Source organism: Panthera uncia (genome assembly GCF_023721935.1).
Source record: "Panthera uncia isolate 11264 chromosome B3 unlocalized genomic scaffold, Puncia_PCG_1.0 HiC_scaffold_1, whole genome shotgun sequence".
Classification (NCBI taxonomy): Eukaryota; Metazoa; Chordata; class Mammalia; order Carnivora; family Felidae; genus Panthera; species Panthera uncia.
The window spans coordinates 114,461,612-114,605,269 of record NW_026057582.1 but is presented as its reverse complement, the minus strand read 5'-3'; the positions used below and the strand labels follow the sequence as shown (position 1 = coordinate 114,605,269).

At 45.2% G+C, this 143,658-nt stretch overlaps 3 protein-coding genes and 1 long non-coding RNA gene across 10 annotated transcripts in view; 2 read left to right on the top strand and 2 right to left on the bottom strand.

Annotated features, from left to right (window-relative positions):
• Positions 1–43,707, top strand: part of PSTPIP1 (proline-serine-threonine phosphatase interacting protein 1) — a 46,753-nt gene extending 3,046 nt beyond the window's left edge. The window contains exons 2-15 of one of the 3 annotated variants that reach the window (XM_049611898.1): positions 17,062–17,162; positions 17,511–17,585; positions 26,334–26,368; positions 26,602–26,708; positions 28,907–28,969; positions 29,601–29,699; positions 30,519–30,564; positions 37,254–37,333; positions 37,930–38,028; positions 39,092–39,188; positions 39,703–39,793; positions 42,066–42,121; positions 42,322–42,446; positions 43,409–43,707. In XM_049611898.1, the coding sequence (XP_049467855.1) occupies positions 17,062–17,162; positions 17,511–17,585; positions 26,334–26,368; positions 26,602–26,708; positions 28,907–28,969; positions 29,601–29,699; positions 30,519–30,564; positions 37,254–37,333; positions 37,930–38,028; positions 39,092–39,188; positions 39,703–39,793; positions 42,066–42,121; positions 42,322–42,446; positions 43,409–43,540 (1,206 nt within the window). In that variant the 3' untranslated portion in view covers positions 43,541–43,707. Of the gene's footprint in view, positions 1–17,061; positions 17,163–17,510; positions 17,586–26,333; positions 26,369–26,601; positions 26,709–28,906; positions 28,970–29,600; positions 29,700–30,518; positions 30,565–37,253; positions 37,334–37,929; positions 38,029–39,091; positions 39,189–39,702; positions 39,794–42,065; positions 42,122–42,321; positions 42,447–43,408 lie in introns of those variants that run through there. The other 2 variants (XM_049611899.1, XM_049611901.1) reach the window with 2 other exon arrangements.
• An 8,729-nt stretch (positions 43,708–52,436) lies between these two features.
• Positions 52,437–81,519, bottom strand: TSPAN3 (tetraspanin 3). The gene is made up of 7 exons (XM_049611913.1): positions 81,265–81,519; positions 67,619–67,810; positions 67,326–67,400; positions 62,625–62,726; positions 61,592–61,744; positions 61,244–61,327; positions 52,437–53,330 (listed from the first exon to the last, which is right to left on the bottom strand). The coding sequence occupies exons 1-7, from the start codon at positions 81,325–81,327 to the stop codon at positions 53,238–53,240; spliced, it is 762 nt and encodes a 253-aa protein (XP_049467870.1). The 5' UTR covers positions 81,328–81,519; the 3' UTR covers positions 52,437–53,237.
• A 120-nt stretch (positions 81,520–81,639) lies between these two features.
• LOC125908955 (uncharacterized) lies at positions 81,640–99,072 on the top strand. Its single transcript, XR_007453497.1, has 4 exons — positions 81,640–81,726; positions 83,900–84,038; positions 98,308–98,431; positions 98,855–99,072. It is a non-coding gene; the product is annotated as an uncharacterized LOC125908955 (long non-coding RNA).
• Positions 99,073–117,835: 18,763 nt separating this feature from the next.
• PEAK1 (pseudopodium enriched atypical kinase 1) overlaps positions 117,836–143,658 on the bottom strand; it is a 309,056-nt gene continuing 283,233 nt past the window's right edge. For all 5 annotated transcript variants that reach the window (XM_049611893.1, XM_049611892.1, XM_049611894.1 and 2 more), the window contains one exon: positions 117,836–124,681. In XM_049611893.1, the coding sequence (XP_049467850.1) occupies positions 123,518–124,681 (1,164 nt within the window). In that variant the 3' untranslated portion in view covers positions 117,836–123,517. The remainder of the gene's footprint in view (positions 124,682–143,658) is intronic.

Sequence of the window (143,658 nt, the reverse complement as noted above, 5' to 3'; positions counted from 1 at the left end):
TATCAACACAGTAGATCACTGGGTCTTTGGGCCACATCAGCAAGTTGGAGGGAAAATGTCTGTTTTTCCTACCTCCCAGAGAAGTAAGAAGATCAGACGAGGTTTATAGAAGTATTTTGAAGCTCAGTTTACAGACAAATCTATAAAACAAAAGACAGTGATCTTACTGCTGTAGAAATACTAGGGACAGAGCCCAACCTGCCCCTCCCCCATCTTTCCCCCTACCCCAGCCCAAGGCAAGCCATTCCATAGCTTAGCAGTTCAAAATGAGTAGTCTTAAATAGTGGAAGGAAGCCCATGAACTAGAAGGATCATGTCTAACACCATAGCACTGCAGTTATTCGGCAGTCTCAACCATCCAGAACACAGGTGGTATGTAGCCCCATTCCTGGCACTAGCTCAGAGTAAGAGAAACACAAGCGGTTTCTGAGGAGCTAAGAGCTTATATTAAAGCTCATATACTTTAATCATATGAGATGCCCCATAATTTTTACTTAGGGCTTAAGAACTCTAATTTTACCCATAATTTTAACAAGCTTTTAATTAAAAATTTTTTTTTAATGTTTATTTATTTTTGAGAGAGAAGGAGAGACAGAGCACGAGCAGAGAAGGGGCAGAGAGAGGGGGACACAGAACCCAAAGCAGGCTCCAGGCTCTGAGCTGTCAGCACAGAGCCCGACGCGGGGCTCAAACTCACAAACTGCGAGATCATGACCTGAGCCGAAGTCAGAGGCTTAACTAACTGAGCCACCCAGGGGCCCCAAGCTTTTAATTTATAGATGTATCAGTTAGAGGGGGTCTACATGGAACATGATGTACATTGATGAGTGATATGAACTGTTAAAGACAGCTTGACAGATAGCTGATAGCTGATAGCTGATAGCAAGGTGGGAGACCAAAAAATTATAAAAAGCCGACATAATGGCTCAGAAGTGATGGGAACATTCAGTGTGGGAGCAGGCCAGTTCTGTTTCTCAACAGGCCTGTATTTCTAATTTATCAATGTGACTACCCAGTATTTATTTATAGCCTGCTATTTTCTGTGGCAAAACATTCAGATGCAGGCCACTATGGAGTGAGGCAGGGGTGGACTAGCCACAGGGGGAAGGAAGGGATAATTTAATTTCTGTTACACATACAAATGATAAAAAGCATCGCAGCTTTGCAGGAAGTTAGTGGCTGGGCCTCAGAGTGGGGCTTGTCAGTGAGACGAAGTTGAGGGTAAGAATATCAGGTGCCTGAGCTGAGAAGGGTTTAGATCTCATATAACCTGCCCAGCAGTGAGTCAGATGGGCACAGAAACCCAAAAAAGGCAAGGTCCTGCCCCTCACCTCCCAGTGTCTCCTTGCCAGTGTCTCGGCTCCCAGCAGGCAGCCAAACTCTATTGCAGAAAACATCTGTCTAAATTCTCAACACAGGGCTGGCAAGCGAGGGACAGTGTTCAGTCTATGTTTGTAGAATGAACGCATGAACATGGTTCCACTGCCTTCCTGAACCCATTTTCTCCTTCATTTCTTTTGAGTTCTATTCTACAAATATTTGTTGAACAGTATTCTCTGCTAGGTGGTCTAAGCTGGATCCCTACCTACCCTCACCCCCACATCCAATCAGGTGAGTGAGACTGGCCTTCAAGGAAGTTACTGTCCAACACTGAACACTGAGGTTCCCTAATAACTGGGCCAGGCACGGGGTGCCCTGCTCTGAGCTGTACCTTCCCATCCCACCCTCTGGCTCCCTCCCAGGCTTTGCGAAGAAGCCACTGAGTATTGTTTTAAGAAGGAAAATCTAGTTTTGAACCAGGTTTTATTGAGATCCACATCCTATCCCTTTTGGTGTTGTTAAAACGAAACGTAAGGGCTTGAGGAGGATGGGCCACATATATTACAGTGACATCTCATCCCTAAGGGGTAAGATGGACCACCAAAGGGGACAGAGGGAGCAAGCCTGAACTTTTCCCTCTGACTTGTAGTCACATCTCTCCCCTTTGAGGCTAGGCTCTAGCATCATCTGGAAACCTCTGTGTCATCCTGGGAGGGGCTGAGCTCCCCAACAGACAGAGCACAGAGGAAGGCACCACTTTCCGGGTGGGGGAATGACTCACCAGGGATACACAGGGGCTGAGGATGGGCCCATCCCTCCCCTCTTGTGCCGGCTCAGCTGCTGTTGCCTCTTCCCCTTCCCAGTTCTGAGACTCTGAGGTTCCCCATTTAGGATAGAGGCCCCACTTTGGCCTGTCCCCCACCCCAGGGCCTGCCAACCACTGTCTTGGGGCCTCACAGAAAATCAGGAGAGGCTGATGCTCATTGGATACCTACTCTGTTCTGAGCCCTTAAAGCTATGTACATACCTTCTAAAGAAATAAAATCAATAAATATAAGATCCTAAGAAGAAAGTAGGAAAATAGAGAAAGCCAGGAGAAAAGCACCCTTAGTCTCATCACACAAAGACAACTGGTAATATTTTGCTCTGCTTCCCTAACATTATTTGACATAGGTGCAAGCACATTGTGTACACAATTTTGTATTCTCCTGTACCTTTTTTCCTTGCATTTTAACTTTTGTAATGTTTATTTATTTATTTTTGAGAGAGAGAGACAGACAGAGAGACAGAGAGAGAGAGAGACTCCCAAGCCAGTTTCACACTTTCAGCGCTGAGCTGGGTGTGGGGCTCAATCCCACGAACGGCAAGATCATGACTTGAGCTGAAATCAAGAGTCAGACGCTCAACCAACTGAGCGGTCCAGGCACCCCTTTTCACTTTAAACTTTATTTTTAATTGTGGTAAAGTATACTTAACATGAAATTTATCATTTTAACATTTAAGTGTACAGTTCAGTAGGGTTAAGTATACTCACATTGTTGTGGACGCTCCTGCCTCTTTTCATCATACTTCCATTTTGAACATGTGTGGGTGTGGGTGTGATTTCCTCGTTTCAAAACACCATTGTTAATGGCTACACAGTCCAGCTTGTGGATTTGGTAGATGTATGATTCATTTATCCAATCCCTATTGTTGGACATGTAGGTTGCTGCTGCCTATTATTCATTACTCTAGACAGTGATGCATTGGGTAGATCTTTGTGTATCAAAATTTTTCACTTGAGGATTATTTTCTTGGGTGGATTCCCAGGAGAAGAGACATTCCTGAGTGAGATAGTGGGGCCACATCTCTAGCTGGGCAGGAGCCTTTTTATGCAGGAAGGAGGGACCGGAGTGGCCTGGAAGGGGCTGGGAGGGCCAGGCCTGGAGGGGCTCTGCCACGAACTGAAGCCTGCTCAGACTTTTTTCAAGAATTTGCAGCAGGGCAGGCCCCTATGGCCTTGAAGGCCAAGGAGGCCAGTGGCTGGGGAAGGGGTCCTCCCAAGCATCAGGGGCTTGTAGACAGTGCAGGAGGTAGGAGAGGGAGGCCCTAGCTGTCCTGCCTTTGCTGCTACCAAATGCCTTCCCAGTGTGTCCTTGGCCATGGCCGTCTGAAGGAGTGAGGACAAACTCTCTCTGTCAATGTCCTCCTATCTCCTGAATGGAGGCATGGGCGGGCCTACTCCATGGCCACATGTCCAGGGCAGAGCAGGGACTCCCTCCCAGGTCTATTGGACACCATCATATTCTGCCTCTGAATTCAAGGAGATTGACTAGTTTCTTCTTGGTTCAGTTATAATTCTTATAGGATACATGACATTGTATATGTTGACTCTATATGTTGACATTGATTTCGGTCATTTTGGAAGTAGGGTTATTTTTCTCTCCATTTCCCCTCTAATTTTCTGTAAGTGAACACAGATTATGTATGTCATTAAAAGGAAAATACTTGAAAACAAAACTAAGCAACTGCTGTTTTCAAGCCTGAGATTTTAAGTGAAATTTGTGGTTTGATAGCATTACCTCTTGCACATACTCTGTGTGCACTTTGTGGTACATCGTCCCCCTGGGGCCCAAGAACTTGGTTCATCTGTGCCTATTTCCCAGGACATGGCCAGCTGTTTGATGGTGTGAGAAGGAGGCAGAGGTCTCTGGTTTTGCTTGCTGTGCATTTGTGAGGCTGGCAGAGGTCACCTGGAGGATCTACTGGCCACAGCAGCCTTGGTCACCCTCAATTTTATTCTTGGTGGAAAACAAGGTCTGCTTCTCAATGACCCCCTGCACTCCAGTTCCTGGGACTTGTGTACTACACACCACGGGGGTAGCCCCCTGGAATGGAGCGGGAGGGCCTTGCTTGGGCTATGGAGGGCAGGCAAGGATTTGGGAGAAGGCAGGCTGGCAGATGGCAGCCCAGGGGAAGGAATGGCATGGACGAAAGTGTGGAAGTGGGGAGTGGGCACAATGGGTTTGGAAGGCAGTTTTCTGGCCCACAGGCTCATGCAGGGCGACTGGTAGGAAAGTGACTGGAGATTGTGAAAGGTCCTGACCGGCCTTAAGGGGTGACAGAGACGCTTTCTTCTGCCTCCCTGCACCCTCTCCAGCAGCGGATGCTTCCTATCATGAAAAGGAGCTGCAGGCTGTGGGCGGGATGCCCTCCCTCCTCACCCAGAGTCTAGCTGATGCCGCAAACCACACAATGAAGGGAACTTGGTGTGGAAACTGAAACTGCCTGGACTTCCAGCAAGAGAGAGTAGCACCCTGTGCCCTGGGGGCTTGCCCGTGCTGGGGCTCTTCCCTGGACTCACTCCAACAGCTCCTCCCTCCAGGCCTTCTTTAATGCCTCTCCTAGCCTCCACCTTCACTTGCTGGGCCGGGGAGAATCATTTCCCTTCTCTGAACTTCAGATTCCTCATGTGGGATGTCAGAGTGATGCTCATCTAAGACAGAGGCTTTAAAGATGAAGAGGCTAAGGGCAGCACTAAGGGGACCACCTTCTGCTGCTCACTATGGGGAGTTAGCAGACCAGAAACAGGTTCTAAGGGACCCAGACTTAGGATTGCATGTACACTACAGGGTGAGCCACGTATGTGCATCCTCCTACTCCCAGAATGCCTCCCCAACTCTGTTCACCATTACACATTAAATTCTGCCATCAGAGAGTCATTCCCATGGCTTCAAATGACAAGATGCATTTCCTTCCAACAATAGCTCTGTGAACTTGGTATTCTTATGCCTGTTTTGCAGGCAGAAATCTCAGAGGGGATGTGGGACTGGGGATACCACCGAGGTGGACTTTGGGGTTGCTGGTCTAGACCTGGCTGCTACCTTCTCAGGCTTAGGTCAGAGAGCCCTTGGGGGTTACTGGGAGGTGCGGTGGTTCGCTAAGACCTGGCACTCTGAGCAGTGGGTGAGGAGAACGTGGGGGAATGACAGCCCCTTCCGCTGGTGTTGACAGCACCCACTATTGGGCAACAGGAAGTGCCTGCTGGAGCTCCAGAGACCACAGCCAAGGCAGCGATGGGGTGGCCAGATGGGACTCAGGGTTTCCCAGCAGTGGACATGGGAAAACAGAAGCTGAGCCATACTGGGAAGGAAAGAGGGGATGACGGGCTGAGGCAGGACAGTGCTTGACATATTCAAGGGACAAGGAGACCTGTGTGACTGAGGCCAAGTGACCGAGGTGGGTAGTACTTGGAGATAATATCGAAAATGTGACAGGGAGCCAAACCTTGTAGGACTGTCCTTCTCAAACATCCCAATGCCCAGGCCACACCCAAGGTCAATTACATAAGAATTTCAGGGTGGGAGGCTGGGCATCAGTATTTTCCTAAGTTCTTGAGTGTTTCCAAAGTGCAGCCAGGGTTGAGAACCGTTGGCGTGGATAATTGTGATGCTGGATGCATTGCCATTGCTGATAACCAGCATACAGCTGGCTTTTACCACTTAGGTGACCTCATTTGACTCACTTGTGAATGAATAGAGGGTAGAGGTTTGTTTCGTTTTGCTTTTTAACCTTATAATCTACGATTATGTTTTTTTATTGTGGTAAATATACATAACATAAAACTTAACACTTTAACCATTTAAAATTTTTTTTAATGTTTATTTATTTTTGAGAGAGAGAGAGAGAGAGACAGAGCATGAGTGGGGGAGGGACAGAGAGAGAGGGAGACACAGAATCGGAAGCAGGCTCCAGGCTCCGAGCTGTCAGCACAGAGCCCCACACGGGGCTCGAACTCACAGACCGTGAGATCATGACCTGAGCTGAAGTCGGATGCTTCACCAACTGAGCCACCCAGGCGCCCCAACACTTTAACCATTTTTAAACGTGCAATGCAGCAGCATTAATATATTTATAATGTTGCACGACCATTACTACTACCTATTTCCAGAACTTTTCATCATCCCAAGCAGAAACTCTGGACTCATTAAACAGTAACTCTTCATCTCCCTTCCCTCGTCTCTTACTTTCTTTCTATGAATTTGCCTACCCTAGGAACCTCATATAAGTAGAATCATACAATATTTGACCTTTTGTGTCTGGCTTATTTCACTTAGCATGTCTTTAAGGTTTATCTGTGTTTCAACAGACATCAGAATTTCATTTCTTGGGGTGCCTGGGTGGCTCAGTCGGTGAAGCGTCCGAGTCTTGATTTTGGCTCAGGTTGTGATCTCATGGTTCCTGCGATCAAGCCCTGTGTCCTCAGCTCTGTGTGGACAGCTCTCAACTCTCTCTCTCTGCCCCTCCCCTGCTCATACTCTCTCTCTTTTGTTAGTGTTTTCTGAGTTGTAAGAAGTCTTTATATATTCTGGATATTAATCCCTTATCATATATATAATTTGCAAATATTTTCTCTCAATCTGGGCATTATCTTTTTACTCTCTTGATGTTGTCTTTTGATGCATAAGTTTTTAATTTTCATGAAATCTAATTTATCTATTTTTTCTTTTGTTATCTGTGGTTTTGGTGTCAAATCCAAGAAATCATTGCTAAGTCCAGTGTTTTGAGGCTTTTCTCCTATGTTTTCTTTTCAGGGTTTTACAGTTTTAGCTCTTACATTTAGGCCATGGATAAATTTAGGGTTAATTTTTGTATACAGTGTAAAGACTGGGTCCAACTTCATTCTTTTGCATGTGGATATCACTTTCCCCAGCACCATTTGTTGAAAAGACTCCTTTCCGCATTGAATGACCTTGATGTCTTTGTGGAAAATCATATATGTGCTTATTTCTGGGCTTTCTATTCTATTCCATTGGTCTATATGCCTATCCTTATGACAGTACCATACAATTTAAATTACTGTAGAAGGTGCCATCTTTGTCTCTTACACTGCCTTTAGAAGCTAATGCCCTGCTTTGATTCTACTACATTTACAGGGTGGCCCTGGTGAGTCCCTCCACTCTCTGAGCCTGACTCTTTGTCTGTATTAAATTGATTTTTGTGGCAACATGCTTGTTAATGGCCTTGCAAAGGCAAGGAGCTTCACGTGCAGACCCCCTGCAGGTGCAGGAGCCCCGCTAGCACCCAGAACCCAGGGTCAGCTCTGAGATCCAGAACCTGACAAGGCTGGCAGAGGAGGCCACAGGGCCTTCTTCAGAGGCTGCAGCGGTCTGTCCCTGCCTTCAGGAAAAGGCGTAGGGATGGGAATGGGGCTCCTCTGCAGCTCCAGGGCTTCATCTCTGTATCTTGAGCAAGTCTCAAGCCCAAAGGAGGAGCAATTCATGGCCACAAAGAAAGACACCCTGCATCAGCCCTGTGAGGGCACAAAGTGCAAGTGTTCATCCCACTTTACAAATAAAAACAATTGAGTCTGAGAGATTAGAGGCAACCAGTCCAAATAAGTATCACAGCTAAGATTCACACCTAGCTTTCCTTTTTTATTTCCTTTCTTTGACTTCATATGTACTCATCACCATGGCCACCATTTTCCAGGAGCTCATTAAGTGTCAGGGTGCCCATTGCTGGGCTCCTCCATGTATTATTTCATTTAGTCCTAGAGCCCAGAGGTGGGCAATATGTTCACATTCATTTTACACAGGAGGGGCTCTGTGCTCAGGATGTTAAGTGACTTGCCCAAGGTTGCACTGCCTGTTTCATGGAACTGGCCAGGACGAGAACCCAATGCCTGAGCTCTGCCCACATCCCACTGCCTGGGCTTCCTCCTGGGGTGGTGTTCTGTAGGGTATCCCCTGGCAGGTGTAGGTGTGTAGGAGGGGTGAAACTAGGGGAACGGGATGTGCAGGGTAAGTAGGTGGACCATCAGTGCTGGCCTCTAGTCTCTGGCTGGTCACCCACAAACTATGTGGCGAGAGGCCCTGTGTGGCTGGCTATGGACAGGGAATGGACGGTGCCTCTCCTTGCTGAAGGGGTCAGTCTCCTCCAGGGCTCAATGTCTGGGGTGGCTCAGTTCTCTCCTCTTCTCCATTAACTATCCTCTGCATCCCACTGCTTCCCTCACCCTCGGCCACTGGCATCTGCTTTCTACTCCACCCAGTGCTAGATCTAGGGAGTCCCCACTGCCCCACCAGCTTGGTGGGGCCAGTGCAGAGGGACTGTGTGACCTGAGCAATCATCCACTTGCTGAGCCTCAGGTGCTCATCTGTAACAGGGGGCAATAAGAATAGCACAGGCCTGACATTCCAGGGGGTGCCGAGGATTAGAGGTGATAATGGATTTAGAGCACTGACCTCTACCTGTCTGCATCCCACCCAGCTCCCATCCCCTGAACTCAGAACCTGGCGAAGCTTCCCTTTACCTCCTGGGAAGGTCCCACACCTGCTCATGAGTCTCTCCTCCAGCTGGCCTTAGGCTACCTCTTCAGACACCTGCTCCAGCCTCACTCAGATCTCACCGTGACCACTTAGAGCTCTGTGCGTTAGACTTCCAGTCTTCTAAACCTCAGGGGCCCATTCCCACCCGCAGGCTTCTGCCTGGACTTGTGTTCACTCCCTGTCCCTTCCCTTTTCTAATCTTTCTACACGTTTTGGTTTCACAAAGCAGTAGGAAGAAGTGGGGGTCGAGCTACTCCTTTAAGACTTGAGAATGCATAAGGGAAGTGGGCAGGACTTCACAGACTTGGGGAGGGGAGTGTGGTAGCCAAGACCTTTCCTTCCTGATAATCTGAGGAGGCTTATTTAAAAGAAGAAAGCTTTCAAACCAGACAGACTTTGGTTGAAAGCCAGGCCCGCCCACACAATTGCTGATTGGGCCTGGACAAGTTACATAACCTCTCTCATTCTTGCTTTCCTCAAACAACAGCACCCTGTGGTCAGTATTACTAAGATAAGTGTTTCCCTATGCCCTCCCCACCCCCCACCGTCTCCCCACCCGCATACATGGTAGTCCTCTTCTGGTGCTAGTGTTGCCCCCCATACCTGGTTATGTGGGATCCCTGAGAAGCTCTGAAAGTTCGCAGGGCTCTGACAGGGCCCCTGGAAGGCTCAGGGTGACTGCTGGCCATAGGCTGAGGGGCCCAGACATCTCAGGGCCCCTGCCAACCAGGCAGCTCTACTGCTTGGCTGCTTGGGTGAAGGCCCCTGAAGGCCCCGGGGAGGCGGTCAGACTGGGCTCAGTGGAGAAGTGGAGTCCTCTGGAAACTCATTTCTTTTTTTTAAATTTATTTATTTAAGTTTATTTATTTTGAAAGGGAGAGAGAGAATCCCAAGCAGGCTCTTCACTGTTAACACAGAGCCCGATGCGGGGCTTGAACCCATAAACCGTAAGATCGTGATCTAAACCAAGGTCTAGAGATGCTTAATCAGCTGATCCACCCATATGCCTCTGGAAACTCATGTCTAATCTCAAGCTCCTGTCAGCCTAGCTGATCCCAGTGTAGCTCATCTAACCACATTCAACGTGCTTTTGTTCTTTTAAAAATAAAAGTCCACCTTTACCTTCTTGAATCTCTCCCTCTGACACCTACCCTGGGCCATCTTAGAAAAACTATAAATCACCCCACATTTATCTGCTTATGCATGGACCCCCCAATCCTTGGGCCAGGGACACTTAGACCCAGCTGAGACCTCTCTGCAGAATCCCTAACCTGCTTACAGACCCCTGTGACAGGGTGCTCTCCACCTGGTGAAGCAGCTCACCCTGTGTAGCCATATTTGGGATCACTTCGGCTTTTGGGAAGCCCTTGTGCTGATCTGGAGTCGGCCTCCCTCTCTCTATCTCCATGAGTCCTGGCTTGGGCCTCTGGGGACACCAGCCACAGACACTCCTTCTATTCCTGATAGCCCCACAAAGGTCTGCAGGTGACAGTGTTCCTCACCAATTCCCCAAGGGCCTTGGCTTGGGACCCTGTCTTTACCCACCTGCCACCTGCTTTACAACAGGTACGCAACTAGCTTGCTTACTGAAGTCTCTGGTCATCCATCCAACCATCCATCCATCCATCCATCCAAGCCATACCTGAGCTTTTGGCCCTTTGCCTTCCTCAATTTGCTAACTAAGAATGGTGGAGATTAGCCCCACTGTGAGGAAGTAGCTGTGGGGCAGTGGAAAGACCCTGGCTACTATTCATTGACTGATCCTCCCTGAGTCTCAGTTTCCTTATCTGTGCAATGGGGATGATAATACTGCTTTAAGAAGTAGAGGGGATGGGTCTGTCTGGTTTATATAAAGGTGCTGGGTAATGAATCATTGAAATGCAAGCCAGTGATCTGGTCCCCTCCATGGGGAACCTCAGGAGCCAGCAGTCTTAAAGCCACAGCCTCTCGAGGGCCTCCCTAAGACATTTATTTAGCCCTTGTCCAATGTATTTGCTGTGCAGATTCTGGGCTCTGGGACCCAGCAAGAGAACAGACCCACTTTCTGCCTTCATGGAGCTGCCTTCTGGAGAGTTCAGTGCTCACGTCAGGTTTCCTGTCTTTAGGCTTTGGTTTCTCAGTCCACAGAAGACTGGCAACAGTAAACTGTGGCCGGTAAACTGGCCATAGGAGGCACACTGGCTGCAGAGGTCCCTTCAGTGAAAGTAGTGTGCGAGAGGATAGGACAGTGCGGCTGGCACCGTGCCGCCCCTGATGCCTGCTCAGGCCACTGTCTGGGGCTTCTGGGGTGAGAAGAGTGAGTCTAGTCTCCTGTTCTGTCTCCTCTCCCGCTGATAAAAGGTGGTTTTCCACAAAAGTCAGGGGCAGGGGTGTCTGAGTGGTTCAGTCGGTTAAGCCTCTTTGGCTCAGGTCATGATCATATTGTTCGGGGGTTTGAGCCCTGTGTGGTGCTCTGTGATGACAGCTTAGAGCCTGCAGCCTGTTTTGGATTCTGTGTCTCCCTCTGTCTCTGCCCCTCCCCAGCTTACGCTCTGTCTCTCTCTGTCTCTCAAAAATAAGTAAACATTCAAAAAAAAACATTTTTTTTTAATGGTTGGAGCACCTGGGTGGCTCAGTTGATTGAGCATATGTCTTTGGCTCAGGTCATGATATCGTGGTTCCTGAATCTGAGCCCTGCATTGGGCTCTCTGCTGTCAGCCTATCAGGGCAGAACCCCCTTCAGATCTTCTGTGCCCCTCTCTCTGCCCCTCCCCCACTTGCGCTCTTCCAAAAATAAATATTTCTTTTTATTTAAAAAAATTTTTTTTAATGTTTATTTATTATTGAGAGACAGAGCACAAGCAGAGGAGGAGCAGAGAGAGAGGGAGACATAGAACCTGAAGCAGGCTCCAGGCTCCGAGCTGTCAGCAAAGAGCCTGACGTGGGGCTTGAACTCACGAATTGTGAGATCATGACCTGAGCTGAAGTCGGTCGCTTAACCGACTGAACCACCCAGGTGCCCCAAATATTTCTTTTTTAAAAAAGGATAAAAATCAAGAATGAAGAGCCCATCAACCCAAGAGCATGACAGACATTAGAAACATTTTCAACAAGAATGGTTAACATTTTGCAAAATGTTTTTTGAGCCCAGTAAGGTGCAAGCTGGCAACTTAACTTTTCTTTCTTCCACCTTCTAAAGCCACTGTTAGCTTTCCCTTCCCCATGCCTGGGCATGTGTTAGAGCTTTTCTAGTCCTTTTCTAGTCTCAGTATAACTCACTCCAGCTCTATCTCATGTCACAAGTTCACTGTCTTGCTCAGTTGAACACTCCACATTGGGAGCCTACGATGGGGAAGAACGGGGTTCGTTTCTTCATTTGCTGTGTTCTACCCATACCCACTGCTGGCTACTTCTGGTGTCTCCGCAGCTGTGGTGAGGTGTGGGCTCAGTGACTCTAAAGGGGTGAAAGGTGGTAGCTGGCAATGGCCCAGCAGGTGGCAGATTCCCGCAGGCCAGCTCTTGCTCTCCTGGGTACTTCGGCTGGTTCCTCGGTGTCCCCATTCCCCCACCGAGTCTCCCCCTGTTCTGCTGCCTGCACCTGTCCACTTCTGACTCCTCTTAGTTGCACCCAGCAGTCCCCTCCACACAGCCCTTTGCGGTGGCTCCTTCCTCCCTGTCAGCAAGGTCTCATGGGCAGAAAGTCACAAGATGGCTCTTCCCAGCTACCTTCCACACCCTCCACCTGGTCCCCAGAAAAATATCAGTGCTAATTCCTGGACAGGCCAACCCTCTCACCCTGCTGTCTGTTGGGGGTGGCACCAGGCTGGCAGGCAGGGACAGGGCAGGGCCTGGGGAGCTACAACTTGCGGAGCAGCTGCTGAGCTTGGGGAACTGCAGAGAGGCAAGAGATTGAGAGGGTAAGAGCCAAGATCTTGCCCTGGGAGAGCTGGGTTCAAATCCGGGCTGTGTCCTGCAGGCTCTGGGCAAGTTAGGTGAACTCCCTGGGTTCCATTTTCCTCACCTGTAAAATGTGGGTAATAATCCTTAGCCTCATACCCTACTTAGGGCATGCTCTGATCTCTGTTCACCATTCTCACCTTTGCATATTATTTCATTGGCTTCTCAGATCAACCATAAGTGGTGGGATCTGTTGGGCCCATTTTACTGGACCAGAGGTGTGAACTGACAGCTAGTCTGCTGATGTCTGTACAGTCTCTCAGACCAGGCCCGGGCACCTTCCCTGACTGTGTAGGTCTGCCTGATGGGGCTGTGCCCTAGAGGGGAGAGGTTGGTCTCTTCCCACTTCCTTCATGAGGAAACCAAGTCCCACAAAGGGGAAATGGCATGCTCAGGCCCTGGTCTCTGTGGCCTAGCCCCTGCAACCACCAAGAGTGCTATGGGTAGGGGCACCTGGGTGGCTTAATCGGTTAAGCGTCTGACTTAGGCTCATGTCATGATCTCACGGTTCGTGAGTTCGAGCCCCGCATTGGGCTCTCTGCTCTCAGTAGAGCCAGCTTCAGATCCTTTGCCCCACCTCTCTCTGCCCCTCACCCACTCTCTTTCTCTCTCTCTCAAAAATAAATAAAACATTCAAAAAAGAAAAAGGCGATGTGGGTAGGAAAAGGGTGAAGTCATGGTGGGTACAAAGGCTGTTTTTCTATCCACCCAAGTGGGAGCATGGCAGAGCTCAGGCCTGGACAATGACTGTCACCTAGACCCACCTAGAGAAGGAAGCAGATGGGCTGTCCCCAGGTAGAACGGAGCACCCAGGCCTTCCCCACACTGCCTTGAGGCTGAGGCACAGATATGATTCCACTTGCTCAGAGCTTTCCTGAGCATTCCTTTTAGAGCCTTGGGAGACATCTTTCAACCCTGATCTGGCTCCTCTGTGGGGAAAGGGAGGCCCAGAGTAGCCACACAAGTGTGATGGCAAGTCCCCATATCTGGCTTGTGCAGGCCTCCCAAAGGAGGGGACCCTTCTCACCACCGGCTGTCATACCCCAGAGTGGCTTGCTGTAGGTGCCACTTGGTGGGGATGGGGCATGGCTTCTGGCCGCTTGCTGGTTCTTAGTGTGCACATCTGCAGAGCCCGCGTGGCCCTTCTCCAGGGAAGAGTTTCTCTGACCTAGCCTGGGCACAGACCTGGTCTCTGTGAATCCATGGTAACTGAATGATAGCCCAAAATACAGCTTTGATTTAAGCTGGAAAGAATTTCAGTAATCATTTTCCAAAGTTATTTTTTAAAACTAGTTTTTGATGTTTCAACATGAAAAACAGTGCTGGACTATCTATTGAATGACTGGTGTAGGTATGTGGGCTTGGGGACAGGCCGACCTAGATTCGTATTCCAGATTCTGACCTTTACCATTTGGGTGATCTTGGGTATTCACCTCTCCCCTTGAGGCATCTTCCTTACCGTCCTAACCACCCTGGGTGTGTGGCGTTTTCAATGAGAAAACCCCTGTGATGTTCACAGTGCACTGTGTGGCCGGTAGACTTCACCACGATCAAGGCCATGGGTGGGTTTCAGGCAACAGAGGCTGTGAGTAGATGGAAGGAGGTGAATGGCCCTGCCTGGTGGCTTCTGCATTGTGGAAATGTCAGCCGGCACAGGAGGGGGGCTGACATGGAGCCCTTGGTACTCACAGGGTGGAACTGGGTGGGTGCTGGGAAGGAAGGCCAGGGTGGGCCCTGGCAGGGGTGACTGTGTGGCTGGGCCCGGGCCTGTGAACTTGCAGAACTGATTGATTATCTAACTGAATGATTGGTTCATTCGTTTCCTCAACAGCAGCCTGAGCAGGACTCTGCCCAGCTCTGAATAATGAGTCAGAACCCACTCCCCGGAGGAGGTGGTGGAGTAGGGGCTAAGGAGGAGGATGCAGGCTGGGGGAAGGGGAGCGGTGCTGAGAAGGAGCAGCCCTGGGGGAACCAAGCACTTCCTCGGAACAATCTAGTCACTTGCGACAGTGGCTCACTTGGCCACAGCCACTGCTAGCACCACTGTGGCTCTGAGCAAAGGCTAGACAAGATTCTTGAGCCTACAGCGCTCTGGGGACTTGAGCTCCTGGGGACCCAGCCTGAAGGGCCTTGCTACCTTCTGCATCCTACAGAATGGCCAGTGTAGGTTTGGTTTTGCTTCTTTCCACTCTGGGAGTCTCAGTAAGGACGGAGGGGCTTCCCTGGAGAGTTGGGGTCGGGCGGGGGCCTAGGAGGGAAGAACAGAGCAACCTGCTGTGGTGGGGTGTGGGGTGTGGGGTGGGGCTGGCAGAGTCTGCCAGCTCTGCCCTCTCTCCCAGAGGCTTCATGGAGAGTGACAGGGCCCCTGCAAGTCCACGTTCTTGTCCTGCCTCTGCCTGTGTTTCCTGAGGTAGGTCCTTCCCTTCTCTGGCCCTCAGTTTCCCTGGGACTGGGGGGCACTGGACAAGATGCTTCCCAGTTTGGTGGTCTGTGGAATTCAGTCCTGAATGGTGGTGTCCAGCTCAGAGTGCCTCCCTCGTGGGGAGAAGGAAGGAGGCTGAGGCTCCAGATTCCTTTTCCTCCCCAGCTGTTATAGCCTTCTGCCAGGGGCGTTTGGAGGGAGAGCAGAGGCTGAGAGGTGGGAAACCAGGGTCTGCTGACCAGTTAGTGGGCAAGTGGCCACTCGCAAAAACCACAGAAATGAAAGCCTGGCTCAACCACACCGGCCTGGGGGCTGATGCCTGATCCAGGACAGGCTGGCAGGGGTTAGTTAGGGGGACAACTTCCTTCCCCTGGGGCCCCAAATAGCCAGCCAGAGCCCAGGCACACTGCTTGAGATCCAGTCAGCAGCTGAGTCTGGGCCTCAGGGATTTCTAGGGATGCTTATGGAGGAGGGAATAAGTTTGGGGTCGTAGGTGAGCTATAGGCCTGGAGATTCCACGATTCTGAGTTTGCTGAGGGTGGCTGGGCCTGGCACAGGGCCTGTTGGGACAATTTGTGGAATTTCTGCCTTTTCTACCATGTCTATTCTACTTAGACCTGGAAGAACAGCACCTTCTCTCCCAGAACCTGGCTCAAATGCCTCTTCCTGGGGGAAGCTCTCCTTGATTTAGACTCCTCTCCTGACTTTCTCTACATGCCCATACACAGCATTTGAGGAAAGACATGGGGCAGGGAAAGGTGCACCATCAGCTCTTGACTCTAAGATGGGCTAGACTTACCTCCCCCAAGGTGTGGCCTTGGGAAAGCCCCACTGATTTGCTGAGGTCTGACATGGGGCTATGATGTGTGCACTCAGGAGAGCAGGGACCCTTTCTCCAGTCTCTGAGGCTTTTGGGGGTCCATGGGGATGGAAAAGAAGACAGACTGGGTGCTGAATCTCAGGGATTGCCTCAATTTACAGTTGCCTGGCCAAGCATCCTGGGGGGTGGTCCTTCCCCAAGACTGGATGTGGGGGCCAGGCTCAGGTAAGAAACACACACAGAAGCCCCTGCTCTCAGCGTAATGTTTCACTACTTTCTCTTAGGATCAATCTCCCTCCTCTGCCAATCAGCCATGTGTGCAGCCTGGCCCCAAGACCCACTCCCTAGACCGACTCTTATAGTTCTTGACTATGAGGACTAAGTCCAGCACCAGCAGCTCAGAATGCATTCCAGGGGTGAGAAAGGAGAATCAGATTGGTCAGGAGCCCTGGGACAGGCTGAGAAAGTGCCAGGCAGCAGAGGGGCAGTCGTATCCAGGAGAACTCTCCCAAATGCCCCTCTCCCCACTGTCCTGTTTCAGGGCTGGCCCTAAGGTGCTAAGCATGTGTCAGGTGTCCTGGGTGTGTTAGGATGTGCCTGCATCCTGATGCAAGTCACTCTCGATGCCCACCTTGCCAGGTGGGTACAAGACGGTTACGGGAGCTCACACAGAGCCTGGCATGGCATCTGGCACACAGTTGTTGATGGAGACATGATTGGTGCAGTTTTTCGCAGAGGCTGTGCGGTGCAGAGGTGGTGAGCATAGACTCCAGCCTGACAGCCTGGGTCCAACGCCAGGCCTACCACTGCCAAGCTGTGTCACTATGGGCACCGTACCCATCCGCGCCTCAGTGTTCTCACTTGGACAACCAAGATAATAGGGTTATTGGGAATGTGACGGAAACGAGCCCTGCTGGGCACCCTACGGGGCTGTCATTACCAGGCCTTGGAGCCGGCCCTCCCCGCGGCCATCTTGTGTGAAGCTGATGTGTCCCAGACTGTGAGCGCCATGGTGCGTAGGGCTCACACACCTGGCACCCCCACAGACAGGGGCCCCGTGGTGCGAAACCACATCCTGAAGCCCAAGAGCTCGTCTTTGAATGGGAGAATGGAGGCAGACAGGCAGGGCAGGCCCCAGACGCTGGACACAGACTTTTCCTGGATGTCAGTGGAGTCCTTGCCAGGACCTCGAGCTCAGTGCCCCTCCCAACCCACACAGCGGCACTCACGCGTCCCTCTGTCTCGTGTTCCAGTGCAGGGACTTCACGGCCCACACAGGCTATGAGGTGCTGCTGCAGCGGCTGCTCGACGGCAGGAAGATGTGCAAGGACGTGGAGGAGCTGCTGAGGCAGAGGTGAGCCAGCCACTGGGCGAGGGCCGGCAGGGCGTGGGCTGTCCTCCTGGCTCTGTGGGAACAGACAGCCCGGCCACCCTGCTGTTCGAAGTGTGACTCTCCTGGTTTTCCCAGCCAGGGCCTCCCCTCACGAGCAAATGATCTGCTGTCCCCTCAGATGTGCGGGTATTTGGCCCAACATGTATTTGGAAGGAGGGCTGGGAGCCAAACTTTGACAAGGAGGGGCCTGCAGGCTCAGCCTGCCCCAAGAGGCTGAGTGAGTGGACCCTCAGCTTCCACCACTTAGATATCTAAGGGAGCCGCAGCCAGCAGAAGTAAAGGGACAGTGACCACACTTTGTTCTTGCAGGGCCCAAGCAGAGGAGAGGTATGGGAAGGAGCTGGTGCAGATCGCCCGGAAGGCAGGCGGCCAGACAGAGATCAAGTAAGAGGCCCCGTGCCCTGGGCTCTCTGCTCCTTGTCCAGGCACTTCTGGGCCCTTGGATGGGGTTTAGGACTTCCTGGCTTGGGGTGGACCTGGGAGGACCTGGAAGGGTCTGGATGGCTCCAAGTCGGAGATGCCTGGAGGACAAGTCTCTTGGCTTACAGGGCATTCTGGGTGAGGTCAGGTTCTGTGTAGGGGAGAACACCCTGCTGTCTCAGTGCCGAGAAGACTCTGGGCAGGGGGCAGAGACTGTCCTCAGGGGTTTGTAGCACAGCCAGCGGCACCTGGACAGCCTCCACCCAAGTCCGGAGAGCCCTGAGGGCCAGGTGATGGGCCCTCCACTGGTTGCTCAAGCCCCACCGTGGCCTTGGCTTAGCCTGGGCTTCAAGGGGACAGGTGTGGCCAGAGACAGTGGCGGGAGGGGATACATCTGGGTTCCAGAGGCATCTCATCATCCAACAGCTGTGGGATCTCAGGCTGGCCACTGACACTCTCTGTGCCTCCATTTCCTCAACAGTGAGCAGAATAACAATACAACCTTCATCAAAGGATTAATAGAGTCCAGGGGCTTGGCTCAGGCCCGGCCCAAAGGGGAGACAATAGGAGTAGTTCTGCTGTGAAGCAGGGGTCTTCTCCAGCCCCGAGGCCTGGGTCCCAGTGTGCAGACTGGGGGATAGGGAGGCAGTAGAGAGAGCAGGATGATTTGAGAGCCCCTGAAGGACTTTCTAACAGTAAGTCTTGTGACTGCTTCTAACAGTAAGTCTTGTGGCTGCCTTGTGAAGGTGTGGAGTCTCCCCCTGGGTGAGCACCTCCTACCCAGGAGCCCCACCTATGGGGTCTGCAGCTGCCATAGCAACCTCTTGGAGGTCAAGCCTATGAGTATCTGGCTCTGCACAAGGGGAGTGACCCGAAAGGCTGTCAGCTCCAAAACTTGGAACGAACCCAGGTTCCCTCATTTTGAGCCTTGAACATACAACACTTTCTGGGTCTTCTAAAGATATGTGGGACCATGGCTGGTTTCTGCTTCCAAACTGGAGCCAGAGAAAACACAGGAAGAGCTGGAGGAAGGTTTAAAAATGGTGTGAGCCAGGGGAGATTAATCCTCAATGCCCAAAGGTTTGTGCATTGGACCAGAAAGCACGAACACAGCCCTAGAAGTAAGAATGCATGAGGTCTAGTCCCCACCTGGCCTTTGTGAGCTATGTGACAGTGGGCAAGTTGAGTTTGGTTCTCATTTGCCCACTCTAGTGGGCTGTTTACCGATAAACAGGGCAGGGCTGGGGTTAGATGCAGGCTGGGTGCAGAGGAGGGCTCAGGGCATGGTAAGGAATGAATGAAAGTCTGATGTAACCCTTCTTTGTCTTCCCTGGGGAAGGGGAGCTGAGGGAGTACGACCCAGGAGGCATCCCTTTCTGCTTCCTGGCCACCCAAGCCAGATGGGAAAGGTCACCTCTTCTGGGGGTTGGATAGAGAGGGTGTTCCGGGCAGGGCCATGACAGGAGACCAGGCTGTAGGGCACACTCATACTCAGAAGCCTGTGAGTCACTGGGGACTTAAACAGAGAAGGAGAAGCCACTGAAAAAGAGAACAAAATGGAAGGGGAGCCAGGTGGACTGCGGGAAATGCAGGAGGTACACAGTATCTTGCTCCATTGTAGGATTAAGAAGTGGCCAGGGTAATGCTCTAGGTGGTCCTGATCCCTTGCATGGCTGTAAGAGGCCAAGTGGGGCTAGGTCTGCCCTGCTCCATATACTGTGTGGCAGTGGGGTGGTCACTACACCTCGCTGACTCCTGGGCTGGGCTGTGAAAGGGGAGTCGCCCCCAGGAGCTGCTCTGGAGTCACGATGTCAAGCAGAAAGTACCAGGCCATGGCAATGCTCAATAAACAGTGGGGTTCTTTATGGTCTTACCGGCCCCTGTGTAGGTCAGATAAGTTGGGCTCACCCTATTTAGTTTAGGGCTGAGAAGCCTGACTTGGTGGTCTAGACCATTTCCTTTGAGGCCCAGCCCCTCCCTGGCCCAGAAAGCTAGAAGTCAGTATCACTGGAGGGTCAGCCTTCATCTAAGGTGGGAGCATCAGTGGTAGAGCCCCAGCCCAGAGCAAGGGGTAGAGTCAAGGTCTGCCTTGCTGCCCACCAAGGAGGAGCTGGAGCCTAGGCCAGAAACACCAGGCTCCATGGGTCAGTCTGCCCAGCAGCAGGAAAGGCAGAAATAAAACCCACATCCCTGTGCACATGCTCCCAGAGCAGGCGGGGGTGGTGGGGGAGAGCCAGCAGGGCCCCAAGCTCACCATTAGGCTCGGATGGTCAGAACAGGGTGGACTGGGGAGGGCACCTCCTGGGAGAGACGGAGACAGAGGGGAGATGTCAGAGACCTTGCTAAAGGTGGACAAGGTCAGGACACATTCAGAGCCAGTGAGTGACAGGGCAGGAGCTGAACCCATCTCAGTTCACCTGCTGCCTCCCTCAGAGTCATGCCCTATGCAGGTCCCAGCTCAGCTGACTGCACATACTAGGTGCTCAATAAGTGTTGCTATTGAGCCATGTGGCATGTACTAGGATTAGTGAGACTCTTCAGTCATTCCTTTCTTTAACTGGGGGCCAAGCATCCATCATCCATCCATTTATTCAGCAAGCATTTATGGAGCACCTACTATGTGTCATGCCCTATGCTGAGTTAGGAGGATTCAAGAATTTAAAAATAATGTAAAATAAATGGTCCTACCACCTTGAAGCCAGACTCGAACACACTGAGTGAAACCTTCCCAATCCTTTGCATTAGAGCCTCCCTTTAGGGCCTTCTCATGCCCTACCTCCTCTAGGAGGTCCTCCCAGACACTCAGCTTTGTGTGACTGTTAGAGTCTTGGATTAGACCAGGTCATCCTGTCCCCTACCAACCTGGAGGGCTCTTTGTGGGGAGAGTGAAGGGTGGCCATGACAACATGGGTCACCTCCTTGTTTTCATGGAGACTTGTGGGGGCTGTGTTTGAGGTTTGCACCTGGGAATGGCCGGCTATTCAGCATGGGGCTGGCGGCTCATCCTCTAGGGCCCATCCCCTGGTAGGGTGGAGCTCCCAGCCTCCCCACGGCCAACCCCCCTGGGTCCCGTGAGATGCTCATTCTTAGCTCTATGGAGGGCAAGTAGAGGGCTGGGGGGTGCACAGACTGGGCAGGAGCAAGTGGGGAGAACAAAAGCTGGAGGGTTAAGTGACCCCAGAGGAAGCCCAGTGAGAGCAAAGACAGCAGAGTGGGCCAGCCTCCCTGACCTCTGCTGCCAGAAGATGCAGCATTTCTGCATTATCCTCTGACCTCAGCCTGGCCAGAAACCTCTCTCAGGCCTGGAGACTCAGCCATATACATTAAAGGGAGGTTCCCCCCATCGTTAAATAATTTCTAACATTCACCTCCTTCACACACGGACTCAGCAAACACCTCCTGGGCAGGGGCAATGGAGAACACACATATGAGACCCAGTCCCCAAACTAAGGGATCCCCACAAGCCCTCTCAATGCATTTTAAAGACCTCGTTCAATGAGTGAAGGGCTTATCCATTGATATCCATTATCCAAGCTTATCCAAGCTTAAACTCCATGTCCTTCTCTGCAGAAAGTTCGCTTGGACTCTCCCTTCCAGCCTCCAGGCCTTTGCTCTGCTGGTTGCTCTCATTTCTCCCCTGTCCAGTCCTCATCTTGCCTCGGGTGGGGTGCTGGGGTGCCACGTGCTCCCAGCAGCTGCAGAGGGCAGGCATTCTGGAAATGGAAAGAAATCAAGGCTGAAAGGGCTGCGGCCAACTTCCTGTGAGCCCCTAGGCAGCTACTGCAGGCCAGGATAGCTCCTCAAAGGCCGTGAATTTGAGTCCCCGCCTCACTGTTTGGCCACTGCCTAAAATGCTGTGCTTTTCCTGTCAGAAGCGGTTTTGTTTTTTGGTTTTTTTTCATGATCTCTTTTCTGAGCTCAGAAAATGAAGACATGCTGTTGGTGTTAGAGGGAGAGAGGCAGGCCCTGTTCCCATCAGGGGTCCTCTGACACCAGCTCAGTGAGGCCCAGCCTCCAGCACAGAGGTGAGAAGAGTCTGCTCCTGTAAGCTGGGAGGCAGGAGCCTCCTGGCCAGTAGGTGGGCAGGGGTAGTTGTGTCTAGGCAGGGGCATGAGGTGGTGGGGAGGATATGGAAGGACATGTTTACACTGGCAATTTAGACCGTGTTTGAGCATGGCATTTCAGGCTCTGTGTCCTGACAGCCAAGTCAAAAAAGGACAACGGGATGAGTCACACATGAGGACATTGGTGGCAGATAACACAGGATAGAGGCCTGCATGGGGCCCCGCCCTTACCGTGCGAGAGAGACACAATAGAAGAGAAACTCTAGGAGGTCCTAGTGGCAAGAGGGAGGCAAGCTACAAGATGCCATCTTTTCTGGGTCTCATGGAGCAGAGGAAAACTTCAAATGCTCCCCAAGTCCTTCACAAGATCAGAAATGAAGGCTGTTCTCCAAGGGAGAATTGTGGCTAACCCACAGTGGGCTGCCTCTGGTCCCAAGAACAGTGAAGTATCCCCTCCCCCATAGAACAGAGGCTACCTTCTTGAAAGTCTGGGGCCAAGAAAGAGAGGTGGTGTCCTGGGCCCTGTGTGAGTGGAGCTGTAGTGGCCGGAAAATCCCCAGCACCAGGAATGCGTGGGGCTGGGCGGGAAGGACCACAGCCCAGAGGTGAGCAGGTAGGGAACATGGAGGGCTCATGGCCTGCAACCCTACCCCACTGTCCCAGGTAGAATGAGGGTGGCCTCATCCGTGCAGCCCCAAGGGGCAGCAAGCTGGCAGACAAACAGGAGCCCAAGACGAGAATGGACTCTGTCACCATCAGGACTGTGCTGGGTGGGAACGGAGAATGTCCACGTGGCAGTGCTATGGACTCAGGGGCTCCCAGAATCCATTCTGGGGGGCAGGGAGGGGTGTAGGGAGAAGGACCAGATGTCCCAGGAGGTTGTGACTCCTTACCGTCACCCCAGGGCCATGGGCCAAGGAGGGTGGGTCAGGGTAGGTTTGGGATTGAGAAAGGACTTGGTATTTATCAAATATTGAATTTGTTGCCCTGGACTACAAGCCTGGGGACAAGGTGGGGAGGAGAACCAGCCCTTGCCCCTGTTTAGTGGGCTCACAGGTCAGTGCAGGGACAGATACTCAATGCATCACCCCAAGGTGACAACAGGGACAAATGCCCAGAAGAGACAGAAGAAGAAGACCTGCAAAGATGTTGCACATAAGGAATCAGCACGTGCAAATGCCCTGAGGCAAGAATGAACATGGCGAATAGAAGGAACTGGTGGGTGGCCAGGTGACCAGGTAGCCCAGAAAACAGGTCTAATAGGTGAAACTGGAGGCATGGAGCTGATGAGGCAGGGGCCAGCGTGGTGGCAGTGAGGTGGATGGATAAGAGATTTAGGAGGTGAGAAGGAAGATAGTGCAGGGGGAGGGAGAAGGTAGAGACAAGGATGACTCCTGGTCTCTGGTGTGTACAGCCAGGTAGAGGGCGATGCCTTTGCTGAGAGGGGAACCTTGCTGAGAACAGAGTTTTGTGGGGAGCTGAGTCCAGTTTTGGACACTGCACTTGAGGTGTCTGTGAGCTGTGAGATCTAAAAAGAGGTGAAGACCAGGCTGTGGGTGTTCAGGCCCTGAGTTCTGGCAGGAGATGTGGTCGTGAAGTAGTTGGGGCCTGAAGGTGGTGTGGGTGAGGGCTGGTGGTGGGGGAGGGGCCCCACTGAGTCTGGAGAGGCTCTCACCGTGAATAGAGAGACTGAGGCAGGACATGAGTGTGTGGGTAAGCAGAGGGGTTGGAGGTGTAGCCGCCGGCAAGGCATCAATTCAGTCAGAGAAGAGTCTTGACCCTTCATCCCCAGGGCAGGTGGGGTCACCCTGGCAGTCACCCCTCCTTCCTCTGGTGAGAAGCAGAGGGCTGGCCTTGCCATCTTACCTGTTGTGTGGCCGTGGATCACTTTCTTCACCTCGCTGATGCTTGTTTTTCTCACCTGTAAAATGCGGATAAGGATGAGACCCTCCCTGGCAGAGCTGTGAGGATTAAATAATTTAGGCCAGCCATTCTCACATTTGAATGTATATCATCAGCACCCGGAGGCTTGTGAAAACAGGGTGCTGGGCTCCACCCCGGAGTTTCTGCTTCACGAGGACTAAGGTGGAGCCCAAGTATCCGTATTTCCAACCCGCTTCCAGATGATGGTCATGTGGCTGGTCTTCAGACCACCCTTTGAGACCCACTTAGTTTAGGGCAAGGGGCCTGGCATTGACCAGACAGACCCCACACAGTTCTCTTGTAGGCCTGGATCCCCGTGACTTCTACCAGGTTGCTGATCCTCATTGGCCTCAGTTTCCCTAACTGTCCAATGAGAGGAGGGAGCCCCCTGGAAAGCCTGCCTTGCAAAGACTGCGGGACCCTGGCAGTAGGGCCAGAGTTCAGGGCTGTCGCGGGCGGGCATCATGAGGCCATATGGCCACCAGGGGGCGTGCGTGCCACTTGGCAGAGAGGCAGGGAGGGGAGCACAGGGCTGGCTGGGTAGAGAGCGGCGGAGGATGTGGCCAGAGCCTGGGTGACTCGCTGCTGCCTCTGTGTGACCACAGCAAGCCTGGCCACACTCTGGCCCCAGTTTCTCGTTCTGCCTCGACTGACCGAGCCTCTAGGTGCAGAAGGAGCTACAGCTTACTTTGCATCCTTGGTTAAGGGACAGAGTTAACTCAGGCGGAGATATTTACCCCTGAGAGAGCAGACAAGTACCGCCTTAAGTCCAGTCTGCAATGCCTGCATACCGTCTCTCTGCGCACTTGGAGACTTGGCACCCATGGGCCCAGGCCCACACACCTGCTGGTGAAAACAGGCTGCCCCTCCTGCTTTGGGGTTTGGGGAGGTGAGAAGGGAGCCCAGCCTATGGCGCTACCTCAAGAGAACCCCTACCTGAAAGCAAAACTGGGGAGGTTCCTGATAAGTGGGGAAACTGGTAAGCTCTTATGTGGGGTAGTTTAGAGGCCAGCTCAGGTCAAGTTCAGGACAGGGGTGTGCAAATGTGGGCTCAGGGGAGGGTTGCACAACAGCAACTGGGTCCCGACAAGGTACTTTATACATATTAATTCATTTATTCCTCACAAACATCATGTTTGTGCTATTATCCTCATTTTACAAAAGGGGAAACTGAGACACAGAGAGAGTAAGTAACTCGCCCGAGGTCCCACAGAGTGAGTAGCCTGGACTGAACTGAGGCTGTCTGGCTCCAGGGTCTGCTTCTAATGCATGTGGGAGCACAGAGCAGGGAGCCCCTGCCGAGGCCCTGCTGCTTTCTGAGGCTGGGATTTCGAGTCTCCTTCTTTCTCTACCAGGATGGGGAACTCACCCCACTGAGAGGCCCTTATCCCTGAGATCCAATGACCTGCAGAGAGGCATTCTCCCCTGCCAGTCCTGTTTCTGACCCAAGGAAAGGTTTGCCTCATGGTGCCCCATTACCTACCAGCAGACGGGACTGTGTCCTGGGTGGGCTCCGACACCTTTGCTCAGGCACCAGCTCCATTTGTGGCCCTGGCAGGGCTGCTGGATAAAATACAGGACGCCCAGTTAAATTCAAATTTCAGATAAACAATAAATACTTTTTAAATGTAAGTATCCTCCAACTATTACATGGGGATACTTCTACTCAAGAAGTATTTGCTGTTTATCTGAAATTCAAATTTAACTGGACATCCTGTATTTTCATTTGGTTTTCTTAACATTTATTTATTTTTGATAGAGACAGAGCATAAGTGGGGAAGGGGCAGAGAGAGAAGGAGACACAGAATCCCAAGCAGGCTCCAGGCTCCAGGCTCCAAGCTGTCAGCACAGAGCCCGACACAGGCTCAAACTCACAAACCACGAGATCATGACCTGAGCCGAAGTCGGACGTTTAACCGACTGAGATACCCAGGCGCCCCTATTTTCATTTCTTCTGTCTGGCAGCCCTACCCTTGGATGTTCCCCACCGCCCCCCATGCCCGGGCTAGCCTCTCCCCTTCCTGCCCTCCCTGGCATCCCCCCTGCAGTGGACAATGCCATGTCTCTACTCTAGAACGGCCACCTTGCTGCCTCCTGACTCCTCCTGAGAGGTTCTCTCAGGAGCTCCAAGCTTAATGCACCCTATTGTACACTGCTCATGGGTCATGTACTCGCTCCTGGGTCCCCTCTCAGAAATGTCACCACTGTCTGCTCAGCCACCCCAGCCAGGGACAGGGACAGCCTCTCTCCGTCCTCACCTGTATGTGCTGCTCATACTGCCCTAAGACCCCACATTTCTCTCCTCTGGTATCCCTGTCCTGCTTGCCTTACCCATCCAGCTTCTTCCAAAACATCCTTCAGGCCACTTGCCTAAAGCCAGGTCTGAATGCTGCTCTTTCCTACTTCAGCTCATCCTGAAGGCAGGTGAGGACCTCGTGGGGGAGGGGCCCCACCGAAGGAGGGAGGGCCTTGAAAACATGCAGAAGCCAGGAACATTCTGGCACAGTGGAAAGGTTTGAAGGCTTTATCATTTCCAAAGAGAAGCTCCATCTTCCAGAAGGGGCTGAGTGGATGGTCACTGGGTCTGACCAGAGGGTCCCTTGCGCCTAGGTCAGTGTGTGTGAGCAATCTAGGGCCATCCTACCAAACATAACGTCCCTGGAGCCAGTGGGGGCTTTAGGATCTGTTGTGCCCTCCTTCTGATCCTGGCCTTTCTGTCTTACAGCTCCCTGAGGGCCTCCTTTGACTCCCTAAAGCAGCGTAAGTCCCGACTGTCCTCAACCCCAGGCTGCAGGGTGACAGGACCTTCTGGGAACACCCCTGTCCCCATAGAGGGAGGTAGTTAGATCCTGGCGGGGGTGGGGTGCTCAGGCTGCACACAGCACTCTGAGGCTGGCAGAGGATTTGGGGGTATGGGGCTGAGGCTGGGCTAGTCCAGGCAGGAGTGAGTATGTGGGAGGCCGGGGCTCCACGCCTCCATGCTCTGCCCCCAGAAATGGAGAATGTGGGCAGCTCCCACATCCAGCTGGCCCTGGCCCTGCGTGAGGAGCTGAGAAGCCTCGAGGAGTTCCGTGAGAGGCAGAAGGAGCAGAGGAAGAAGGTGAGGCGGGTGTTGGGGGTGGGCCCCGAGTGGGAGGTGGTCATCATCTCTGTGAAGTTGGGTGATGGACCTTGGAGATGAAGCCAATGAACGGTGGAGGACAGCACTCCAGGCTTGGGGATGAGGGTGACTTGAAGGCAGAGGGGATGCATGTGGGCAGAGACGGGCCACTGGAATGAGGGCCCAGCATGCAGGCCTGCGAGCCCCACTGGAGGTCTTCTCCTGAGCTTCTCATGCCAGGAAGAGGGAAAGGCATTGGTCTTTTTGATTAGCTCCGTGAGAGTTTGGGGGTATCTAAAAGAGGCAGCCTGAGTCACCAGAAACTGGTCCTGAGCTGAAGGGTCAAGGCTGTTTGTCTAGGACAAAGGCAGACTTGGTGGTTAGTCACTGTAGCCACTCTGTAGGGCTGCCCGGCTGAGAGGGGCCACAGATCCTGCATGGAGATGGGGGGTGGGGGGTGTCACGCTGACGTCGGCATCCAAAGGTACTTCTCCTCCATGGGTAGCGCATAGCTGCTCCCAGATGGAGGGACTACATGGAAAGGAAGTAAGGTCCCCATCAAGGGAGATATGTAAGCAGAGTCTGGAGGCTATTTGTCAGGGAAGCTGCAGAGGTGGGGTGGAGAGTAGGCTCGGTGACCTCTCTGTCCCAGGGTCTCCTCCCAGGCTGGAGACTCTCTGACTGGCTGAGCCCATGGCTGCTGGGAAGTCAGCTGGGCACACGTGCTCAGCCTCACAAGGCCTTAGTGATGAGGGTGGCACCTGGACAGGATGGGACAGGCCAGCAGCACACAGAAACACTTCTTGCTTGGAGATGAAGGATCTTTGCAAACTCTCTGAAGAATTGAAAAATGGAAAGGCCCACAAAATGGAGCTGTGAAGGGGAGGGCTTGCCAGCTCGTAGCTAAGGCCAGGCTAGGCCTGGGAGTCCTAGGCAAGCTCTTCTCCTCATTGTGCCTCAGTTTCCCTCTCACAGGTTGGGACACGTATGTGCATCTCCCAAGTTTTGGGGACCCAGCCCACAAGCAGGGCTCCTTCAGTCTTCTTTGACAGGCTCTGAGAAGTGGCTCTGGCCACAGAAATAGAGCATGACTGTACTCTCTGCCCAGCCAGCCACCCAGGGTCTCAGGCTTTTAGGATTCTAAACTTGGGACCCTGAGTGGACAGTTGGTCTCCCAAGCCAGCCCCAAAAGCTAGCTCTGCATCAAGGGGCTGAAGCAGGTGAACACTCTGAGCTGGGACTTGCCTCATGTGTGCAGGGCACCTGCTGAGACTGGCCCCAGGCTGGCTATTTTTAGTTTTTCTGTGGCCAGAGGGGCTGTAATGTCTGCAAAAGCTGTTCCAGACAGAGAGACACCTTCCCCAGGGTGGCCAGAGCCCCCACAAGTGGAGAATTGGGATGTAGTATGTAGGGGAGATAGCCTGGACTTGTGTGCATATGTACATGCGTGTGTGAGAGGGAGCAGGGGGGAGCCTGCATGCGTGTGTCCTCACTTGTGAGCATGTACACGTGTGTCAGTGTCTATGTGTGCCCACACCTTGGTGACTGGGCAGCAAGCCTGAGGCTCCCTGCTGAGGCTGCCCATGCTGAGTTCTATTCTCTCTACCATAACGAGGAACCTGGGAGGTGAGGTAGGGGTGCAGTGGCCCTGTGTGCCCACGAGTGGCAAAAGTTTGGCATGTGTATGTTCACCTGTGTGAACAGGCCTATGGCTGTGCACAGGGACATGGAGAGTGGCTTGTGTGTGCTTTTGGATGGTGTCTGTGGGTGCTCTGTGAGTGTGCACATGAAGGCCTGTGTGTGCGAGCGTGAGCGGTGGGAGCAATGGGAGCCCGTGAGTGTGTACTTCTGTGTGTCATGTGGAACTTTGTGTGCCTATGTGTGCTGGTGTGTACACAGTGTATGACCAGCATGAGGAGGTACAGAGACTGTGAGTGAAGGACTGTGTGTGTGTGTGTGTGTGTGCGCACAGGGCGAGTATTCCCGGGACAGAGACCAAGTCCTGGTTGGAGTCTGCAGCAAAGAGACACAATGGGCACAACCTGCCCCGGGCTCTAGTTTTCTGTGGCATCTTGTCACTGCTCCCTTCAGAGCCAGGAGGGGATGCTGTGTCTCATCCCAGGGACACCCCGTCCTCTTGGCCTAGGGGAGCATCCTGAGGCCGCAGCCCCCTGCTCAGAGCCTTGTGTCCCCTGCAGTATGAGGCCGTCATGGACCGTGTCCAGAAGAGCAAGCTGTCTCTCTACAAGAAGGCTATGGATGTGAGTGTGAGGGTCTTTGGCCTGGAGGGGTGGAGGACTCACAATGTGGACCTCAGGAGCTCTGGGCTGGGCCCCTGGGACAGGGCTTGCCTCAACCCCTGCCCAACAACACACACCATTGCCTGTTGGGTGTTTGGGGCTGAGCTGGGAGCCAAGGACTCATGTGGATGGACCCAGGCCCTGCCCTCGGGGGGCTCCTGACTGATGGGCTGGTGGTCAGTCCCAGAAGTGGCCCACGGGATGACCCATACTGTTAGCTAGGGACTTTGGGGGTGGAGGGAGAAAGGACCTCTGAGCTGTGTCCCCTAGGACACTGAGTGAAAAGGAGAAAAAAGGTTCGGCAAGAGGAGACAGCATATGCAGAGGCCAGCATCGTGCAGATGCATGGTATTTTCAGGGACCTGCTAGTGGTTTGATGTGACCATGTCTCTAAAGAGACTGGACAGGGCCTGGAAATAAAACTCCTTTCTCCATCTCTATTCTGGCCCCCCAGATCCCTGTCCCTGGTTAGGAGGCCCCCACTCCACCCACAGTCCCCGACAGGGAGAAGGGAGGCTGGGTTCAGGGAGCCTCACTCTGGGTGTCCCCCGCACCCCCCTCCGCACCCAGTCATGCTTCTCCACACCCGCAGTCCAAGAAGACATATGAGCAGAAGTGCCGGGACGCCGATGACGCCGAGCAGGCCTTTGAGCGCATTAGCACCAATGGCCACCAGAAGCAAGTGGAGAAGGTGCGTGGGGCCACTGAGGCCATGTGGTGTCACCCAGGGCTGGAGCAGGGCAGGGAGGGAAAGAGGGCATGCCACAGACACCCCAAGAAAGGTCCACATCTGGAACATCTGTTTACTCCTCTCTGAACTACCATCTTCCCATCTGTGGAATGGGTTTCCTGGAATCTCAGGACACAGACAGGGCCAGCTAACTCTCACATAACCCTTGGAGACAGGCTCAGGAGACCCATGCCACAGAGAGGAAACCGAGGCCCAGAGACAGTGGGTGGCTTGTCCAAGGTCTCAGATCCAAGAAGGAATAAAGAAAGGATACACACCCAGGTCATCCAGAGCCCAAGATCTTGACTTTTTTGGCCCCTGGGCCAGGGTGAGGCATCAGAGGCACCAGGGCCCAAGAACATATTTCGCCCATTGCACAGACAGGAAAGCTGAGGCCCACAAAGGGCAGAGAACTGTGGGTGAATTAGGGGCAACAAGGTAAGGGCAGGGCCCACGTCCCAGCTGGTGGGTTCAGAGGTGGCCAGGGCCGTGGGACCTGGCCCCAGTCCATATTTCTCCCTCTGATCTTCATATCCAGTTTTCACATGTATCTGCACGGGTTATGCATTTATTTTTATTTTTTTAATTGGACGCTTTTTGATTGTGGTCCTTTGTGGGGTGAGGCTGGAGTAAATGGTAGAACTTGCCCACAGTTGGCTCCTAAGTGTCCCCCTGGGCGGCTCAGGAAGGGTGGGAAAGAAGCACCTCAGAGCCCCCCAGGAAGGCTGGGAGCCCGAGCGCTGGGGCCAGCTCAGCACTGCTTTTCCTTTGTCTCCTCAGAGCCAGAACAAAGCCAAGCAGTGCAAGGACTCAGCCACGGAGGCAGGTACGCGGCCTGGCCCATTTCCTCTGCCCTGGGATGGCAGACCAGATAGGCCTGTCCCTTGCCCCACCCCACACTTTCCTCACCCCGGGGACACACACTCATGCAGGACTGTACAGAGTCATATGCTTACCAGTCTCACACGATCATGCAAGTAAAATAAAAACATTGGTGTTCTCCCTTTTGCCAAGACTGTTCTTGGTACTTTGCATGTTTCAACCAGTCTGCACAACACAGCAGTCCTATGAGTGGCTGCTATAATCGTCCCCCATTTATTTATTTATTTATTTATTATTTATTTATGTTATTTTTGACAGAGAGACAGAGTGTGAGCAGGGGAGGGGCAGAGAGAGAGGGAGACACAGAATCTGAAGCAGGCTCTAGGCTCTGAGCTGTCAGCGCAGAGCCCAACATGGGTCTCGAACTCACAAACCATGAGATCATGACCTGAGCCGAAGTCAGACACTTAGCTGACTGAGCCACCCAGGCACCTCTAATTATATCTCTTTTAAATTTTTAGATTTTCAATTGAAGTATAGTTGACCTACAATATCATATCAATTTCAGGTGTACAACATAGAATCAACAATTATAAACATTGTGCAGTGCTCACCATGATAAGTGTTACTGTCTGTCACCGGTGTCATTACACTATTATTGACTCTCTTCCCTCTGCTGTACTTTTCATCCCTGTGACTTATTTCTTTTATGAATGGAAGTTTACACCTCTTAATCCCCTTCGCCTATTTTGCATCCCCCAACCCCCTGCCCTCTGGCAACCACCAGTTCTCTATTTTTATGACTCTATATCTGTTTTTTGTTGTTGCTGTTTGTTTTTTTAAGTTCCACACATAAAGTGAAATCATATGGCATCTGTTTTTCTCCGTCTGACTTATTTCACTTGGCATCATAACCCTCTAAGTTCATCCGTGTTGTCATGAGTGGCAAGATTTCATTCCTTTTTATGGCTGAGTAATATTCCATTGTACATCTTTATCCATTCATCTATCAGTGGACACTTGGGTTGCTTCCACATCTTGACTCTTGTAAATAATGTTGCAGTAAACACAGGGATGCATATATCTTTTTAAATTCGTGTTTTCAGTTTCTTCAGGTAAATACCCAGAGGTAGAATTACTGAATTGGTATTTCCATTTTTAATTTTTGAGGCAGCTCCATACTATTTTCCAGAGTGGCTGCACCAGTTTGCCTTCCCACCAACAGTGCAAGTAGGTTCCCTTTATCCGCATCCTTGCCAATACTTGTTATTTCTTGTTTTTTGTTTTTTGTTTTTTGTTTTTTTTTTTTTGCTACTAGCCATTCTGAGTGGTATGGGATGATATATCATTGTGGTTTTTATTTGCATTTCCCTGATGATTAATGATTTGTGCATCTTTTCAAGTGTCTTTTGGTCATCTGTATGTCATTTTTGGAAAAATGTCTATTCAGGCCTCTGCCTATTTTTAAATCAGATTTTTTTTTTTACGTTGAGTTGTATGAGTCCTTTATGTATTTTGGGTATTACCCCCTTATCTTCTCCCATTCATTTGGTTGTCTTTTCATTCTGTTGATCGTTTCCTTTAGCTGTGCAAAAGCTTTTAGTTTGATGTAGTTCCAATTGTTTATTTTCGCTTTTGTTTCCCTTGCCTGAAGAAGCAGATCCAGAAAAGTACTCTTAAGGCTGACATCCAAGAGTTTATTGCCTATGTTTTCTTTCAGGACTTTTATAGTTTCAGGTCTTACATTTAGGCCTTTAACACATTTTGAGTTTATTTTTTTGTATGGTATAAGGAAGTAGTCCAGTTTCATTCTTTTGCATGTAGCTGTCTAGTTTTCCCAATGCCATTTATTGAAGAGACTGTCTTTTCCCCATTGTATATTCTTACCTCCTTTGTCATAGATTAATTGACCATATACACATGAGTTAATTTCTGGGCTCTCTATTCTGTTCCATTGACTTATGGATCTGTTTATGTGCCAGTCCCATACTGTTTTGATTACTATAGCTTTGTGGTATAGTTTGAAGTCTGGGATTGTGATACCTCCAGCTTTGTTCTTTTTTCTCAAGATTGCTTTGGCTGTTTGGGGTCTTTTGTGGTTCCATACAAATTTTAGGATTTGTTCTGGTTCTGTGAAAAATGTTGGTGTTTTGATAGGGTTTGTATTGAATCTGTAGATTTCTTTGGGTAGTGTGACATTTTAATAATATTAATTCTTATAATCTGTGAACATGGAATATCTTTCCATTTATTTATTTGTGTTGTCTTTAATTTCTTTCATTAATGCCTTAGTTTTCAGAGTACAGGTCTCTCATTTCCTTGATTAAATTTATTTTTAGGTACTTTATTCTTTTCGGTGCAATTATAAATGGGATTATTTTCTTAATTTCTCTTTCCACTACTTCATTATTGGTATATGGAGGCACAACAGATTTCTGTGTATTAATTTTGTATTCTGCAACTTTACTATGTTCATTTACTAGTTCTAATAGTTTTTGGTGAAAGCTTTAGGGTTTTCTATGTATAGTATCATGTCATCTGCAAACAGTGACAGTTTTACTGCTTCCATATCATTTTGGGTATTTCTTTTTCCTTTCTCATTGCTGTGGCTAGGACTTCCAATATTATGCTGAATAAAAATGGGCATCCTTGTTGTGTTCCTGATCTTAGAGGAAAAGCTTTCAACTTTTTACCATTGACTGTGGTGTTAGCTGTGGGTTATTATGGTGAAGTATGTTCCCTCTAAACCCACTTTTTGAGAGTTTTTATCATGACTGGATGTTGAGTTTTTTCAAATGGCTTTTCTGCATCTGTTTTTTTCTAGTAGTCTCTTAACAATCCTTTGTATTTCTCTGGTGTCGGTTGTAACTTCTCCTCATTCATTTCTGATTTTATTTTTTGAGTTCTCTTTCTTTTTTTGTTGATGAGTCTGGATAAAGGTTTATGAATTTTATTTATCTTTTCAAAGTAACAGCTCTTAGTTTTATTGACTTTTCTGATTTTTTTAAGTCTCTATTTCATTTATTTTCACTCTCATCTTTATTATTTCCTTCCTTCAACTAACTTTTGGCTTTGTTTGTTCTTTTTCTAGTTTCTTTAGATGTAAGATTAAATTGTTTATTTGAGGTTTTTCTTATTTCTTGAGGTAGGCCTGTATTGGTATAAATTGCCCTCTTAGAATTGCTTCTGCCATCCCTCAAAGATTCTGAAATGTTGTTTCCATTTTTATTCATCTCCAGGTATTTTTTTAATTTCCTTTTTGAATTCTTCATTGACCCATTGGTTGTTTAGCCTCTATGTGTTTGTATTTTTTCCTTGTAATTGGTTTCAAGTTTCATACTGTTGTGATCAGAAAAGATGCTTGATAGTATTTCAATATTCTTAAATTTACTAAGACTTGTTTTGTGGCCTAACATGTGATCTGTCTATCCTGGAGAATGTTCCATGTGCACTTGAAAAGAATGTGTATTCTGCTGGTTTGGGATGGAATCTTCTGCACATATCTAAGTTCATCTGGCCTAAAGTATCATTCAAAGCCATCATTTCCTTATTGATTTTCTGTCTGGATGATTTACCCATGATGTAAGTGGAGTGTTAGTGTCCTAATATTATTGTACTTCTCCCTTTGTGTTTGTTATTATTTGCTTTTTATATTTAGGTGTCTCTGTATTGGGTGTGTGGCTATTTACAATTGTTACATCCTCTTGTTGGACTGATCCCTTTATCATTGTATAATGCCCTTCTTTGTCTCTTGTTACCATCTTTTTTAAAAGTCTATTTTGCCTCATAGGAGTATTTCTACCCCAGTTGTGTTTTGTTTATTTTGTTTTTGCTTCCATTTGCATGGAATCTTTTTCTATCCTTTCACTTTCAACCTGTGTGTGTCTTTAAGTCTGAAATGAATCTCTTCTAGGCAGCATATAGCTGGGTCTTGTTTTTTTATCCATTCAGTCACCCTATGTCTTTTGACTGGAGCATTTAGTCCATTTATATTTAAAGTAATTATTGACAGGCATGCATTTATTGGCATTTTGTTAACTGTTTCCTGGATGTTTTTGTAGTTTTCCTGTCTTCCCTTGTGGTTTGATGACTGGGTTCTTTTCTCTTTTTGTTTATATTATAGGTTTGGGTTTATGATTATTATGAGGTTCATGTATAACATTCTATGAATAGAGTAATTTATTTTACATTGATGGTCACTTAAGTTCCAACACGTTCTAAAAGCACTACATTTTTACTCCCTCCCCTACATTTCATATGTATGATGTCATATTTTACATCTTTTTTATTTTGTATATTTCTTGACCAATTTTTGTAGATATAATTGATTATACTGCTTGTCAGGTAGAGTATTCTTGGTTTTAGGGTTTTGTTTTGTTTTTGTTTTTCTGTCAGCATTTTATCACTCCCTTCTAGCCTGCAAAATTTCTGCTAAAAAGTCAGCTGATAACTTTGTGGTTTTTCGTGTATATATAACTAGTTGTTTTTCTCCTGCTGCTTTTAAGATTCTCTAGCTTTAATTTTTGACATCGTAATGATTATGTGTTTTGGTGTGGGCCTCCTTGGGTTTGTCTTGTTTGAGGCTCTCTGTGCTTCCTGGACCTGGATGTCTGTTTCCTTCCCCGTGGTAGGGTTGTTTTCAGCTATTATTTCTTCAAATAAGTTTTCTGCTTCCTTCTCTCTTTTCCTTCTGGGACCCCTAAAATGCAAATTTAGGACACCTGATGTTCCAGATGTCCCCTAACCTATCCTCATTTAAAAATTTTTTTGCTCATGTGTATTTATTTATTTTGAGAGAGAGAGAGAGAGAGAGAGAGACAGAGCACAAACAAGGGAAGGACAGAGAGAGAGGGAGAGAGAGAATCCCAAGCAGGCTCCTTGCTGTCAGCACAGAGCCTGATGTGGGGCTCGATCTCATGAACTGTGAGATCATGACCTGAGCCAAAATCAGTCAGACGCTCAACTGACCGAGCCACCCAGATGCCCCATAACCTATCTTCATTTAAAAAGTTATTTTCTTGGGGTGTCTGGGTGGCTCAGTTGGTTAAGTGTCCGACTTAGGCTCAGGTCATGATCTCACGGTTCATGAGTTCAAGCCCCGTGTCGCGCTCCGTGCTGACAGCTCAGAGCCTGGAGCCTGCTTCACATTCTATGTCTCCTTCCCTCTCTGCCCCTCCCCCACTCGTGCTCTGTCTCTGTCTCTCAAAAATGAATAAACATAAAAAAATTAAAAATAAATAAAAATAAAAACTTATTTTTTTTGATGTTCCACTTGGATATTTTCTACAACCTTATCTGTACTTTTGCATCCCCTAATCTGCTGTGGATTGCCTCTAGTGTATTTTTCATTTAGTTATTACATTCTTCAGCTCTGTTTGGTTCTTTTTTTAATATCTTCTATCTCTTTAAGTTCTGAGTTTATCCACTCTTCTCTCAAGTGTGGTGAGCATTTTTATGACTATTGCTTTGAACTCTTTAACATGTAGACTGCTTATCTTTATTTCATTTAGTTCTTTTTCTGAGGTTTTGTCTTGTTCTTTCATTTGAAACATATTCCTCTATCTCTCCATTTTGTCTGACTGTGCTTGTTTCTATGTGTTAGGTAGGTCAGCTATGTATGTCTTGTGGGTCCCAATAGGACAATCCTTCCTGGTCACTAGAACCAGGACTCTAGAGGTATCCCCTGTGTGGGCTGCATATGTCCTCCTATTGTGACTTGGCTGTGACTGCTGCAGGCTTACTGATGGGCAGGACTGGCCACCAGCATGGCCAGCTGAGAGGCTTGGCTGCAGCTGCTGCAGGTGTGCTGGTGGGTGAGGTTAGCCCTCAGCACAGCTGGCTGAGTGGCTTGGCCACACTGTTGAATCCTTTTTTTAAGCAAATGAGTAAACTGAGACACAGAGAGGTTAAGTACTTACCCAAGGCCACACAGCCAAGAAGTGGTGGTGAATGCATTTCAACCCAGTCTATCTGGCTCCAGAGTCCAGGACTTTCACAACCACCATCATGGGAGACAGACCTGTTCATCATCTCTCTCTTATACACACACACACACACACACACACAGCCTTCTCTGGGTTTCTGTCTCCTCTATCCTTCATCTGATGCCAGAACCTTCCCAACACGCTTCATCTCTGTTGGTACACCTCCTAGGGCAGAGAGCCCTATTGCCCCCTGAAAATGTTCTCCCTTTTTCTCTGCTTCTCCCAGAACCCAGCTGCTGACTTGGCTGCAGATAGGTGTCCCTCAGATTTCTGGGAACGGAGGTCATGGAACCCAGCCTGCTGGGTTCCAACTCAACAGCTCCCCTGCTCTACCCCACCCCCCCTTCAATGCTGCCCTTTCCAAGCCTCAGTTTCCCATCTAGAAATTGTGAGAGGGTAGGACCTGGGGGTGGCAAAAGTTTTGGACTCTGATCTTGAGGTGTGGGCTCTACTGCAGCCCTGGGCAGCTCAGAGCACAGCAGGGAGCTAAGAGTCACCTCCAAAAAGAGCAGTACCAGAGTAAGTGGTCCTGACAGGCTTTTGGATGAGGCACCAGAAGCCAGGGCAGGTCTCTCTGAGGCAGGAGGAGGGACTCCGAGGACTTGGGGCAGGAGGGCACTTTGTGCAGGGGCACTGCGGGAGCAAAGGGGTGGAGGTTGGGGGTGGGTGTCTAGGCCTTGACCTCCCTGAGGACCACCTGTGCTTCCAGAGCGAGTGTACAGGCAGAACATCGAGCAGTTGGAGAAGGTGCGGGGTGAGTGGGAGCAGGAGCACCGGACCACTTGTGAGGTGAGTGACTGTGGGCATGAGGCCTGCTTCTCCTGCTGCAAAATGAGAGGGTTGTCCATCCCTCCAGCTGCTTCATGGGGGAAAGTGAGGCAGTAGTGGGAGGAAGACCTCATTCTTTTATTCATTCACCCATCTGCTCTCTCCCCAGGCCCTGTGCTGGGCCCCTGTCCCAGGGAACTCCCCATCTGGCTTTATGCCCTGATGGGGAGGCAGGCATCCTTCACCCCTTTTTGCTGAAGCTGGCCCTCAGGCTCAGAAAAAGCCCATAGCTTCCCTGGGTCCTGCTGGTGGACAAGACCTGGGAGATAGGCCTTAGGACTCCGGGTCCAGTGCTCCTCTCACAACAATGCCCAAGGGCTTTTTTTCTAGCATGTGATGGAGACTGGAGGAAGGGTGAGGGCAGGAACCAGAAGCCTCAGGGGCTGGCACAAAGGTGGGGGTGGGGATCCTCCAAGAAGGGCATTTCCTTTGGACTTGGCTTTCAGCAGGGGGCGCGTGTGGCTACTGAGTGCCATGGTAGCTGAGTGGGGCCCAGTCTGGCCTGACCCTGCGAGCCCCTCCTCACTTCTCACCTCCATCCCATCTCCACCTCGCAGGCTTTCCAGCTGCAAGAGTTTGATCGATTGACCATCCTTCGCAATGCCCTGTGGGTGCACTGTAACCAGCTCTCCTTGCAGTGTGTCAAGGACGATGAGGTGGGGGACTAAGGACAGGGCGGGGCAGAGAGTGAGCTGGGGGTGGAGGTGTGCAGATAGGGCAGACTCCAGGCAACAGCATGCCCAGGTCCGAGTCCATCAACAAACAGCTCAGGGCTTAGCCTCTGCCCCTGGGGCCCAAAAGGACAGGGGACTCAGTACAAGGCCCTGGTCTCCTTGCCTGGAAGACTGTTGTTGTGGTTACCCTGGCATCTGCCTCTTTGCTCACCCCTGCTCCCAGGTCCTTGGCTCTGCTCTCAAGGCCACAGAACACCTGCTCCCTGTTGGGGTCAGAAGGGAGCTTCTGCCTTCTGACACTGCCCCTCAGAGGTTTGCAGAGAGGCTGGAGGACACTGGGCTGCTCTACTCCAGGCCTGGTGCTTGTAAGAGCCAAGGTCCAGTCCCTCCTCTGCCCCCCAACTCCCTGGGGTGTCCTGGTTCCCCTTACTGAACTCTACATGCCAGGAGTGTTGGGGTGGGTTCCCCCAGCAGAGAGGGGCCCCCACTTCCACACGAGGGGCTCTGACCTCTGTTAGTGGAGCCTGAGAGCCATGAGCTCTCTTGAGGCAGCCCAGACTCCCTGATGCCCACTGCTGTTACTTGCCTGAACCCTTCTGCCTGGACCACGGACTGGTGGTCTCCTTGTGGCAGAGGAAGGAATGGGGGCTTTGGATCCTCCCATTAATGCAAAGCCTGGCTACACTGAATTCTTGCTCTGCAACCTTGGGCAAATCACTTCCCCTTTCTGAGTTTCCTCATTTATAAAATGGGGAAAGTGGTGTCTTCTTCAGAGGACAGGAGTGAGATAACTCCCTTGCATAGGACCTTGTGCACAATAGGTGTTCAGGAAGTAGAAGAAGCTGTCAGCCAGGGTTCTGACCTCTCAGTTCCACGCCAAGGCCCCCAAATACAGGCACTGAGCTGTGCGCACAGGGCCCGTGAGGAGGCTGGTGGGGTGGAGGCCCCTGGCCAGAGTTCACACCCACTGAGGAGCAGGGCTTTGAAGAGGGTAGTCCCCAAGGTGAGGCCTGATCCCTCAGCCTCTGCTCTTGCCCACTGCCAGCTCTACGAGGAGGTGCGGGTGACGCTAGAAGGCTGCAGCGTGGAAGCCGACATCGATGGCTTCATCCAGGCCAAGAGCACAGGCACTGAGCCCCCGGGTGAGGCCCGGCCTGCAGGTAGACAGCCTCTGGGGCCAGGCCCATCTGTCCCTAAGAGGCCTGGCCCCAGTTCTCTGAGCCTCAACTGCCAGAACAAGGCTCACAGCTCCCTTCTGGGTGAAGGAGCCTGGGCCAGACCCCAAGGAGGGGTCAGGGATGGGTCAGCCCCCTGGTCAGGGCCCTGGCCTGCTGCCTCCTCTGAGGCAGAGATGGCACAGTGCTTGAGAACACAACTCTCAGAAGGGGAAATGGAGGCGGGAGCCTTCTTACAGCCGGTTTGGTTCCACTAAATCATGAGCCCAGAATATTTGATCTCAGTGGTGCCCACAGTGGGGTGTGTCTCGTCAAAGTGAGAGAGGCCCCCTCTCTAAGCACCGAGGCAGGCTAGGGCCAGAGTGGGTAAGTGGGGCCCCCATCTGGGTCTCTGGATGGGGACAAGTCGGGTATCAGGTGGTACAGGTCCCGCCTGCCCTGCCCTCGGTCACCCTGGGCCTCACAGGCTTGCTGCCCACAGCTCCGGTGCCCTACCAGAACTATTACGATCGGGAGGTCGCGCCCTCATCCGGCAGCCCTGGCGTACAACCATCGTGCGGCGTGATAAAGAGGTGAGGTGCCAGATGGGGCTGAGGAAGTGCCAGGAAGTGGGTCCGGCCCCTCCTCCTCCAAGTGTTTCTTCCACGTGTATTTACTGAGCACCTACAGCTGGCCTAGTGCTGGGTTTAGGTGTTGGGCATTCTTTGGGGACAGGACAGCCTCATTTTGGACTCATGACACCTTCAGTCCAAAGGGACCCAGACATTAAGCAAATAATCACACCCCATTTACTTGCCGGTGACTGCGCTCAGAGCTCCAGGGAGGCCCCAGGCTGGCTTCCTTGTCCCTTGGACCCTGCTGCTAGCCTGGACTGGTACCCTGGACTGTCATGCTGCGGCAGTAACACTCCTGCTCGTGCAGGATCAGGACACAAGAGCAGACCTTATAGACAGTTCTCTGGGAGAATTCCCCAGGCCTTTCAGGGCCCCTTCCCTGGCCTGGCCGCAGAGGATCCTAGTGCCATGCATTACTGTGTCACCTGCACAAGTCCCTTCTCCAGGTCCAGAGCCCAGAAGTCATTGGGGTCAGACTCAGAATCCAAAGACCCTCTCGGTTCAGGCCTTGGGTGACAATGGTGACAGCTCATTGAGAGCACCCAAGTTCCTGAGGGGGCCACGTGCCCTGTGTGTGTGTGTGGGAGGAGTCTGCATCTGTGGGTTTCATGTGGTGCCTGTGCCCCACTCCCACCCCGAGGCCCCTGTGATGCCCTCTCTCCATCCAGCCTCGTGCAGAGAAGGCCCTGCCTTCAGGAGGTAGGTAAGGATGAGGATGGGGTTGATGGACCTCTCAGCTCCCTGAGGACAGCTTATCTCTGAGGCTTCGGGAACTCCTGAAGCCTCCCCTGTGGGACACCTCTGGAGACAGGGAGTGACCACCTGTGCTCAGAGCGGGGGCACAGCATGCCCCTCCAGGAACCGTGAGAAAGCAAAGGCCCCAAGGGAGGGCAGTCACACCCTCACAGTCTTAGTGTAGTCTTGGGGGACTCAGGCCTCCCTGCAACCCTAGGAAGGACCTGGGTCTCAGCACAGATGGTCATTTAAACACCTGATGGAAAAGCTCACCTGGGACAGCGTCAAGAAAGGACTGACACGGGTGCCTTGATGAGAGAGCGGTCCCACCAGGTGGAGGAGGCCTGGCTACTGGAGGGGATGGGCAGGAGCCAAAGCAGGGGAGAGCTAGAAGCCACGTACAGCTGAGGAGGGGTGGGCCAGTGGCCGGGAAGTGAGTAAAGTGTCACAGGTATAGACAAAGCTGGGGAAATGGGCAGCAGCCTCCATGAGCTCTGCTCCTCCCAGCCACAACCCTGCCGACTTTTACCCTGACTCTGGGTAGGGGCAGGACTCTGTCATTGGTGCTGAACCTGCACAGCCTGTATCATCATCAGACCAGGTCCACACACCCATGTCCATGTGTTTCTATCCTGGGCATGTATCCTGGGCAGCCCCCCTGCACCTCACAATCACTCACAGGCTATGCCTTGCACCATTTCTGTCCATTAAAGCTTTCTTTCAGGGGGCACCTAGGTGGCTCAGTCAGTTAAGCATCCGACGTCAGCTCAGGTCATGCCTGGGATTCTCTCCCCTCCCCTCCCCCATTTGCTCTTTCTCTCTCTCTCTCAAAATAAATGAATAAACTTAAATAAAGCTGTCTTTCAGGACTCAACCCCACCTGGAAGCCTTTCCAGAGGCTAGGAATAGCATCAGCCTCTACTTACACAGCCCTCAGCACTGCCTGCTTCGTGGGTACCCACGTCTGTCTCCCCAATGCCCCCAGGGTCTGCCTCTTGCTGGCTCTGGTCTTTTTATGCAGCAAACCTTCATGGCTGCCGCTCAGTCCAGGCATGAGCCAGGCACAAGGGAAGGGGTGAATTAGCCTGGCACTGTTTCCTAGTGCTATGTACATTGGAGTCCCTACTTCCCATGGTCAGGGAATGGCTGGGCTGGCCAGGTCATGGTGGAGCGCAGGGAGGAGGTCTGACTGGGCCCAGGCAGGTGAAGGTCCCAGCAAGGCCCAAGCGGGCTGAACTCTAGAGGGCAGCCCCTTCACCTGTGGGGGTTAGAAGGAGGATGGAGCAGAGGTCTGGGGGCTCAGGGCCTTGGGAATGCAGTGAGGAGGGCCTGCAAAAAGCAGGCTGAGGAGGCTTAGAAGGGTGAGGCAGGGGAAGGACCACCCTCAGGCCTGATGGGCTCTCATGTCACTCTGTGCCTAGAGGCCAGATGGCCCCAGCCCTGGGGCTTTGCTGAATCCCTCTCCCTCCCTACCTGCTTTGCTTCTTGCCCCCAGGTTCTCCGGGCTGCTACACGGAAGTCCCAAGACCACATCATTGGCAGCCTCTGCAGGTTACTGGGAGTGATGTGGGGGCCCCCAAGCAACTGAGCCCAGGGGAAAGGAGAGGACTCCTTTGTGGCACAGACGGGTTCTCTGCTTTTGGGGGGAGGCTGAGCCAAGTCAGGAGAAGCTCCGTGCCAGGGGGGCCTCCGGGATCACTGCCTTTGAAAGGGGTAGGCTCCAAGCCTCACCTTGCTCTCCGCCTCCACAGAGACCCTGACCCCAACCCCTGAACGGAGTGAGGTTGTCTACTCTGCCATCACGGTGCAGGAGGCGCCGGGCCCCCCAAGCGTGCCAGCACAGGGCTACAGGGTGCTCTACGACTACACGGCCCAGGTGAGGCCCTCACCCCCTCTCCTCAGGCAGGCACAGGCAGGCCAGAGTGTGGAGTGAGCTGGGGCATGTGCCCCTAGAATAGCACCCAGCACTTGGCAGTGGCTGTGTATCTGCCAAGCAAATGTGGAACGGGTACGAGGGCCTGTGCCCGAAACTGTTCTCACACACACGCGGTGTCCAGGCATTCACGGACACTGTGTGCCTGGGTGTGCATGTGCAGGCACGCTGACAGCACCTGGGGCAACCTGCAGGAGATGGACCAAGGGTCAGACTCTGTGCCCTCAGACTGGGGCCACAGGTGCCAAGAACGAGACCTCGGGTTGGTCTTCTGAGGTCCATGGGGAAAGGATGGGTCGAGAGGCCATAGGACGGGTGCTCTGAGATCCTTGAGAGTCCAATCTGCTCCCTGCTTTGGTGGGTGTTGTAGAGCCCCCCTCAGTCCACACAGAGGGAAGCCAAGAATCCCCTCGGGGCAGGCAGGCTGTGCCCTGGGTTGTGCAGACTCCCAAAGCCTGGTTTTCGGTCAGAGGTGGGACAGGCCAGGAGAATGGGAGTGTGCTTGCATGACAGGGGCTGGCTCAGCAGCAGTGGGGAGGCTGTGTGCGGTGCGCCTGAGAAGGCTCGGAGCGTGACGAACACACCTGACTGTGTAAGCAGAGCTGGGAAAGTGGGCAGCAGGGGGGAAAGTGGGGGAAGAAGCCTCAGGGTGAGGAAGGCCTAAAAATAACAAACCAAGGAGGGCAGGAGGCCGAGTCCCACAAGACACTCCACACCCTACATGTCTCTGGAGGCTGCCCCAGCCAGAGCAGCCTCGTCTTGTGGCTCCAGGAGGCCAGGTACGGCTCTGAAGACCTGGCCCACCGGGGAGACAAGTTCCCATTTACTGCCTGGGGTGGGGGTGCCCACCAGAGCCCCCCTGAAAGGGCTGCTCCAGCCCAATGCACTTTCATTCTCTTGCCCAGAATTCCGACGAGTTGAATATCTCTGCGGGAGACATCCTGGAAGTCATCCTGGAAGGGGAGGACGGTTGGTGGACAGTGGAACGGAATGGGCAGCGTGGCTTCGTCCCTGGTTCCTACCTGGAGAAGCTCTGAGGAAGGGGCAGCAGCCCCCACCTGGACCTGCCCTGCCCTGGGGCCAGCAGAGTCCTCACTGCTGCCCCAGCCTTGCTGGGGCCCTAAGACCAAGCCTACACCCCAGGACGGATGCTGGAGGCTCCCTGAACAGTCTCTCCCACAGGGAATAAAGGAGTGCATTTTTTCTCAGTCTGTGGGGGTCCCTTTCACTCTTTCTCCTGCCCCTGTGTCCAAGTACATCGTCCAAGATGAGGGAAAGGAGTGAATGGAGAAGTCCAGGGGAGCAGAGCTCACTTACTTCCAGTGTTATCACTAAGGCCCGGGCCAGTCCTGTCGCAAAGTCTGCTGGGGAGGGAGAAGAGCCCTGGCCCCAGTCTGGGAACTCCCACGCTGCCAGGGAGACACATTCACACACAGGCCAATGGGAGAAGGCTGTAGGGGTCGGGATGGGGGATGGCGATGAGCATGTGCTCAAGAGACCTGGGATGGGGGACCATACTTTCTGGGGGCAGAGGGACTGGAAAGGAGTCTCAGAAGGGCAGTAGCAGACAGGGCACAGAGAAAAGAGCATCAGGGTGGGGTAAACGTGTGAGCACAGGATGGAGGTGGGAATGCCTGGAACATTCTGGGGATGAGCCAAGCTCAGTCTGGGGAGGAAATAGGTGATGGGTCCACTGGAGGTGAAGGGACCAGAGTGCAGAGTCAACAGGCTTGGAGCCTTGTGGGTGCAAGCGACCCTATCTTCCAGACCCAGCTGAGGCTCAGGGAAGGCACGACTGCCTGTGCCGCTCCATCAAACATGGCATGTCCCACCCAGGTAGGGGCTCCAGAGCCCACGCAGGCTGGCCCTGGGCCCTGAGGTTGCCGGGCTCTCAGGCCCCCAGAAACACAACTTCCACTGCTGGCCAAGGGCTGCCAAAGCCCTGCTCTGGCCACAGTAGGTGCCATCATTGCCAAAGATGTTGGGAGTGGGTGCTGGGGAGAGAGCCCGTGGGAACCAGTGGCTCCTCATTCCTGGCACTCCCCCACTCAACTGTGGGGACCCCAACACTGCCAGCACAACAGGCGCGACCAAAGGGGGTGGCAGGGGACACAGCGTTCTTCTGCACTGGGCACACCTTGAGAGATACTGCCGAGGAGGGTCACTATCCCCTGAAGGCAGCTTTCTCTAGGACCGTTACTTCACTTATTCATAAACTTGTATGGCCCGCCCCATACGAGCAAGAGGAGTAAACCTCAGTCTTGCTTTACTCAAGGAGCTCATGACCCAGTCAAGGGGACCAAACAGCCCAGAAAGTTAATGACAGTACAGGAAATGTCCTGAGGTTCAGAGCAGTCATGAGACTTCTGGGAATAGGTGACCCAAGAGAAGCCAAGGAAACAGAAAGGCTGTTCCCAGAGAAAAAAGAGGGCTCCTTTCTGCTTCTGCCTGCCTCTGGTAGCTCACAATGGGCCGGAGAGGGCTCATGTGTGTGATGGAGAAGGGAGTGAGGGTCAGCACTGGAATCCCCCAGGATTTAGAACTAGAAGATACTCTGGGAGAATCTAATCTGACCTCCTGCACAATGCCCTGCCTGCCACCACTGGGTACCCCAGTCGGCATCAAGATCCCTGGTGACAGGCAGCATCCATGAAGGCCCATATGCCCGGGCAAATGTCAGGTGCTACGGTGGCAAAAATGAGGCATCTGACCAAGCTCTGCCCTAGGCAGAGGGTAAGGAGGGCACTGAGAAAAGGGGGCTGCCCTCCATGGCTACGCAGATTTCCAGCTCTGTGCCTCATCTTTATCACGTGAGCAAGAAAGTAGGGGTGACTAAGTACACTTGGCACCTGGTGGTGGAGGGGATGGGCTCTGTTCTCTTGGGAGGGGTAGTACCTCTGGGGTGCAGCCTCTCACCTGTCTTGGGTGTGGGCACCACAAAAGTCCATCAAGCAATGAAACGGTTGTTTTCTACCCGTTACTCATGCTGGGGCCAGGCAAGGTGGAAAGGCATGAGGCAGCCCCCGTGCAGGGCAGGCCTCCCGGAAGCAGGGCTCCAGCTAGCCCTCTGCTGGATACCACCCACCTCTGCTTCAATGTGGCAGATGGGATGAGAGAAAGGCTTTGGGCTTTTGAAAAAAATCAGACTAAGGCTTAAATCTTCCTGGAAATGTCACTGTCCCTTATAAAGCACATTCTACAAGGGAACTGACCAAACACCCTGACACATCTGACGTTCATAAATAGGGATGTTTGGAAAGGAAAACATAATCTTGTGTGTAATCTTGGTCTTCTACTCCCCTGAAGGAGAGAGGTCAGTGAATAAAGCCCTATGGAAATGCCTGCCTGCGACTGCCAGGTGTGGGACCTGCCAGGCGCCTCGGAAGGAATTTGATCAAGGCCTCCTGATGACTTCTGTGACTGGCCCTGTATTTAATAATTGGGAGTGGAGGGGTGTTCAGGGGTGCAAAGAGCTCACTCACTCCAGAAGGGGTGCACAGATGCTGTAACTCCTCTGATATAAGGTAGAAAGCAAGCAAGTGAGAGTAGGCCCCAGATGCTAGGTGCAGACTGTCCAACATGGAAGTGATGGTGGCTCGTCTGGGAAGTGGCAAAGGGGCTGAAGAGCAATTCAGGAAGGCAGGGAAAGCAGATCAACAGGACTTGGTAACTTACAGGCTAAGAGACAGAAGTGGGAGGACTGGAAAGGAAGGAGGAAAGGAGCGACTTCTGAACTGAGCCAGGCCTTGAGGGAAGACGGGTCCTCCCGAGGCTGAGAAGGACATGGATGGGGGGTCAGCGGCAGGGACAAAGCCTGAGCAAGGGCCCGGAAGAGGCAGGACAGCCAAGGAGACTGACCACCGGCGTCAGTCATGTATGGGCAGCCAAGAGGGAAGAAAAAGAGAAAGTTAGGTATCCGTGCTTTATTTGTTCCTTGAAAATACCTTGTCATCTTGACTGAGCATTCCATTCGACTACAGAGATTTTTAAAAAAACCTTTGGCCTAGATGTTTATCATCATTTCTGACAGGTGCTGCAGTGTCTATGGCCCCAGAGGGCGATGGGTAATGAGTGTTAGATAACAGAGCCTGTGCTCTAGTCGTTCAGACAGCCAGAGAATGGAGCTGAAAGCAACTCATAGGTCACAATTTATACCAGGGAAAAAACCCACAAATGAATCTAAGTCAGAGTCATGGCCTCTGCAGCTTTCTCCATTCTCCATGCACCAGGCAGGTCAGAACCTCAGCTGCCATGAAACAACTGTGTGGACGGACAGCCTTCCCAGCAGAAGAGATGGCACCACATAAAGAGGGAGCTGGCAGCCTGCTTCCTGATGGATGACAGCCTCTGAAGTCAGAACATCAGGGTCCAAAGCCAGGCTCGTGCTTCCTTGTGTGGTTTTAGGCAAGTCACAATTTCTCTGGACCTCATCTTCATCATCAGTAAGATGGGTATAATCAGCCTCTTGTGTACCGGCTATCCTCATATAAGTTCAAATTAGATATAAGTACTAATTAAAAGCAAGAGATGACCATTTTGAACAAAAAGTCCTCTGAATCTTGGCATAATCATCCTCACTCAGCATGCCCTTTGGAGGGCTGTGGTTATGTCAGTAAGTCCTTCCCAAAGGAGACAAGGAGTAAAGAAGAAGCGGTCTGCTTTTTGGCCAAACTAGATGCATGCCATCACTGAGCTCCAACACCTAATGCCAAACACCTTCCCACAGCTATTCCCAGGCCCAGCCACATCTGCCTCAGTCTGGTGAACCAAGATGTCTGCCTATTTCCCATCCTGGCGTGTGAGGCAGTAGCACAGGCCCAGAACAAAGCTGCCACCAGCAAGTGGGCACACCACCCTTAACATCCTCACAGGATTCTCAGGACCCCAGGGATGTGGCTTTCCAACTGTGTCCAGCAAAGCCCCACTTAGGGGCCAAAAGGAGGAGGAAGGGAGTGCCTATTTCATCTTGAACTCCACTTGTAGAGTTTATATGCTGGACTAGCAGTGGTTCTCAACCCTGGCTTCTCAGTGGAGTTTACCTAATAAGACTTTCAAAAATGCTGATGCTTTGGTCCCACCTTAGATAGACTGAAACCAATTCTCAGTCAGCCGAATTTGAGCATAAGTATTTTAAACATTCTCCTGGTGATTCTAATATGCAGCCAGTGATGAGGACCTTTCTGGCTAATGGGTTTTTCAGCTTTAAAAAAATAAAATAAAATGGAAATCCTATTCTTATGGCACCATAGTAACTTATTTTAGACATTCAGTGCCCACTAAGTGCCAGGTGCTGGGGATGCAAAGATAAACACATTTCTTTTCTATCCTATTATTTCCATGTCTATTTTTCTTTCAGTGAATACACTCAGAAGGACTTGTGTGTAAGTCCATTTCCCCAGGAATAGGAATGTACACAGCACTGTCCAAAAAGGTATTTAGTAGGAACACTTAGCTTATTTTTGCAAGGTCACTAACACCCTCAGGAGACCTCAGACACACTGTAACAAAGAGCCACCCAGAATGTGCAAATTATTTTCAAGAACTGCCCCCCAACCTGTGTTGGATACAAGATCAATGTATCTAAGGTGGAGGTGCTCCCTCACACCAACAATAACCAGTTAGAAAATGTATCAGGAAGATTATCCCACTCACAGCAGTAGACACTGAATTTCATAGAAAAGTTTCCTAAGTAAACTTAACTCTGTTAAGATATGTAAGGGGAAAAAATCCACTACCAAAACCCTATCAAATTAGGCAGATGACAGAAACTGGAAATCCAACAGATACAAATGGCTAAAACATCTTAATAGTAAAAGAATACATATTCTTATTTATTGGAGTGGAAGAAAAATAAATGCTAATACACAAAATGTCAATAAGGGTATAGGAAAATGCACACTTTCATACTCTAGTGGGAATATAAATTAGAATAGCTTTTCTGGAGGGCAGCTGGACATAACCATGAAAAGCTTTTAATGTGCCTTTTTGTCCAGAGTAAATCCATTACTCCATTCTTGCATCCATTTGTGTAAAAATGCACAACATGGGGAGGTGAAAACGCGCTGGAACTAGAGAGGTGGTTGTGCAACGCTGAATGCACTAAATGCTGAACCATGCACTTTAAAATTGTTAATTTTATGCTATGTGCATTTAACTCAATAAAAATTTTTTAAAAATTTAAAAAAAGTTAAATGCTTAATAGCATGTGTACAGAAGTCTGCACTGCAGCAAGGCTGGAGTCAATCCGAATGTCCATCTACTGCACACTGGTTAAGCATGATATTAATATACCCATGCAGCTGACAAACAAAAATGACAGAATTCTACATTCTGGTACAGAGTACACACTATGCTGTGAAGAAGAAAAAAAGACCTTGTAGAACAGAATTCATATATTAGCAGAAAGCAAAACTAAACCCCATCACCAAATCTAGTTTTTTGTATATGTAAATAGTCTGGAAGGATACACACCATCCCTAAACTTTACCTGTGGGTACTTTTTTAAAATAGTTGTATGGTTTACATTTTTTAAAGCACTATTACTTTTGTTAAAAAGGAATTATGAACAATTTTTAAAAGGGATTAAGACAAGCTCTGATAGGATGAGCGGCAAAGACACCCCTGTAGTAATGCACACAGCTAGTGTCAGGGACCAGGGATCCTCAGAGAAACTGATTTCAGGGCACCAGGGGTACAAGATAAGCCTGGGACATCTTGTTAAGTCAGAAATTACAAAAACGTTCAACAAAAAATGTCAGGACACAAAAAGCAACTTGAAGGGGCTCCCACTGGCCAAATCTGAAACTATTTGAAAACCAAAAGCAAAAAAGGACAATAATGAATTATAGATCACTGGGGAAAAAAATGGGACTTGATCAGTCCATAATGAATTTAAATGTGTGTGTGTGTGTGTGTGTGTGTGTGTGTGTGTGTGTGTGTGGACATACATACATACATACATACATAAACAAACTGGGGGAGAAGGCAGGGAGGACAGACTGGTAAACATGGAAGGAGTGCCAGAATGGAAAAAGTGTTTCACAACCATCATAGTAAAGATGAAATCTAAAACAACAATCATCATAGAGAAGATCAAATCAGGCCAGAATCAGCAATATTTGCTAAACCTAGGGGAAGTTTGGTGAGAAGCAAGATTTTTAAACAGTCTTACTGTATGGTCTCCAGAGATGGCCTGAGTTGGGAGAAAACAGTAACTATACCATTGAGAGAACAAAAACCACCTTAACTAATGTGTGCCAAACTCGCCCTTCCTCGCCATATAGAAGTGAGGACATTTCTCTTTTGCCAGCTGGAGGAGACTTTGTGTTTCAGTCTGGCCTGGATCTCAGCGGCATTCTCCATGGTGGCTCTTGGCTCTCCTGGCTCAGTGGTGGGCACCACTAGGGAGTTTATCCTGCAGCACAGGGCAGGCACTGCACTCCTGTCAGGTCCAACCCTCAGACCTGCAGGGCCCTCCTCTGACTTTCTCAGTTCCTTCCTTGTCCTCTCTTCCCTTGACCCTGGGTGTGGGAGCGGTTTCCTACTAAGCTGCTTTAGAGCTTTTTTTAAAAACTGCTTTTAGTAGCTAACCAATCTTTACCACTGTTAGCAACTGTTTATATTGTTTCCTGTTTTCATATTCCCCTCACTGCACCCTGAAGATACACCAGGTGCCAGGTGATCAAAATTAACATCACCACGTCACCACTGTGGGGCAGATGGCATTGTGTGCTCCTGATTGTTACACCCTGAGAGGACACATGACATGGGTGGTGCTCCAGCCACCTGGAATGCAAAACCTAGTCTAATCAAGAAGAAACATCTGACAAACCCCAAACGAGCAGCAGCACTTAAAGGAAGGGACTGTATTCTTCCAAAATGTCAGTGTCATAAGTGACAAAGTTATGGCAATGCTCCAGATTAAAGGAGATCAAAGAGACAGGACAAATGATACCTGGTCCTTGACTGGATCCAGAACTGGAGGAGATATGGTGTAAAGGACATTATGAGGTCAAATGAAACACGAATGGTAGGTTAAAGTACTGTATCAGTGTTTAATGTGCTGAATTAGAATATCCTTATTCTTAGGAAATACCCACCAAAGTATTAGAGCTAAGGGCCATGAGGTACTTACAGAGACAGCACATGCAAAAACACAAATGACAGATCAAACAGGGCAAAATATTAATAGATGAATCTACATGAAGGATATTTGGGCCTTCTATTCTTGTAATTTTTCTCTAAGTTTGAAATTATTTCCAAATAAAAGTAACTTTAAAAAAGGCAATAGGATACAGCAGTGGCCCTCAGCCTTCATGCTCTGGACGCTACCCAGGTTCTGGGATCCAGGGGTCTGTAATTCCCAAAGTTCTTTTAGGTGATTCCAATGTGCAGACAACGGTGGGACAGCGACACAGCCTGAGAGCTCATCCATTAAATCCAGACATAAAAAATGGCTCTTTTGCCCTCTGAAGAATAAGCATTGGGGAACAGAGTCTCAGGTACTACAAACTCCCAGTCCATCATTAAAGGGAAGAAGCTGCGCTTTCACCAGGCAAGCAGAGAGGAACGAGTAAAGGAGACTGTGTGGAATTAGCCTCCTGGGCAAGTTAAAGGAACAGGCTAACAATTGGTACATTCTCCCCAAAGCAACTGCCTACTCTAGAGGTTCAGTTCTGCTGTGCAGAAATTGCTGAGGACAGCCAACGTTGGTCCAGATATTGCTCACCCCAGCTCCAACCTGTGACGGGACAGCCAAAGAATGGTACATATTGAAAACCGGAAGGGAGAAGAAAAGAGACGGCTAGGGGGAGAAGGCAGTAGTGAAAGGTCATGAGGACAAGCAAAACATTCCTGCCTACTGTGCAACCTGTAGGGACAAGAGATGGGATGAGTCAGAGGAACACAGCAGACCTCCTGTAGTTCTCAAAAACCATGAATGTTTTAGTTAACTTCCACTCTGTGAACAGGATTTGTTTTTACTCTTCTCAATGCCTCCATTTTCAGGCAGGACAGACCTGCATGATTTTCCCCAAATTGATAGATCCAAAACCGAATGTGAACTCATGCCCATAGATAACGGTCCTTACTTGCTTCCTAGCTCTGTTACTAATTCTGTTTCCTCAGTTGACTGAGCCAGAAACATGGGCCTCAACCTAGACTCCTTCCTTCCTCTCCCTTTTCTCTATCCCATATGCAATCAGTGATGGAATTCCACCATCCCTCTCCCCACCTCCACCAACGATACCCTACCCCACGCTCTTGCTCTGTCCTGAGCCATTACACCTACCTCACGCCCCTTCAATCATCCTCCCTACTGCAGTCACGGACATCCACAACAGGCACACACACAGCTGCCTCATTTTCAAGTAACATTGAACCTCTACAGGATGTCGTGGGAGACCCTAGAGGACTTGGGCTTTGCCACTTCAACTTTTCCCAGCCCTGTTATTTTAAGCTCCAGGTACAACAAGCTACTTGAAGCTCCCTGCACACTCCAACCCATCTTGCATTCCTGTGTACTTTCTCTCACAAAGCCTATCCAAACTCTGGGCTCAGGCCTCTCCTCCAGGAAGTTGCCTCTGACCTCTCTGGGTACCTCCTTTGGGCTCCCATTTTTTTGTTACTATAATCATTGCATTGTATGGAAATTAACTGCTTCTGTATATAGTCCTATAATAGGACTCCACATTCCTCCAAGACAAGGAGAGCATCATCACCGTATGCCCAGTGTCATGCACACGGTTAGGTGTTCGTATTTGTAGGATATACTAGAGTGAAAAGCATCTCTGGCTTTTTGGATCCCAAGGCCTTTAGAATTTGGCAACTGATCTAATTAAAACACACGCAAATCATGTAGACATGCACCAACATTTAAAACGTTACACTGCTGCTTGGGAACTGAAGTATCCCCAAATAATTAAAAAGTACATGTTGAGGGGTGATACAGAGTTTATTGAATTAGATCCTTCTATTTACAACTGAGATCACATCTACATACTATTTTGCTAGTCTACATGGGTACATTAATCCTAATGAGTTTAGACTTATGATGAATGGGCTCAGTCATACAAAAACGCACACACACTCACACTAATTGCTTTAAAACAGTAGTGCATATATTATACTCCTCCTATAAAGCCAGCTTTGATTAAAAACTGCTAGTTTCAAAGATCAGTCTGATTTTGAAGATGAACCAAGAGACACACTGTATGATTCTAAAATCTATTTTAGCAATTTTATACAGTTGCTATCTTATTGGACTACAGTATATGTTTTTTAAAAGGACACTGATGAGGGGCCCCATCTGGTGTTAACTTTAACCACAGCTGGTTTCCTCCCCCTCCCCCCAAAAACCTTTGGCCAAGAGTTCTCCATTGTGAAGACTGAAAGGGCCCCGGGACACTCCGGTAGCAGCCCCATTACTGCATGGAGGTAACAGAAGTAGGTCCAAGCCCTCCTTTAATTCTCCCACACTATGCAACCTGCAAATGGTTCTGAATTAGAACATATACTGCCATACTTAAAAACTTAGGGACATGGAGAGTCAGAATAAGGGAAAAGAAAGTCATAGGTGGGTAGGGAAGTAGGTGGGTACATGAAGAGCCAAGCTGCTTTGTCCAACACCTGTGTGCTTTAACTAAATGAACTCAGAGGCCAATGCAGTAGACCTGGCTCAATTCACCTTCCAAATCAGAACAACAAGACTAAAAAGCTCAGGCTTGCATTTTTCTACTATGCATAGGTTCCACCGGTGATGAGGAGCTCATAAGCAGGATCTCTACTCCTTCTGCACAATACGATGCATGCACACAGCATGCCCAGCAGCTGTGGGAAGAAAACAACAGAGAAAAAAGAAGGCTGAAGACCCTCTCATAGCAAGTGTGTAATTTCTTTGTTGGCAATGGAGCTGTTTCAAAGTTCAGTGATCTCAAATCATCAAAAAAGCAATAACAACAGTAATAGAGGCAATTTCTAATGACTATATTATCTTTTTAGGAGGTGTTTAAATACCAACTTTTAGTTTCCCTGCCTAAGAACACCTAAGAACAATACACGAAGAGGAGAAATGGAAGGCTCTCCTGCCATTCCCACTCTTGATCAATAGGAGTGCTCTAAAAAAAAATAACTTTCTGCAATGATGGAAACATTCTGTATCTGATAGCAAAGGTCTAGGGAGTAGAATGACCAAGACTTTGTGAATTTAGGAAATTTACTGGTGGTCTTTTCAGACATCTGGATTTGGGGACATAAGTTTTATTAACAACCACAAAATTCACTACACGCATGAACAGCCCAAAAGCCTTATGGTGGAAACCAATCAATTGGTCTGAAGGTTTTTGTTTCTTTCATAATTATTTACTATTTTTGAAATCCAGATTTGGCTCTGTGGTATTACATACATATTACTTTTTAAAGGTCACTCTTCCTTCATGATTTTATTTTAATAAGCCCTAATCCCTCTGTGGCAGCAAGCTGGAATTGTAATAAAGTCATGCCATGTTATTTTGAATAAGCAAGAGGATTAAACTGGATTAAAGAGAAAATGATTCTAGAATTTTTGACCTGGCTTCTTACAAAATATAAATAGTAACCAAAGAGCTAAATGAGAGTAACTTAATTTGCTGTTCTAACTTTTCATAATGGTTTCAGTTATTTGATTTTAAAAGGCAGGGCTTTCTGTACATATGGGGTCAATCAATTTCAACAAAATGTACCAGATCTATAACCAGGCTCTGAATGTTTGAAGTGGAAGATTGCTAATGAGATACATATACAGAGAATAACGATGTCCTCAATCTGAATCCCCATGGTATAAAGTCACACATTCCAATTTCCAGCCTCAATTAGCTCACATTCTACCCATTCAAGATATATATTTGCTGCTTAAATCCATCAGTTTCATTACATCAATATTTGCTGAGTGCAGTAATAGCACAAAACACCTTGAAGACATTTTAAAAGTGGATATTGTTGAAAATTGAGTAAATATCTATAGCCAGTCTAGACATGTTTAGTATCTAATTCCTAAAGAAATACATTTCTACTTACTGTACATCCTCAAAATAGTTATAAAATCAAACAGAATTATGTTCCCAGGCAATGTTAAATTAAGCAATAAAAACGCTAAGCTCAGAAATTACTGATTTTCTGGAAAAAAAATCTCTCTTCCCAACCCACTTCCCTCACATTCCTTTCAGTTGGTTAACTTCTAGTGAAGGAGTCAGCACTCTCAAATGGGATCTGAAATAAGTATCATTTCTGTTCCTGAGTTTTATTTCAATTAAGTCAACTTGACCTGATTTTAAAACAATTAAATAAACTTGATAAAACCCTACTCATGCTTGGGAATGAGTCTGTTTATGAACATTAAACTCTACACATTAACTTCTTATATTCCAAACCTCATCACTAAGTGCTACAGGCCCACTTCCAAAGCTCTGCTATACTGAAATTTCACTGATTAAAATTTTCCAACAATAGACTTGGAAATATTTTAGCTTTAGAGTTATTTCTTGCAATAAAAATTTGCCCTGCAACATTCAAGCCATGAGAACTAATCTGCACTTAGTCTAAATATAATACCAAGCAACTGCAAAAAATAACTGCTAAATACAGAGGCAAGTGGTAATTAAAAAAACTGACTGCCAAGGATTAAAATGTTCTAGAATATACTATGTAGGGGACATTATGGGAAAATAGGTATTGTTTGTTATATAAGGTTTTGGAACTGCACACTGGAAACACCCTTTTCTGAGAAAAATGTGGAACTCTGTATCAAAAAGTCACTTATAGGGGTGCCTGAGTGGCTCAGTAGGTTAAGCATCTGACTTCAGCTCTGGTCATGATCTCCTGGTTCCATGGGTTCAAGCCCTGCATTGGGCTCTGTGCTGACAGCTCAGAGCCTGGAGCCTGCTTTATATTCTATGTCTCCCTCTCTCTCCCACTTGTGTTTCTCCCACCCCCCTCTAAAATAAATAAACTTAAAAAAAAAAAAAAAAAAAAAGGAACCAAAGGTTACATACCATATGGTTCCATTCATATATTTTGAAAAGACAAAATTTTAGAAATGGAGAACAGATTAATGGTTGCCCAAGGTATGGGGGGAGGAGGCACAGGATGGAGGTGGGTGCAGTTAGTTATAAACAGGTACCAGGAAGAATCCCTATGGTGTTAGAACTGTTCAGTAAACCCACCAGGTCATAAAACTGTACAGAACTGAACATACACAGGTAGAAATGAAAAATCTGAATAAAATTGGTGAATTGTATCAGTGCCCATACCTTCGTTGTGATATACTACAGTTTTGCAAAATATTACCCCAGGGGCGGGGGGGACTGGGCAAGGCATACAAAGATTTGTCTGTATTACTTCTTAAAATGTATAGGGGTGCCTGGTTGGCTCAGTTGGTGGAGCATGCGACTCCTGATCTCGGGGTCATGAGTTTGAGCCCCACAATGGGGCTAGTTTCCTTAAAAAAAATACATGTGAACATACAATTATAACAATTTTATAAAACAGCAAGGTAGAAAACTGTATACCATAAGCTTCTATTTGCATAAAAAATATTTATGTGCTGTCTAACCACAACTACTTCTGGGAAGATATACAGAAAACTGGTATCAGTGGTTAACACTTGATGAGGGATGGGGAGAATGGGTCTCAAGAACTAAGGTAAAACTGAGAGGGAGACCTACATTTTACTAAATTTAAATAATCTGAAAAAAATTCTATCAAATGGGTAAAACTTTCAAAACTTTCAGAAAGTTAACAAGATTTCATTTCCTCTAAACCAAAACAAAACCTAGCCACTCAAGAATTAGCTTCCCAAGCCTTAAAGAAGAGTTACTTGAAATATTTAAGAGTGTATCAGAATCAGCCCACTAGATTTTACCTATGTGGGGGCCCAAAGTGAAGTGTTATTCACTTATGTTTTTAACTCACATTAATGAGTAACTGACAGTCAAGAAGCAGCAGGAGGAAATAGCAGTCTCAACCTCCTTCACACTTGGCAATATAGACCAGAAAAAACCAACATGGCTTTGGGAAACAGTTCTCTGTGAAAGTTTGCTCTTGGTGATCCATCTTGAGGACATGCCAACTTTGTAAGACTCCAAAGACAGACAATTCCTATTTTTCCCATATTTACTTTGCAGAAAGCCTTACCCTAGCAAATACTTGATATCGTCAAATCAAAACATAGATTTTTGTCTATTATTATGACCAGATCTTTTAAATATAAAATTCCTAATTGATTAATTGTTAATTTAAGAGGCTGGTGACACTCAACGAAGTGAAATAGCTTGCTGATTGAAAAGACAACAAAATAAAGGGACACCTGACTGGCTCATTAGTTGAGTGTGTGACTCTTGATCTCAGGATTGTGGGTTGGCACCCCACATTGGGTCCAGGGGAGATTACTTAAAAATAAAAACTTAAAAAAAAAAAAAAAAAGGCTAACAAAATAAGAAGTGCAGCAAAATCCTAAAAATCTTTCTCCGACATTAAAAAATCCTGTTTAACAATTAACTAGTATTTTTCAGGGTTTTTTTTTTTTTAATTATTTTTTTAATGTTTATTTATTGAGAGAAAGACAGAGTATGAGCAGGGGAGGGGCAGAGAGAGAGAGAGAGAGAGACAGAATCTGAAGCAGACTCCAGGCTCTGAGCTGTCAGTACAGAGCCCAATGCAGGGGTCAAACCCACAAAGCATGAGATCATGACCTGAGCCAAAGTCAGACGTTTAACTGACTGAGCCACCCCGGTGCCCCTGTTTTTTGTTTTTTTGTTTTTATCATTTTGGTCCTATTCAAACCTAGATCATTTAACTAGACTAGAGCAAGAGTTAGCACGTGTTTTCTGTTTTGTTTTTTTTTTATTAAAAAAAAATTTTTTTAATGTTTATTTACTTTTGAGACAATGAGAGAGACAGAGTGCAAGCAGCGGAGGGGCAGACAGGAGACACAGAACCTGAAGCGGGCTCCAGGCTCTGAGCTGTCAGCCCAGAGCCCAATGCGGGACTCCAACTCACGAACTGTGAGATCATGACATGAGCCGAAGTCAGACGCTTAACCGACTGAACCACTCAGGCACCCCTAGCACATGTTTTCTGAAAGGGCAATATAATGAATATTTTAGGCTTTGTAAACCAAGAGACAAAACTGGGTCTCTGTCACAACCATGCAACCCTGCCACTATAATACAAAAGCAGTCACAGATAATGCATAAATGAGTGCGGCTAACACAAAAAGAGGTAGTGGGCTAGACTGGTCCACGGGGCCTACTGATGGCCAACACGTGAACTACAGGCTTTTATTGGTAAATCAGGTTCATGAAAACATTTCTTCTTAAATTCACTTTTACACCTTAGAACTTCAACAGAATGCAGTACTTCATTCAACAGAACATGGTACTTAACGGTACCACAAAGTATTCTCAAATTCAAAGGAAACAATGCTTCCAACAGTTTTGATACAATACTACCAAAAAGCATCTTTCGATCTTTAACATTATTTTTCAAAGTTTTATTTACTCTCAGAGTCATGGGGTTTACCCCAGTGGGCATGGAGCCTGCTTCAGAATCTTTCTCTTCCTCTGCCCCTTCCTCTCAAAAAAAATAAGAAAAAGAAAGTAATTCCTCACCCAACATGGGGCTCGAAATCACAACCCCAAGATCAAGAATTGCATGCTTTCTGACTGAGCCAGCCAGGTACTCCTAACATTATTTAGAACTATATTTCCTATGATAGCTCTTAGCTTTCTCACTTTAGAACCTGAAGGAAAGTGCTAATGGTATTTCAATGTTATTACATTGTGTATTTTATTAAGCTGAAGTGTCAATTAACTGTTAGGTTGCATAACAGAATTGAGGAATTTAATCTTTTGAAAACCTTAATTCTTCACTTTCTAATTCGAGGCAGAGTACAATGGGCCAGGGTTCAAGCTTCAGTGATGGTCATTAGTCATACTATCCTTGCTCCCCCTCGTTTTCATGGCCTTTAAAACAAAGGAGAGGTGCCTGGGTGGCTCAGTTGGTTAAGTGTCTGACTTCGGCTCAGGTCATGATCTCGCAGCTTGTGAGTTCAAGACCCACATCAGGCTCTGTGCTGACAGCTCGGGCCTGGAGCCTGCTTCGGATTCTGTGTCTCCCTCTGTCTCTGCCACCCCCCCACTCCCCTGCGACCAGCTCATATTCTGTCTCTCAAAAATAAATAAATGTTAAAAAAGAAATTAAAAACATAATGCAATTACGAAGGAAACAGGGACTGGAGACTCTCCAAGTGTGCTTTTAGCTCTAACTCTATCAGGATGAGCATAAAAGTACACTTTGGATTGTTTTTACCTTTGCTCTGGTTTTCCAAACCCAGGGCACCAATCTACATCAGATTTTGAGTATCAAATGTTTAGGTACTCTTTATAGGTTTATAGGTACTCTTTAAAAAAAGAAAACATATTAGGGAAAATTCTTTCGTTATTTCTAATGTATGTTTTTTCCCTTAAAACCAAAGTTTAAAAATTTTTAAACCATTAGCATTTGAATCTGTGAAAGCTCTGAATCCTTGACTTAGTTTTGCTGAACTGAACACATCAAATCTTTATCAGCCATTACTTAAATAAGGGTAATTTAAGTATAAAATGCATAGAAGAAGGCATACTTAAAAATTAAAAGACTAGCTAAAATATTTATTAGCCCCCAATGAAAAATATTTAATGAAAAAATATCTGCCTGGTTAATAAGCTTAACAAAATGAGGGATGAAGCTAAAGTAATGATGTGCATCAGTCTTCCTTATACATGCTGTATATTTCATGACCACAAGCACCTTACAGTTTCAAAGCTTTTTTTTGCTGCATGCTAGTATGTGCTGATTTATTAACACAAATAAGATAATTAAGAATGCACAGACCAGGATTTCACTTGGGAAGAGACTTCCTTCATGTTTCATTATTTTTAGCTAAATGAATATGTTTGGACAATCAAAATATCATCCCTGCTGATCAACATATTACTGCTATGCTGAGCCACAAAGTAAATGCTTAGAAGGGCAGAGACCATAGCAAATAAAGAGCTAGGCTTTTAAATGAATCATTTCAAAGCTGTTTGAGTACCAGCAAAGTAAACAATCACCTTTAAGGCATTTCTCATTAAATACACTAGCTTTTCTTCAAATACACAGACAGCAGGCAATCTAAGCAACTTACCTTTAAACTAGCAATTACGTTGGTTTTATCTAACAATTAAAAGATAACTACACTTTCTCAAAATAGATTCTAGGCCTGAAGCATATTTCAAAAACAACCAAAGAACACTCTGAGAACTAGATCTGACACAAAGGATTCTCAATCATTTTAATTTTTAAAAAATATTTATTTATATTTGAGAGAGAAACAGTGCATGAGCAGGGGAGGGGCAGAGAGAGATGGAGACAGAATCTGAAGCAGGCTCCAGGCTCTGAGCTGTCAGCACATGTGGGGCTCGAACCCACGAACTGTGAGATCATGCTCTGAGCCAAAGTCAGACTGACTCAGCCACCCAGGTGCCCCGGATTCTCAATCATTTTAAACAGTTGGTTATTCTCAGTTGTAAGATTCCTCTAAGATGTTCCTCTAACAGAATCCCTAAGATACATTGTATATGAAACTAGCAACATAGGTAGTTGTACAGAGCAGAAAAATAGCTATCTTTATTTGTTTTCAGGTGAGGGCTAAGGATGTGGGTGGAAGGGATTTTTTGGTGAGGGAGGGAGGAAGGAGTAGATAAAGTGAGAGGTAATTAAACAATTACCAGCTCCTATGCATACGCCATTATTAGGTGGGAAAAAGATTGTTTTCACTGGTAGAAGTTGGGAAGACAAGTTCTCTCAGCTACCAACAATGATATGGTATACTTTTGGATGTGCCAAGTGATGTCACAGACTCCTTGATGGCTATTAGTCTGATAAAACTAAGCCCAGAAATACAGAAGAGGTTAGAACCTCATTTTTACTTCGTCTTTTCTGTAAAGCAACTCAATTGCTCCTATCAGCATAAGAGTCTAGTGTTGTAGTAGGAGTTCCTGATGTACATATATGGACATATAAAACCCTGAGGACAGAAAAATAAGAACCAGAAGAAGAAACAGTACAAAAAGATTGAAATGAAGCTTTCCATTTCCATAGTGAAATAAAGCAGTACAATTTTTAAAAATTCTGTGAAGTTCTATTAAAATACCTCCCAAGAATACATTAGGGCAACAGTATGTATTTTTAATTTTTTTTTAACGTTTTTATTTTTGAGACAGAGAGAGACAGAGCATGAACGGGGAGGGGCAGACGGAGAGGGAGACACAGAATCCGAAGCAGGCTCCAGGCTCTGAGCCATCAACCCAGAGCCCGACGCGGGGCTCGAACCCACGGACCGTGAGATCATGACCTGAGCTGAAGTCGGACACTTAACCGACTGAGCCACCCAGGTGCCCCAGGCGACAGTATGTATTTTTGAACAGGCCACTCACTAGTCAAGTCAAGAAAGTAAAGCAAAGTCTCCTCAAACCTAGTCCCTGCATCCAGATCTCTGGTTTCTTGGAACCATTATGGGTCTAGGACTAGACACAGGAAATGGAAGACGTTGGAAACTGACGGCCAGTACCTCAATGACTTCCAAGTTATCTATATACACAAGGATTAAATGCACTTAATGATTAAAACCATTCATGGTTGACATCAGAGAATGAGCACATTCTGATAACAACCCCTGTGCTTACCTGAATAGCTGCAAATGCCAGTGCTGCCCAGATAACATGCATCATGATTTCTTGTAGCTTCTTCACAACTAGAGCTTCACATCCCTGAAACACACAAAGTCATCCTCAATAAAAGTCTTTTTTTAAAGTGAAAGCTATAAGGTCACATATCACTACTCAGTGGCAGAAATGGAAATAACAGAAACCCAAAGAAGGAAAGACAATGTTTTTAAAAATAATTTACAGTAACATAAAACAGCATAAAGACAAACAAAAGAGTGTAGAAAAGAAGTTCTAGGTAAAGATAGTTCACAGAGACAACCAGGTTACCAAGCTAGATTCAAGTCTTGGCCAAGAAGCCAAACTTACCTCGGCATAGAGGTCGGAGGGGTGGGCCAGACTGCCATTACAGCTGCTGGCGGTCTCTCTGCAGCAGCTAAGAGGGACACTCTGGTTTTTGGTTTCTTTGAACCAGTCTGTATTTTCCCAGTCTGAATAGTTGTGAATTCCACAACAGTGCAGCTAGTGAGAAAGAGAACAGAAATATTAGTCCTCCCAAGACACACAGATCTGTGTTGAACTTTAAAATTCTGTGCACTGCAGAGCTTTAAGCTACTCTAGACCAGTTAAGTTCAATAAAACTTTCTGCAATGATAAGAATGTTCGGTGTCTGCTTGTTCAACATAGTAGCCACTAGGCACCTGAGGTTACTGAGCACTTACAACGTGGCTAGGATGACTAAAGAACTGGATGTTAAATTTTAATTAGCCACATGACTAGTAACTTCAGAAATTCTACATGAAAAGCATATTACCCACAAGGGCTAATTTACAGCTAAGAAAAATCTTCATATCTTACATGTTAAATATTATTTCCAATGATAATATATTTCAAATATTTTCTCCGAAATGTCTGGGATTTGCTTTAAGATAATCTAGCAAAAGATATGTGGGGTAAAAGATGAAAAAAGATTAACAAAAAATTGAAAATTTTGAGGTAGGTTTATGGATATAAGGATCTACTATACCAGTCTCTCTACCTTCACACATTTCCAATTATCCATAATTTTTTTTAACAGTTTTGTCTATTATCTTTTCTGGTCTTGCTTTCTAAAGGTATATGAAGACCTCTTACCTCCTTGAAGTCCCTTGAGGATCCCATCTTTCCTGTGACACATACCTCTCTTCCGTTATCACCTTTCTGACTAATTACTTTTTTGGTAAAAAGTCACTAGGTGACAGTGGAAAAAACTTTTCAAGAGTGAAGGTGAAAATATCAGACACACCATGAAGCTATCCATGGCTACAAAAATACATGTTTAATTTACACAGTAATAGCTGAGTTTAAGGTTGACCCAACAGTGACTGGCCCTCAAAATCGAATTCACCTGAAGAGAGCTCACCTGTCTCTGAACATAATCAATAGCCCGGCTAGCGGCATCAGGGTTCGTTCCATTGTAGGTCTTATACACTTTCTGAATGCTGCGGTCAACCTCATTTTCCACCTGAATCAAAACAAAGAATTCGGTCCCTTAAAAATACTGGTAAAATTAACATTTGTCAAGGCTCCAGCTAAGAAACCTAACTGACATGTATGCAGAGTTGTCAGATATCTTTGTGAATTACTTTTAAGAAAAAAATTTTTCTCCTTGTCTCCACAAAGATTCAGGTAAAAATGCAGACACATCACATCACACACTATAAGCATTCAAAGAGAAGACTGTGTGCAAGACAGCAGATTAACAATCTATTCAAGAGAGAGAAAGCAGCTGAACCCTGAGACAGATGTCCTAAATTATAAATGAACTGCTTTTCTTTTCAAATAAGCTTTCAGTGGGTTGGATTTACTCATTTTCCTTTCCAAAAGTAGATTAAAAATAAAGACCTCCCACAAGATACTTTTGGAACAAATACCAACATACTTTCCATTTTATTTATTCAATGTTTCGATTTAGCCAAATACACAAAAGTAATCAGCAGGTGAAAAAAATCAGTCCTTACAAGTAGCATTTTATGAAAAAGGTGCAGTTTGATGTTATATGAATTAGGCGACAGGAAATAAACTCTTCATAACTTATTTCTGTCAACCACTAAATGGCAAGAAAAGTACCATTTAGTAAAATGTGTTTGTACCAGATTCTCCTTACCCTTCTAAGATGATTAGACCTACTTAGTAATTATACCAGTTATGTGATTTAACTACAAGGTGATAACCAGTAGGGGCAAACCCAATACATTCTTTTTTGGGGCACAGTTACCTGGTACCTTATGTATCAATGGTTTGAAAATTAGATTGGCATATTATGCCTTTGATTTAAAATTATAAATTACAGTAACAATACTTCTCTTTTTTTTCTTAAGTTTATTTATTTTTGAGAGAGAGAGAAAGAGAATCCCAGGAGAGTCCAACACAGGACTTGAACTCCCAAACCATGAGACCATGACCTGAGCCGAAACCAAGCCAGCACCTCTATTACGTCTTTATCATAGCCCTAAAGTTATACCCCAATTAATTACTTTAAGGCAGCCTGTTTAGCCTTAAATGGTACTTAGGTGGAAAGGAAAAGCAGGCAAATAGAAAGGCGAAAGAAAAGGAAATGACTAAGAAAGAGGAAAGAGGGGCCAGACGGGAATGGCTGGCAACAGCTGCCTCGGTGTTCAAGTTGGCAGGACCCTCATTCATCAGGATGGGCACAGAAGGTAGGATCTCAACTCATAATCACCTTTTTCTATGTCCAGAACAAAGGCTTTTTTTTTTTTTTTTTTTAAAGTGGCAATGGAAAATGAAGTCCTCAATTTCGCTCTAAAAAAGAAATCAGAAAATGTGTATTTCCCCCTTTCCATACCAGGAATTTATGGGCTGAGGAAATCTGAACAAACTTCTCATTCTGAGGTAATTTAAAGAAAGTTAAATACTTACAAGTTAGAATAATAGAACACTTTGCTATATTAAATAAGATTAGAAGTCTTGACCTGTAATTTTTTTTTCATTCAACAGATCCATAAATTCATTAACATTTATTATGCCAGGTGTCTTGCCACTGCTGGACAGTCAAAGATGACTGCCTTGCCCTTAAGAAGTTTGGAGTCCCCAGGCTAGATCTTTAAAAGATACACTGTAACAGAATTCAACAAGGGGGAAACAGAAAACTATCTTGTCCAAAAGTTATTACTTGCTTGTTGATTTAATGTTTCTATTATCCTGCCTCAAATGAGGAAAGTGAATTATGATCAGATATTACAACAGCCTCTAATTTAAGTTCCAGAAGGATTTTACAAAGGGCTACAACATCTCCCTCATGTGGAACAGTCACTAGGGTATGCCTATAAAGTTCAGTTAAGGATTAGCTGGAAATTCTGTATGAACAAATCAATCAAATGTAATAGTCTGGGGTTAGAGGTAGGCCTGGATGAATCAAATTTTAAAATGAATCCTTCCTTCAACAGAGAGCTGAAATGTAATATAGATGATAGCTGAATATTCCCTAGCATGTCTTGGGTAGAGACTATATGAAATAGTAAGAAAACCCTTTGGCTGATCTCTACCCTGAGTCCAGAAATTTATGTCATATAATTCATTAATTTATACATATAAAACCCGTGTTGTTCAAAGGTTAACTGGGTGTATGTATATATATGGGTACCCATATACATATGTTTGTCAAATATAGATGTGAAATCCAAGTAGGCCATCTATGATTTTGACAAGGTTCTAAAACCATTCCTCTCGAATATTTGTGGAATGAAAGGACCTAACCATGACCCTAAACTGACTTTCACATACTCTCTCCATCCCAGGAACATATTGTTGTTGTTGTTTTCATTATTATCCTACATGTAAAAATTAGTGGTAAATGCAGTTGTACTGTAGTTAACAAATGGAAAAGCCTCCCATGCATGGTCAGGAGTAGTTGGTTGGTTAACTGAGGCTTTTAAAAAAAGTACAGGCTTTTAGAAAATCACAGTCTTTTAGAAAAAGTACACATTTTCGGGGCACCTGGATGTTTCAGTCAATTAAGTGTCCAACTCTTGATTTCAGCTCAGGTCATGATCTCACAGTTGTGAGTTCGAGACTCGCGTCAGGCTCTGTGCTGACAGTGCAGAGACTGCTTAGGATTCTTTCTCTCCCTCCCTCTCTGCTCCTCCCCTGCTTGTGCCCTCTCTGTTTCTCCCTCAAAAATAAATAAATAAAACTTTAAAAAAATGAACACTTTCATTTAGCTTAAAGCACAGAAATGTGTATTTCACACCAATCTTAAAATGCAAGCCTGTCTTTTCTTTGCATAGGATCCACTGATTAGAGCTCTTTATCATTTGTTCTGCACAAATCACATCCTTAGTACATTGACAGCGACTTCCAGTTTGGGTTTCTTTACACTGCAGAGACATTGCAACACAATCAAAGTGTAGAATTCTACTAATTATTAATAAATTTCCCCTAAACTTTTACAGTAATTGTACTCACAGCTGATTTGATCAAAAATGTTTTAGTGATTGAGGTGCCTGGGTGGCCCAGTTGGTTAAGCGTCCGACTCTTGATTCTGGCTCAGGTCACAATCTAACAGTTTGTGAGACAGAGCTCGAGTCTGACTCGGCACTGACAGCACAGAGCCTCCTGGGGATTCTGTCCCTCTTTCTCTGCCCCTCTCCCACTACACACACTCTCTCTAAGTAATGAAACTGAAAAAAAAAAAAGTTGTAGTGACTTGTTTTTACCAAGTCTCTTCAAATTATTCAATTTCCTTTTTTTCATGTACTCATTTTCTTAGACTTCATCAATATTTAATTAACCACACAATTACACTAACAAGTACTTGGGATTACACTTGCATCAGGCCTAACAGTTCTCAGTCAGACCTGGTTCCTTCCCCATGTTCTCTCACAGACCTTTCCTCTAACAGAATCCACGCATACTGAATTCCATCTTTGCATATGCTTCTCACAAGACCCCAACTGACACAGCACAGGATACATTGTAGAAAAAAATTACTGTAGCAGAAAAATACTTTAAAACTGAAATAAATAATCAAGTAAGCTTACAGACTTCCTGAGATCAGAATCCACATTAAACACAACCTTTTGACACCTATATAGGTAACTTCAATGGAAAGAACTATTCAGAAAAAAGAGCCCGAAACGTTGCAGTATTCTTAAACATAAAACAAAAGCTCAGTTCTCTAGTATGTACTCTTTATTAAGCCAGGAAACTGGACTTGTGTGTTCACTACATGTATTTTTTCTTTTCTTTTTTTTAAATTGAGGTATAATTGACATCTAACATTAGTTTCAGCATGATTCAATCTTTTTATATGGCAAAATGATCACAATAAGTCTAATTAACTCCTTTACCATACATAATTATAAAAAATTTTTATCGTGATGAGAGAACTTTTAAAAGTTACTCCCTTATCAACTTTCATATATGCATTACAGTATTATTAACTTAGTTGCCATGCTGTACATTACATCCCCATGACTGACTTACTTTATAACTGGAAGTTTATACCTTTTGACTCCCTTCACCCATTTCGCCAAAGCCCCCACATCTGGCAACCACCAATCTGTTCTGTATGCAATTTCTTTCTTTCTTTTTTTTAATGTTTATTTATTTCTGAGGGAGGGGCAGATAAAGGAGATGTGGACAAAAGAGCTGAAGCGGGCTCTGTGCTGACAGCAGCCAATCTGATGTGGGACTCGAACTCACAAACTGTGAGATCATGACTGCGCTGAAGTCAGATGCTCAAGTGACTGAGTCACCCAGGGCCTTCTCTCTGTGCAATTTCTAATTAACTTTAGATTTTTTTTAAGTTTATTTATTTATTTGGAGTGAGAGAGTGAGGGGGGAGGGGTAGAGAGAGCAGGAGAGAGAATCCCAACACAGGGCTTGATCCCACAAATTGTGAGATGATGACCTGAGCATAAATCAAGAGTTAGACACTTAACTGACTGAGTCACCCAGGTGCCCCAACTTTAGGTTTTTAAAGCAGTGACTAAACTGGAGTTAAGGCATAAGAAAATGTTTACTTTGATAAAATGAGTTTGTTCTATTTCACCCGAAACACTTAAACTGCCTTTTAAAACATGAACTAGAGTAGACAACATACCTTTGCTCTGTAAACGTATCCCAAAACCACTACAACAACTTCTGTGACAAAAACCAAGAGGAGGATGATGACAAACTGTAAGGAAGAAAACATTGTCAAAAATTAAATACAAATTTAAAAAACTGATAAAAAACAGTTACCAGAGGTAAGTGCTAGAAGACAAGTGCTAATTCTGTTCCAATTATAAGAGCCAAAGAGTCTATGGAATTTTATGTTCAATTCAAGCCAGTAACACAAATGAAATATTCCCACATATTATGATGACACATGCAGTCAATAAAGTGCTAACTTACTGTGGCAAGTCCGCAGCGGCTTTCTCGGATTGTGGCACAGCAGCCAATTAGCCCAATGATAAAAAGCAGGGCTCCTACAGCTATGATCACTACAGCAGGGATGAGAGTGTACACATCTTCAAAGAAGTGGTCATAGTCATCGTAAGTGATAAAGACATAGGCTCCCACATAGCATAAAATGCCAGCTGCCCCCTGTAGAAAACAAGATCAGAGCACTGGTAAAAGTCTCTAAGCTCTGATAGTAAAATGTTCCTACTATTTCTTAGTAGGTTATAATTTAATGAGATTTGCCATCACTTTTAAATCTACTTATACACCTTTTTACAGTGAAGCCAAAAGGTCTATTATTCATTAGTAAGAACATTTCTTTACTAAAGTTGAAAAGTTTCCCAAACACTACCTTCTTTTCAATAATTGATGGCTCAGTTAAGACCAAGAAATCATGAATACAATAAATAATACTGACAAAAATTACCCCCAAACACACAACAAAGGCTTATTTGTAACTCAACTAAACCTCCACCACAGATCAGCGGGGTGGTGGGATACCCCTTTGCTCATTGTAGTTGCCCTCAACGAATGAAGAAATTATGCAGAAGTGGCAGAGCCAGGATTTGAACCCAGGCAATCTGACTCCAGAATCTGCATTTCTAACCTCTATCCACCCACTGGGAAAAATAAAATATAATAATTGCTAGTAACCTTGATATCCATTTTCAAAATGCTTACTGTCCCAAGTCAAGACTGTGAAACAACTCAAGAACTTTGCAAACCCTTAGATTTGTTCTTTAGAATGGTGCTTCTCAAACTCTAAGATGAACAGGAATCACCTAAGGATCTTATTAAACTGCAGACTCTGATTCAGTAGGGCTGGGGCTGGGCATGGGACTCTGCATTTCCAAGTTCCCAGGTGATGCTGCTGGTTCTTGGACTACACTTTGAATAGTAAGGTTTTAGAGCACCTAAAGGGAAAGTGAATGTAGAAAGTCATGGAACAGAGATATGCCTTATTTCAGCTCTGCTCCAGATACCATTCTCCAATTGCAGAGTTTTACATGCATTCTCCTCTCTATTGTTGTCCATTTTGCTATCATTGTGTACCTGCTCAATGCCTAATGCCACTTGCTTATATGGGAATGATCAAATGCAGTGTGAGGCTAAGTGTTAAAATATTTGGCGTAACGAGCTACTATTTGTAGAGCACTTTGAGACTTTCACAACAAAAGAATTATTTCACTATCCTTTTTAAAATTTAACACATAGGGGTGCCTGGTGGCTCAATCAGTTAGGCATCCGACTCTTGGTTTTGGCTCAGGTCATGATCTCACTGTTTTGTGAGTCTGAGCCCCACGTTGGACTCTGCACTGAGCGTGGAGCCTGCTTGGGATTCTCTCTCCCTCTCTCTGCCTCTCCGCCCCCCTCAAAGAAATAAACTTAAAAAAAAAAAAATTAACATATAAATCATTAACCTCCAAACTAGAAAATAGCCTTCTACAATGATACTAGAAATATCATGAACTCTCTCACATGAGAGAGTTTATTTATGTCTAGGGGACCCATTTAGCTTGGGCAAACCAGATCAAGACATTAGCTTGTTTAAAATCAGGATGAGGCAAATAAAATAAAGCCCCTGATGAACAAAGCTGCTCTTCCTTGCTACTCACCTCAGATTCCATTACTTTTCAAACACCCTGAGAGAAAAGTTGTACCCAAATGTACCACATATTCTCACTTCTGTACCTCTATGCGGCTCTCTTTGGAATGCCCTCTCCACATCTGCCTGAGAACTCCTTGTCCCCATTAAAATGCAAATTCTTGACCTTTTCAGTTTTTCAGGCTGGATTAGGTGCCCTTTATCCACTCACCCCCTACATGGCTCTAACAGCATTTGTTACAACTGTTGCAACTACATTTATCTCAGCACATGCACGCAGGCGCACGCACACACACACACACACACACACACACACACACACACACCCTTATTATAACTACAGGTCTCAGTATACCTTTAGGGCACAAACTTTGCTCATCTGTCTTTTAGCCCTGTAACACCACCCAGCACCTAAAACGGTGTTTGGCACAATCAGTCAACATTTATTGAGTACAATTCATCTCATCCTTTCCCTTGAAATCACACCCCTGCCCCATTTTTATCATTAGCTTTGGTGTTTTTTTTTTTCTCTTCAGTCTAATATGTATAGTGTTCAGTTCACTATTCAAACATGATTTGGCAACTTAATCTATCTTACTAAATTCCTGATGGCCATCACATCTGGAATAGATTAGTTTATAAATGCTGCACTTAGAGCAACCATGCCTGTTCAAAAGTTCTCAGAGTTCACTGACATACTTAATCTGGGGGTATATTATTATGGGATGAAGGCAGGTATAGGAAAGGGAAAAGAAGAAAAGTAGCTTAACTAATGACAGAAGTACATGGACTACTGAACATTCTTACCAAATACTACTTTTTCTTTGGTATAAAGAAACTATATATCTGCAATATAGAAACACACACATGTATGTATACACATACTTTGCTAAATACTTTCAGTGTTCAACTGATTTAGAAGAAATCCTAAATACAAATTAATCAAATTGTGTGCAGTTTGTCTTCACTAGTCATCTTTCCATCCTTTGGGTCCTTAGCTTTTCTTACACTAAAAGGCAATATTTATTTCTTAAAAGGCTTAATTAAAATAAACACAATGGGGCTCCTGGGTGGCTCAGTCAATTAAGCTACTCTTGATTTTGGCTCAGGTCATGATCTCAAAGGTTCCTGAGTTCAAGCCCCACATTGGGTTCCACACTGACCTGCTTAGGATTCTCCTTCTCCCCCTCTCTCTTTGCCCCTGCCCTGCTTGTGTGCATGCTCTCTCTCTCTTTCCCTTCCTTCATCTCAAAATAAATAAAACTTAAAAAGTAAAAAATAAGTAAAAAAAAAACAACTCCATTTTGAGCTTCCAATAAATGAAATTTTAGTCTACAGAAATATGAGTGAAAACAAGATAAAACTGGAAAATATATATACTCAGCAATTAATCTGAAGCACAGACACTGAAATACTTGCATTTTAAATACAAAATGATGAGTTTTCCACCTGAAGAGACTCACACTTGGTGCTGCCTGGGAATGGGCCAAGGGAAATGCTTCCTGTGCTGCTACCTTTCACCCAGACTGAAGCACTCAACTGCAAGTGACACTCTGAGGAAGCAGAAAAACAAACCAACAGCAGATACAACCAGACATGTAACAAATGCAATGGAAGGCTAGCAGGAGATGCCATTTGTAAGGCTGCCTGTTTTTTTTTCCAATAGACTTGAGAGCAGTATCTTTTCCCAAGCTGCAAACCAGTCAACATCCAATTCACACAGCAGAGCTGAGAACATAACAGAACTCTATTTTGAACACATAGTGGGAAACAACTTACTAGTTACACACCAAAGCAGAAACTGTGCTGATTGCTGATATGAGAGTATATAAATCACATGACTTGGAAACACAGGCTTATTTCCTAAATAGAAGACAACTTCAAAATTTTCTTTTAATGACATCTGTATAGGGTCTATATCTTAAGTTGCATAATAAACAACTTTATGAGGGGTGCCCGGGTGGCTCAGTTAGTTTAAGTGTGCAACTTCTGATTTCAGCTCAGGTCATGATCTTGCAATCATGAGATTGAGCCCTGTGTCAGGCTTACACTGAACGTGGAGCTGCTTGAGATTCTCTCTCTCCCTCTGTCCCTCCCCCACTCACACTCTTTCACTCTCTCAAAAATAAAACTTAAAAAAATAAAATGGAGAAAATTCAAAGAAAAAATAAACTTATGAAATGACAAGTTTCTTTAAAAATATAGGGTAGGTGTCCTAACAATAGATGAAGACCTAAAAACAACAATAAGAAACTTCTTTAATGACATCTAACCATCAGTATGAAAGACATAGGTAGAGTTGTATGGTAAATGGAGGGGAAGCAATAAATAATTCTGAACTAGTATGCATAGGGACTTTGTTGTCACACATGTTTAATATAGGAGTTATGGCTATTAGAAAGGTTAAAAGGTGAGCTGGGTTAAATCCTGCTTTTGAAGGGTCAGGATGGGATTGGGATCTATCAAAGGATCAGGACTTTGCCAGCAAAGCAGCTGCAGAGGGGGAGGAGGTACAATAGAAAAGGAGATGAAATGTAGAACTTGGAAGCAACTGCACTGCACTGCTTTAGTCACCGCTGAAAAAAATCTGAGCTTATAAGGAGGATTTGTGCCAGGACAGTATACTAAAAATATTCATCCTTTTTACAAAGAAGTGAAGGGAAATTTAAAGAAAAGGCTGAGGGTTGAAACTACCAAAAGAATAATTTTTTACCTTTTAAAAAACGGATGCCCTAAATTAAGTCACAGAATTTTAAAATTTTAGGAGAGCCAGTGTTTTTCCACACCAAGCTGTTCCTCTAAAAAATAAAGCTATCTTGCTATAAAATTTTGGGGGGTTCCAAAAATATGGTATTCATTTTATCCTTTAACCCTTCCACTACATACACACAAATGTAAAATATCTTCTGAAGTAAAAAAATTTCATTCTTATACAAGATTGTTTTTTCTATAGTTTAGACACTACATAAACTATAGTTGTCTATAGTTTATAGTTGTTTTGGGTTGTTTTTTTTTTTTTTTTTTGTACTTTTCAAATCCTCTGTGAAAGAAACAGCTGATGAAATGCTGAAATACACAAAACTACAAAATTCTTTAATTTCCTAAGGAAGAAGGAATATGAAACAAAAGGAGGCACATCAACCACAGGGAAGCTTGACACTGGAATGTGGGCACTATTAAAAACCAAACAGACTTGTTACAAGCTAGGAGATAACAGCTCTGCTGTGAAAAGTGTACCTGTATGGAAGTTCAGAAGCGTGAAGGTGAAAGCATCCCATAGAACATTTGGGGGAGGATAAAGCAAAGAAGAATAGAAGTGATTTTCTTATAGTGCTGTAAGTCATGGATTCATGTCTAGAAGTGGCAGGAATCAAGATGGTGTAAAGATGAGGGACCATGTGAGATCTCTCAGTTAAAATCACAATGTCTGACAAGTTCTTGTCTGTCTTCGTCAACTCCTCCTTCAGACTAATTTTTGCCTCAAAGAATCAACTGTTAAAGTAAAAGTGATTGGAATGTTGGGAGAAAACAGTCAAGAAAAGGAAAGGGGTAAACCACTGTGTTCTCCAGACTTCGTAAGAGAACAGATTTCAAAAAAGAAGCAGAGGGTGAAAATACCAGCAGAAATCCATCTTATGTACATCTTTTAACATTTAATTCAGTTTCCTGTACAGTCATACTAATTTTTATGTACCATACTTCTCTCTTGCAAGGAATCTACTGGTAATTCTGCACAGGGTATTTCTGAAAGCTTCCCCAAACTCCAGTTTTGTGCCATTACAAGTGTCTTAAAATCACCTTTAAATCTTTTAACATTCTACATACCATAATATTCTCTAGTCCAGACATGTTTTGTTTCAACTCTTATTCTGATAAAATACTTCATAGCATTAAACACAATTACTCCTTTACTAACTCCAATGCCTGTATATGTCGTTTACTTTCTTATCAACTTTCAAGAAAAAAAAGACTACTCCAAAGATTTCAAATCCTGTTTCAGAAATTACATCTACTCTTACCAAGACTTTCTGAAGCTATGAAAATAATTACATCATTGTCTAACAAACTGGTCAATAATAAAGCCAAGCAGTATTCAAACGTAATTTTTTAATGAATGCACAAGTGAGGGAGGGGCAGAGAGACAGACAGACAGACAGAGGACCAGAAGTGGGCTTCGCACCTACAGCAGAGAGCCCTATGTGGGGCCCAAACTCACAAACTGTGGGATCACGACCCGTGCTCAAGTCAGATGCTTAACCAACTGAGCCACTCAGGTGCCCTAAGCCAAGCAGTATTCAAAGAAGTGTAAGGGTACAGAGAAAAGAACTGGAGTAAAAATTAATACAGAATAATCTTTTTAGAAAGCAATCTGGCAACACATACCAACCTCAGTATTTATGCTTTCATACCTATTTTTTTTTCTAAAGGTTTTATTTAGAGAGACAGAGAGAGAGAGAGAGAGAACCAGTGGGAGAGGGGCAGAGACACAGAATCCCAAGCACTAACAGCACGGTGCCCAATGCAGGGCTTGAACTCACAAACCCTGAGATAATGACCTGAACCAAAGTCAGACGCTTAACTGACTGAGCCACCAGGCACCCTGCTTTCATACCACTTAATTCCACCTCTAGGAACCTATCCTGAAGAAAATAAGTCAGATAGAAACAAAGATTTGTATGGAAGAAGGTATGTTCATCAAAATGTTATAATACTGTAACAAAATTATAGCAAAAACAAAAGAAAAAGAAAAAACCCTGGCATCTAGAGGCATACTTGGCATTATAGCCTTTACATATTTTGTTAAAGCATAATTTAATAATATACTTGTGTTGTGGTAGGGGGGAAAACATGTATCACATACAGACATTTAAAAAACACACTAAAATATTGTTTGTCTCTGCATGTGAAATTATGGTGATGTTAGTTTGTTTTAAAATACTTTTTAGGGTCTTCTTTAAAAAGCAAATATATTATTTATAATAAAAAAAGTAAAATATTTAAAATTATATCTGAAATTGAGACTGTTGTTCCCTCACAAATGAATTCCACCAACATTAAACATGAATCTCTTCAACCCCAAATACTTTAGGCACTTCTGCCAATCTCCCCTGTTTATCACTTTTCTCTGGTCTCCTGGCTTTGACTCATTTTCAGATGTTTTCTGATTATCTAACACATTATTCTTTTTTCGCCCCATAAATATCACCTTTCAAGGAGACCAAGTAAAAAAAAGAAAATATTCCTACTTAGGGTCGCAAAGTTTTGACAATAAGCCACTCCTGTCATCATTATCTATGTCACTGTCACTATTATTTAAAAAAAAAATTTTTTTTTTTAGTTTATTTATTTTTTGAGAGAAGGAGAGGGAGACAGAGGAGAGGGAGAAAGAGCAGGAGAGGGCAGAGAGGAAGAGCAAGAATCCCAAGCAAGCTCCGCACTTGAGTCTCCCAGATGTGGGACTCAAACTCATGAACCATGAGATCATGACTTGAGCCAAAATCAAGAGTCAGATGCTTAACCAACTGAGCTACTAGAGCCCTGTCATTTATTCTTAAAGAAAAAATATTTTAATCCTTTTACGCCGCTATAACTTTGATGATATTCCAGGGGTCATGTTCCTCAATTCTGCCTTATTTTTACTTTTTCTGTATTCAGTTTTTTATGTCACTGTTTATCTAGTTTAACAAAGTTATTCACTTAATCCAATTATACCTACCAGTTAAAAAGACCCAAAAGTTTGGGTGGCAATGTAATTGGAGATCAACCAATTGCCAAAACCAAATTATTTTAACAGCATGGAAACGCTGTTTTCAGATTATAGGGCTCTAAGGGTCATCTGAGAAGCATGGAATTTAAACATGCACTTTTTTCCTAAGACCTTCTGTCCCCATAACCTCCTCTGACTATAAAAAGTGTCAGTCATTACTATAGGAGCCTGGGATGCATAAACTTTATAGTTTGTCCATCTTAATCAGCAGCAGCAACAATGTAAGATACAATATGCTGGCATTTACTACAAACCGCCTTTAGAAAATTAAAAACAAATATATAAACACAAGTAATTTTTCTCCTCTACCAATTCTACCAAACTATTAAGCTGGGGAAGGAGAAGAAATAAAGAAAGACTTGAGACTATCCATGAGTTATCTGAGGGGGAGATGGGGAAAGTGCGCCTAGAAATTAAATTCAATAAAGTATTAGATGATTTTGCCTGTCTGCTCCCTCTCCCCATGGGCTGTTACAGAATAGGGACTATGCCTTTTTTGCCTTTTATATTTCTCAGAAACAAGTAAAGTATAGACATTCAACAAGCATTTATGAGTGAAGTAAAGCACAGATATTCAACAAGCATTTGTGAATGAATGATTCTTAGGGTATACCTGTCTGGTGCAAGTATAAATTTTATGGAATAAATTTTCTGCAAAAATCCCAACCCGAACTGGGTCTTATGGAATAAAATTCATGAAAATATTTCAATGCATGATAAATATTCTAAAAAGCAAATAAGTATCCAACTAAAGAGAGCTTTCCTGCATATGGTCACCTGGCTGATTCCAAGTTCCCAATGCTGAGTTCTTTCAGTCAATGATTACTCAGAGCCACAAGGCACTTGATCAGTGGACAGATGACTGAAAATGAAATAATATAACTGGAAACATTCAATTTCATAACTGCCAAAGACAAGGTAAGAAACAGATCTATTATGTACCATGACTTGCTTACTGACAAAGTCAGCTTTTCTTCTATAGTGAACTAAAAACAATTATGGGGAAAAAAATCTGTTAGCTGAAGGTGTGTTCCAATGACATAGTCTTTGTTAGAGCAGTCATTCATGATGACAGAAATACAGGAAACAGAGAAGCAAATTCCGGGATGTCTGATGAAAGTTCCAGTTTAAAAGAATCACATTCCTAACTCAAATGTGTAAGATGTGCTGGAAAACACAAAATATGTATAAGGAGATTTCTGACAGGAAGTGTTCCTTGAAATATTTCATTATACATTTTTTTTTATTTTTCTTAATTTATTATTATTTTTTAAATGTTTATTTTTTTAAATTATTTTGGGGCGCCTGGGTGGCTCAGTCGGTTAAGCGTCCAACTCGATTTCGGCTCAGGTCATGATCTCGTGGTTCATGAGTTTGAGCCCGGCATCAGGCTCTGTGCTGACAGCTCAGAGCCTGGAGGCTGCTTTGGATTCTGTGTCTCCCTCTCTCTCCGTTCCTCCCCTGCTCATGCTCTGCCTCTATCTGTCTCTCAAAAATAAATAAATGTTTAAAAAAATTTTTAAAAAATACATTTTTTTAAATATTCATTTTTGAGAGAGAGCAAACAGGGGATGAACAGAGAGAGCGGGAGACACAGAATCTGAAGCAGGCTCCAGGCGCTGAGCTGTCAGCACAGAGCCCAACGTGGGGCTTGAATTCACAAACCACGAGTTCATGCCCTGGGCCAAAGCTGGATGCTCTACTGACTGAGCCACCCAGGCACCCTTTAAATGTTTATTTTTGAAAGAGAGAGAGACAGAGAGACAGAGACAGAGCACGAGTAGGGGAGGGGCAGAAAAAGAGGGAGACACAGAATCCAAAGCAGGCTCCAGGCTCTGAGCTGTCAGCACAGAGCCCAACTCGGGGCTCGAACCCATGAATTGAGAGATCATGATCTGAGCCAAAGTCAGATGCTTAACCAAATGAGCCACCCAGGTGCCTCTATTTTTTTTTTTTTAATTTTTTTTAACGTTTATTTATTTTTGAGACAGAGAGAGACAGAGCATGAACGGGGGAGGGTCAGAGAGAGAGAGAGAGAGAGAGAGACACAGAATCGGAAACAGGCTCCAGGCTCTGAGCTGTCAGCACGGAGCCTGACTCGGGGCTCGAACTCACTGACTGTGAGATCATGACCTGAGCGAAGTCGGCCACTTAACCGACTGAGCCACCCAGGTGCCCCGTTGCCTCTATTTTTTTTTAAACAAAAGCATGAAAACTATAGTTGAAGCTTCTTTTGGTAATCTGAAGATACCAAGTATATTTTTGCCACAAGGCCTACAGGCTATTCCCTGTATTGAATGCCCTCATCTTCTCCAAATCATGCCCAAATCGGTGCCTCCTTGTATTCCAGAGTTCACATCTTTGGAGAAGCCTTCTTTGCCAACCTAAGGCAGCCATTCATTCACTCACTCTATGATATGACCTTGTTTTAACTGTCTGCATAATGCAACACTATCTGATATTTTTCTTGCTTACTTTTGCTTGCTCCACTAGAAAGTCAGTTCTGTAAGAACAAGACCTTCCCTGTCTTTTCCATTGGTTTATCAATAATAGAAGCATAAACTAGGTGCTCAAGTATTTGTGCTGTATTTGTTTAACAAAGCAATTTTCTTTAACTACATATATTCAGATAGAAGTGTGGTATGAAAAGATTTTTTTAAAGATAAATATTAAAGGTTATATGTGGCTTTCAAATATGATTTGTATGTATAGGGTACTTCATATAAGTGAACGATGATTAGTGAAGGTGCCACATTCTGGAGTTCTTTCTAAAGACACTTAAAAAGTTATCTGACTTTCATGTAGTATTTCCTACCCCCATAGGTATTTTAGTGTTACTATCACCTCTCATATGGATGAAAAACAAAAGTCTAAATAGATATGCCACATTATAAATTCTATAAGCATGGACAAAGTTTTCTCTTGCAGTCAATATAATACCTAAGACACATCAGCAAAATAAATACTAGCCAGTTGGTTTTTTCTTATAGGGTAGAAAAAGTAAAGGCAATTTGTGTAATATGGAACTTGACTGAGTACTCAATTAACTTACGAGAATAAAACCTGAAAATTAAAAAGTACTGATTTAAAGTTTTAGATGAGGCCTCTGGGTCACAGCAAATGACCCACCAAATTAAGAATCCTTTCTGATCTTGGTACAAGGGTGCAGTTAATAGAAGAGGCTAATGACTATTCCAACAGTCTTCAAAATTTAGTAATGTACCTCAAACACCCCTGTCTTCCATAAATTATCATGGTCTAGCACTAATAAACTTACATTTAAAGCTATGCCACTCCAAAAAGTAGAGATTCAAGTTGTACATGTGATTTCACTTGTCCCAAATTATCTTTCAAGCCTTAACATTCTGGAATTTGGTAAGGAACTCTCTAGTTCCAATAAGGCAACCTTTAGGACTTTAGAAATGACCGTTTGTGCCTTTTCACAGTTAATATTCTTAGACCACACCATCCAAAAGAATCCAGGTCAAGTCCACATTAACAATTTTGACTGGCAGGTCATGTAGTGCCAAGGCTAAGTATTTCAGGTACATATCTATTTCCACAGCTCATTGAACAAACTGCCAACTAAAACAGGATATCAAGATATTAAAAGGTATAAAGATCTTGCCAAAGCAATTAATCCAGTCAGCCATTATCACAAGCAGCCATTACCATCTGATAGTGAGGAACTAGTGCAACACAGCTAATATAGTCTTCACAAAGTTGCTCCAGGGAACCTAGATAAACTTTTGATATGCTCTATGCAGGGAATGTTTATTCTTCCACGTATGCGGCATTAAAAGGAGGGAGGGGCCGTTATATAAGAATACACTTATTAGAACTGAAGAATGCATTACATTCTCAGGAAGAACCAGTTAACATCTGTTTTATGTACTTCCTCATAATGACCTAATTTTTTAAACTGACAAGTCAGTGTAGTTTACATGAAAGAACTGGCTCTAACCAAGGTTAAAATTAGTATGGTTTAGAGAAAGTGACTTTAACTTGGCTAAGGAGTTCCTTCCCCTTTCCAAATCTTTTAAAATCACATTTTGCTCTAACATCACAGGCTCTAGATAATAAGACAACCTGGGATTGAACACAGGCTCTGCCACACCTTGGGTGTGCAACTTCGCCTCAGTAAACCATAAAGTCTGCATCTGTAAAATATGCATAAGAATATTTACTGCCAGATAGGGTTGCTGTGAGGACACAGACTGTAAAGTGCTCAGCACACTACCTGGGTATAAATACTGAAATCTTAGTTATCATTACTAGCATCATCAGATTCCAACAGTTTGTCCCTAAACTGTTAGGTGGGAGACATGTCTAATACTGTTTCCTCATTAGTTATGTTCCACTAATCCTGCTCTAAGCCACATTTCCCACCCCTGACCCTGCATATCTGTTTAACTTATTACTGCTCACAAAAGCTTTACTATCCTACTAACCTAGAAAAAGGGTATTTTTACTACACAGTATGATTTTAGTCTTGGCAATAACCCACTATGACAAGCACAAGTGAAGTTCGGTATGACCTTTCTCCACAGAGGTACCAGTAGTAGATACACAATTTCCAAAGATTCATGAGCACTTAGAATTAACTGATATTTTACAGTAAATGAAAAATTAATTAAAGAAAATGGCTCCTATATGTTTAATATTTTGTTACAGTAATGATTCCAGTCCCTGAGACTGAATAGCATAGAATTCATTTGATAGTTTACTCTTCAAAGTCAAATAGCTATGCCCACAAAAATCCCAAGAAACTGTAAAGGATACAAAGCCAAGTCTCTACCTAAGTACCTTATTATCTAATTGAGTGTTTCTCATTTGAGGATCACTGAAATATTCTTTTACCTTTTAAAAAGGCTGGTAACTCAAACTAAAGTATGAGAAATACTGTTCTAATTAGAAAAGATCATAGAAATCCCAATGTCACATGTGTGATTTTGAACAGGTATTATTGGGACTCTTTCCATCACACCAGAAATACCCTAAAAGACTCTATGGCAGTAAGTGTGTAGTAAATGCCTTATTACATACAATTATCCTTTTATGCTACAGGGGTTGGGATATGAAACGCTTCATCCTTTGTTGGGGGGGGGGGCGGGGCGCGGTGGTAAGGAGGCAAGGATTCCTTCCAAATTAGGTGTGCGTGAGAAGGAGCAGTTGAATGGGGACACACAAAAGCAAAGTAAGTATGAACATTCAAGGAATGTCTGGGGACTGGACAGCAAGAACCTGGCCAGTCATGAGGAAGGAAAGGTGACTGAGGACTTCAGCTGCAACACCAAGAGGAGGCTGAACCTTATTCTACTGCTGAAGATTTCGGGCTGGATTTTGTTTCTTAAAACGATGTAAGGGAAATGCTTACTATTCATCCGGGTGCAAGGTCCAGATGGACTAGAGGGTGGAGAATGATAGGAACAACACCGGTTATTACAAGTCCCTGGTGAGATAAGAAACCGAACTAAGATGAACTAAGTGGTTATAAACACTCCTTTCTTCGGGGGCGTGTCCAAAAAAATTCACAAGCCACCTTTTATTGAAAGTGAACTCATCGCTTTCAAAATCTTTTGACATCCGAATCCTATTTCACCAAGGTTTATAATCTCAGGTTACTCACGCCCAATGACCAAACAAATATAATGATTTTCCTGGGCAAAGAATTATTTGGCTTAATAAATTGAAACCTTTCAGTTTTCTGGGCTGGTAACCAAATAACAAGTTCTAGATACACAAAGAACTGGAAGTCAAAATCCCTCAGCCCTGTGCCGCTAGCGTCCCCGCGTCGCTGCACCGTTTGCTCACACGCTTCAGGACTGCCACTGGAGCTGCGGGGGCTCCGGGCCCTGACAAAGAAAGAGGAGCCTGACCCTTTGGGGAATATCCTATTTCAAGCCTGGTGTCCTGAAAGAATCTGCATTGAGAGCTCTCGGACGAGCAGGCTGTTCCAGGGGAAGGGCCGGAGGGGGGGAGGTGGGGGGGGTCGGCCCAGCCTCACTGCGCGGAGCCAGCCGGTCGGGGACTCAAGAAGCTCAACCGCGAAGGCCGCCCGAGGGCTTCCCTTCACCGCCCTCTACGCCCGGGGCCTCCGTCCCAGCCCGCGAAGGGCCTCACCGCAGGGCCCCGTCGCCGCCGGGCCCTGGGGCGCCTCAGACGAGGCCTCCCCTCACCCGCGCCGCCGGCCCCTCGCCCTTCCCGCCCGGCGACCCCGCTCACCCAGAAGATGAGGTTAAGAAACACCAGCACGGTCTTGGAGGAGGTGATGCCGCACTGGCCCATGGTACCGGCGCCCCGCTGGGGCCCTGCTCGGCGAGCGGGATGCGCTCACCGAGCGAGGCGGCAATGGCGGCGGCGCCTCTCCGCTGGGAACTGCACGGCCTGCGCGGCGCTCACCGCAGCCCCCAGTGCCGTCGCGCAGCCCCGGCCCCAGCAAGCACCTCGCTTCTTCGCGCAGCCTCCGCAGATCTCCGAGCTCCCCGAGCTCCCCGCGCCGCTCCCTGGCAACCGAGTCCCGCCCCCGGCAGTTTGAGCCAATCACTCCCGCGGCGGCTACAGCGAGGCCACGCCTTTTAAAGGAGTCGACGGTTCCACGCCAGCTCTTGGCCTCTGGCCGCCCTTGGACGCCTAAGGCATATCAGGGAAGTTCCAGAGGAACAAACCCACTCCCGTCCTATTGAGGTATGTTTACTATGCCAGACTTATAGATGATTCCGAGCCCGTAGAATGCTGTCTTTGTACGTAGCCCATCTTCCTTAAAAAGGCCAGAGCCACATATTCACATCAAGGTTTTCCTGACAAGATAACACTTAAGCAGCACTGTTTGGGAGAATTGTAGTGAACTCCAACAATTTATGGAGAACTTATTGTGCCAGGCGATAGGGTAGTTCTCAGAAGAGTCATCAGAAAGGAGAAAAGGCGGGGCGCCTGGGTGACTCAAATAGGTTAAGGGTCCAACTGCGGCTCAGGTCATGATCTCGTGGTTTGTTGGTTCAAGCCCCATGTCGGGCTCTGTGCTGACAGCTCAGAGCCTGGAGCCTGCTTCGGATTCTGTGTCTCCCTCTCTCTCTGTTTCTCCCCTGCTCGCGCTCTGTCTCTGTCAAAAATAAATAAACACTTAAAAAAGAAGAAAAAGAAAGGAGAAAAGGCTGCTGATGGCTTTGGCAAAGCAGAGACATGTTTGTGTGGATGGTGGGTGGTGGCAAGGTAACAAGTCAAGGCTATATCAGGATGGGACATTTTGGGTCAACACTTGGAATGATTACAGAAACTTTTTTTTAGGTGACAACATTTCACACTCTTCCCACGATCTGGGATTGATCACAGTAATTAGCACGTATTGAGAGCTTATAGTTTCTTTACATTTTTTTAAAAAGTTTATTTATCTCTTGAGAGAGAAAGAGTGCGAGTAGAAGAGGGACAGAGAGAGAGAGAGAGCGAGAGAGCGAGAGAGAATCCCAAGCAGGCTCTGCACTGCTAACACTGAGCCAGATGCAGGGCTCGAACCCACCAACCATGAAATCCTGACCTGAGCCTAAATCCGATGCTTAATCAACTGAGCCACCCAGAACTACTAGCTCACTTAACCCCCATCATACACTTACGTGGAGGGTACTATGGTCATCAACCTCATTTTACTGATGGGGAGATTGAGGTTTAGAAGATTAACAGACTTTCCCAAACCAACACAGAGTTGCTGGTGTAGTGCAGAAACCATAGTCTTTCTTGCTGCTACAACCCTTTGCTTCCTCCTCGATCAGGCCTTTAAGTTGCCTGTTTACTTGTCCTTACTCATCTTATTCTTCCTCAATCTCCCTACCTAGTCACCTTCCCCAGGCACTCTCAGCAATACCTGTTCATTTCAGTATCCTATTTATTTGCACCAAGCAGCACCTGTCATTTATTCATTCATCAAACTTTTTACAAGCACACCTCTGTGCCTCACTGTTCTAGGTGGTGGGTTTTCCACAGTGAACAAGACAATGGAATTTGTGTTCTGGTAGAGAAGGCAGACCTAAACAAATAGGCAAGTAGCTTTATGACCTGATGTTGGGCAGTAACAGAAAACAATTCAGAGAAAGGGAATAGAGAGTGATGTGGGAAGTCTTCTCTGAGAAGAGGGCATTGGAGGAGACCGGGCTGAAGTAAGGGAACAGGCCATGTGAGTATCTGGAGGAACAACAGCCCATAGGTGGGAGTAGCAAGTGCAAAGGCCCTGAGGCAGGAACATGGTCAGTGGGAAAAGGAATACTGAAGAGGTTGGTGTGCTGGAGGTCAGTGGAGAGCAGAGAATGAAGTCACCAAGGGCCTAGTAAGCCATGTGTGATGGAAACATACTGCAAGGCCCTGAGCAGGCCAGTAACACCATCTGACTTAAAGTACCCTCTTCTCACACCATGCATGTCCTAGTTAGCATTTAAAGAATCAACCAATCATGGCTCTCAGGCCTGCGGGTCCCCACCCTCTACACATTTCTCTCTGCTTTATTGTTACTGCTTTCCCTCCTTCCACAAAACATCTTTGCATTTCTTCATCCTTACCCCATCCCTTCCCATTTCCCTGAGGAGACCTTCATCCATTTTTTTATTCCCTGGCGTCTCCACCTCCATCCTGTCCTTCCTTACTTGTGCCTTCCCCTTGGGTAGGCCATGTAGATTCATTAGAATCACCTGGGCCACAGACTTTCTGAGGGTAGGCCTTAGGAAACTAGTATTTTTTAATAGCACCCAGATGCTTCTAGGATGTTACAGGAGTTGCAAACTACTGGTCTCAGTCTATAAACCTGCTCAAGGCTCTCCAACCTAAAAAAACCTTTCACTGAACACTGTGTTCTTCTGTCTCTCTCTCTTCACAGCCTAAGTTCCTGAAAGATCATCTAGTCCAACTAGACTTCACCAGGCACATGAATCACCCAAGAAGCTTGTTAAACTGCAAAGCCTGATACAGAAGAGCTGGCTGCGGCTCAAGGTTCTGCATGTCTCATGGACTCCCAGGTGGGGTCAGTGTAGCTGGACCACTCTTTGTAGCGAAGGGCTGGACTTCTGGTCTTGACTCTCTTGCTTCCAACTCACCGTTTTTCTCACTGCCATGTAGCTTCACCCCACAGCCCCGCTGAAATTTGTTCCCCCTGATGTTACTTGTGACCCACCGGCTACCTCTTCTCTGAGGCAGCAGATATAATGGTGAAGAGCACAGACCTGGGAAACAGATAACCTAGGTTCAGAATACAGCCCTCCCACTTCCTAGGTGGGTGGCCTCTCTGTGCCTCAGTATCCTCATTTTAGGGAGGGAACAATAATGATAACACCCATCTCACTTGGTGGTCTTGAAAATTAAGGGAGTTAATACATTGAGAGCTGTTAGAACAGTGCCTGGCACACAAGAACTTCACAAGTATTGGTGTTTTTCATTTTACAAGAACTCCTAACTGACAGCATTTGACTCCATTCACTCCACCATGCTGAAAACTCTCTTCTGCCTTAGCTTCCGGAACACCACCCTCTCTCTTAGTTCTCTACCTACCTCTGGCTGCTCCCCTCCTTGCCTCCCTGGTATGATGGTGTTTCCCAGGGTTCTGGCTTAGGCTCTTTGGTTTTCTCAATGCACCTGGGCTCAGTGGGTAACCCAGCTTACCCAGTGCCTTGGATTCAGTTATCTAAGTGTGGAACTCTTCTGAATCTAGATCTTCATCCCAGGTCTTTCAGTTTCCTATCCACATATCCCACTGCCTGCTCTAGGTCTCCACAGAGATTCATTAATTCACTCAACACATATGTATTGGTTACCTACTCTGTGCCTGACCGAATGCCAAGTGCTGGGGATATAACAGTGAAGTGGTTAGACCTGAGCCAAGACCTCTGGGAACTCATGATCTGGAATAAAGATTCAATACTAATTCTGCAGTTATTGATTAAAGTGCATTCAGGATTAGCAATACAAAAGAGAGGTGCAGGCTGCTGTGGGGGGTGTATAATGGGAACCCTGACCTTGTCCAGGAGTGACTCATACGTATCCAGACTCAACACGTCCCAAACCAAACTCATCATTTCCCCCAAGCCTACCCTATCCCTCTTCTGCTTGTGTTGTTTCGCTCAATGAACAGCACACCCATCGTCCCATCCAGGCCAAGACCTGGGTGTCAATACCCATGCTATCCCTTGCTGACTCCTTCCACTCACCGGGAGACTTCTCCTTTCTAGAAAAGTAGCCTTCTCGGGTAACTCCTGGCACTCTATAAATTCCTCCTGCCCAGTGCTCAGGCAATCTGATTTTACCTTCACTGGCAAAGTTGTACTTAGAAAAAAAGGAGCAAATAAGGGTGTGAGGTCCATCCCCAGAAACACAGACCCAGTCTGTGTCCTGCGGCACTTGACCATGGCACACCTGTCTGGGGAACAAGGGGAAGATGGAGTCCTCGTGCCCTTTTTTCACTGATCCTTGGCTTATAACTTCTCCCAATAAAACCCCGTTTTTTAATCCACACTGTGTAAAGTAAAATGCACTCTGATCCATGTTGTGTGACAGACACAAAGTGTTTGTGTTTTATAAAAAAAAAAAAAAATTATTATTCCCATTATAAAAGCAATGCCTACTTATGGTGATTGGTATCTTTATTAGACCAGCTCTGAAGCCTGATTTGAGACATTGCAAATAACAATAATAATAATAGTAACAATACCCGAGTGTAGTAGACATTTGTCTTTTTTTTTGAGCTATCCCACATTTGAACTCCCTGTCTATTTGGAAGGATCCCCATTGTATGAACCTTGTGGGAAGCCCAGTCAAGAGCCAGACAGTCCTCCCTGAGCTCAGGCAGCTAGAACATGGGCACATGATTGTTGTTAGTGAATCAGGGGATCCTGCCCAGAAATCTGGACCATGAAAGAGTGACACAAAGATAGAGGGACAGTTAGTATATTTGTTATAGCAATGCAGGCATCGGGAGTCCAGCAGCAGCGATGGCTACGAGTGCCTGGGTAGCAGTTCCAGTGACAGTCTCCTAACCAAATCGTTGACCTTGGTTTGACCTTGGTTGGGTTCTGTCCTACTAAGCCTTCCTTTGCTTCCAAAAGATAGTGAGAAACACCTTATGATCTTATAATAAAGCCTTTCTGCTTAAGGTAGCTGGACTCAATTTCCACTCTTGATAATCAAGAATCTTTTTTTATCTTTTTTATCTTTTTTTAAATGTTCATTTTTTATTTATATTTGAGAAAGAGAGAGACAGAGCATGAGCAGGGGAGGGGCTAAGAGACAGAAACAGAATCTGAAGCAGGCACAGAGCCTGACATGGGGCTCAAACTCACGAGCAGTGAGATCATGACCTGAGCCAAAGTCTGACATTTAACTGACTGAGTCACCCAGGCACCCCTGCAATCAAGAATCTTGACTGATATGATTGTTACAGAAAAATTGGAAAGTTCTAAAAAGTAGAATGAGAAAAAAACTCATTGCCCTACATCCAGAAAAAATTATTATTAACAATTCTTCCAGTCTTTTACTATATACACATTTTGACATAATTATGATTACATGATTATATAAAAATTTATGTACTCTGAGCTGATTTTAAAAATTGTATTATTTAAAAGGTGACATATAATCATTGTAGAAAATTTGAGGATACCAAAAAATAAAAAATAAAAACCAACGCAAAAAGCTACAACCCAAAGATAACTACTGTTCATAATTGGTATATTTCCTAAAAATTTTTTCTGCATTTTTACATAGCTGAGAATACTGATTATTCCACATGTTTATGCATAGTTAACTGAGCAATTTTAACAGTTCTAGATAAAAGATGGCATGAAGAGGAGCTTGGGGATGGATATGGATAATATCTGCCCTTTGTGTGGTAAATACCAGTTAAAAAGCCTTAATGGATTCAGGGCTTTAAAGATGCAGAAAATCATTATGCAAGTTTCTTGGCAGTGAACATGTGTATTATGTGCCCTTCCCAACTCTGCTTCTAGTGACAAAAATACAGAAGACTTTTTGTTCAGTGATTTTCCTGGCACAGGGTTCCAAGGTCTTAAAAAGTTTGTCCATTATTGGCAAGTGCTGCAATACAATAGGAAGCGCTATTGTTTTTAGTGTCATCAAACATGGGCAAAGACACCACATGGACTTTGGAATGAATTATGTAGCTTGAGAAACACTGTTCCAGGAACTGGGGAAGGAGTGGAATGGAAGAGAAACAGCTGACAAGCTGACTCTGCAGAGTGGCATAGGGCATGAGTCCTGGGACTAAACTGCCAAGGTTTGACTCTTGGTTCTTACTCCTTAGTTATCTTTTGACTTTGCGGAAGTTACTTTAACCTCTCTGGGCCTGGGGTGCCTGGGTGGCTCAGTTGGTTGGGCTTCTGACTTTGGCTCAGGAAATGATCTCACGGTCCATGAGTTCGAGCTCAGCATCAGAAGCCTGCTTCTGATTCTGTATCTCCCACTCTCTCTGCCCCTCCCTACCCATGCTCTGTCTCTCTCAATCTCAAAAATGAATAAGTGTTAAAAAAAATTTTTTTTAAACTCTCTGGGCCTGTTTTCTCACCTGGAAAATGAGAAATGATATTCACTAATTTTTTTTCCAGACTTTTGCAACTATCTTCAAATTGAGAGTGGGTAGGTGGATGATAAGAGTATTGCCTATTTCATAGAACACTATTTAATCAGAGAGGGCTAAATAAATGAATAACTATAAAGTGCTCAGCTCTTTTGCTGAGCTGCAGTATCCACATATGACACAGAATTCATCTGGATTATGGAATTTGAGAAACCTTGTAAGTCCTTTATATCACAATTTTCCATTTCCTGAATATTCTTTTTTTATTGAGTTTTTGAATTGAAACATATTCAGAAAAGTGCACAAACCATAAATGTATGGCTTGTGCCATACACCCTTGTGAAGCCACCACGAGGTCAGGAAACAGATGACTAACATCAGAAATCTCTCCTAGCCCCTCCTTTGTCTTTATCTCCTGCTATCCAGACTTCTAACACCATAGAGTCATTTTGTCTGTTTTTGAACTTTTTATAAATGAAATAAATGTGTACCGTTCCACATGATGTTTATGGAATTCATCTGGGTTGCTGCATGCAGCAGAAGTTTGTTCATTCTCATTGCTGAATGTATTCAGTTGTAGGATTACATCATGCTGAATTTGTGCATTCTATTGTTGAGGACCATTTGGGTTGTTTCTAGTTTAGGGTATTTAGAATGGTGCTGGTATGAATATTCTTAGTCCTTTAATCTATGAACATGGTACATCCCCTCCTCCCTTGATTTCGGTTTTCTTTGATTTTTCTCAGTAATATAGTATGTGGTCTTGTACACCTTTCACTAGATGTGTTCCTATAAATTTGTTGCTTTTTTAATGTTACTGGAAATGGTCTCATTGTTGAATTTCACTAACTGTAGGTGGTTAGAAGTACTACTGATTTTGGTATACAGAGGATGGATCCAGCAACATTGCTAAATTTAATTAATAAATTAATTGCCTTCCTATTTGACTCATTTTTGTTATTATTTCCTTTCTTCTACTTTACTTGGGCTTAGTTTTCTTATTTTTCAAAAAAAAAATTGTTTTACATGTATTTATTTTTGAGAGACAGAGAGATAGAGCACAAGTGGGGAGGGGCAGAGAGAGAAGGAGACAGAATCTGAGGCAGGCTCCAGGCTCCGAGCTGTCATCACAGAGCCTGATGCGGGACTTGAACTCACAAACCGTGAGATCATGACCTGAGCCGAAGTTGGACACTCAACCAACTGAGCCACTCAAGTGCCCTCTGTTTTATTTTTCTAACTTCTTCCTCCCTATTGATCTTAGGGTTGTGAGTTCAAGCCCCATGTTAGGTGTAGCAATTACTTCAAAATACAATCTTTACAAAAGAAGAAAAAAGACAGGAAGTTGAGAACACTGCACTGGCTACCTCAAAAAAGCAGCCCATGACAGCAAAAGGGCAGTTGTGCAATTTTCCAGTTGTTAAATATTTGGGGTCTCTGGATGACAAAGAGAATTAAGTGTATTTCTATCTTTATGTATGTCAGTGGATTGCTTTGTTTCCTAGTTGAAGCATGGACAAGCAATTGTTTTGTCTTTCAGAATCTCGTAATTGATTATCTGTCAGTTTTGATTTTCAGAATTGTTTTGCATTTTTGTGTTTTTTTGTGTGTGTTTGTGCAAGAAGTACTGGAGGCTATAATAGGGGCTGCTCTCCAGGCACCATTTAGAATAAGACAGCTCCTGGAATGATCTCTCTAAAATGCAACTCTGACCATGCCTTACCCTCACTTAAAGGATTTTATTAATTCTCTTTATCTACTGAACAGGGACCAAACTCCTACCTTGGCAAATGACCCTTTGTAACAAAGCCCCTGGCGGAGGCTCTGGTCATACTCAACTATTTACTGTTCTCCAGAACTGCCTTGCCCCCTCTCCTCTCCCAGCCTTTGGACACATTACACACATGGGCTGGCATGCCCTCTCTCACCTGCCTTTACTTGAAAGACTGCTCATCCTTTAAAATTCAGCTCAGGCATCACCTCCAAGAAGGATTCCTGATCTACCTCCTCAAGCTGAGTGAAATCCTCTTCCCTGTGCTCTGACAGCCCCCCAGCCCCCAGGCATTCTTCTGTCAAGCTACTTGCCACATGGTGATGGACAGTGTTATGAGCTCTTGGGAGAAAGGTCTGTTTCTCATGCATCTCTTTATTCCATGCCCCACTTATGGGAAGACCTCAGTAATGGTTTGTTGATCGAAGGGTGTAGCTCTTTTTGAACTAGGGGTTCCTATCAGTTGTGATTCTGGTGGTATTAAGGCTTCCACACAAGTGAAGATGCTAGTGCATTAAAAGGCAAGGATAGCCTCATTTACTCCCGTAAGATCTACTGTCCCTACTAGCTGTGTCCTTGTGCATGTGTGCACACAAACAGACAAGCACTGCTTCCCACCCTCCAGCCCCGTGCAGGCCAATTGTCCTCTTCCATCCTCCGGGGCCAGCTCTGTCCCCAGCCTGTTACACTGAGGGTAGAAAAGAGACAAGGTAAGGAACCAGCGTGAAAGCTGCTCCTTTTTGCTATCAGAGCTGAGAGAGGGCTGCTCTAGCCAGTGAAGGAACCTAGCGTTGGGGTCAAACTATCCTGGAATCAAATCCTGACTCTGAACCTCCTATGTCACCTCATGTAAGTTACTCAAGTTTCTCACTTCAGTTTTCTCATCTGTACAGTGAAGTTAACAATACCAAACTTGCAGTGGTTGTTAAAATGAAATGAGGCAACGTAAGTGAAGTAACAGCACGATGCCTGACACATAATAGATGCTCAAAAAATGCTTAACAATTACTAAAGGGGATGAAGTTCCACCACAAATACAACCTGTAGTCCCCAGTTATCCTTACACAGGACTTGTCTTCTACAACACACTGGGGGATCCTGCAGGGCAGCAAGGACGTCCTATTCTTCTGCGTGTCCCCCTAGAGTTCAGGGAGTTTTCCCAACTGAAGGAGTAGCTGGAGCAGGGGCTCTCAGGCCCTGCTGGGGACGACAGTGCATGTGCAGTCATATAAAATAATCACTCCTGGGGCACCTGGTGGCTCAGTTGGTTAAGTGTCCAACTTCAGCTCAGGTCGTGAACTCCCAGTTCGTGAGTTTGAGCCCCACATTAGGCTCTCTGCTGTCAGCATAGAAGCCTACTTCAGCTCCTCTGTCCCCTTCTCTCTCTGCCCCTCACCTGCTTTATCTCTCTCTTTTCAAAAATAAATAAACATATAAAATAAAATAAAATAAAATAATCACTCCTTTCAGGTATAGAGACGCACTTGACACCAACTTGGTGCAATGGCCCTACCAAAGCCAAAAGCAAAAAAAAAAAAAAAAAAAAAAAGAGAGAGAGAGAGAGAGAGAGATGGCAAGGAGAGAGAAGAATGAAAGACAAATGCACTACAGTTCACTACAAGAGGAGGTGACCAGCAGTAAATTGTTGGTGGGGTGTTGGAGCAGGCTGGAAAGTCAAGAAAGGCATTTCAGTGGAAGTGAGTATTGGAGCAGGAATAGAATTTCAAAAGCAATTTGCAGAAGAATGGAATAAAGAAGTGGGGGAGAAGGAGAAAGAGTAAATGGGAAGAGTGATTCTGAGGCAGGCACCCAGGGCAGCCCCAGTGCCTCGGGTGGGGCACTAGGCAGAGGGCAGGAATAAGGGGTGTGGAGAAGCAGGGGCCAGGGGCCAGGGAAGCCCGAGGGAGGCAGAGGGTAAAGGCAGGGGAGCTCAGGCGGGGGAGTCAAACACAGCCTCCCCAAGGCCATGGATACAAGGCAGAGGGCAAGGGAAGCTGCCTGTTCTGGGCCCGCAGTCCTAGCTGCCATGGGGGAGGGAGGACCCTCCAGGGGCAGAGGTGAGCGTAGCAGTGCCGAGACAGGTGGAGAGGGGGGACGTGCAAGGGAGGCCTTAGCAGCTTTCCGGTTTCTACAGTCACCGACTCAGTGGGTGGAGCAGTTCTGTGCAAGAGAAATATGGGGAGAATAGTCTGAAGTAGTTGAGAGACCTATTTCTAAACTCCACAGGGAAGAAACCAGAGGAAGCTGAAGAGGGGCAGAGGCCAGCAAGTCTTGTGGTAAGATGATGATGGGCTTTTATTCCTGCCATGGCCAAGCCCTAGATCCCTAGGTCGGGCGCCTCAGTCTCCGGCAGACACTGGTCAAAGCCTCACTTGTTCTTCTTCTCATTCCCCTTCTCCTCCTCCTCCTCCTCCTCCTCCTCCTCCTCCTTCTTCTTTTAATTTTTATTTACTTTTGAGAGAGAGAGAGAGAGAGAGAGAGCAAGCAGGGGAGGGGAAGAGAGAGGGAGACAATAGACTCTGAAGCAGGTTCCAGGCTCTGAGCTGTCAGCACAAAGCCTGACCCAGTTTGAACTCACAAAGCAGGAGATCATGACCTGAGCTGAAGTCGGATGCTTCGACTGAGCCACCCAGGCACCCCTCAAAGCCTCACCTCTGCCATTCTCCCCACCAGCTGAGAGACCGGGAATATTTCCTGATATTGCCTCTCTTTTGTTTTACATGAAATGACAGGCCTCGGCAGGGGATGGGGGGGTGGGGAACCGCACCAAACATGAACCATGGACTTTGATTGTAAAGAAAATTGCATCACTTTATGGCATGGAATGATTTCCAGGACTGTTCATGAAAATAGGAAGATACAGAGCAATGTATATAGTGTGCTACTTATTTTAAAAGTTTACTTACTTATTTTGAGAGAGAGAGAGAGAGAGAGAGAGAGAGAGAGAGAAGGGCAGAGAAAAGAGTGAGGCAGAGGGAGAGGGAGGAGAGAGAATCCCAAGCAGGCTCTGCACTGTCAGTGCAGAGCCCAATGTGGGGCTCAAACTAATGGACAGTGAGATCATGATCTGAGCTGAAACCAATAGTTGGACATTTAACCAACTGAGCCACCCAGGTGCCGCTGCTACTTTTTTTTAAAATGTCTTTAAGTTTTTATTTAAATTCCAGTTAGTTAACATACAGTGTAATATTAGTTTCAAGGGTACAATATAGTGATTCATCACTTTCATACAACATCAAGTGCTCATCACAAGTGCTCTCCTTGAGCTTATCAGCTCTCCTCTGATAACCATCAGTTTGTTCTCTATAGTTAAGAGCCACTTTCTTGGTTTGCCTGTCTCTCTCTCTTTTTTTCCTCTTTGCTCATTTGTTTTGTTTCTTAAATTTCACATGAGTGAAGTCATATGGCATTTGTCCTTCTCTGACTGATTTATTTTGCTTTGTATAATACTGTCTGGCTCCATCCACATCATTGCAAATGGCAAGATTTCATTCTTTTTTATGTCTGAGTAATATTCCATTATATATAAATACCACATCTTCTTTGTCCATTCATCAGTCAGTGGACATTTGGGTTGTTTCCCTAATTTGTCCATTGTAGATAATGCTGCTATAAATACTGGGGTGCATGTATCCCTTTTGATTAGTGTTTTTGTATTCTTTGGGTGAATACCTAGTAGTGCAATTGCTGGGTCATAGGGTGGTTCTATTTTTAACTTTTTGAGGAGCCTCCATACTGTTCGCCAGAGTGGCTGCACCAGTTTACATTGCCACCAACAGTACAAGAGGGTTCCCCTTTCTCCACATCCTTGCCAACACCTGTTGTTTCTTGTATTGTTGATTTTAGCCATTCTGACAGGTGTGAGGTGATATCTCATTGTAGTTTTGATTTGTATTTCCCTGATGATGAATGTTGTTGAGCATCTTTTCATGTGTCTGTTGGCCATCTGTATGTCTTCTTTGGGAAAATGTCTGTTCATGTCTTCTGCCCATTTTTGGTTTTTTGGGTGTTGAGTTTTGTAAGTTCTTTATATATTTTGCATACTAAATATGTAAAGATGCATCATTTTGCAAATATCTTCTCCCATTCCATAGGTTGCCTTTTCATTTTATTGTTTCCTTTGTTGTGCAGCTGCTTTTTATTTTGATGAAGACCCAATAGTTTATTTTTGCTTTTGTTTCCCTTGCCTGAGGAGACATATCTAGAAATAAGTTGCCACGGCCAATGTCAAAGAAATTACTGCTTGTATTCTCCTCTAGGATTTTTATAATTTCCCATCTCACATTTAGGTCTTTAATCCATTTTGAATTTATGTTTGTGTATGGCATAAGAAAGTGGTCCAGATTCATTCTTTTGCATGTTGCTGTCCAGTTTTCCCAGCACCATTTGTTGGAGAGACCACTTGTTGTCTTTTTTCCATTGGATATTCTTTCCTGCTTTGTCAAAGATTGACCAGATAGTTGTGGGTTCATTTCTGGGGTTTCTATTCTGTTCTATTGATCTATGTGTCTATTTTTGTGCCAGTATTGTACTGTTTTGATCACTGCAGCTTTGTAATATAATGTGAAGTTCCGAAATGTGATGTCTCCAGCTTTTCTTTTTTTTTCTTTTTTGAGAGAGAGAGAGAGAGAGAGAGAGAGAGAGAGAGTACAAGTGAGCAAGGGGCAGACAAAGAGAAAAAGAATCCCACGAGGGGCAGAGAGAGAGAGAGAGAGAGAAATGGGGCTCACCCAGAGCTCGTGTTTTAACCAAAGTGGGGCTCATGCTAACCTAAAACGGGGCTCAGGCTCACCTGATGTGGAACTCAAACTCATGAACTATGAGATCATGACCTGAGCTGAAGTCAGATCACCCAGGCGCCCTGCTTTTCTTTTTCAAGGTTGCTTTGACTATTCGGGGTCAGACTGATAACCAGCAAAGAAACTGGTTCAGTAATCAAAAATCTCCCAACGAACAGAAGTCCAGGGGATAGCTTCACAGGTGAATTCTACCAAACATTTAAAGAAGAGTTAATACCTATTCTTCTCAAACTATTCCACAAAGTAGAAAAGGAAGGAAAACTTGCAAATTCATTCCATGAGGCCAGCATTACCCTGACACCAAGACAGATAAAGACTCAACTAAAAAAGGGAACTACAGGCCAATATCCCTGATGAACATGGATACAAAAATTCTCAATAAAATAATGGCAATCCAAATCCAAGAAAACATTAAAAAATCATTCACCACAATCAAGTGAAATTTATTCCTGGGTTGCAAGGGTGGTTCAATATTTGCAAATCAATCAATGTGGTACTCTAAATTAATAAAAGAAAGGATAAAAACCATATAATCCTCTCAATAGATGAAGAAAAAGCATTTGACAAAGTATATCTTCCATTCATGATAAAAACCTTCAAAAAAGTAGGTTTAGAGGGAACGTGCCTCAACATGATAAAGGCCATATCTGAAAAACCCACAGCTGATGTCATCTTCAATGGGGAACAACTGAGAGCTTTTCCTCTCTCAGGAATAAGACAGGAATGTCTTACCACTCTTGCCACTTTTATGTAACATAGTACTGGAAGTCCTAGCCTCAGCAATCAAACACAAAGAAATAAAAGGCATCCAAATTGGCAAGGAACAAGTCAAAACTTTCACTATTTGCAGATGATATGATACTCTATATAGAAAAAGAAAGACTCCACAAAAAAGCTACCAGAATTGATACATGAATTCAGTAAAGTTGCAGGATTCAAAATCAATATACAGAAATTGTTGCATATCTATACACCAGTAATGAAACAGTAGAAAGAGAAATTAAAGAATCAATTCCATTTACAGTTGTATAAAAAAGCAATAAGATACTTAGGAATAAACTTAATGAAGGAAATGAAAGACCTGTACTCTGAAAACTATAAAACATTGATGAGAGAAATTGAAGAAGACACAAAGAAATGGAAGGACATTCCATGCTCATGCATTAGAAGAACAAATATTGTTAAAACGTCTGCACTACCTAAAGCAATCCATACATTTAATGCAATCCCTATCAAAATATCACCATTATTTTTCACAGAGCTAGAACAAACAATCCTAAAATTTGTATGGAACCACAGAAAGTCCCAAATCACCAGTATGCTACTTTTGTTTAAGCATGGGAAGGGGAAGGTAGTAAGAATATATATATATTCACATTTGCATATAATTGCATAAAGAAATGCTGAAAAAAGATACACCAGAAATAAATAAAAGTGGGAAAAGTCCCTTCTGGGGACTAAGGAATAGAGTTTGGAAACAGGGGTGGGAGTGAGACTTCCAAATGTATCCTTTTTGTTTAGATTTGTGAACCATATGATTGTACCACCCATTAGACTAGTTAAAAAATAAAAATAAATTAATTCTATAGTGTCTAAGTTGCATGGTACAAAAAACCACTCATGGGAACCCATTCAATGTGGGGAGTGTGAGAAAAATAACCTGGAAGTTACTGCTAGGAATCATGGGATTGGTAAAGGAACAGAGCGGAGGCTCTTTCTGGGGTCCCCTAGTCTCTTTTCTGTGCTTCTGCCTTTCCGCCAAGCGGCTCCGAATTTGAGTCTGTCTGGGCTCCTTCCAGTGCTCAGACTGCCCACCTACTCTGGCCCTGCACCAGAGTGCCTAAGTCTAGCCTTGCTCATATAGGATTGGCCTCCCTCATAGGTATCATCCAATGAGCTGTGGCCATGGAGCAGGGCTACGCAGCACAAACAGGGCTGACTAAGATACCCCTCCCTCTTCAGTGGGAGCTGTGGTTAGAGACTATTTCCAAAAAGAGGGGTTTGGGCAGTAAGACAGTGATAGGCTTACTTAGTATATGCTGCTGTTTCTGGATGGGTCAGTCAGAGGTCAGGGCAAAGATCCAGCCAGCATTGTGGTCCCCTAGACATGGGGGAGCAGATGAAGTCTCCTGGAGAAATGAGGCAGAGACACAGACTTGACAGTTAGGTTAAGAATCTGTGTTACCTGGGCAAGTCCTTTCCCTTCTCTGGGCTTTAGTTTCTCATTTGTGGCAAAAGGGAATGGGACTAGATGATATTCTGGGGTTCCTTTGATCTCTAATGGGGAAGAAAGCAAAGTGCAGTGAAAAGAGCATTGAACCAAGAGTGAGGAGACCTGGTTTGGAGTGCCTCCTTGGAGTGCCTTGCTGTTGGACTTTAATTAGGTCACATGACCTCCATGAACCTCAGTTTCCTCTATCAGAAAAGAGGATAGCACTCCCTGCAGATTGCTGTTACAGTTAAATAAACTCATGGATGTACACGTGGCTTGTCAACCGTCCTGTGGGTGCAGGTATGAGAGGTAATTATAATAGCTACTGCCTCTATAAAATAGAAGCATAACACCTTCCTTGTCTCTCTGTCAGGATGACCATGGGTGCAAATGTGACAGTGTAGGCCTTGTGTAGGCACTGCGCCCTGGACTGGACACAAGAGCTGGGCTGTATTGCTTGTTGATTGTGTGACCCTGGCCAAGAGTCCTTCCTTTCTGGGCCTCCCTTTTTCACCTGTGGCCCGGGAATGCTATTTCCTGCCTCATAGGTTGTAGTGAGAATAGATGAGAGGGTGAGCATGAGGTATGTGGTGTGGACTGTGTTGTGATTTTCAGTGAGAGGAATGATTAATGGGACTATTCCCTGGTTCCCCAACCCCTGGTTTGAAAGCCAAAGCCAAAGGTGGGTATACTGTGATGTCAGTTAAACTCACACAGATCTTCTCCAAAGCCCTGTGAAGGATCTTAGCGATGCATTTACATGGTCACAATGTTTCTGTAAAACTTACAGAAGTGAAATGTTTCCATTAAGATCACTGCCTCTTCCACTGTAACTCCCATGTCATATTTCCACCATGTTGGATGGTGTTGGATAGCTGTGGACATCTTTGGGACCTGACCAAGGGGAAGTTTAATTGAAGATTTGGTTTAGTGGGATATAGTTATGTACTTTACAATCACTCTGATGTATAGCTAAATTATTGCTAGCCGTTTGGCAATAATACTCCTACGCAGCAATACCCACCATGCCAACTCACCCATTATCATGACAAAAGGGTGCAGACCAGAGGTCATAGTGAAATATGAATTTATATGAAATATGAATGTGTCAGCACCCAGTACTGGCAGGTTGTGGAGGAGAAACAAGGTTTGAAATGTACAGAACCAGAGCTGGTCGGTAAAAAATGCTTCCACCATCAGAACATAGGACTCATTTCTCATGGATGCCCAGTCAAAACGGAAATTCTCTCCTCTCAAAGAATGTCAGAATTCCATCGTTAGTAGGGCTTGTGTACTGTAGGAGTCCTACAAGTAGCAAGTACTTCTGGGTGAAGTTGTATGTTTTATGCATCTCATTATATGGAATCACATCTCAGTGTAACTGATGCATCTTGTCCTGATGTGGTCTGGTATTTCCAGATGAAATGGCACACGAAATCCCCAACAGAACAAGACGTCCCAGAGAAACAAGTGTTCCAGTGACAAAACTCCTACACATACTCGTCAATAACTACAGCGTACATAGCGCAAGAGTAATTTTCTTACACAATTATGTAGCTAAAAACAATGTAGCAGCAATTTAAGAATGCATCTGAATTGCTCTGGTTAATGAGCCATCAATTCCAAATATTTAACACTGGTCCTCCCCCTGCAATCTTATAGCTCACTTATGAAAGATATTTGATAGAGGTTTCCCCCAGTTTGGCAACAATCCTGAAAATTTCCAACTTTATCAATACGTCGTGAAGCCGAAAGAAACTTTTGGGGGAATTCTATGTTATTTGGGGGGATTTTGTCATATTTGTACTATGTCAGCTTTTCTTATACATTGTTTTGTTGGTTGTTTTGGTTTCTTATTCCCAGTAATTATTCATGTTCATACCTGATTTTGTATTTATAATTTTTATTATTTTCCTTATAGAAGTCCTCCAATGTACACAAGCCTAAGGGCCCACAAAAGGTGGATCTGCTGTGGCCTGAGGAGCGGCACTGACTCACACCCTGGAGACCACACCAGAACTCCTGTCCCTCCTGCCCTCCCGTGGGTGAGCCCTTGCACGCCCCACCAGCACAGCATTCACTACCTCTGTCACTGCTCTCAAGCCGCAGCGCCCCTCCTGGGCCCGGCGGTCAGCAGCCACAGGCATGTCCCAGGGGGAATGAGTCTCCGGAGCCCTCACCCTCCTGCACACTCCCCTGTTCAGCTTTCTGATGGGTCTAGATGATCTCACACCTTCTCTTTTGCTCTTCAGCACCATCAAGACAAAAGAGTCTGGCATTCAAGGCCCTTGTGGGTCTAGTTTTATTTTACATGGAAAATGGGGTTTTATTTTATGTTTTTTGAAATGGGATTTTAAAAATTAAATTTCCTTGCAGAAGAAGGCTGATAAACAGGAAAGCAATTTTATATCTGGTCACCACATTAATTGTTTAATGTTTTCTATTTTTTTTCCCTATTGATTCTCCAGGAATTTCTAGGAAGACAAGCACGTCATCTGCAAATAGCCTTGTGGTCAATTCCTTGCCAATATTTATCCTTCTGTACCAGTCAGAAGTTCTGTTTGCAAACAACAGAAACCAGCTCTACTTAAACTAACATGGGAAGGTTATTGGGAGAGTCAAACTCGGAGCAGCCAAAATAACCAATAAAGTCCTATTACAGTTCTGCCTGCTTTTCATGCTTATAGTGCCCACCCCCCCCACCACCACCAAAGTTCCAGCCTGCCAAACTGACGATGTTTTCATTCTTTTATTGTTACTCTATACAACTCCAAGTCCAAGATTTCTGGGGTAAGGTCCATTCCTTCTCTAATTCTGTCCCAATCCTGTCCCAATATTCTGCAAACAATATATACAATAGTGGATTAAAGGGAAATATAAGATAAATTCATTAAAATATATGAATATACACATGGCTGAGCAAGGAAGAAACTGCGGGTAGGGAATATGGGGCTCTATGCCTTGGCTAAGGTGTGACCTCCCTCCTCTACCATTTACTCTAGGTTGACTTTGCCTTCAGCCAACACCTCAGTTGGCAGGGGTTCTTTATCTGGTAAGGTTGCCTGGACCATTATTCTTGAGGGGTCTGAGACCTGGTGGTCCTGCCTAAATTTGTTTGTTGTGGGGCACCTGGGTGGCACCAGTCAGTTGAGTGCCCAACTCTTGATTTCATCCCAGAGTCATGGGATGGAGCCCCGTGTTGGGCTCACTAACTATGGAGCCTGCTTAAGATTCTCTCTCTCTGCCCCTCTCCCCCATGCTCTCTCTCTTAAAAAATTAATAAGTAAATAATAAATAATATGTTTGTGTAGATTTTCTTCCATTTTGACCACCACTCATACCAGTACTAGCAGGTAAAGCAGAGGGTTCCCCGAGAGTCAACCTCATTTCTTCAGGTCTTGTTGTAATAACCTCCCTATTACCCTTTGATAGTCTAAATCGGCACTGTCTAATGCAACTTTCTGCAGTGATAGAAATGTTCCACATCTGCTCTGCCTAATTCTGTAGACAATAGCTATATGCTATAGCCCAATATGGTAGCCAATAGCCATGTGTAGATACTGACCAGCCAACGTGTGGCTATTGTGACTGAGGAACGGAATTTCTCATTTTGCTTAATTTAAATTAATTTATAATGGCCACATTGGCCGTAAATTGTACAGCACAGATCTTAATCAATCATTCCAGCCAACACCATGACCTCCCTTTGGGCCTGTTCATCCAGTGGCATAGAGAGCCCATACTGGCTGGTTGGCACTATTAACTTCCTATATGTCCCCAGATTGAAGCTTTCCTCCCTTGGGTATCAAAACCTCTAAACCAGCAGATATAGAGCAGATATAAGAACAAAAATTTTTTTTGAAAGGGGGGTTATTTGGTTCAATAGTGACAAATACGAAAATTTTATCACTATAAATTTGTTGCTGGTTGAGCCCACATACCATGTCTTGGAGGACAATATCCCAAACTCGCAAGAGGTTGTCTACCAAGATGCTCTAACTGATCTTCAACAGCCCATTCTATTTTCTATCAGTCCAACTCTCCTGGGGTGTGGTAAGCCCCATGAATCCCATGTCCATCAGCCCATTGCTTCACTTCTGTTTTTACTGTAAAGTGAGTTCCTTGGGCAGAAACAGTATTGAGTGGGTTGTTCTGATGGCATTTATTAAGTGCACTAATGGTGGTCCTGACAGAAGCATGAAGGAGAGGAAATGCATATTTAACTCCAATACAAATATTTATCCCAATGAGGACAAACCATGGGCCTTCTCTGATGGAAGGAGTCCAGTGTAACCAACTTGCTATCAAATGCTGACAGGTCATCTCTACTGCAATACATTGGATTTGTGGAATTGGCCTCCACTACTGGAAATTAGAGTCTTGTTAGTGGCAGTGGCTGCTTCAGCTTTGGAGAGGCTGTCAACTCCTTACTTGGATAGGTGGTCTCTGTTCCTGCCTCCAAAACCACTTTTGAGTGGGCCCGGGGGTAGCTGAGGGAAGAAGCTGATAGATATCTACTCATCCACTGGGTAGGAATCTTGTCCACCCGATCATTGAGAACTTCCTTCACAGTGGGCACATTTTGGAGAGCGTCAACATGGGACACAAGCAGTCTCTGCTTCTGGGTCAATTCTGAGAGATCCACTCACATTCTCCCGAGACCACCTTGTCACCAACCTCCAATCCTGTTCTTTCCAAGCTCCCAATTGTCCAGCTAGACCACTAGCTATTGCCCATGAACCAATGTAGATCTGTATCTCAGGCTTTCGGAGAAAGTGGTCAGGATGAGGTACTGTTCTACATTCTGTCCTTGAGAGAATTTCTCTTCCCCACCATCTTTTGGGACCACCTCCAACTGGGACAATAGCACCACAGCAGTCCACATCCAGGGGACCAGCTGTGTGCAAGGAACACCCCATGAAGTCATAGATGTGGATCGTGGTGGGAGTGAGGAGAGGGCAGGGACACAGATTAAGAGATGTCCCCACAGCTGTGTTTGGGTGACAGGCCACTCATGTGCCCGAGTGAACACGCACAGCAACTCCCACTGTGACAGTTTCTTCCTCAGGGCAATCTGTGCTCCAGCCTTCCTGCTCTTCTTGCATCTGCTCTTATTGTTATAATTCCAGCATTTATTTTGTGTTTTAGAGTTTGGTATGCCAGCCTTGCCAAAGAGTCTCTCTCCATCTTTATGTCCTACGTAGTTTAAATAAGATTATCTGTGCTTCAATAGTTTGTCAAATTTTACTTTGAATTTGTCTAGGTATTTATGTGTTTTGGTGGATAGAACCTGCAGTCATTCCATTTTCTTCTGTAGTTATTGCACCATGCAATTTTTCCACCACATGAGTCCATTTTGGTAATTGATATATTTCTAGTAATTTATTCACTTTATCCACAATAGCCATCTATTTTTTATCTAAGTTTTTACATGTTTTGCCCTTTCTAATGATACATATTTGTGATTTTTCTTTTTTCTTAGGCATGGCACAGTCTGCGCAGATCTTAATTTTTTAAATTAAGTTTTTAATTTTAATTCCAATATAGTTAATATACAGTTATGCTAGTTTCATGTGTACAATATAGTGATTCAACAATTCTATACATTACTCAGTGCTCATCAAGATGGGTGTACTCTTAATTCTCTTCACCTATTTCACTCACTCCCTGACCCAGCTCTCCTCTGGTAACCATCTGTTTGTTCTCTGTAGTTCAGAATCTGTTTTTTGTTTTGTCTCTTTTTTTCCTTTTGTTCATTTGTTTTATTTCTTAAATTCCACATACACATGAAATCATATGGTATTTGTCTTTCTCTGACTTACTTATTTTGCTTAGCATTATACTCTCTAGCTCCACCCATGTTGTTGCAAATGGCAAGATTTCATCCTTTTTTTATGGCTGAGTAATATTCCATTGTGTGTGTGGTGTGTGGAGATATATATATATCAGATTATCTAGGTTTTGATATGAAATATTCTCGTTAATAATTTCAGACAGTTTGTAATCCTAATTTCATTTTTCAATTTAACTTGAGCTTTTTAGAGGAATGTTTGAGAATTTCCAAGTGGTTAGGCTTGAGGTGAAGGCGTTATCCTTTTGTTGTCGATTTTCTAGATTGATTACGTTGTGATCAGGGAACGTGGCCCACATAATGTATACTTTTTGGTTACTGAGATCTTTGTGGCCTGGTGTGTGGTCAGTTGTTGTTATTGTTCCATGAGAATTTGAAAAGAAAACACAGAGTTTGCTTTGAGGCTACACACAAAGCTTGTTAATTTTGATATTCAAACCTCTTTCCTCTACTCAGTTTGATTCTGGGTTAGATAAATTCTCCCACTGTGACTATGGTTTGGATAAAGTCCCTTTTTATTTCACATCTCCTTGGTAGACTGTGTTTTTTACTGAGGAAAAAATGCATTCTTTATCTTGTTTAACATGTGTCTTGTCTTGAATTCTACCTTGTCTGATATGAGCATACTCTGCACTGCTTTCATCAGTATTTGCTTGAGATCTCTTTGCCAGATCTCCAATGTTAATCTTTGTCATTTTGCTATAAGTGAGTATTTTGTAACTGGTGTATCATCAGATTTATGCGTGTGAGTGTATCCAAGAATATGTGTGTGCATGCCCAATATTAGGGGCTTTATCTTTAATAAAGAAATTTAATTCACAGTTATGATGTAACAATGAAATGTTTGGTCTTTCTGCCATTCTATTTCATTTTTTCTGTTTATTATTCTTTTTCAATATTCTTTCCTTTTTTCCTTCTTCTGAATTTTGTTGCTTTTCCTCTTGTGGTTTTCAGTTTCCATATCCCATATCCATTTTATTAGTGCTTATCTTTAAGTTATTAGCAAATGTATTTGAACATATAATTTCCTATTTACATTAAGAATTAAATAGAGTATAATTCACCCACTGAATAAGATAAATCTGGTGTAAGACAAGTCCAGAAGTCCGATTTAAATTTAGACACCAGCTTTTCAGAGAGTTGTCTAGAACACTAACTGCTAGCACCTGGTTAGCCTGGTAGAAAATTGAACTTTGGCTGCTGAGGTAAAGGTAGCCCCCAGCGAACAGTCTGCTTACTACCAGGCCACCTGAATTTCCATAGTCATTTGCTAGATAATTTCACATTGTCTCTTCATGCCCTTATTTTTTCTATTCCCTGGAATAACTTAATAAGCATTGAGAATATTTGTTTCTTCAGCTTTAGAAAGCTCCCCTCTGACATTTTTTAGGAATTGGCTCTTTATTAATTTTTAAAATATTTATTTATTTTTAGTTTATTTATTTTTTGAGAGAGAGCAAGCAGGGGAGGGGAGAGAGAGAGAGAGAGAGAGAGAGAGAGAGAGAGAGAGAATCCCAAGCAGTCTCTGCACTATCAGCACAGAGCCTGATGTGGGGCTGGAACTCATGAACCGTGAGATCATGACCTAAGCTGAAATCAAGAGTCAGACACTTAACCGACTGAGCCACCCAGGTGCCCCTAGGGATTGGCTCATTCACAACTTTGTTTCTTTCACTGAGATTTATCTGTTTAGACTCTCTATCTCTTCTGGGGTCAGTTTTGATAAATAATCTATTCTTAGAAAATCACCATATTTCAACTAGATTTTTCAAATATATTTACATAGAGTTATGCAGAGAAACCTTTTATCACTTTTAAATTCCCTCAGTTTCAAGTTATTCCCACTTGTCTTTCCTGTTTTGGATATGTGCGCTGTCTCATGCATGACTTCTCTCTCCTTCTCTGACTCACAGATGGATGTCAATGCTCAGGGAGGCCTTGGAGACCACTTGTTGAAGACGACAGAACTTCTTTCACTCTGAGTCTCTAGATAACTGTGGACAGCAAAGTCCCCAGCTCTTTCCATCTCCTCCAGTCAGACTCCACATGAGCAAAAAATAAACTATTGTACTAAGCTGCTGATGTTTCAGGAATTTACTTAGTACGGCCCCTTATCTAGTATATATGTTTGATTCTATTATTTTTATAGTTTCATTTTTACAATTAAAATCCAACTGGAATTTGCTTTAGAATAAGAAATAACATGGAGAGCCATCTTTTTCTCTGGATACACAGTTGTACCAAGACTTTTGAGTGATAGTTTTCCCCTTCTGATTTAAAATACTACCTTTATCCTAAACTAAATTCTCATATTATTTCTATTTCTGAGGTCTTCAACTTGTCCCTTTATTTAGTCTGTTTACGTACCAGGACCAAATGCTGTTGATCTTGTTCTTTGCCAAGGTTTCCTTGAGATGTAGTGTGCTTTTTCAATCTGTGAATTCAAGCCTTCCTCTACTCTGGGGATGTCTTCCTCTCACTTCTTGATCTCTTGGTTCTCTCTCCATGTGCCTTTGTGTTTTCAGCATTTCCCTTATAGATGCTTCTAAAGTGGCATTCACATTTGCAGTCATGTTTGTAATTTCTGAGTTCTCTTTCTCTTTCACAGTAGCCCACTCTAGTTTTATCTATGTGACATCCTCTTGAATCTCAGAATAATTTCCAAGTTATTTATTGAATTCACTCCTTTTCTTTGTAGGCCTTTTCTTCTGACTTCTTGCCTTGATCCCTTCTTTTGAGCTTTTCTTTCTCCTCATAGTTTGGTGATTTGTTGTTGTGGCTAAACATTTTGATTTTTCCTATTTTTAAAATGTTTATTTATGTTTGAGAGAAAGAAAGAGCTGGAGAGGGGCAGAGAGAGAGCAGGACAGAAGATCTGAAGCAGGTTCCATGCTGACAGCAGAGAGCCCAATGCGGGGCTTGAACTCACAAACCGTGAGATTATGACCAGAACTGAAGTCCAATGCTTAACTGACTGAAACACCCAGGTGCCCCTCTCCTATTTATGAGTGAAGGTCCAGATCCTCACCGTCCACAGTGAATTCTACAGCACACTAGTTCCGTGGGAGATTAGAAGGATTTATAGGAAAAATAGTTCAGTGGTCTAATAAGTGTGAGAAGTGAGGAATTAAGCGAAAAATTTAAAAAGTTACTGCAGAAACAATACCAAGTAATGGTGACGATATGGAACAACAGAAAGTCTCATGCATTTCTGGGGGAAATGTAAATTAGTACTTTGGAGAACAAAGTTTGCATATGCCTGCAAATTCCATTCCTAGGAATAATGACGCAAGAAAAATGCAAAACACGTGCTCACAAAGTCTAGTAGAGAAGTGTTTGTAGTAGTTTTGTTCAGGCAAAAAACTGGAAAGCCCTAAATATTTAAGGGTTTTCCAGGTTTTTGCTTGAACAAAACAAAAAGAGATAAGCAAACTATAATAAATATGTTTTTGCAGCGGACTACTCCTCAACAATTAAAAATAACGAACTCCTGGCACATGCAGCAACATGGATGGATTTTGCAATTATCACGCTGAGTGAAAGAAGCCAGACACAAAAGAGCACCTACTGTATAAGAATCCATGTATATGAAGCTTCGGGACAGGCAAAACTAATCTATTGTCATAGAAGTCATAAAGTGGTTGCCTCTGGGGTAGGTATAGAGATGATGGGAAAGGGGCATGAAGGAACTTTCTGGGGCAATGAAAGTGTTTTGAATCTTGATATGACTGTGGGTTATATGGGTGTGTTATTTTGTCAAAATTCATTGAACTGCACACTCAAGACCTGTAACTGTACTGAATGTAAATTAGGCAAAAAAGTTACTGCAGGATTTCTCAGAGCCTTTAAGGTAAGGTGTGTCATGAATGACAAGAGGAGGATGTAGCACACAGGGTTTCCTGACCTAATTTGAACCTTGTTGGGGAGGGTGTGGACAGGAAATATGTCCTTCCAAGAGCATGAACTGAGAGAAAATGGCCATGTGGGGACAGGAGAGACAATATTCCTTGTGTCTCATGTTCTAGGTCTCCTGGGGAACTCTTCCCACTGAGAGACTGGGGCCAGGGAGAGGTAGAGTCCAGGCCATGCCACCTGCTCTCCACCCACCCACTCTTACACCTCCTACTAATGGGATCTCAGGGTTTCCTGAGAGGAGTGGGCCGTTAGAGGCAACAGCAGTAGAGAAGTTTCTGGTATGGCAGGAGCTGCCTCTGCTCGGTCAAGTCCCTCTCACGGTTTCCCTGTGCTGTGATTGCATGGTCCTATCCCCTCTGCTATGCAGGCCTCTTGGACCCCTCACCGACTCAGCATGTGGTCATAATCCAGTAAATCCTGAGGACAAAGAGTGGCCTGGATGTAGCTTCTGAGGCATCCTCCAGCCACTTTGCCCAGTCCTGCTGCCCTGAGTTGGGGGCCTCCTGGGCTCTGGTGAGGAAACTGGTCCCCAGAGTTCTCTGGTGGGTCGTAGGTTCTCAGCTTTGCCTCTCAGCTTCTAGAAATCTCTCAGAATGATTACTCTGTTGTCAATGGTATTCTTTGCTGTTTTTCATTGCTGCTAAAGAGACCTTCTTATTTTTCCCTTTTTTGTCTGTTCAAATGGATCCCAGCAGGCAACTTATGAATGGGTGTGTGTGCGCGCGCGCGTGTGTGTGTGAATACTTGTGAATATCTGTGCAGCCTAAGCTTGGAAGGGGTTGGAGGAGGGGACGGAAGAGGTGGGCAGGTGGGTAGCCAGGCAGGCAGTTGACCATCTGCCCCATGAAAGGTCCTTGCTGCACACAGGAATGACATTGCTGTGTGGTGGGGCTGACAGATGCTCCGCAGGAGATTAGGAAATAAGTCTGCATCTCCCCTGGGCCCTGATACCATCAGCGGTTAAGAGGCCTGTCTGATTTCATTACAAATCTTCCATTCCCAGGGCTTAAAGCTCAGCCTCCAGACTCACAGGTGTGGGAGGACAGTCGGCCACAGCAAGGGCATTTTGCTTTTAATTGTGGCCATTAATCTGGCACCAACAGCTGGTCTATCCTACAGGAGAAGGTGGGGGGGCTGACAGGAAACCCATCAATTGGGAACAAGTTGGCTCTGCTGCTTTGCTCTCTAGTGAATGGGGAGAGAGAGGGAAAACCTTTTTAATCTTGCTTTTCAGGGCCCACTTTCCTGGCCTCAGTGGGAAGGATCCAGATTTGCTTTCTCGCTGGATTTTGTAGGAGTTTCCTGAGGCCGGTAGGTGACCATCTTCCAAACCATGTTCCCCATATTTTCCTAAGGACAGGACTACTGTGGTGTGTGGTGGCACCTTGTCTACTGCCAGCCCCTGCCCCACAGTCAGGACGTGTCCCAGAGGGAAAGGTGGGGTGGGAATATGTACCAGGGGCCCAGTGAGGAGAAAGGTGGAATGGGGAGAGGCCCAGAGCCACCCTGGGCACAGCTAGAGGGAAGGCTAGCATTGCCACAAAAAGGGGAGGAGAGCCAGACAGCATGTGTGCTTGTATGTGTGTGTATGGACACACTTCTGTGTGTGTGTGTGTGTGTGTGTGTGTGACAGAGAGAGAGAGAGAGAGAGAGAGAGGGAGAAAGAAAGAAAGAAAGGAAGAAAGAAAGAAAGAAAGAAAGGTGGGGGGGATAGAACTTCATCCTGGTAAATTCCACCCCATCTCCATCCCTCAGCTGGAGCTTCCTCCAGGATGGCTATGGCAGGCCTTGGGGGCAATTCAGAGGCAGAGGCCTGGCCTGGGAGCTCACCAGCATCAGACAAGTGCCGAGGGGCAGATGGGGGAGAGGGAGACAGACAGCAGTCAGGGAGGTGCTCTGTGGGATTGGAAAGGCAGTGCGCAGACTGAGGCTTTGGAGGGTAAATAGAATCCTGACAGGCAGAGTTGGGGCTGGCATGTGGATGGGGAAGGGGTGTGCTTCTGGGACTCTCGCAACTACCCAAGGATTCTCTGAGGAGCAAGGATCTACTAAAGAAAGAGACTCCATTGACAGTGAGCTTGATTTCTGGGTGGCAGGCCTGGGACTCAGTTTCTGGGGTCAGTGGCTGCCCCTGTGAGGATCCTTTTCCAAGGGTGGTCTTGTGTCCTCAGACCACCTCAGTCTGGAGAGAGCCGGGAGAAGAGCTGGGATGGCCATAATCACAGCAACCACCAACTCCTGTGTGCCAGGGCTCTGGAGACCCCGTGTAGCGTTGGGAGGGGCTGATGCAGATATGGTTGGTTGCTGAGGCTCAGAGAGGAGAGGGGTTTGCCCAGGGTCGCACCGGGAGGACGTGCGTTTGAGCCCAGGCCCTCCTTGCTGTACTGTGGGACCTTCGAGAAGGAAGTCCAGCCTGCACTCCCCACCTCTTCCCACCAGACAGGAAGCGTCTGGGCATGGATAGGGGAGGGAACAAGATGCCAAGGTCTGGTCCTGGAGAAGGCTGTTTGGTTCTGGGAATGTCTTTTGATTTCTCAAAGGAAAACCTAAATTTTTGCTGCCTGTTTCTTGAGTAGAGAGTCAATTAAGCCTTAAGAGTCAAAAAAGTCAATTAAGAGAGTCAATTAAGTGAATGTGGAACACACATTTCTTTGGCACAAGTCAGAGGAGCCCTGGCTCATTCACTTCCTAAGCTTAGTGACCTTTGGCAAGTCATTGACCCTCTCCATGCCCAGGTTTCCTGACTGGCAAAAGGGGGTAGGTACAGGGCCCATCTCACAGGGCCATTCTGCAGATGAAATGCATTATGCAGGTAAAGCGCAGGGAACGGTATCTGGCTAAACCAAGCTGCACAACAGGAGCTGTTGTTGCGACTGTAAAGTCTTGTCACCGCAGAGCACCATTCAGAGGAAGAACAAACCAGTCAGTTACAGAGGAGCTTGTCCAAAAGGGAGGGTGTCAGTCCTCCGGAGACCTGACCTCCTGGGCAGTTGCCCAAGCCAGGAACTCTTGATTTTACTTCCTGGGAATTTCTAGGATCTGGCCCTGCTCGTGCATTTCCATGGCAGTGAGTCAAACTGGGGGATCTCCTAGCCTCTCTCCCCTGGCTGTCCCTCCTCCTTGATTCCCCCTCTGGACCCTCCTCCACTGCAGCAGCCAGAAGGATCTTTCGTAGAGTGCAAATCTGAATATGTCCTCCCTCTGAGAGCTTCCTGCCGCTCTCATGTTCACCAGAATGAACTTGGCTTTGCACATGCTGTTACCTATGTCCAGGACACCCTTCCTCACACTTTGTCCACCTGGAAGAGTCCTATTTATCCTCCAGAACTCAGTGCAGGCACACCTCCTCTTGAAGGCTTCCCGACCGCCCTTCTTCCCCACAAGTCTGAGACAACATGCCTGGTCCCTCGTGTTGCCTTTGATGTTGTGTGGACTGCTCTGTTGTCTCAGTTTATACAACCATCACAATTGCACTATTGTGCAACTCTTCGCCCTCTCGCCTAACCCAGGATCTGGCTCATGTCAGCGTTGCTGGAACCAAACTGAATTTGTTACTAGTGAAGTGTCCTTGGGCTGTAGATGTCACTGTCGCAGAAGAATGCTGTGCTGTCCTGGACATGCTTCTTCCCTCTCTAGGCTCCAGTTTCCACGTCTCTATAATGAAGAAGCCGCCGGGGTCTCTTGGCTGTTCTGAGTTTCTGTAACTGCCCAGGGCCTGCCTGCCTTCCCCAGGTGTAGACAGAAAGCTTGGGGGGGGGGGTGGTAGGCACTCGGCTACTTGGCAGACTACCCATCTCTCTGGTCAGATGTGCCCACGGGAATCAGCAATGTCACCCCCCTGGAACTAGGTGACTCATATTCTTGGCAAACAAAGGGATGTTTGCAGAACTTAAAACTTCTTTTTTTTCCCCAAGACAAATGGAGAAACCTCATTAAGCCCGGATGAGAGGACTGGGTCATGCCCCAATGATGACAAGCAGGGGCTGCCACTTGGCTCTGTGAGTGAAGCAGTCTATTAAATTTCAGATAGAAGAAATAATCTGCTCCCTGCACTCCCTGATCACTTTATTAGCACAAAAGATGAATTTGAACCGCAGATTCACGGCAAAAAGAAGTAAGTCCATACTCTCCTCCTAATTAAACTGAGAGAAGCCAGCTAGATCCAAGGACACCCAGCCCACTCAATTAATTAACATTTATTACAATCAGAAAACAGTCTAATTCAATTAAAATGTTTCCACAAAAGTAGTTTAATGACTTTCCCAAAAAGAAAGTAGTATTTATTATGCCAAGGCATGATGTGCGAGGGCTGCTGGACAGCCGACTCTGAGGAAGGGCGAGGGAGGGAGGCCATGCTTCTAGACACAGTGACTCCCTAATGAGCAAGCAGGCCCACACCTAAGGGACGGCCTACAGCTGCCTTCATCCTCATCCCCCTGCCTACTACAGCCCCCCTTCCCTCCTCCCCCCCCCCCCCCTCAGCTCATCCCTGTGCATTAAAGGATCAAGACTGGAGAGGGAATGAAGGGACACCTGTGGATTCAGGGGCCAGGGCCCATTACTGCCTCTGATGTGCTGTGTCACCTTGGACAGGTAGAAGGTGTTCAAAGAAAGGACTGTTAGCAGGGCTTTCTGAAATTTAGCCAGGAGGTATTTGGAAAGCTGGGGAAATTGCCATTTAAAAGCTGCAAATATTTTCCTGATTCTCACGAGGCACAGATTTGAATTTACAGTGTCTTTGTTCAGCAAAAATCCCTTGATGAGCCCTTTGTTATAAAAACAGAAGCAAATACTGATTTGGAGTTTGTCCTTTTGAACTAACAATATTTGCGCACGTACTATGGCCTGGCAGTGGGCTAAACGCATTTGCTGGGCTATGTCCTACATCTTCATGATGACCCTTGCGAGGTAGGAGTCTCCATGGAAACCAAGGCTCAGGGAATGCCCGAGTACACACCACTAGTTCGGGATAGACCCTGGATCCAAACCTAGGCAGCCAGACTTGGGGCAGAGAGGCCGTTGGCAAGCTCAGAATAATTGGGGGACCCTGGGAGAGGGATCCTCTGATTCACTGGACTTGGGTGGGGCCCCAGAGTCTATCCTGTTGGAAAATTCCCTGGTGACTCTAGTGCTGTGACCTTGGCAACTGAAATCCTTACACCCTCCCTGTCTACTGGGGTCACACTTTGCCTGACACCTGGGCTCAGCTGTGGCCTCAAAGGACAGATGATTTAAGCCCCTTTCCAACTCAATTGCATCTACATGGTCAGAACCCTATTCTGACAATATGCTTTAAAAAGACCTTTGCTAATTTGATGGGCAGAAAATGTGATGCCAACAGTACAATCCTAATTAAAAAAGAAAAAGGCAGAGGAAACCCCACTTGCAGGACGCAAATGTGTTAGTGGTGGTCATTTCTGGATGGTGATCTAGTGGGTCAATTTTATTTGCCAGATTTTCTACCATGAACATACATTAATCATTAGAAAAAGCTATTAAAATGGTTTTTAGGTAGGTCACCTTAGCTTTTCATTTCTTGAAAATTCAAACATTTAGATTCTTCTTTGACTTGTCTATTCTCAACTTTCTGTTGGCATTTTATGTACTTAATAATTATTTACATAAGTTCTTCATAACTAGGGATTTGACCCTATGTCCATTATATTTATTTAAATAGTTTTCAATTTACTTTTCTATCTTGCTTCTCATGTTTTCAGTGGATGATGGTTTACCAGCTGTATGTAATCAAGCTTATTGATCTTCCCCTTTCAGATGCCTTCTTTCCATGCTTTCTTTTAGAAAGTCCTTTATCAAAAAGAGATAAAAGAGATATTGACTTAGAATTCTTTCTAGTTCTTAGGCTTTCTTTTCTTTCTTCTTTCCTTTGTGCACATAGCTCTTTGTGTGATCTGTTTGGATTTATTTTGGTTTACAGCATGCAGATTATTTTCCAAATAGCTAACCAATGTACCAGAACATTTTATTGGATAAGACCTTCTTTCCTTTCCATGTAGTGATGTCTTACTTATTCTCTGTTACATTTTTTTTAACGTTTATTTATTTTTGAGACAGAGAGAGACAGAGCATGAATGGGGGAGGGTCAGAGAGAGAGGGAGACACAGAATCTGAAACAGGCTCCAGGCTCTGAGCAGTCAGCACAGAGCCCGACGCGGGGCTCGAACTCACGGACCGCGAGATCATGACCTGAGCCAAAGTCGGACACTTAACCGACTGAGCCACCCAGGCGCCCCACCTCTGTTACATTTTTATAGGTGCTAACTTTTGTTTTTGGTTATGTGATTTGTTATAAAGACCTATTTTTTTTCTTATACCTGTATCACACTGTTTTATAGATCATAGCTTTTTCATCTGCTTAAATAGCCTCTTGATTTTAAGTTTCTGGATTTCTTTCACCTATTCATTTTTTCCAAGTGATTCTGAGAAATACTTGTAAAATAAAAAAAAAAAACACTGAGATTTTTAACTTACATTTCATTAAAAATATCTGAGGAGACAACATGATCTTTCCAACCAACATAATGGCTCATCATTGCTCTATGATCTCCTTCTGTAGCTTTCAGGGGAGTTTTGTAGTTTCTCATATTTCATTGTTTAGCCATCCCTACAAGTATGTGACCGAATGCCCAGAGAAGTAGAAGTAATAAGAATCATAAATTTGCAAATATGTATGTTATATATTACTATTATTTTTAGTGAGAGAAGCTACCTTTTAAGCAGCGTTATGACCATCATGTCTATTGGGGTCAGCCCTCAAGTTAAATGAGAAAAGCAACTGACAGTATTGTGCGTATCCTGCAGGTAAATGTGTGTGTATGTTTGCATATATCTGTGCTAGCGTGGAGTGGGGGACTGAGTATTTTACAATCTTGATTACCATTATGGGGGGAAATGGAGGGGGTGGATGAATGGAAGGCAGATTATTAAACTCTCCTTCATCCCCTAAAATGAAAGGAAAAAGGGGTGCCTGGGTACCTCAGTCCATTAAGCATCTGGCTCTTGATTTCAGCTCAGGTCATGATCTCACAGTTCATGAGATGGAGCCCCGAATCAGGCTCTGTGCTGACAGCATGGAGCTTGCTTAGGACTCTCTCTCTTCCTCTCTTTCTGCCCCTTCCCTGCTCACTCTCTCTCTCAAAATCAATCAATCAATCAACCAATCAATCAATCTTAAAAAAAAGCATTAAAAAAAAAAGGAAAAGAAAGGTGCCAAAGTTGCCTTTGGTGGCTGGTCGTTACTCGGTTGTGTTTTTCATTTCAGAAGCAGTCGGGGAGGCTCCCCCCGCCCTGGTAGGGGCCTTCGGGTGGGTGGAACCAAGGTTCACTAGTTTGACAATTTCACCCCTCCTCACCAGTGGAGCTGAGTGGGTGGTAGGAGGCAAGTGGGCTCTGGGGCTTCTCAAGCAGGAAGCTCCAGAAGGCAACCTGTGCCTCCCTCTCCTCAGCTGATGCTCTGTTCATGGTCAGCTGGTCTATAGAAGGATCCAGGGGTCTGACTGCTCAGCCTGGCAGGCCCCTCTGGATTTGCCCCCTTCCCCATCTCCACTGTGTCTGCATCAGGAAGCCTTCTGTGGCTGCCCTAGTCTCAGTTGGACTGAATGCCTGCACCACCCAGACCTATCCATTGGCACATTAACAGGCCACCAGATGAAGGCTTGGGAAGCGGTGGGGAGGAAGACTGGCTTAAGTCAGCCAGGCTAGGTTTGAGTCAGCCCTACCACTTACTGACCGTGCAGCCTTGGGCATGTTCTTTATCTACTCCGAGTTTCAATGTCTTCATCTGTTGAAAGGGAGTCACAGGGCTGTAGTGAGGATTAAATGTGGGGAAGCCCGGTCCATGGCCTGTGCTCAGGGGAAGCCAGGAGCAGTTCTGTCCTGCCCTCCTCCTGGTCTGAGTCGGAATCCGAGGAGCCAGATGAGGAGAGCAGGTGGAGAAGTGGAAGCCAAGGCCTCCCCCGCAAGTGCTGACAGGAAGGGAGGAGCCGAATCTGAGGAGCAAACTGGAGATTTCAGATGGGTGAGGGGACATGTCTGATTGGAGTCACCCCAAAAGTCTCTTGGCCAGATGGGGCCCTGCGAAACAGAGAAGGACAGGAACAATGTGGGCATGGAAATTCCAGAAGCGTGTCTGATGGGGCAGCGAGGAGGCCAGCCTGGTGGGGTGGAAGCTGGCATGGGTCTGGACAGAAATGAAAGTGACTAGGTGGTGGGACATGGGCTCTGTGGTTGGGCAGCGGGGTGGCAGCTGGAGGGTGAGGGAGGAAGGCCACAAGCTCTGGGAAGCTGGGAGGAGGAGCCAGATTGCCTAACAACAAACCTAGACCCTCATTAGGCATTTGGGACAAACAAAACCTCTCCTTTTCTCATTGGTAAAGTGGGAATAGTTCTAGAACCTCACAGGATGGTTTTGAATATAAAATTAAGCTGATTCATGGGAATCATCCCGGCTGGGTTCCTAGAGAAGACTGAGTCCTTCACCCTGGAAGGCACTGACTCCATTTTCTAGTGCATTCAACATCGTCCTTCCTTTGGGGCCTGGTGACTTTGCCCTCCAGCAGGTTCCTTGACACTTCATTCAGATAGACCCCATGAGCCTGTCCCACTGGGACACAGGCATTCTGAGGAGAAGACTCCCCTTCCCAGGTGTTTAGGCTGGGACCCTCATCCACTCTGCAAGGCATGATGAATTGGCCTGAAGGTGGTTGGAGGTCAAGAGAGTGGGCAAAATCAGGGGTGCAGATGCTTGAGATGGGGTCAGTAGGGCCTCATCCCTCCAACACCATCCCTTTAAGGCCTTTCTCAGGCAATGATCAGTTTTGTCTGATCCACGGAACACTTTTCTCCCTTCCCCAGCTTCCTTCTGAATGCCCCAGGTGTGCCCTACTTTTTAACAACTCAGGCTAAAACATTTGCACTGATCCATCCTGCCAGCTAACTGTCCTGGAGGAGATGGTAGATGAGGCCCCATTCTATAGATGAGTGGAGTTCATGGAGGTTAAGAAATGTACTCAAGATCCCTTCAAACCGGGTCTCTGGCTTCCTGGAAGCAGGGAGTGATTGTAGCTAGCCCAGGGTGGTGCTGGGAGGAACACTGGTGGCCTGCCTGGTCCTGGGCTATATGGCATCCCTGGGGCCCAACATGGGCCTCCAGTGCCCAGGGAAAACAATTCATTCCAGACCTTGGCCCCATTCCTCCAAACTGCCCCCCCGGCACACAGCAGCGAGCAGGTGCCTTTGCCCCTTGCTCCCCTTCCAGCTGGCACTCCCTCTGTCCTTTCAGCCTATCAGAATCGAGGCAGAGCTCCTGCTGGCTTTGCCCACCACTGGGTCCCCAGCACACGGTACTTAGTGAACGAAAGAAGTCTCTACGACTGCCCCCTGGAAGCTGTCCCCTGAACCCCCACGGTCCTCCCAGTGTCCTGGCCACACACAGGCGGCAGGAATGGGATGGAGGAGAGTGCCTGGCCAGAAGTGGCACAGAAGTGGCACAGGGTTGAAATCCTGGCTCTGATTAGTTGAGTGGAAAATGGGCAGAATGGATCCATCTCATGGGGTGGTGGTGAGGATGGAGTGAACGGAGTGCACATTGACCACTGCTACTGTTTTAATGCTCTCAGTCGGCTGTGGAGTAGGGAGCAAAGGCGCTGGGGGGTGGGGGAGTGGAAGATGAGCTGCAGGTCTGGAAGTTTTCACTGTCTTGACTTCTGATCCCCGGTTCTGGGACTCCGGCTCAAGTGAGAGAACTGAGTTCTGCCCTCTTGACAGACACGTGGAACCCCTCTACCCCTGGGCTTGTGGTCCCCAGAGTGCAGATTCCCCAGCAGTCCAGCACCCTTCCCAGCCCCACTCTGATTCTCAAGCCAAGACTGGTGACCAACACCACTCAGCCTTCTGGTTGCTTCCATGTACCTTCCAGATAGTACGTGTACTGTTATCCGGGATCTCCAGGAAGTCAGGGATTGTGCCCAGGCAGCCTGTTTCCATTCAGAGCTCTGCAAATTTGGGAGAACTGGATCTTGGCAACCGATTCTCTCCTGCCCCCGCTGTGTGAAATCCAATTTTTAAGTTTCAGCTATAATTGCCTTGAGCCGCTCTTAATGGCAACTTGTGATCCGCCAACTGCAGTTCTTGGCTCCTAAGGCACTAATGAAGTTCCTTCCCTTGCATAGCACAGGCTCACTTAAAATTAAGCATAATTTGCTGGGCCTTGGAGAGCAGGCAAAGAGCTCCTGGAGCGGAGGGCGCATACTCACAGCCCCAGGCACCCAGAGAGGAACGTGAACCAGTTAATCCCAGGTAGGAAAGAAATCTGGATCTGCGTTGAAAGCAGTCTGCAGGCATATGGAAACCAAAGACTCTATTCAAGTGTCTGGACAACGCAGAATCCAAGGCTGCTCTTGCGGAGGACCCACTGATGGAATATTCCCAGGGCTGGGTCCCATGCTGGGTAAAGTGATGGAGGGGCAACAGGACTTCTCTCCAGGTGCTCAAGTTGTACCAAAGGACAAAGTGATCCCAGTGGATGGACAGAATGTCCAATTTTCTCTAGTCTTGCTCCATCTCACCTGGAGTCTGGCTACAGCAACCTTGAACTGGCTCCGCCATCTAGGCCCATAGCCCTGAGTCTCAGGTGGTCCACTCGTGCCAGCAGAGAATTAGACAGGAACACAAGCCTGGGGTATGCCCTCTCTGTGACCTCTCACAACCCCAACTGCCTGCTTCTTTCTCTGGCCCTCTCCCTCCCCCTGCCCCAAGAAGCCGGTATGCTGTGCTCACAGCTAGGAAGGGCAGCTCCCCAGGATCCTCCCCGGCAAGCAGGCTGAGAGTCGCAGCAGGAAGAGCTGTGTCCCTGGGGACTGTCTCTTGAGTTTTGTTGTAACCCTTCCTTCTGGGCCCAGACAACACAGAGAGAACTTAGAGGCCACACCAATGTGGGGTTGCCTCCTCAGAACACAAAACTCGAGTCTGGCAACCACTGTTTTGCAACATGCCTTAAATAGTACCTATAAATTCCAGAGTGATTGCTAGTGGAGAGGAGCAAAAACAATGGGCTACAGATAGTGTCCACTGTACAGGGTTTAGAGCTCTGAAATCTGGTCTAAATTTAGAGTCTACATGTTTGCACTTTCATCCATTCTACTCTTAATAACGTGGCAGCTGTTGCTGCCACTGCCAAATGCTGACTCTTCCCCCCCAAGCCAGGTGGCCTCTCTGCTACCAAAGTGTCGGCATATTAGCTTGTCTGCCTTTGTGAGAGTCCTGTGGATGTGTACATTAATGTACAGGTAAAGGGTATGTGAATTCTGTAGCAGATGATGCTTGATGCTGTACAAGGGCCTGCCTCTGCTCCTATTGTCTGCACAACTCTGAGATCTTCACTGAGAGGGTCAGCCAGAGTCCGGTAACCAAGCCCCTCAAAATGTAGCACAAGCCCAGGAAGGCTGTATGAGGACTGGCCACCAGGGGGCAATCTCACACAGCAGACCTGCAGACTTCAGAGAGCTCTGGGGAAAGCCCATGGTCTTCACTTTCTCTTCTGGGCCTACTTTTCTCAGGTCAGAGAGGGAATGAACAGGAAATACCATCCAGGTCAGCAGAGGATGAAGCTCCAAGAGGGCGTCTGCAACCAAACCCTCCCCAGAACATCAATATGGGAGAGTTACTGAAAAACAAGCGCTTGTCTGGTTTTTAGTGTATATTAAAACAAATTTATTTACACAGTAACATGATGCCACAGAGAACACAGCAAAGTACCACAGCAAACCAAAGGGCGGCACCACCTGGTGACAGAGGGAACCTTACGTTGGTAGATTTATACAACTAAAATGTGCAGAGGGTTAAAGCTCCAGGAAAGAGCAAGAGAACAAGATTTTCAAATACAGAGTGTGGGCAGAGCCATGGGGAACTAAGGTGAGACTGGAATGAAGACTGCCATGATTCAAATGCTGAGAAGGAGGACATCTTGCTTCTGCCCTGATCTCATGCCCAAATGCCCTGCATATCAACAGAAAATCCCAACCCAGTATGTTCACGCATAACTTTCAAACTGGTGAGGGAACGGATAACCAAGTAGTACTTGGAGCAGGTTTCCTGAAGCAGTGTGGTTTATCTTTCAAAAATGCTACCCTGAAGCCATAGGGCTGTTCAACATTCAAGTTATCATGAGTGCAGACACACAGATACTTTCCACACACTATACGGGCAAAGTGGATTTTCCATAATACGATAATACTTGTAGCAAAATATAGGACTCTGTACTTCTGCTAGGTTAAAAAATTTCCAACCTCTTTTGATTCCCTGAAACTTTCTGGATTAAAAAAAAAGCATGAGGGTAAGTGGGATGGGTGAAGGTTAGAAGCTGGAAGGAGCCCAGAGGCTCTCTGGAGTGGGAAATGTAATGGGATGTCCGGAACGCAGGCCCCTGTAGCCCACTTAGGTGGGGAAGCTTGTAGCAGTGGCTGATGCAAAAACCTACTCTAATTTCAAACAGCTGCAGAGAGGGGATGTGTAACAGCTGTATAGCACCTTGTACATTCTGGGCACTTATAAATATTAAATGATGGTGATGAGTGGTAACCACCTCTGTAGGAAGGTTTATAAAAACTACTAGAATTTGTTAAGAAATCTCCCAGGAGCTCTTTAAACAAAGCTGTTGAAACTACCACATCTCTTAGAAAAGATTGCTCAGCTTTCCGAATCACACGGACATGATGAAGTTCCCAAACCGAAGTCCGGGCAATGGCCACAGTCACATCACAGGGAGAGCGGGGGCTGGCTCCTTCTCCTTAATTACTGGGAAATATCACTGTCTGTCCCAGACTTTCACCATCACCATCATCTTTTCTTTTTTTCCTAATATACCAAATGGACTTATTTTAAAAAGATAGGTGCTTTGTTTGGAGGATGGATTATTTTATCAGCCAAATACCTTGACATGGAATGTATGTGAGTTCTTCTTCTCTGGCATCTGTCATAACTCAAGCATCAGGACAAAAAGGCTTGATTTCTTTGGTATAATCTCTATCTAGGATCTTGCATTGTAGCTCCTCTGGCTTCCCTTGTGGCATCAGTTTTGGTCCATGGAATCCCGACTTTGGGCACTGCCGTAAGCACGGGCAGCTGGACTTCAGTGCACACTTCAGCAAGAGCAGCACTTGGATTTGTCTCGGCACAGCACTTTGGGCCTCTGAGAATATGAGCTTCAATGAGGTAAAACTAATAACCTGGTTTTGTGGGCAGCCATCCTGTTCACTCATTTGGCTGGACCAGAATTTTCAATCCTTATCAACTAGCGAGGGAAATAAAAAACATGTCAGAGTTGGCCTGGAGAGCCAAGTTTCTCTCTCCTTCGTCTTCAAGTATGTTTGTACTTTATTCATACATCTAGAATCATTTGGAATATAGGGGAGTATCCTAAGTACATCCCGACTTCGGGGACTGGTCTGTATTTTTTTCAGATCACTGTCGGTATAATCTAGGGAAAAATATTACTTGCAGGTTACCAGCAAAACCAGGTCAGGTTACTTCCCAGCATCAAAGTATGTTTAATTCAAACTTGGGAAGCTGAGTGCAATCTTTCCATGCCCTACTGTGTAGCAGGCCCCAAAGATCCTTCATGAAAACTTATAATGCTAGAAACTTTAAAATACAGTTTTACTTCCAGAAATATCATTAATATTTCTAGAGGTTTAGATCTCTTTGCTTAACAGTTTCCCATGGTAACAAACTTCTTCCGAGTCTGGAAGCAAAACTGGCCTCCACTTAATCTGACAATGGAAGGCTACTCAGCCTCTTCAAATCCTAACAAGCATATGTTAGGCCCCAACATCAGTAGCATGGGTGCTTGGGCCCTGTCTACCTTTACCCAGTTCATCTCCAGAGGGCAAAGCTTGGAGCCGACTGCTATAGTCCTGGCCTCCAATTCTAACTTCATCTAGGGATTCTTTCATTGACTCCATAGGTTGCAACTGCTCTTTGTCCCATCCTGCAGTTATTCTCCACAAATTAGCTTCTGAGCATCACGTCGGTGTACATTTACCAAAGGGGCTCTTCCTCAGGCCAGCGTGGGAGAAGTCACGTAGTCCTAGTCCTCTCCGCAGGACATGGGATTCTCTTCTTTCCAAGACTAGGTTGTCACTCTAACAAGGCACTCTGCTATACATTCAGTCTTGGTCTTTGCTACTCCCCCCATTTCCCTGTTTCTCTAGCACCAAAATGTGTCAGAGAAATTGTTCTTGCTCATGCGGCTTAAGGTAAAGTCCCAATGATGGCTTAATTGTTCAAACTCTCAATATAAATGGAAGAATCTGTAGTACAGACTTCAACAGAATAGAAAAAAATTCCAATTAATATTGAAGACAATAACTGGATGTTACTCGAGAAAACATAAAGTGCTAATACTAGTCATAAAGCAAAACTCATGTATATACAGATGTCTGAAGGTAGGATTTCTTGCCAGTTGATGAATGAATTCAAAGATTCTACTATAATTAAAATGGGACTGTAAAAAACTACTTGTGATGATATTAGATTGACTGAATTTCATTATTCTGGAAAAATATTCCAAGGACCATCTGATGGAGAACTTCTTGTCTAGAAATACAGTTATCTTGTCTGTTCTGCTCTAACTAACACCCCTTTCCCTCTCCCTCACATTCCTCAGCCACCACTCAGAGAAAAATTAATCTAGCCACCTGCCTCTGGGAAGCCTGAGGCCCTTCTCTGACTAGTTGGCATTCATCTTTTGGCCTTCACAAATTTGAATATAAAAACAGTACTAAACAAATCTGATGTGAAGGAGGTGCTCAGTTTACCAGTGCTGAAAGATGACGGTAGTGGGGAGTGTCCATGCCTATAATACCATAGGGTTAAAATGAAGAAGACTGGATCCAAGTCAAACAGAAAAAAAATAAAATAAAATAAAAAAGAAGAGAAACGAAAGAGGATATCTAGAGAGCCAATAAGCAAATAGAGGGACCAGGGAACATTCTTCATTAAATATGAAACCTCATTAAATAGTCAACATTCAAATTTACATGGGCAAGGCACCACAAGAATGACATTGAGAAAGCGTCTCAATCTGCAAACCGTCTGGGGGAGGGGAGGGAGGACTGCTGGGGGAATGTGCTGGCCGACGTGGCCAGTGGTCTGTGTGCTGCTACTTCAGTGTATTAATTAGGCAAGGAGTTATGTGCACATGGGCTATGCTACGGTGAACTAAACACAGTCTGCCAGGCAAGGCGCAGCCAGGCCACAGGACACCGAGACAGAGCAGACTGCTGGCCTGCAGCGGCACGCCCCCTCTGTGGCCATTCCTCGGGGCAGAGCCCTGCTCTCTGGCTAGAGGAGGCCAGACCCTGTGGGCCAGTGAGTCCTTTTCCTTGGGAGAACTGTACTGCTGGCCAGGAGGACAGGGACATCCTCCCTTTGGAGCCTCACGTGTCCCGTTTTCTTAAAACAAAACAAAACAAAACCAAAGAAGATCACAATAAAATACATTCTTCTCCTTTCTTGATCCTCTTTGATATAGGTGAATCATATGAAAGGCTGCTAAAAATGTTAAAAGTTTAGAAACTTCCAAAAGGCCACTAATGTGCTATCTAAGTAATACTGCACAATCAGTCTTGGCTTTTAAGGAACTCTGCGCTGGCAGAGGAGGGTCCCAGAGCTCCCTCGCCGACTAGATGCAGAGAACGTGTCCATCAACCCCGCCACAGGTTGTTCCCCTCAGAGGCCTGGCCTCTACTTCCAGCACACGTGTGTGCACCCACGTGTACACACACTCAAACCGTCTGAGTGACTCTTGGGATTTCAAGGTTGAAGTAAACAGATACTCACAGTTTTGAAGAAAACAAGCACACACATGTCACCTCCCACCCCCACTACCCGGAAGGAACACTCATCTCTTAGCGCAAACACGTATGTGCCAAGGGAAGAAGGGGAGGATTTCTGTAGAACTTGCTTCAGGTGAAGTTGCCACATAAACACTGTAATATACAGTTAAAACAATACATACAAAAATTGCACATATATTCATAGGAGAGGAGCACAGAGCCCATGTATGGTGCACAGCTCACAGGCACCCACCCCAGCATTTGAAATTGTTGCCAGCCATCCTCCAGAGCCATTTCGGAGAGTCCCAAGGAGCAATGTGCAGTGCAACTGGGAGCCAGCCTCTTTAGCAAAGGTCAGCGTTCTGAGGAGGAGGCCAGCGGTCTCATCAGTGGCCTCCTCCCCTCTCCGGCCTCTCACCAGCACACCGTGCCCTCCAAGCAGATCTCAGAGCTCAACTGACAGCCATCTCATTCACGGCTGCTGTTCACAGCATTTGGTAGACTAGTTAACACTGGCCACCGCTAGAAAGAAGCTGGCCAATTACTGCTCAGGGGAACACCGGGAGCTGGGTTCCGCCAGCGCTGGCTGTCCACGCCGACAGCTCTGACAGTAATCAAAGACAGCACTTTCAGCTATTCCCCAGGTGGCCCCTAGGGAACTGCACATGTGGAAAATCATCTCCCGGTGTCCTGCCAGCTATTTATAAGATCTGAACTGTACTCACCCTGGAGAGGCATTGGAGACACCACCTTGGGTCAGTTCTATAATGGGCCACAAGTGGTTGATAAACCCAAACTTCATTGGCAAGTGGGAACAGAGTAGAGGTGAAGGAGAATCAGGCAGTGGCAGCAGAGGGGACCGCTAGGGCCATCCTCCAGGTGGTGCGCCCACTTGCCTGTAACAAATGAAAATGCATCCATGACCCAAGGGATGGAATCTCTCCTTGTCTTTCTACTATCTGCTGGAACAAAGGCTATAGTCCCCAGAAACAAGACTGGGCTGATGCGAAGGATGGCAGTTCTGCCTGGTAAGAGTCAGTTATTGATACTTTAAAGAAGAAAAAAATCTGTTGTGAGAGCTTAGTGGATGATAGTAAGGACTGGTCAAATCTGTCTATTGCTAGTGAGAATAAATACTTGGTGTTAAAAAGACAGGTGGTCTTCAGAATTATGGAGGAGCTGGACACAGCTCAGTGAGTTCATACTAAAGGAGCTGTCCCTTCAAGGATAACGTTTTCATTTTTTACCTGCATTTGGGGACAATTAGGGTGAAAGGTGTTCCAATGGAAGGCGACTGCACGGCTGTGCAATCAAATTTCTGTGCAGTGAAGATAGACCCAGCTTCTGACTGGATCTGGAACTGTGGGTAAGCTTTCTGAGCAGACTCATTTTTCCTGGACAGGGATGGAAGGTCGGTCTCTCTTCTTTCCTTGAATTCTGTGTGAGTACTAGGAAGGGGAAGTGCATGGGCGACGTGAAGGTGAACACAAAAGACAAGTAGCAACCAGGATACACTAGCGGTGCTGCAGGGTTTTCACAATGCAGCCGAGGGAGTCTGGAGTGGCAAAGGCCAAATACTGAGCACAAAGCCAGTCCTCAAGGCTGACCCCACCCTCCCTGTCCAGGGACTTCTCAGCAAACTTGATCATCAGCAGTGTTCGCTTGATGTCTAGCCAGTTTTGGAGAAGGGCGCTCCTCTGCGCTGGGCTAGGAGAGGCCATGAAAGTCTGGAAGAGATCCTCCCGGGGGCCCCAGAGTAGACACTGGAGGATGCCTTTGGCGTCTGAAATGAGGATCCGCTCAGAAGGGTTGGGATTGAGGAGGCAGCTGGCCAGCTGCTGTAGGCCCCGGGAATAGGGGGAGCGGAGTGGGATGCGAGGCAGGTCTGCTCGAGTGTATTCTTTCTCCTTCAGCTCTGGGTTCTCATCAAAGGGGTTGGGCAGGTGCAGCATCTCATAGATGAGGATGCCTGTCTGGAACTCATCACACTTTTTATACTGGGTGGCTGTTATGATCTCTGGAGCAAGGCGGGACTGGTCCCGGAGGATCTCAGGGTCCACCAGATGGCTCTTCTGCTTGGCCTGAGAGAAATTGCTCACTATGAGCCTTGTGGGGCAAGACGAGGTGGGGCTGGACTCTGTAGGCCCAAGGCCCTGGGTGGTTCTCCCTGGCTGGTAGTGGACAAGCAGCAGGTTCTCCAGACGAAGATCGCAGTGAGTGACATGGTAGGGTTTGAGGTGCTCAAGGCCAGAGCACAGCTGTAAGAGTAGCAGACACACTTGTCTCTCATATAAATCAGGGCTTTTCCCGTGCTGGGCCAGAGAGTCTCGCACAAAATCAGCCACGGTGAGATAGGGAACCTCTCTGGTAATGACCACAACGTGGCTTCTCTGCTTCCTGCTAATGACCCCCTGGCTTTCTTTCTGGGATGACTCTGTCTCAGAGCAGGGCTCTGGGCTTTTCCCATCAGTTTCTCCTTTTACCTCTTCTTCAGCCTCTTTCATTTCATCCTCTTCCTCTTCAGGGGCATCAGGATCCTCCCAGGGAAGCAGACGATTAGGGACTTCAGCAAGGAAATGCCCACAGTCCTGTTGGATGTTGAAATGGATAGCCAGACTCTGCCGGACGGCCAAGCTGTGATAATACTGCTGAGATTCTTTAGCTTTGCTCTTACAGATCTGAAAGAAGAAAGCAAATAACAACATAAAATGCACACTTTCATAACCAGGCTTAGATGTGTAAAGGAAGATTAATTGGAAGGTGAGTGGTTAGAAACAGTGTTATAGTGAAGTCTTCAGAAAGGGTCTTGGTAGTCCTTTGCTGAGTGACAGTAATAATGGCAATAATAACCATTTTTTATGGCTATCTACATGCTGAGCACTTAATGTGTCTTATCTCTAGTCCTTACACTAACTCTTCAAAGTAGGCTGAGAGTTTAAGAATTTAAAACAACAGGGGCACCTGAGTGGTTCAGTCGGTTAAGTGTCCGACTTCAGCTCAGGTCATGATCTCACGGTTGGTGAGTTCGAGCCCTGCGTCAGGCTCTGTGCTGACAGCTCAGAGCCTGGCGCCTGCTTCAGATTCTCTGTCTGCCCCTCCGCTGTTTGCACTCGGTCTCTCGCATTGTCTCAAAAATAAATAAAAAAATTAAAACAACAAAGAGAGCTACCAGTTTGCAAACCTAAGTCTATCTAACACCAAAGTTTGCTTTTTCTACTGTACCTTGTACCTCATCTAGAAAATAGAACAACCAAAAATAATTTTTCACTTACATTCCGTAGAGGCTAACAGCCGAGACTTATATGATAGCTCAATAAAGTGGGCCAGAATACCTTATTTTGTCACTGGTCAGGAGAGTAACACACAATTGGCCAGATAAAGTGTGGGTTTTCCTAATTTTCAATCAATGTCATTGTGCTGGTCACAATTCAGGCACTCACGGATGACTGGCAGGGTAGAAATAAAGGTTTGAGAGAATCATTGGTCTGATCTAGTCAGAGCAAAACCAACATTTCAATGGCAGGACTTTGAGTTTCATGCTTTCCCTTAACATTAGGCCTTATTGAAAGGCCATATTTAGGTAATAAGGCCTTTAAGAAAGAATTTGATTAAGGGGTTGTGGATCATGGGAGAGTTTTTTGATCACAAACACTAGGCAACAAGTTCTACATACCAAAGCAACTATTGTTATTTCTAGTCTTACAGGGTTAGAAAAGCAAAAAGTAAATGAAAGTACCCCTAAATGGACTCTGCTTATGATAGGGTGCAGAGAAGCTGACAATGGAAGACTCGGTCCCTAACACTAGTTCACAGATCATAACAGCCAGGTCAGAACAGCTTCTCCCCGAGCCTATTAACTGAGAAGTACATTTTCTATCCTTAGCAGGGATATGCTACCATATTTCACAGGTATCTAAGCCTCCCAGCAACAGGCACTCTGAAATGTTCACACTGCCTGTTTGCTGCAGTAATACAGAAAAGAAGCAAATTTTAAAAAGGATTTTCTAGCTATTTTTATTTAAAAAGAAAAATGTACATTTTCCCGGGAGGATGCTGATGAATCTCAGTTCTGAGAAACGGCATGCTCTGATTTCCATTCAAATAGATATTAAGAAAAGTATGAAATAGGTGATGAGGATTAAAGAGTATACTTATCATGATGAAAAAACTGAAAGAAAAAAAAAGAAATGAAAAACACGAAACCCCCAAAATGGCACCTGGGTGGCAGAGTTGGTTAACTGTCCGACTTAGGCTCAGGTCATGGTCTTACGGTCCATGGGTTTGAGCTTTGCATTGGGCTCTGTGCTGACAACTCAGAGCCTGGAGCCTACTTCGGATTCTGTGTCTCCCTGTTTCTCTGCCCCTCCCCCATTCCTTAAAAATAAGTGAACATTTACACAAAAACCACCCACAACAGACCAAAGGTAAAGGAGTACCCATGGGAGAGGAGCATTCCTTTCTCATTCACTGTGTTTATACATGTTTATTATAATGAGTGGTTTTTTTTTTTAAGTTTCTCTCTTTCTCTCCCTCTCCCTCCCTCCCTCTTCCTCCCTCCCTCTCTCTCTCTCTCTTTCTCTCGATGGGAGGGAGGGGAAGAGGTCTGAAAACAAGTTTTTTCAAGTCTTCTACCAGCTACATCATCTAGTCTTGAAGCTGAGATAACCCCAGGCAGAGTTCAAGTTCAAACATATATCTTTCAGAAAATATTATCTTTGGAAAGTTCTCAAAGTCTCAGTACACACAGTATAATATATAATTCTGTATACTCATCAATCATGGCATGAATTCTTTCTATACTGTACTGTGGCAGTATTTCATATTTATGTGTCAGCAGGTATTTAAAAACCCTATACTTGTCATCATTTAGTTGTATAGGAGTTGGATATAGCACACAACACCATTAACCTCATTTCCAATTTTAATAATTTGCTCAACATCACATTACTGGCTGGAATGAAAGTTTAAAGTTCCCAACTCCTTGGTCTTTGAAAAGTCAATGTACCACTGAGTTTAGCTGAATGAGACTGTAGTTAAACGCTAGCAGTCATGTTATAGAAAGGGCACTCACCAATGAACTTGGCAGGCCTGGGATTTACTCCTGCCACTAACTGTGTGACCATGGGCATGTCTCTGGGTTTCAGTCTCCCTAAATAAAGGAGACAATATAAAAAAAAATCCTGTGGGAATGCAAGCTGGTGCAGCCACTCTGGAGAATAGTATGGAGGTTCCTCAAGAAACTAAAATAGAACTACCCTATGACCCAGCAATTGCACTACTAGGCATTTATCCAAGGGATACAGGTGTGCTGTTTCGAAGGGACACATGCACCCCCATGTTTATAGCAGCACTATCAACAATAGCCAAAGTATGGAAAGAGCCCAAATGTCCATCGATGGATGAATGGACAAAGAAGATGTGGTGTATATATATACAAAGGAGTATTACTTGGCCATCAAAAAGAATGAAATCTTGCCATTGCAACTACGTGGATGGAACTGGAGGCTATTATGCTAAGTGAAATTAGTCAGAGAAAGACAAAAATCATATGACTTTACTCATATGAGGACTTTAAGAGACAAAACAGATGAACATAAGGGAAGGGAAACAAAAATAATATAAAAACAGGGAGGGGGACAAAACAGAAGAGACTCATAAATATGGAGAACAAACTGAGGGTTACTGGAGCGGTTGTGGGAGGGGGGATGGGCTAAATGGGTAAGGGACACTAAGGAATCTACTCCCGAAATCATTGTTGCACTGTATGCTAACTAATTTGGATGTAAATTTCAAAAAAAAAAATAAAAAATAAAATTAAAAAAAAAATCCTGAAACCTACCTCACCAGAGCAGCTGTGAGGATTAAAGGAGACTAATTCCATAGAGTTGATCTATAAATCTCAAAGCTTCACAAATGTAACACTGATAATGACTGATAATGCAAATGTTAAAAGTGATGTAATATTATAGAATCCTCATGTTTTTCAAACAGAGAGAGCAAAACAGAAAAATGCATCTTTCTTTTTGGGTCCTGAGAGCCACCTGCCCCAGCAGTGAGACTCTCTGACCACAGGTTTGGTAGAGGACAGCCAGAGAGGAAGAGCTAATGTCCAGGACCTCCAGGCCAGGGTCAGCCCTGACAAGCAAATCAAACTGGCAGTATGTTCTGCCCCAAGACAGGCCAATATAAGGCTCTCTTCTCTCTCAGAAGTGTTTGGTCAATCTGTAGGTTTTACTATGCTAAGCTGCACTGAAAAACACCTGCCACTCTGTGGTTTGGCATTAGAAGCAGAGAAGATATTCTCATTGTGACTCCCACTCTCCTGTTATCCTCATGGTATCTGCTGACACACACACACACACACACACACACACACACACACACACACACGCTTGTATAAGATTCCCCAGAGCTGTGTGACTAGACAATGAACATGGGCACTACAAGAAGAATTTATGTTTAGTTTCACAGATCAATTTGAGATAAAGGTTCAAAGTGATTTACAAAGAAGAAATGATAAATCGCTCAACCAGTGCAGATGCTCTGAAGGAAAATGGCCTGCCTGGAGAGCCGACCTGAGCAGGTGACACTTCCTTATCTCCCCATCTTACAATATGTAGACAGGCCAAAGAATAATGGGTCACTCTAGTTTAAAGGGCAAAGGGAAAAGGGAGAAGACTGGAGCATGATAGAGGGAAACAAAATACTAGGGCTTCTAACTGGTTCATAACCGTGAAAACAGTTACAACCAAAATACAGACCAACGGAGATTTCCAAAATAGGATTTCTTATGTGATGAGTATCTCATAAATCTTTATTATGGAGCTTTGTGATGATGTTAATTTAGGTAGGAGTATTATATTATTCTATGTACCACATAGTAGCCATTTTTCAAATATTAATAACTTGACTCCTTTAGTGTTTTTAAAAAAACTCAAAATTACCTGACTTCAGATGATAAATTTCTAGTCCAAAAGTTATTTCAGAAAACAAGCTGGTCTTTCTAGAACAAATGGACAGGGTTCTTCCTGCTGGTTGTTGTTTTTACCTCCCTCTCTTATTTTCTCTATTCTACAACAAAGTGACTTCCCCTTGGCCTCCCATTTTCATTTATCTTTCTTGAAAGGAATTTACATTTCTTCCCTCAAAGGGCAGTTGGCTTGAACTGCAGGAATTTCCAAAAAGATTCCACTCCCCAAGAAGAATGATTTCCACAGGACTCTGGGCTCCCCCAAATTTTGAAACAGGAACAGAACAGGAGCTGGAATGGTCCCATATCTTCATGCAAGATTCTCTTTTTTAACGGGAGAAAAATCATCTCATATTTGTTTTGACTCCGTGGGAACAACCTATTTAAACTGCCTCCAATTCTGACAGATTCTGTACTGTCCACACTTTCCGAGTGGGAAGAAAAGCCCCGTGAGAGCCCGAGCCACAGTGACACTAGAGGGAGCAGTCACATCACCATCCAGGAGTCATTTCTGGGCAAACTGCAGCCTAGCGAAGCCAGGGGGGTGACGGTTGAATCTTGTAAAATATGCCACACGTCCTCTTTCTGGACAAGTTACTGCTTCTATGAAGGTGACAACGCCAAATTCATGCAAGAGAAACGCTTTCTGTGAAAAGCACAAACAGGAAGAGGTCACCACAGTGACCCTACTGGCCTGCTTGCCCACTGAGAAGGCACACCTTCCTGAGCTACTTCTCCAGAGGAAGCCAGAAGAACATCAGAAGGGAAAGCCAGCCAGGGGTAGCTACACACCCACCAATGTGGATAACAGATTGTTGCAAAAACAAGGGCTTGTGGGGAAATTGAGTGTCTGAGTTAATAAAGATGAGTAAGGACAGACAAGGAAAAGGAAAAATATTGATTAATAGTAACTGAGCAAACAAGTATCTGATGGCTCCTTAGCACTTTCCATCTGGGAAAAATCCTGAAGCAATTTAGACAGAGCTCCAAATACAGTGGAATGGGGAACCCTTTAACCACTGATAAATGACCTACTGGAAAGTGAAAGAAAACCCCATGCTTCCAGGGTCAGAGCCAAATTACCCTCTCCTGAGACCTTCCTAGACCCAGGTCAAAGCATACAATGCTTATACAACCTGATCCTAGTAGGGAAACAGCTTGATAATTGTTCCTCACATGCAACCTGAAAAGTTTAATTTCAAACATTCACTTCAATACAGGCGCTCATTTTCCGTGTTGCTCATGGCAACTGCTCTGCATACCTTTGAGTCAAGTTTGCCATTATAAAGCATTTATGTTTGTTATAATAATAATCTCAACCAAGACAGCTTACTTTTAAAAAGCAGAGTGTGGGGATGCCTGGATGGCTCAGCTGGTTAAGCGTCCGACTTTGGCTCAGGTCATGATCTTATGGTCTGTGAGCTCTTGCCCCACGTCAGGTTCTGTGCTGACAGCTCAGGGCCTGGAGCCTATTTCAGATTCTGTGTCTCCCTCTCTCTCTGACCCTCCCCCGCTTGTGCTGTCTCTCTCTGTCTCAAAAATAAATAAACATTTAAAAAATTAAAAAAAGGGGCGCCTGGGTGGCGCAGTCGGTTAAGCGTCCGACTTCAGCCAGGTCACGATCTCGCGGTCCGTGAGTTCGAGCCCCGCGTCAGGCTCTGGGCTGATGGCTCGGAGCCTGGAGCCTGTTTCCGATTCTGTGTCTCCCTCTCTCTCTGCCCCTCCCCCGTTCATGCTCTGTCTCTCTCTGTCCCAAAAATAAATAAAAAACGTTGAAAAAAAAAATTTAAAAAAATAAAAAAAAAAAATTAAAAAAAAAAGCAGAGTGTGGGGAGCTTTGACTGTAGAGCCCCATTAAAAGCATCTGGGAAGAAGACAGTGTATGTGTCTGATACTACTGACCCTTTCAGAATGCCCACAAAGACTGGAGCCGGTAAAGAGGATGTACATCTTGCTGTCCTTTCAATGTTGGGGAGTAGAGCAGATATCCAGTTTAAGGCAACAAAGTGGGGAGGTAGGGAAAAAGGTGGACATTTGGTAACACAGGAAGGAAATGGCTAGGGAATGAATCAGTTGTTGAAGAGAGTGGTATTATCCATTCTCCTTTAACTCTTCTTCCCAAAGGAATGTTGTTGTTTGTGGGGGGGGGGGCGGGGGAGGAGCCTATTCACTGTTCTATTTTCTCACTGACACACACTCTTCAGCAAACTCATGGCTTCAATCGTCTTGATATATTGCTGATTTCCACATTTGCAACCCAGACTTGTCTTGGACTTTAGACTCATCTATATAATGGCCTACTTGATTTCTCCTTGTGTCTGTTCCATACCACAGACCCTTAAACTTAGCACAACCAAACCCAAACTCTTCATCTCACCAAACCTCCTGTTTTTCCAGTACTTCCTCTCTTGGTGAATGGTGCCGTTATCTGTCCCAATATCTGGCTAAGAAATTCACTCTGAATTTCTTCTCCATCTTCACTTCCTACATCTAATAAATTACCAATTTTAATCGATTCTGTTCCTAAATACCTTTCAAATTATCCTCTTGTCTCCATCATCGATTGCTACCATTATCACCTGCCAGGACTAGTACAAAAGATTTCCAAGTGGTTTGCCTGTCTCTCGTGCGATTCCCCTCAAACACACCTTCCACATGACCACTAGAGCCACCTTTCAAAAAATCAGATATCACTTGCCTATTTAAAATTCATAGTGGCTCCCCATTATCTTCACAGAAGAAAGTCCTGGTCTAGCTCCCTTTCCAGTCTTCTTTCTCACCCCTCTTTCACTTTTGCCATATTGAACTACCAGCAGCCAGCCCCCTGGTTTCTTCTACCTGCCAGGTGTTCTCTCTGATCGGGCCTCTCTTCACCCCTCATCTGCCTGAGGGATTCCTACTTACCCTTTCAAAGCCATTATCATATGTCAGTTCTGTCAAGGAGAGAAAGTACTGACTACCCTAAACCTCCTTTCTGTGTTTCTTGTATATGTCTCTATTATTACAGATATCACATCTTTTTTTTGTCCGCCTTAGGAGCAGATATTTATATCAGTAGGGCCTACCACAGAGCAAGGCACATTGTGTATGCTTGATATGTCTGTACAAAATACTGAGAAAGGCTACATCTGATGTGGTGTAGCCACAAGGTTATTTACTCAGAGAAGCTAGCATATACACAGCTCTTATGAAACAGATGGAAGTTGGCAAGGTGATGGGGAGGGGGCAATGGCAGACTAATGTGAATAATGAACATTCATGACCGGACCAGGCAAATGAGTAAACTCTGAACAATGAGGGCTGTCTGCCGAGTCCAGGCTGCCCTAGAGGCTCAGTGGTTTTGCCCTGCACAAACCTACACAAAATGATAGTGCTCTTCATCATTCCATTCAATTTTCTCTCCTTTTCCCCAAAGAAAGCAATAATTACAAAATATAGGACCCTTCAAAAATATTCCACATTAGCTTTTATTTTTCCATTGATGAGCCAGTTGGCCTAGGATGCCTTCAGCCTACTTCCACTTTATCAGTAGGGAGTCTCATTTCCATCTCACACCATACATTTTACAGTGCCCCTCAGTGAACCTTCAGTGAGATGGGTATTGCAGGGAATGAATTGCAGAGGAACAAAAGTGAGAAACACTGAAGATCACACACACTATACCATCTGTACTATATTGTCCCATTACACAAAAACACAACTGCAAATGAGAGACAGCATAAAACGAAAATCTGCAAACGTGCCATAGATATCCAGTATATGGTACAACCTTGCTCTAAGAATACAGGCTGATTACCTGTATTGACCTCAATCCTTGATCTACCTAGAAGGAGTATTGCTTTACTTGCTGTTACAGAGCTAAGATCCCCACACACTCAATGCTGTTACAAACATATTAAAAATGGATTAAGTATTTAAAATATAAATGCCATCTGGGCCCCAGGTAGTCAGCATTCCATGCTGTAGGAATCTGCTATGAGACCTGTCAGGTAGGCCAGGTAATTTATAGCTAAGGTTGCTACAAAAATATTCATCTGCCCAAGAAACCCATTTTGGAGTCTAGAGAGAAATTCAAAAAGGCAACTGTATAAGATTTTGCTATTTTATTTGTAGCATGTACCCATTAAATCTTTTGATGCTCTTACTCAGCAATGCGGATCAAAATGAATCACTCGTGTTTCTGAGCTAGTAATTTAGGCTGAGAGAATGACACCCAGGATGTTTACATTAGAGAAACTGAAGTACAGAGTTCAATAACTGACTCAGGCCCAGATTAAGAATCAATTAATTTGAATCCCAACTTATAATTCCCAACTATGTTTTCTCACCTCATTAATGAAAGCTATGGCTTCCTTTTCCTCCTAGACAATTCATTTTGATTCCAGATTTACACGAGTACACCAAACCCTTCCTTCCTAAACCAATTCCCAGTTGAGACTCTTAGGAATTTCTGTATGCATTCAGTCCTGAAATGAAGTGGGCACTGACCTATGATGGCTATGGGTATGTATAGCTGGCCACTGGTCAATGGCTCTCTGTGAAGTTTCAATGTTGAACATATTTGTACTGAAGGATGAAAGTGGAAGTGTTTCCCCTCTATACTTCTTTCCTTATTACTAAGCCAGTAATTAATTGCCTGTGTCTATAGTCTGAACTAGTTGTAAATTCCTACCAGTTATTCCTGTTAATGCTTTTTCATTTAGTGTCTTGCTTTCTCAGCATCCACCCAAATGAGATAAACAGAGACTCTGTGGAGTCAAAATGCAATAAAGGATGCTGGTGTCCACAGTTCACCTCCACTTATTACAAGCTTCTAACAAGATTCTTGGCATTGGTAAAAGAAAGGAAGCAGGGGCGCCTGGGTGGCTCAGGCAGTTAAGTGGCCAACTTTGGCTCAGGTCATGATCTCACAGTTTGTGGGTTTGAGCCCCTCATTGGGCCCTGTGCTGACAGCTCAGAGCCTGGAGCCTGCTTCGGATTCTGTGTCTCCCTCTTTCTCTGCCCCTCCCCAGCTCACTCTCTGTCTCACTCTCTCTTAAAAATAAATAAACATTAAAAAAAAAATTAAAAATAAATAAATAGAACATTTAAAAAAAATGGAAGGAAGCAGCTCACAGTTGTAACAGGGGCATGCACATCTTCATGGGGCTCTGTGAGCTTGTTCCTTGAGAACAAAGACTTAGATTCCTTTACAAAGAGAAGATACATACCACCCCAAATTTGGAACTGTTGGAAAAATAAGACAGAATTTTATACTTTTTGCTTATGTGAGATTTTTATCATCTTCCCCAAAGTAATTTCATCCAAATTTCTTATGTGGCCTCACATAACAGCATTTATTATAAAAAGACCTCAGAAAAGCAATGAAAAAGAATGTCCCATTGAGACTGAGTCATAATTTTACCAACTGGCCATTCTGCTTATAGGTAAAGAGCTGTCATTTGTCCATTCAGGGATAACACTGAGGAATAGCAGGGCCAGTCCACTACTCAGGTATCATTATGATAGGATAGGTTCCATGTAGGAGTCAGGAGGCAGCCTGCCATGGAGCTGGTGACCCTATGCAACTATAATTATTATCCTCTGGCTTCAGTTTCCGCCTGTGTATGATGATGAATGATGAGTGCTGGCTCTTCTAAAGTTGACTTGAGTCTACTTTGGGGATTATGTGTTTAGTCAGTGGCTACCCAGATTCTCTGAAAGGAGGAAAACACAAGGTAGATTTTATTTAGAGCAGGGAAGTTTTAAGTTCATGCTTAAATTTATGTTAAGTTTTATTTAGAGAGCAGGGAAGTTAAGGGCTGGAGGCCAGCCAATACACAGCCCACAGAGACAAGTCCGATTTGCTGGGTGGCGGCTCACCAAATGGTGATGAGGGGATGAAAGGAGACATGAAAGAAACAGAAATAGAAGTTGAAGGTTAAATATTGTCTGGGCATCAATTTGGCCTTTCCTTCACCAAAACACTTAAAAAAGTAGGCTGTGCTCACTGCCTCCCTGTTCCGTACTCTAACTGGCTGCATCTGGTATCTGCTCCCACTATTATTGAGATTGTATTTTCTTAAAGTTTACCAGAGATTGCCTTTTCCTTATGCTGCTCAAGCTTTTTGCAATTCTGGACTCTGACTGGTGGTGGGTCCTTGCTCTTTGCTACTTCTTCTCCTGTGTTTCTGTTTGGGTCACTTAGATGTGTAGACCTTTTCTCGATGTTATAGACTCTGCCACTATAACAGCATACATTCCCCAAAGTTTGAACTAAATCAAGTCTACGAGAAGACTGGGTAACCATATTTCTAGTCTTGATCTCCCTTTTGAGTACCAAACCTACATTTTTGTCTGGCTACAGCATTTCTCTAGCACTGGATGTCCTAGAGGCATGCTCCACAAAGAGCTCATCTTCTGGCTTTTCTGACTTATATTTCAGTTGATGGCACCCTCCTCCTGGGGCTGTCTCTCATCCTACAGCCAGCCTTTCACCAGACATGGTCCTACCAACCGTTTCAGCTCTTTTACCACCTGCCCCTTCTTTCCCACTGTCCAGTGGCTCATTATTACTTACCTGGACTACTGCAATAGCATCATGACTGGCTTCCTTTCTGGACTCTTCTATCATAGTTTTCTTCCAAAATCATTTCACCATGGTTTTTTTTCCCCCCCAAATCATTGATATTATATTATTCCCCTGTTTAAAAATCCTTAGTGGCTTCCCATAAAACACGAAATAAACTTGGGGCACCTGGGTGGCTCAGTCGGTTAAGCCTCTGACTTTGGCTCAGGTCATTATCTCACTGTTCGTGAGTTTCAGCCCTGTGTCGGGCTCTGTGCTGACAGCTCAAAGCCTGGAGCCTGCTTCAGATTCTGTCTCCCTTTCTCTCTGCCCTTCTGCTGCTCACGCTCTATCTCTCTCAAAAATAAATAAACATTAAAAAAAAACCCACAAAAATAAAGTCTAACTTTTTGAACTCATCATTCAAAGCTCTAATGTGGTCCCAAATCTTTCCATAGCCAAATTTTTCAATATTCTCTTCCTGCACTGTGGACAAAAAAGGCCGTATTTTATTGGCCCTGTGATAATGTTAACAATGACTTATTTCATTCATTAACTGTCATTCATCTTTACATTTCTGCATACCACTCTGAACCTTCATTATAATTTATCTTGTTTAAGAGTTATTTATGCCTTTGTCTTTCCCACTGGAATATAAGCTCCTTGAGGGTGAGGCTTTGTTTTGTTCACATGTATTTCTATAAATCCACACAGATATCACAATTTTTTATACAGTAAATATTTGCCAAAAGGTCAAGAAATATTTATTGAATGCCCATTATGTACACTATACTATTTCGGATAGAATATAATGCTATCTAATGCTAAATGCTAAAGCTACCTGGGGTGCTTGTTAACAATGCAGTTTCCCAGGCCTCACTTCCAGATATTCTGATTCTGCAGGTATGGGATGTGGCTGAGGAAAGTATATATATATATTTAAATTTATTTATTTATTCTGAGACAGAGAGAGAGAGACAGACAGACAGTGTGAATGGGGAAGTGGCAGAGAGAGAGAAGGGAAGAGAGAGAATCCCAAGCAGACTTTGCACTTCAGTGCAGAGCCTAATGTGGGGCTTGAACTCATGAACTGCAAGATCATGACCTGAGCCGAAATCAAAAGTTGTATTCCTAACTGCCTGAGCCACCTGGGCAGCCCTGACAAAAGTATATTTCTAATGAGGACCCCTGGGTGATACAGAAATAGGTCACCTGTAGATGACAGTGCTATTCCCAGAAGTGCAGTCCAGACAGAGGAACTAGTGTGTGTAGGGCTGGGTGGCATGATAGAAGAACTACTCGTGATTTGTGCTAGAGGATGCAACTATAGGGATGAATAACTAGGGGTGTCTGCCTTCAAGGACTCAGTGTCAAATGATCTAAAATCTCCAATTCCTTGTTTTTTTTTTAATCAAAAAGACATTATGCCACCATTAAAAAACAAAACGAAATCAAAATCACCTATAATTATCACCACTCTAACAGGAATTATTTGCATATTACCATTTTGTAAGTCAGTTTTTAAAAAGTTATGATCATACTATTTGGTATTCTGTTATTTTCATGTGACATTTTACAAAAACTGTTTTTCATGATTTTTTTAGAGTCTTCATAATTACCATTTAATGGCCACAAAGACTCCATTGGGCATTGTCATAATTTATTAAATTGTTTCCTTAATATCAGACACCCAGTTTGTTTTCAATTTTTGGCAGTGCTAAAAATCTTGAGGATGCTAGCATTTAGTAGTTTTCTCTCCTAATTTTAAGTAAAAATGTTTACATCTTTGAAGTAATGAGAAATAAAACATGTAAGGGCAGAACTTACCTAAATATACTCAGACCAGTGCCTACTTTTAAAGAAGAATAAAGAGTGGTCTAAAAAATGTTGAGCAGTTAACTTTTCAGTATTGTTAATAATAATGCATTATTGTATATGTATAGTCTGGAAAGGGGTTCCACTACATAAAAACATATGCATTAGAACAATCTTATGAGGGGGTGCCTGGGTGGCTCAGTTGGGTAAGTGTCCAACTTTGGCTCAGGTCATGATCTTGTGGTTCGTGAGTTTGAGCCCCACATCAGGCTCTGTGCTGACAGCTCAGAGCCTGGAACCTGCTTCAGATTCTGTGTCTCCCTCTCTCTCTGCCCCTACTCAGCTTGCACTCTGTCTCTCTCAAAAATAAACATTAAGAAAAGAACACTCTTATGAGGTAGGTAGAGCAGGTAGTATCCATTCATGTGAAAACCATGACTTACTTGGGGATACACAGAGACTGATTCTGACCCATGTCAGCTAACTCCAAATTGACTTTTCTCTATTATGTGTTGTGATAATAGCAATTTACTTAAGACAAATACAACTAATAAAACTATTCACACTGAATGAAAAACAGAATAAAGCTATGGAATGAATTGTGTCCTCCCTATATTTCTATGTTGAAACCCTAACTCCTAATATGACATATTCTTTCCCCCATTTTAACCCCCATATGAGGACACAGTGAGAAGGTAGCTGTCTACAAGCCAGGAAGAGAGTCCTCCAGTCTCCAAAGCTGGGAGAAAATAAATTTCTGTTTAGCCATCCAGTCAGTTTTGTTATGGCAGCCTGAGCAGACTACGATTTTTGTACTGAGAAGTAGAGTACCACTGTAACAAATACCCAAAACTGTAGAAGCAGCTTTGGAATTGGGTAGAAGCTGGAAGAGTTTTGAGATTCATGACAGAAAAAGCCTAGATAATCATGAAGAGACTACTGTTAGAAATATGAACATTAAGAGTGATTCTGGTGAGGAATCAGACAGAAATGAGGAACATGCTATCAGAAACTGGACAAATTATAAAATGACAGAGAACTTGGCTAAAATGTTCTAGAATTTTGTGGATAGCAGAACTTGTGAACAATGAAACTGTATATTTAGCTGAGATTTCTAAGCAAAGTGGTCAAGCAGCAGCTTATTTCCTCCTAACTGCTTACAGTAAAAACGCAAAAAGGGAGAGAGAAGTTGAAGAAAGAATTGTTAAGCAAAAAGGAACCAAGACTTTAAGATTTGGATAATTCTCAGCCTATCCATACTGCAACAAACAAGAAAGCTAGTTCTAAAAGGAATACTAAGGGGTGTGACTGAATAACCATTTTTCTAAAGAGATCAGGGGTATGACTCATGGACTTATTAATCAGTCATCTCAGGAGAAGCCAGAATGAGAGAGGATTCTACCAGAAAAGACACTGCTAGTTTGAACTAAAGGGATAGAAGAAGCAGGATGGAGTCAAGGAAAGTTGTCAGACTTCTTGGATTCTATATAACTCGTCCATAGAGCTGTGAAGGTGCATTATTCTTTAAGGAAAGGGAAGAATGACCCTGAAGGTGTTTCAGAGATTGTCAGGGCTGTTACTCCCATCACAAATCTAAGAGACAAGACTGTTTCCTCCTGGGTTTCAAAGGGTAGGGCTGCCTCGGCAGAGAGCCATGTGGATGGGGCCTCACGGAGGGCAGTGTGGGCAGGGCCCTTACAAAGAGCTGGAGGAGCAGGGTGCTTAGCAGAGCCATGGGAGCAATGCTGCCAGTACTGAATCAAAGAGGATCGTTTGTGAGTGTTCATATCTAATGGAATTTGCCTTGCTAGGTTTTGGACTTGCTTGAGACCCATCATCCCTTCCTTCCCTTCTATTTCTCCCTTTTAGAATGGAATTGTCTATCCTATGCCTGTCCACCATCATATTTTTTAACATAGTGTTAACTTTTAGTTAACATAGTGTTATATTAGTTTCAGGTGTATGGTATAATGATTCACCAATTCTATGTATTATTCACTGTTCATCACTGTAAGCATACTCTTAATCCCCTTCACCTATTTTGCCCATCCCTCCACCCAGCTTCCCTCTGGCAAATACCAGTTTGTTCTCTGTAGTTAAGAGTTTTTTGGTTTGTCTCTTTTATCATCTGTTCATGTGTTTTTATTTTAAATTCCACATACAAGTGAAATCATATATTTGTCTTTCTCTGTCTGACTTATTCACTTAGCATTATACTCTCTAGCTCCATCCATGTTTTACAAACGGCAAGATCTCATTCTTTTCTATGGTTGAGTAATATTCCATGGTGTATATATGCATCTTCTTTATCCATTCATCTGTTGACAGACACTTGGGCTGCTTCTGTATCATGGCTGTTGTAAATAATGCTACAATAAATACAGGGGTGCACAGATCTTTTCAAATTAGTGTTTTCATTTTCTTTGGGCAAATACCCAATAGTGGAATTACTGACCACCATTGTATTTTGGAAGCACATAACTTGGCTAGTTTCATAGGGTCACAGCTAGAGAGGAAATCTGCCTTAGAATGAATCAGACCCTGAGTTATACCCATATCTGATTTAGATGATATTTAGATGAGACTTTGGACTTGAGAGTTGATGCTTGAATGAGTCAAGACCTTTGGGTCTGTTGGGATGAACTGAATATATTTTGCATGTGATAAGAACATGAATTTTGGGGTGCCAGGGACAGAATGCTATAGACTGAATTCTGAGTCCCCAAAATTAATATGTTAAGTGCTAACCCCTGAGATATTGTGATTTATAAGAAAAGGTCATCCAGATAACCAGAATATATTTCTCAAATATATATGGTCTTCATTCATGGTTCTTAACTCACACCTCCCCAAACCCTTGGAATTTTGTAAGTATTGAGAGCAACAAAGGTGTCTCTTACTATGTTCATAAGGTGACTTATGGACCCCACTGAAAGAAGGGGCTGGTTGCCAGGGGAACCAACCTCATGACTGAAGGGCTGCAACTTTCAGTCCCACCCCAACCTCCATGGAGAAAGTGCCTGGAAATTGAATCAATAGCCAATCATCAGTGATTTAATCAATCATGGCTATGTAATGAACCCTCCATAAAACCCCAAATGGACAGAGTTTGAAGAGATTGGTAAACACATGGAGATTTGGGGAGTGTGGTGCACATGGAGAGAACATGGAAGCTCTGTGCCCTTTCCCCACACCTTGCTCTATGCATCTCTTCTATCTGGCTGTTCTTCAGTTATATTCTTTTATAATAAGCTGGTGATCCAGTAAGATGCTTCTTTGCATTCTATGAGATGATCTAGTAAATTACTCGAACCCAAGGAGGGGGTTGTGGGAATCTCTGATTTACAGCCAGTTGGTCAGAAGCACAGGTAATGACTTGTGTTTGTGACTGGTGTCTGCTGTTTGTAGAAGGTGGCAGTCTGGTAGACTGAACCCTTAACCTGAGAGACATGGTGCTGTCTCCAGGTAGGTAAGTTGAATCACGGTGAATTGTAGGATGCCCTTTTGGTGTCTGAAAATTGCTTTCTGTTGTGTTAGAAGTGTGCACCCTCCCCTGACGTTGGAAACTGAGTCTCTGAACACACAATTTAACCCCCCATTTGGACCATATTTGGAGATAGGGCCTACAAAGAGGTAATTAAGGTCATCAAGGAGGGGCCTGATGTGGATTAGTATCCCTAGAAAAAGAGACACTAAGCCTCCATCCCCCCCTTGGCCATGTATGGACACAGGGAGAAGGCAGCCATCTGCAAACCAGAAAGAGAACTCTCACTAGAAACTAAATCAACCAGAACCTTTATCTTGAATTTTCCACTTTTTAGAACTGTGACAAAATTCAACTCTATTGTTTAAGCCACCCAATCTATATAGTATTTTGTTATAGCAGTTTGAACAAACTAAGACAACACCCAAAGTAAAGACCTTTGTACTTTTATCATTGCAGTGGACTTGGCATTTAAGGGGATAGCATCCTTTGGCTTTCAAATTGCTAAATTCTAGCACTGATTTCCTTTTGCAATGTTTTAAAGACCTTTTAGTCTCTTCAAGAGACAGTCAAACCTGTTAGCCACTCTAAATTCCATCAGTATTGGAAGGGATATTTTAAGAAGACAAACAGTAAAAACCTGTCTGTGTGAGCCAACTGCTGGTCTCTTTTGCTTACCTCTGCAAAGGTAGGGTTCACAGTGTCCTGGTAGTTTATTCCTCTAAGTTGTACAATCAATTGGGTACTTCTAGAAATGCCCAAACAGTCTTCAAAGACACATTTATATTCACCATTTAGTATAAAACGTCCTTTCCCAAACCTGCCAACAACTCCCAGTGTATAACCACTTGCCACCTGTTCTTTGGAGATTGCTTCTGCATCATTACAAGCCAAGAAATCAATACTACACCATTGATTTGGGAAAGAGACAAGATTGCATGCAATAATACATAAAGTTAGTCAAGCCCTACTTCTCCATTGTTTTGAAAGAACAGATAGTTCAATGCCCTGTTCTGAAATAGGTACTCATCCTGGATTGGTGATCTTGTAGCAATAAAAGCCCAAGACAGATGAGGCACCATAACCCCAATTGACTTAACAGCTCTTGAGTGCTACACAGAATCTCAAAATGCCTTTTTAGACTCAACAGTTATGTATTAACTAAAATCCAGCCCCTCTCTCTGCAGTCTATCCCTCAGTTTAATTTACAAAGTATGGGCTGGGGGCCAGGGTCACTCTGCTAGCACCACCAGACAGTTAAGTGGTAAGGGCACTGCAGCTGCAGACAGCAGTTGAAGGTCTGCTCCAAATATGTATTCTGTCTTGATAGACAGGTAAGGCCAATTGTTTACCTTATCCATTAATTTCCTAAAACACCATCTGGTCTTTCCAAGCCAAATTAACATGTAAAAGTCATTTAGATATGTTAATTGGTTTTGAACCAGGAAATAGAATCAATAAAAAGGGACTATGGGAATGGAGAACATTACGCATTTACCTAGAACTCTGTGTTTTAAAAAGCTCTTTCACATGCATTAGCTCCCTTGATCCTAACCTCAATCCCACAGATTATCATTGTAAACATCTGAAAGAGGAGGAAATTGAGGCTCAATGATTGTTACCCTTTTAAAGTAGGGTAGGGAAGTAGCCTAGGGAAGACACTTAGGGAGAGGGAAAGGAGTGAGTACTTATCAGGGATGTTTTATTCTCTTTTAGCCAAGCAGACCCAAAGCTAAGGAAACTGAGACTCAGAGTAGCAATTTGTGACAAAGCTATTAAGTAGCAGAGCCAGAACTTGAACCCAGGATCTTTTGGACTTCAAAGTCTATTCTCTACTAACAATTTCCTCTTTAAAAAAAATCCAAAGGCTGGCTGGGTGAGGACTGGGCAAACAAGAAGAAATCACATTGACATGGATAGGAGAGAATGGGACACAACCTTGCCATAAAATCCACCCCTGGTGCAGTATCCCCATAACAGGGAGAGAACTCAAAACCTGGAGCTTCTCCCTGAGAAGTGAAGGATTTAAATCCTACATCTGGCATCCCAACTTCTAAGACATACACCTGAGAGACAAGCCTCTAAAACATGTAACTTTGAAACCCAACAGGGCTTGTGTCCTGAGACCCACAAAACTGTGGCAATCTGAAAAGCCGCTCTTAAAGGGCCTACATGCTGGGACTTACCCACCCAAGAAGCAGCCAACTGTGCCTTGCCTTAAAGTGAAGGAGGCTCAGATGCTTATATTAAAGCACTGGTGTGAGACTAAAGCACCAGTGGAGTGGCAGACATCTAATCTGAAACATACAACTAGGAGCCTGCTGGAACACTTTCCAGAGACAAAGACTGGTAGGTATGATTTTTATGTTCTCCCTTTGCCAGGCTCCAGGGCACTAGTATCCCAAAGAATGAGCTTTTATGTGTGTCTGGTGGCCTGATTTTTATGGCTGCTGTCTAGGGGATGCCTCTTGACTGCGTGGCTCTGGAGGCAGGGGGGGTTTGTGTTCCTGGTCCCATAGGACTGTAATAATTGGTATCACCCAGAAAAAAGCTTATACCCCTGTCTGACACCCCAAGTTTTGTGATTGCTGTCAGGGAACACCTCTCTATCATCTGGTCTGGCAGTCAGTGGGGTTCATGGGTCTCACAGGACTGTAACCAATGGAGAAAAAGGTCTTAAACAGCTACCAACCCCAGGGCAGAGCAAGAGGCAGCAGACCCAGGAGCTTGGTCTTTCTGTAAAGAAGGCCTATTAGCTAATCATGGGGCTGACCATACACCTTTCCAGAGACCTCAGAGAGAGGGTGCTATATTCCTACTCACCCTCTGCCATGCCCCA

What these genes read in the sequence shown, in the direction of transcription:
- TSPAN3 (XM_049611913.1), bottom strand. Translation starts at nt 81,327, where the DNA reads ATGGGCCAGTGCGGCATCACCTCCTCCAAGACCGTGCTGGTGTTTCTT. An exon ending in TTCTTAACCTCATCTTCTGG is followed by an intron (nt 67,811 to 81,264) that starts GTGAGCGGGGTC and finishes TGTTTTCTACAG; the next exon opens with GGGGCAGCTGGCATTTTATG. An exon ending in GATACGTTTACAGAGCAAAG is followed by an intron (nt 62,727 to 67,325) that starts GTATGTTGTCTA and finishes GTTTTGATTCAG; the next exon opens with GTGGAAAATGAGGTTGACCG.